The 121,896-nt window shown below is 44.9% G+C and overlaps 3 protein-coding genes and 1 long non-coding RNA gene across 17 annotated transcripts; 2 read left to right on the top strand and 2 right to left on the bottom strand.

The window, feature by feature from the left end:
• Positions 1-12,484: 12,484 nt before the first annotated feature.
• On the bottom strand, positions 12,485-24,691 carry Perp (p53 apoptosis effector related to PMP22). The gene is made up of 3 exons (XM_006986098.4): positions 24,264-24,691; positions 15,273-15,413; positions 12,485-13,928 (listed from the first exon to the last, which is right to left on the bottom strand). The coding sequence occupies exons 1-3, from the start codon at positions 24,475-24,477 to the stop codon at positions 13,702-13,704; spliced, it is 582 nt and encodes a 193-aa protein (XP_006986160.1). The 5' UTR covers positions 24,478-24,691; the 3' UTR covers positions 12,485-13,701.
• Positions 24,692-39,294: 14,603 nt separating this feature from the next.
• On the bottom strand, positions 39,295-100,794 carry LOC102926743 (sperm motility kinase Z-like). 5 transcript variants are annotated; one of them, XM_076552685.1, is made up of 5 exons: positions 100,602-100,794; positions 92,501-92,817; positions 47,413-47,481; positions 45,660-47,204; positions 39,295-39,896 (listed from the first exon to the last, which is right to left on the bottom strand). In XM_076552685.1, the coding sequence occupies exons 2-4, from the start codon at positions 92,505-92,507 to the stop codon at positions 45,700-45,702; spliced, it is 1,581 nt and encodes a 526-aa protein (XP_076408800.1). In that variant the 5' UTR covers positions 92,508-92,817; positions 100,602-100,794; the 3' UTR covers positions 39,295-39,896; positions 45,660-45,699. The 5 variants fall into 5 exon arrangements, with proteins under 5 accessions (XP_076408800.1, XP_042118171.2, XP_042118174.2 ...); XM_042262237.2 differs by lacking the exons at positions 92,501-92,817; positions 100,602-100,794 and adding an exon at positions 57,908-58,115; XM_042262240.2 differs by lacking the exons at positions 92,501-92,817; positions 100,602-100,794 and adding an exon at positions 53,740-53,826.
• LOC143268891 (uncharacterized) lies at positions 73,818-77,563 on the top strand. Its single transcript, XR_013045069.1, has 2 exons — positions 73,818-76,050; positions 76,530-77,563. It is a non-coding gene; the product is annotated as an uncharacterized LOC143268891 (long non-coding RNA).
• A 10-nt stretch (positions 100,795-100,804) lies between the features above and the next one.
• Positions 100,805-118,181, top strand: LOC102922909 (sperm motility kinase Z-like). Of its 10 annotated transcripts, none has more exons than XM_042262242.2 (7): positions 100,805-101,170; positions 101,639-101,743; positions 102,480-102,591; positions 103,742-103,827; positions 111,356-111,404; positions 112,112-113,656; positions 117,610-118,181. In XM_042262242.2, the coding sequence occupies exon 6, from the start codon at positions 112,126-112,128 to the stop codon at positions 113,614-113,616; it is 1,491 nt and encodes a 496-aa protein (XP_042118176.2). In that variant the 5' UTR covers positions 100,805-101,170; positions 101,639-101,743; positions 102,480-102,591; positions 103,742-103,827; positions 111,356-111,404; positions 112,112-112,125; the 3' UTR covers positions 113,617-113,656; positions 117,610-118,181. The 10 variants fall into 10 exon arrangements, with proteins under 10 accessions (XP_042118176.2, XP_042118175.2, XP_076408803.1 ...); XM_042262241.2 differs by having other exon boundaries at positions 100,817-101,170; positions 117,580-118,181; XM_076552688.1 differs by having other exon boundaries at positions 100,817-101,170; positions 117,615-118,181.
• The last annotated feature ends 3,715 nt before the right edge of the window (positions 118,182-121,896 follow it).

Consider the following 121,896-nt stretch of genomic DNA (forward strand, 5'->3'; position numbering starts at 1 on the left):
GTTGTAATTTTCCTTGCTGCACTTCATAAATATGGACTGTTCGTTTCACAAACTGAAGGTGCATGGCAACCCTATGCCCATCAGTGCTCTTTTCCAAAAGCATGCAGCTAATTGGTGTCTCTCTGTCACAGTTGGTTAATTCTTGGAGCATTTGAAACTTCCATCGTATCTGATGGGTTTCTCTGTGATCACAGGTCTTCGCTGTTGCAATGTGACTGGGGCGCTATGAACCATGCCCACAAAGAGCTAATACTCACGTGGCAAATATTCTAACGGCCCCATTAGCCCTCTGCTTCCCTTCTTTCCCCGGCTCATCTTATTCACTAAAACACAGTATTAAAGGTAAGCCAAATGATAATCCTACAATGGCCTTTCAGTATCCAGGAGAAAGGAGAAGTCATCTGCCTTTCACTTTACGTTAAAAGCCACAAATGACTAATCGTAGTGATGAAGGTGTGTCACAAGCCGACGCCGTAACCAGCTCTTTTGTCATATGGTAACGAAACCATGAATGCAAAGGAAAAGTTCTTGAAAGAAACCAAAAGTGCTAGTCAAGTGAACAGATGAAGGATGATTTTTTTGAAATGAAATGTATAAGTTGCTGATTTAAAAAATTTCAATGGATAGAAGATCAAACCAGCCAGGAGTTTCCCTTAAGATAAAGCTTAACCTAGAGCAAGACCCTGCCTCCCTTCCATTCTGTGAAGGCTGAGAGAGGTTAGGGATCTGGAAATGGAAAGTGTGTCCATGGGCTAAAGGACAGAAATATGTCCACAATACGGAAGTGCTACAGAGAAGCTCCAGCAAGCTCTCCGGAAGACACAGTGGAGATCTTGAAGGTGATGTTCTCTACTAGACAAGAGATTTGCCTACAGGATGAAGATCTCCGGGACTTTCACACCATGGAAAAATGGTTGACTCTCCTGAGGGGCAAATGCAGTCAGTGACTTTAGGGTGAAGCCAAGAGTTCACTTATTATCCTGGAAATCAGAGGGCCCTAGAGAATTCTACAAAAGCTCTAGAAATTAAACAACAAAGCTCCAATAACAGCACATCTATAATACTGAATATTCTAAACTTGGTTTTATGAAATTGGTTGGCCACTACTGAGCCACACAACTCAGAAAACAAAACAAAAAGAAACAAAGCAAACAAACAAACAAAAAACCTCTTTTCAAGATATTAGTGATCATTGACAAGGTACCTGGACACTGGCTCAGATGGATGGAGAAAATAAAATTAGCATTATTTTTTTGTCTACCAACAAAGGCATGAAATACATCCTAGGATGAGAAGTAATTTTGGTCTTTAATCTTAGGTGTGTGTGTGTGTGTGTGTGTGTGTGTGTGTGTGTGTGTGTGTGTGTGTGTGTGTGTAGGGGGGTCAACTTGCAGGATGGTATTCTCTCCGTTGCCCTGTGGGTTCTGTGGCTCTAACTCACATTGTCAGCGTCTTTATCTGCTCCTTTATCTGCTGAGCTGTCTTGCTGGCACCAACCCTATTTCTTAAGAAAGTCACAGCAGATACACCTATTTGAAATATATTCCTGGGCATAGGAATTTGAAAACTAAACCACCTGGAAAGGGTTCATGATTCTATGTTATTAAGAACATTGGTGATACACACTAGAAGGGCTCAGACTAGCAGCGTTGACAGACGCTGGAAAAACATTGATCTCCAACCTTCTCGGTGAGTTTCAAAGGTTGAAGGCTACAGTGGAAGAAATAGCCGCAGATGCGGCAAAAACAGCGAAAGACCTTGAATTAGAAGTGGGCTTAGGTGCTGGGTCTGAGTGGCTACAGCATCTGTCAGTCATGAGAAGAAAACTTGTATTTTGTGGTGAATAAAAGAAGTGGATACTTGAGATCGAACCTGTTCCGGGTAAAGACCCTGTGGACATCATTGAAATAACAAACGACTTTGAATATCATAAAAACATAGTTGATAAGGTAGCAGTGGAATTCGAGATGAAGGACTGTAATTTTGAAAGTTCCACCATTGGTAAAATGCTTTCCAAACAGCAGCTCGTGCTTAGGGGAACACTTTAGCGAGAAGGCAGGGTCAACAAAGGAGGCGAAGTTGATTGTTTTCTTTCTTTAGAGAAATCGCTATTGCTGTGTCCTGCTGTGCTCTGATATTCGCAGCCCCTAAAACTGAACCTGCCATGTATCCCAGACATGCTTGTAACCACGCCCCCGTGGAGGCAAGTTGATGACGTCACAACCTTGGTACTGGGGGACACCATGATTCATCCCCCTGGGGTTGACACTCGTCCAAGCTTCTCTCCCTTGCTGCTGATGCCTCTGTGAAACTTGGGGGCGGGGGAGAACAAACCACTAAAAACTACACTATTTTTATATTAGCATCTTTTAAGTTAAAGGTACTTGAGAAAGAAGGAGGGCATTCCAATCTCCCCTTTCTTCTTGAAAACAGGATAAAATTTTATCTGATGAGACCAGAGAGATGGCTCAGTGGATAAGAGCACTGACTGTTCTTCCAGAGGACCTGGGTTCAGTTCCCTGCACCCACATGGAGATTCACAATTACCTACACCTCCAGTTCCATGGAACAAACGCCCTCCTCTGGCTTCTGCAGACACCGGGCACACAATTGGTGTACAGAGGTGCGTGCAGGCAAAACACCCACACACATAAAATGAAGATAAATCTTTTTTTTTTTTTTTGGTTTTTCGAGACAGGGTTTCTCTGTGTAGCTTTGCGCCTTTCCTGGACTCACTTGGTAGCCCAGGCTGGCCTCGAACTCACAGAGATCCACCTGGCTCTGCCTCCCGAGTGCTGCTTACAAAAAGAAGAACCTGAGAGATGTTCTCCCTGTATCAGGAGGAGGAAAAATCCTCCAAAGGCAGTCAGAGCCCAGAGAATCCCATACAGACAGACCTTGTTAAAGTAACTCCGGCCTTCCTCTAGCCTACCCAGGCAGCTCAGTAATTTATCCACAAACTGTTCTTTATTCAACCCAGTAGGAAAATATTCAGCATTTTGTGGCTTGCTTTCTTTGGAAGAGCTCTTAAATTATTTTAACTTTGTAGGCTTTCCTCCCATTAATTTAATAGGTGATAATATTAATTATTATAATCAATTAAATACATTTTAATGAATATTAACTTCATATTTAATTTAATTTCTTGTAAGCCAGCTTCATCCTCTGACTCAGTTGGTGACCTAAGTAGAAAGGTAAAGCATGACCTCCTCTACATCCACAGGTCCCATTATCTAAGGACTTCCAAGAATTCCTGAGTGGTTGATAGGATGTACTGTATAATTCCATAAGCGACAGGACTGGGATGTGATGGTGGACACAGGGCCATGGGAGTCACAGCTTTTCTCATGGGCTCTCTCTTCCAGGGGCTACTGAACAGACCAATGGTAAAGCATCGTCTTCAGCTGGCTATGGGACTGGCTGACAGGGAACTATTCGGAGCTGGGGACCAGCCTCACGCATCATATTCCCAGTGTCTTTGGGGGTGGGGCAAAGTCTTCTAACAGGAAGTTCTGTCAGAATTTAAAGAGTCTAGGTCTCTCAGGGTAATAGAAATATTTCAACCGGGACCAAGGATGCAGCTCAATAGTAGAGTGCTTGTGTCCCATACACAAGGCCTCGAGTTCGATCCCCAGAACAACAAACAAACAAACAAACAAATAAAATACTTTAACCAGGGAGCATAACAGCATAAATAAAAGAAATACTTTAACCACGGGGCACAATAACATAATAAGGGTTCCACTCAGTTGTAACTGCTGCCTCTGGTCATTTGGAGTGACTCCAGACAGTAGACCAGCAGGCTGACAGAGTTAATTGTCCCCTGGGATTAACGGACCATGTTAATCACCAGGGGATATGGATGCCATTTCCAAAAGACCAGTGAGAAGCTGGGCACAGCTGTAGCTGTGGGACTTTTCACAGACCCTCCTTTTAAAATTGGACTTACGGGACAATGGTGTCTAAAGGCTTTGGAACCGGGGGCTGCTCCGAGGGGCGGCCATGCTGGCACCAGAGCCAGAAGGAGCTGAGGCCCCAGACCACATCGCCCTCATGCCGATGATGTCTCCACACCAGGTGCTCTGTCACCCTCCACACCAGGTGCTCCGTCACCTACAGCTCCTGCAAATGGTTTCTGCACAGCCTTGAAGCTTCCAGCCTCAAGGGTCCTTCTGCCTCTTGCCCTGAGGGCTTCACCTGACCTCAAGGCAGCTTACTCAGCCTGCACACAAGGCAGCCAAGGCATGCTGGATTGAAACGCGGAAGAACAAGGTTTGGCAGTGAAGGACAGAAGCCACTGTGTTCATAAGCCAGCTCTCTATGCTTCCCCAGAGACGGTTCGAGCTGCCTCCTACACAGCTCAGAGGTCATCAGCCTTGCGACCCCAGGTGCCCACAGCAGTCAGGAGACTGTAGACATAGATTTATCTTTTTCCCATGCTGCCCGACTCTCAGCCCTTCCTTTGTACTTCCTCAGGATCTGCTCCCAACTAAATCAGCACGCTCTTTCTTGGAAATGTTCCTATATTACTAACGATCATAAAAAGTGTGTGCAGGTATCAGAACGGCCTCTGGATGACTTATATTTTACTTTAGCACTCAATGAGTCAGTAGTAGAAATGCACTGAACAGTTTTAGGATTGATGAACCTCCATGTGGCATCGATTTTTTTCTCTATTTTTTGGCAAAACTGGGAATTGAACCTGTGGCTTTGGCAGGCCCTATAAAAGGGCTCTAGCAATCAACTATATCTCTAGCTCTATGGTTATTGGAATTATTACTATTAATTTTGAAACAGGGTCTTGCCAAGTTCCCCAGGCTCACCCTGAACTCACTCTGTAGCCTGGGCAGGTTTTAAGCTTGCATTCCTCTTTGTAGGCTTTGTAAGTAACAAGTGTTACAGGCCTGTGCCATGAGTCCTGTCTTCCTTTTCTGTCAGTATTAACAGTTCTAAAATTTGTACGATTAAAAAAGACAAAACCTTTAAATCTTTTTTTTTTTTTGTCTCTTCGTTTTGTCAAAACTACGTAGCAGTTAGACTATCCAATTTGGAATCAAACCTGTCTGGTTTTAAGTAACAGCTTCTTTATATTTACCTTGAAAGTCACAATGTCCCTAACTCTAGAGAGAACAATAATGCATTTACTTGGTGCGTCCAATGAAACATGCCCGACACATAACATAATAAAGGACTTCTGTGGTGGTAAAAGTGGTAGATATGACTGGCATTTTATTGCTTACCATCGAGTCTTTTTTTTTAATAATATCTATGAGCATGGATTATGGATTTGGGGGGAGGTGGAGCTTTTGGTATTCATTCCTCTAAAGAAAGGAAAGGCTAACATTTCTTCATGTACTGAAAACACACATCATAATTATATACCACGGCTTTTCTTTCTGGCAGAAGTCTTATAGGCATCTGTAGAACTCAAAAAGAAAATGATGGTTTCTATCAGTTGATGCCTATGTTTTATTGTCAGCTTGGCACTGAATGCAAGCTACATGAGCATTCTTTGGGAATTATCATTGGCTGGTGACGGAGCTTCTTAGACCAATGCCAACACTGTTTGCGGAAGGTTTTAGAAGGTCAGACACGGGCTTTGTCTACCCTGTCTGCCAGCCCTGCCTCATGCTGTGATGACTCACAGACACCCATGTGGAGAGGGAAGATTGGGCTTCTGTTACCAAAATAAACACCAGGCCCCAGCTGGGCCTCTAGGTGGCCTGCTGTCAGACCGTAGAATCCTCTGCCTTGGTGAGAACAAGAGATCTCCCTTCACACACTCCCTTAAACCTCAAAGTAGCCCTCGAATTAGATAGCTTTAGAATTGGAAAATCGTTCTAAGTACCAAAGACTGTGAGTGGAATAGTGTGAGAAACCAGACACATTTTAGACACAGCGCTCCACACCACACCGAGCCGAGACTGCGGAAGTCAGAAGCAGGCTCTCTTCCTGAAAGGGCTGCTGTCAACACCTCAGCTTTATGAGGAGGAAGAGGGCAGCACCAAGCAAGCAAGCCCAAGTGCAAAAGAGACACCCGTTTATAGAGACCCAGAGACACCGCCAGGGCTCTGGGGTAACCAGCAGCTAGTTGCTGTGAGAACGTTATATTAGCCAGTTCAGTCCAAACCTACTTGGGCAGTACTGGGAATGGAGGTGCCTCCACGGGGCCTGTCTTTCTTTTTTGAGAATACTTCAATCCTGGTGTGTGCTAGGTTGGTGTTTTGCCACTGTGCTATAACCCCCTAGCTCTATCGTGATGGTGATGATAATGCTGATGTGATGATGATGATTGATTGGTTGATTGATTGATTGATTGACTTTTAAGACAGCATCTTGCTAAGTTACCCTGGCTGGCTTGTACTCACTCTGCAGTCCAGGCAGGTCTTGAACATGCAACCTACCTGCTTCAGCCTTCCAAGAAGTTGGGATTACATGCCTACACCACAAAGCCCAGCTCTGTGACTCTTTCCCTTTCTTCCTTCTTTTTAACGACACCTTCTCCTGGCTTCCTGAGTCATGTACCAAGGACAAGAGGCAAGATTTGACTCTGCCTCTGTTTCCATTGGAGACAGGTTTGAGTGTGAATTTGTCAACATGGACTCACCCTCACACTGAATCCTCAGGTCTATGCCTTTGCCTTCACGGAGAGAATTTGGGAAAAGACAAGTAGGGAATCTAAGTGGAGAAGAAAGCTTGACCAACTCCAGAAAGCAATCACAATACTTTCTACCTCTAATGAGGTTTCTTTGGGCAGTCTGGACACTTTCACGGAGGTGTCTGGCTGCCCTGGTGGGACTGCACAGCTGTGTACAAAGCACCCCAACTCCAGGCTTGGGTATCCTTGGTGGATGGCTGCATGGGTCCAGAGGAATGGCAACCTTCTCCTAAGCTTTACCAAGAAGACCATTCCAGAGTGAGGCCAGGACTCATTTACCCTGTGTGACTAATGGACTAGTCTGGGAGAGAGAGAGAGAAAAAAAGGCATTTGTTCTCATTTAGGATCTGCCAAGAATGTGTTCTAGCATACTGATATCTCTTATCTTGTTGTATCTAACTTCTGATATCTAGATATATTCAATAATTGTCATTAGTTCAATGATACAACAAATACTGGCACTTCCTAAATGTGCCAGCTCCTCTTTGGTCATTCATATTTGCATGAAATTAAATGGGAGGGCTTGTTTTATTTTGTTTTGTTGTTCTACTCTGTTTTACTTTTCTTGAGAAAGACTTGGGCATTGAAATGTTGCTCGACTTTAGAGAAGGGCAGGCTAAGCATATGGAAAGACAGGTTTTCACAGAAAAAGTTCAATGTAAGAATATCCCCTAGAGCAGAGACGAGAACCACCGAAACCAGATTGGCGTAAGGAGATCGCTTGCCAAGGCTCACTCACCAATTTGTTTTCAGCCATTAAGTTCAGGATTTTTATTTTAAATAAGTGTTCCTTCTTAAGAGCAACCTAGTCGAAAGCAGTTGCTAATTGTTGGTTAATTATCATGAGTCTTTGTACTGGAAAAACTGGCCGAGCAAACCATTGTACAACCACCTATTAGGATTATGTGATGACTCACTATCGCTGAAACGCTCTTATGTGCTTAAATCAACAAGATTCCATTTCTTCACAAGAGAATTATCTTCAAATGTTCTCTCTCTCTCTCTCTCTCTCTCTCTCTCTCTCTCTCTCTCTCTCTCTGTGTGTGTGTGTGTGTGTGTGTGTGTCTATCTGTCTGTCTGTCCCTCTTTCTCTCATTTGTTACTTATTTCTAGGGCTAAGAAGAATGAGCTCTTAAAGAAAACAATACCAGAGGAAGATCATCAACATGACTGAGTTTGAATGTCATTTAATTTTCCCTTTTGGCTGTCTTTTCCCACACCTGAGGTGCACTCTACTCATTTCTGCCACTCCCAGAGCATACACACACCCAGATACCACCCAGAATTGTGAAATTTAGAAATGGCACATTGTTCCCTGGATAAGTTTGCTATGCTCACCTAAAATTCAGCTCAAAAAGCAAAGGCTCTGAGCACCCATCTCTTCATGGGTTACACATTTTCTTTCTTCTTGAGCACTTGGGTGAAAAAGATTTGGACACAAAGTACCCGAAAGTAAAAGCAACCTTCTCCCCAGGTTTCTCACTGATCAAGAACATTCTATGATATAAATAGGACAAAATGGTTGAGTATGATACAACTATATTTACGACCTCCATTTCATCTATACAGCTACCCTTCATAAGACATGTTTTCTGCAACATAACTTTCATAGTGCTCTATAGATGTTAATTAAAGCACACCATTTTATGTAGTCTATGGGTGGTTCTGGTTCTAATGTCTAAAACTAAACTGTACTTCAGTTAGGATCAGATCATACATAATATTGAAATTGGCCACTTAAGAAAAACAATATGTAGCATGTACATCGTTCTATATATTACATAATTCACAAAGCTTTAGTGGAGCTACAAGTGCCCTCATCAGCCGGCTTCCCTGATCAAGATGGCATGCCCCAGTTTCCACCACACCCATGGGCTATTTTGGAAAAGGGCTGATTTGTGTAAGGCTTTAAGGTGATGACTCACATGGCCCAATCACAGAGGAGTGCTCTGAAAAGGCAGAACACTCTTTCTAACATAAAGGAACTTTCTCAGACGCTGTAGTGGGGCACACAAGTCCAGGTCCTGGCTGTATCATTTGTTACAGACACACACCTCCATTGCCTTTAGTTGCCTTTCTCATCCACACCATGCCCAGAAGAACCAACTGCCACCCAGACCAGGTCTGTGGTTGGTTGTTTTTGTTGTTGTTGTGTTTTTTTGTTTCTTTGTTTTTTTTGCTTTTTACTTTTTGGGGGGCCCATCACACAGCTCCCAAATAAATCATACATGGAGGCTTATTCTTAATTATAATTGCCCAGCCTTAGCTTGACTTGTTTCTTGCCAGGTTTTCATAACTTAAATTATCCCATCTGTCTTTGCCCTGGGGCTTTTACCTTTACTTTTTTTTTTTTTTCTTTTTCCAAGACAGGGTTTCTCTGTGTAGCTTTGCGCCTGTCCTGGATCTTGCTCTGTAGACCAGGCTGGCCTCAAACTCACGAAGATCTACCTGCCTCTGCCTCCCGAGGGCTGGGATTAAAGGCGTGCGCCACCACCGCCCGATCAGGGCTTTTACCTTTTTCTATTTCTGTATACCGTTCTTTATTTCTTACTCCTGGCTTGCTGTGTAGCTGGGTGGCTGGCCCCTGATATCCTCCTCCTTCTCTGGCTACCCTTTTCTCCCCCAGATTTCTCCTTCTATTTATCTTCTCTGCCTGCCAGCCCCGCCTATTTCTCTCTCCTGCCTCACTATTGGCCGTTCAGCTCTTTATTAGACCAATCAGGTGTTTTGGACAGGCACAGGCACACGGCTTCACAGAGTTAAACAAATGCAGCATAAACAGAAGTACCACACCTTAGAACACTGTTCCCCCACACTGGTCCATTACTGTTTTGATTCCCGACCATCTCCACTCTTCTCTATCACATGTCCCCAAACGTGGGGGCCAGGGAGACTCCTGCTGCTTGCAGGGTGAAGTAGGAGAGCTCACGGGAGCCACTAGAAGGGGAGGAGAGCAAGGTTTGTATGTCCCGCCCCCCCCCCATGCTAATTCCGTGTCCTGCCCTACTAACCTCGGCCCAGCACCCTCTACTCCTTTATTATTACTCTCATTGCTGACGTTGACTAGTTGTCTGACCTACTTCACCAAGTAACATGCTTCTGTTTCTTCTCAGAACCGGCAAGAAAAAAATATAATCCTTACGACAGGGTCAGGTGAGATTTATATGGTTAATACGTGGGACGTCCTTAGGGCGGAGCATGCTAATTAGCCTGGTTGTTATCTTCGGGGTTAACCCACAGGAAGACATCTGGGGCCTGTCATCCCACTCTGAGAATTCAGAGTGGGTGTTAGGTCAGGTCAACCACCAGGCCCAAGGGACAGACCTCTCACTAGTCCCCCGGATCACATGCTCTCCACCCCCTCCCTCGATTCTTTCCACCCCACCCCCATGCAGTCTCTCTCTCCTCTCTCCCTCCACACCTGGCACTTGGCATCTCTTCAGAGCCTCCCAACAAACTGAAGTTTCTTGCATGTGTTAGCTGCTGTGGAGAGCGTCATTCATTTTTTTTTTTTTTTTGTCTTCTCTGAATTTGATAAAGATTTCTGGTCAGCTAGCAGGACCCTCTCATCATGGATTATTTCCCGTGATACTGCTTTACTGTTCTGTGGCTTTTTTTTCTGTTCTACTAGAAGAAATGAACTGAATTCCTCTACTCCAGCACCTTGAATTGAAAGCTTTCAGTTCATAGTTGAAAACTTCCATCTTAATAAATAATCTTTTATTTCTTAGTAAACAAATTAACTCCATAGCAGTGTGATTTTAACTAGCTGTACTCCTGAAAACATTTGAAACAAAGCACCAAAAAATACAGCTTCACCTTAGCCTTTGTCCTTCCCCTAGAAGAGCTGAGTAAATTAGTTAAATAGTAATTGCACAATGCCTGTGAACAGGAGGATTCTGTTCAATTCCTAATACAGATGAAGATGCTGAGACCACTGAGGAAATGACCCGCTCACACCTGCACAACCAGCAGGAGCCACAGTTGCGGACAGACTCACAGACCCTTCCAGGAGAACCTAGGAAAGCAAGGCAGGTTCTCAACATGCAGGCTTATTTAACCCCTAAGAATATCCCTCGGAAACTTAGAGGAAACCCAGCCTGATTGAGTCGTTATGGTTCTGGTCTCCTACGGCATATCATGGCCATTCTTTCCATAGTGTATGGTTTGGGAGCTAGAATTAATCACCCTGCACAGCCACCTGTGTGGAAAGCAAAGGACGTGATGTATTACCCCTTTGTTACAATCAATAGCAAGTGGCATTTAGCACTTCTGGCTACTCACAGAGTGTGCATGAGATAATTGTTTTGAGATCCCAGCACTGCTTATTTAAAGGGCGGAGACTCAATATAATTAGGTAACTAAAAACTACCTCAGCCTTGCCGCAGGGAATCTCAGGCAAGGTACTGCTGGTCTCTAGGGTGGTTTCTCAGTTAGGTCTGTCCAGAATTCTCGAGACCTGTCCTAGTGCTTATTTGTAGATCTGTCGTGGGGAATCAGAACCTCTGGGGCCTGGAGGACCTGCGTACTTAGGTAAACGGTGCAAGAAATGGAGCATTCAGGAAGTAATGCCACTTACTGTGCCTTTGTCTCTGGCGTTTCCAGTGAAAGGCTTCTTCTGTCCTATCTGCTCCATGCGCCCCCCCCCCCCCCCCGCAACCCGTATTTCCCCCAAAACATTTACCACTAAAATACAGTGTGTTATGGATTAGGGAAGGGAAGAAGAAAGTCGAATAGGTCACAACTCAAAGTGCATGTTCTAGAGAAGTCTGTAACCGGTCATCCTTGGACAACAGACTTAAGTCTTGTCATCTCTACGTCCATTGTCTTCTTGAAATAGTTGTGCTGTTATTTTGGCAGATGGGAATTTTAGCACTAATTACCAGTTTGAATTCCCAACCTGTCACAGAAAAGTTAGATTTAAAAAAAAAAAAAAGGTGTAAATTTTGATGAAGTACTTAACTCATATATCAAAAGGCATAAGATGAAAATTCTGTGCCCAGGACCAACCAGCCAAAAGAAACAGGAAGGAAGAACGCTTCCATCTTTCTGTCCACCTGTCACTTCCCTGCCTCACACTTTCTAGGCACTGTGGTAGAACCAACTTTCAACGGATGATGGGGAAGTGTTTGAATGGGAAGGTGGGCAGGGAAGGCAGAGACTACCACCTCCACCCCTGAATGGAAGAGGGCCCGTCACAAGGAGGAGGCTCACAACCAGGAGATGAGAGAGGGGTGACCAGCCCATCAACTAACCCACACGAGTGAATCCTAGAATCTGAACCTGCCAACATTAATCCATTGCGGGCCCAGTTGGATGGACTCTGTCTGATGTCTGCACGCATGGTGTTGCTCACTGAGGAGGAAGTACACGTCAGACTTTTAGAGTTCGTTACTACATTAAAAAATATGATTGACATGAGGGGAAGGGTCAACCCAAACCTAAGATGCACAAAAATGACGAAACAAGTTTGGGCAGAGAGATACAGGTTCCACAAGTGTTCTGAACTGTCTAAATGTAGGCTTAACAAACGGATGGTTTTCAACCCAAACCCAAATAAATGATGTAATATAATTGGATTCAATGAAAGCTCCTTATAGTTTATGACAATGAATTCCTTACCTACCCCAGTACACAAGATTAAAGTTGTAGGATGAACTTTTTAAAATGTAATTGAATACCTAAATAAGACCGAAACCCTTAAAAGTGAGACATGAAACTTCATTTTGTCTAATTTTCTTACCCATTGGAAGAATTTTTAATTCCCCTCACAGAATGGAAAATTAGCAACAACAACAACAACAAAACCACAAACCAGACACAGGATTTGAACACCTGGTTTATTGGGGGGGGGGAGAGCTGGAAATGAAAACTGCAAACTGCTTTTGCCGCAACTTACAAAAGAGTCATCTGCTGTATAAAATAAGCGGTTCCCATTACGTAAGTATAAATGGTAAAAATAATAATCATAGCCCATCCAATATCTATGCAGAGAAACTCATTCCTGAACTCTCCAGTTGTATGTGTTAGATCAGACAGTTTCAGTCTGTTTACCAAGCAAGACCAGCTTTAATTATATTTAGGTTTCTGTTACAGTTAAAATCTGTTCCAGCTGTCTATCGTTAGAGCCCAGTTAAGGCTGAGATGACGAAGAGACCTTTCTTCTCCTCAGGGTGTTTGAATGGCACTGCTGTGGCAGTGGTGACTCTCCTGTGCCTTCCTACCTGAGGCCATCACATCCACCACTCAGGACGAATCAGACCTAGTCCATCCTCGCATCCCGTGGATGCTGGTTCTGAACATATAGACACAAAACTGTACAGATTTAATATGGCTTCTTCCCACGCCCTACCCCTTAAACTACGTCAAACTCTGTTAAAAGAGGGGATTTCATTATAGCAATTTCAGTAGTGACAGCGGCCTGACTATTGGAACTTGCTTTGGCCATGGGAACGCTTCCCAACATGTCACCACAGCTAAGCGAGTCAGCAATTGTTCAAAACACTGACTAGCAATTCCCACAAAGGATGCTCATTTAGGAAAGCATTCTGCATCTTTATGTAACTGAAAAACGTAAAAAAGTTTGTTTTGTTCTTGGCATTAATTTTTAGGATATTTGGCCACTGAGATTATTTTACCAATAGCTCCCCTTCTCCTTACCCCTTAGTAGAAATAATCCGTTCTAACTTGAAAAAACGAAAGCTTGGTCAGATAATTAAGTCTCAGAAGCCATCTCATTTCTACCTGATTAAGTTCTACATGCACACTCTTTAACAACAGCAGTTTAAATGATACAGATTTGATGTCAGGAGAAATTAGCATAAAATTAGCAAACAGAAACAAGTCTTTTCTAACTCCACAAGACATACGCAGGACATGAAACTTAACGCTATTTACGAAGCATTTTCTTTAACATTTATTCCAGCATTTCTGATCATAGGAACACTGCCCAAACATAGGTTCCTTGTGGCTTGGAGAACAGTTTCCTCCTCAGGACCCATCTTGCAGCAGGGCTTCTCTTGGGGGGGGGTCTCCCTCCGACCTTAGGCAGATGTGTAGAAGTACCTGGGCTTGGCATTGCCCAGCAGGTCATCCTCGTAGTTGGGGAGGCAGCAGAAGAAGAAAGAACAGCCGATCAAGATGATGGTGGCCGCCCATCCGAAGCCATAGGCCCAGTTATAGATGTAATTGACAGCGGGATTACTATGAAGGTCAAAGGTTTGTGTGTACTTCACTGGATAGATGACCAGGGAGATGATCTGGAAAATAGCTGAAGGGAAGGAGAAAGAAGCTCAGAGTATGGAAGTACAAGTGAATGAATCCATGAATGAATGCACACAGTGTACTGCTGGGTGTCTGTCAACTCAACCCAAGCCGGAACCTCCTAGGGAGGAGGGAACCTCAGCTGAAGATATGCCTTCATCCGATCGGCCTGCGGCCATGTCTGTAAGACGTTTTTCTTGATTCAGGATTGGTGTGGAAAGGCCCAGGGCACTGTGGGCAGTGCCACCCGTGGGCAGGTGGTCTTGGGTTGCACAAAGAAGAAAGCTGAGCACTGAGCAAGCCAGGGAGCAGGGTTCCTCCGTGATTTCTGCTTTAGTTTCTGCCCCCACCCCCCTAACCCCCCACCCACACCCACCCCCCCACTCCCCAACCCCTTTCCTGTCTGAACTCCTGCTCTGGCTTCGCCCGTAAGGTATAATAATAAACCCTTTCCTCCTGAGGCTGCTTTGGGTCGCGGTGTGTATCCCAGCCAGCTAGGACACACAGTCACAATACCGCCATTCACAAAGCTTCTCCCTCTAATGATAGGGTCTCTAAAAGGATGCTTAGTGGCTAGAGGAATCTAGCTACTAATCACGGGCCAAACCAGATGAGTGTGAGAGATGCCTGGGAGCAAGGCGTGTCCTACACAGACACCAGGGAGAAAACAAGTGCGAAATAAATCACTCTGCGTGACATGAGGATCTAACTGGACAAAACCATTACATGTCCTCCCCATTGTCCCACCATAATAAGTTCTTTCTAGAGCACCACAGATAGACGCTAAAAGGTTTCCTATTTCCCTTCTTTCCTTCCTTCCTCCTCTCCTCCCTCTCTTTCCCCCCTCCCCTCTCTTTCTTTCCTTCCTTTCCCCTCTCCCCTTCCCATTCCTACTCCCTCCCTCCCTCCCTCCCTCCCTCCCTCCCTCCCTTCCTCTCCTAACAGGGCACCGCCACCATTCTCCTGGTGCTCGCTTGGTTGCATGGGACCCGTGCCATCACGGCACGTCATGGTACTTCTGGCCTGCTTCCAACACTGGCTGCCCAGGTTGTCTCTGCCAGTTCATGGCTGGAGTTCTGCCTGGCTCCCCTCTTGGTATCTTGAGAAATAAGATACCAACCTGGTTCCCTTGGTATTTGAATCCAGAGAACAGAAGGCCATCTAAGGCACAGAGGGAAAGGGACTCAGGTTCCTAAAACACAGTTGTCCTCTGATACTTTTGCCCGTGGCAAGCCATTTCCAGGCACAAATCAGAAAGTATTTTGCCCATGGAGAGCCACAGAGACGGACCAGAACACTCTCCCCACGTCCACTGATTACAAATGAGGACCTGCTGGCCCTCCTGTCTTACCAGCCAGGGCGAGGAGGCCTCCGATAACTCTCAGGAAAACGAGCATCTGGGGTCCACACAGGGCGAAGAAGGAGAGGATGAAGCAGATGACCAGGATGATGAAGCCGCAGAAGAGCGTGGCGGCAGCCGCTCGTCCCCACGCTGCAAGACAGAGACGCGGACACTTGTCAGACAGACAGACGTGCCAGGTCCCAAACTGCTGGTCAAAGCATCTGACCCCCACCCTCCAGGAGAGAGTTTGGGGGGAGGGGAGGGATTTCCTTTTGTTTTGTGAAGGGGTTGGGAATATTTAAGTATCTCCACACTTCAAGGGGAAACTGGATGAGATATGGAGAACATTAACGTGTTTTGTTCCTCTAAGTTTGGATGAATGTTTACATCTCTAAAACGCAAATTCAGCTTCTTGGCACAGTTTCCACACAAAGAGGTCAATTTTAAAAGCTCACCCAGATATGAATGCAACATGACCATGATAAACATTCTTCATACCAGACAATTCAAGTTGCATGCTCTTTCAGAAATGCTTCCTCTTAAAGGATTATTATTTAGTTGCTATTAATGTCTGGCTTCATTCAGAAGTTATTTCAAGAGAGTTCTTCATTATTGGCCTTAAAAAGAACTGAGGTGAGGCAGAAACTGACTTCTGTGTTTGAAGGCCTACACGGCAGTACTAGCCCTGTGCCCTTCTTTTCTGTGAGCGAGGAAGTGAGGAGATCTACCAGCCAAGCACAACCCACTCACTAACCCCCATCCTTCAACTCACACGGGCTCCTCATCTCTTCACATACACCCCGGCATCCAGAGTCGGCGGTTAGCATCAGGAGATGCACTAATTCCTCAGAACAACTTCTGCAGGCTCACCTCACCTTCATTGCTAGTTTAGAAGTAAAGGGAGACTCCAGAAGTGAGGCTAACACACAGACGGCAGATACGTAGAGCTGGCCATCTAGCCTGTCTGAGTCCAACACATACATTTAAAAAGATGTGCATGATCCCCTGCATGGGTGTTGGTTGTGTTGGCTGATGTGTGTGTGTGTGTGTGTGTGTGTGTGTGTGTGTGTGTATGTGTGTGTGTGTATGTGTGTGTGTGTGTGTGTGTGTGTGTACATATACACACACACATATCCAGAGAGCTATGATACCATCACCATTAACAAGTCCTGAATGTTTTCATCCTTCCCGAAGGAAACCACACGCCATCTGCAGTCACTCCCCATTCTGTCCCTCACCATCGCTATCCCAAGTTCTGGCGACCATTCATTTGTCTTCCTAATTTGTGCATCCTAGATATTCCCCGCTAAGGGAATCTTACACTTTGTGACTTTGGGTGACTGGCTTCTTTCACCAAAGTGTTTTTTAAAGATGAGCCATTTCAGAGCATGAATTAGCACTTCGCTCTTTTTTTTTTTTCAGCTCAGCATTTTCTTGCACTCAAATTCCTCGTTTTCTTTACCCACTCACTGGCGAATGCCCTTATTTCACCCTCACTGAATTTTAAAGGGGAGCTCTGTGCCCCTTCCCTGGGTTCTGCTTCTTACTAAAATACAGCACAGCCAACAACACACCCACTGTATGCACAGTCATTTCAAGCCTCAGAGTCAAACCCTGGCACTCGAAAAAGAAAGGGGTTTAGAGGCAGCCAGAGCTCATGGATACCCTGCCTCTGCCATCTGCTAACTATGTGACCACAGGCTCCTCATCTGTGAACTCAGCCTAAAAAAAAGCCTGGCTGCAAGTTGTGAGGATGAGTGCCCACGTGCAAATCATCCTCTGGTAATTCACCAGCCCCCTTTGTCCAAAGAGTTTCTTTCCTGTTCCCATAACGTCTTCCCAGAACCTCAGATTTTCACTCCTTCCACGCATGGGAGGTTCTGTATTATCCCTAAAGATTTCTATCACCCATTTTCCTATCCTTATGTGCTACCACAAATGTGGGCTAAGCTGCCTATTCTTCCCTTCTCCAGGGGCCTCATGCCCTGAAGGGCCTCCTCAGGTACATGGCTGATTGGGCATAACAAATGAGTAAGAAGAACAAACATTTTTATATATCTCCCAATACATGTTCTCCTCCAAACGACCCCTCAGCTGCGGGGCAGGAGGGGTGAGATGCTCTGTGATTGGACCCAGTTTGAGAGGTGTGGTTCTTACAACTCCCCCCTAAGTCTTGTTCTTCTTGTTACACCAGTGAAAGATTTTAGGGCGCGGTTAACACCAGAATATTTTGTCTTAAAAACACATGAACGAAGCCAAAGCTGGACTATACAATTCAAAGTCTCTTTTCTCATTTTTGCCTCTTCTTTTTTTGTGTAAGAAATTCTTTAAATGGGAAAGGACTATGCTGTGGTAGATAATTAATCGATCAGATCTTCTTAAGGGTAGCCCATAGACCAGAATGTCACATTAAGCAACGGTGCTTATTAAAATACAGATTCCTACGCCTCCCTCCAGACCTCCTGCATCAGGGCTTGAAAGACTGGGTCCAGGCAGCTCAGTTGTTGATAACCTTGGGGTTCTTCCCTCCACGCCAAAGAACTGCTTTAGTTCCCATAAAACTGGCTTCACCGTGACATTTCCACACACGTGTCCCTGTGTGTTGCTCAAATTCACCCTCACTATTCCGCCTCCTCCCCTTCCCTCCTCCTCCCTCCTCCTCCCTCCTCCTCCCCGTCTCCCCTCCTCCCTCCTCCCCTTCTTCCCTCCTCCTCTTTCCTCCTCCCTTTCTCCCTCCAGAGAGTCCTCTTGTTTTCATGTACTGTGTGTTAATGCGTATGTGTGGTGGGGGAGGGGAATCAAATCTGGACTCTGCACAGGACACAAAAGCGTAATATCCTTTCTTCTCCTGTCCCCGCCATTAGTCTCCACTGTCCCCTTGTGCCCCTTCTGTAAGCGTCCTGAAGACGGAGAATAAGAATTTAGATGAGTAAGCGCTATAACACATAACATGGAAGCAGTGCTACCCCCAAAAAGCTTACAGCTTTCAGTATGTGACCCGATGGCAAGCAGTCTGTCTGTTTCTGTGTTTGTTTGGTTACTGCCAGCCATCAAGTTCAACGAAATCAGCTGTTGCATTCAAAGAGGTATTTTCCCGCTGTGAAGCCAGGCAAGGCAACACACACCTACACAAGCACACAGAGAATGCAAGCACATGGCAGTACATCAGACAGCAGCGTTTGATTTTCGGAAGAACAGAAACGTTTCCTAACAAGGCACGTACTATAGGAACTGAGCTGCCGCGATCACAGGCTGCCTAGAAAGCTTAGATAAATAAGTTTTGCGTAATGGTGTCATATTCATCTTACCTGTTCATCTGAGGACAGCTAGAATGGCACAAACAGGCTACTGCTGGGACTTCTTCCTCTGATACTTAGCTGAAGTGTAACTCACACTTCATTTCAGGAATGTGGAAGAATTACATAAAAGGAATAGTAACCTAATATACATATCCGGCACCGACAGGCGAATGTATCATTCAAATGGACCACCTGGGGCACTTTCCCTATTCAATCAATTCGTTAATGTCCTGCTTACTTAAAATGCTGACTCTCAAGAAAATCAAAATGGAAAATTAGGCAACATTTTCTCTTGAGAAAAGGCACTCCTGTTGCAGAACACGCCAAACCTGCTCCTGACAGCATGGCACACTGAATCACTTAACTATCATTTAGACTGAAATCTTGGCATGGTTTTAAAGATCCTAGCTGATACAGGACAGACTTCCCCAAGCAAGACAGCAGGCCTTCTGAGGTCAGCAGAATTTTCTTTTAGGATGGAGGGGCCCGCCTGATCAGGTCTGAGCAGGAGGTTCAAGACCTAATGTTCTGTCAGAGAAGAGGACTTACTGTTGGCCAGACAGATATCAGCACTACTTTCTCACTTTATACATTAAAAAAAAAAAAAAAAAAAAAAAAAAGCTAAAGTACTTGTGTGTCAGGTACCTATGATCTCATTTAGTTGCCCAGGAGCTTAACATCTACAGCTGTACACAAGTCTTTGGGAACTATTTCTACTTTATATTATGCGATGATTCAAATTACATCTCAGTTATCAACACTGAGGAAAAACATCCATTTTTCCAGACGTGTCCTAAATCTTCCTTTTTCGTGATTTGATGGCTCTCACAGCTCTTGGCAGGCAGAGTTCATCTCTATCAGTCATGAACAAGTCCGTCCTTCCTTACTGTTTTACACACTAAACTTTACGACCGTTCCTAGTTGTGTGGAGGTGATTCACTATCTGGACTGTGACGTCAGAAGCCAGCAGGGCTCCGGGGAAACAGAATTTCTGGGTAAGAATTGCTCATTCGCTTTGCTTTCTCCTAGGAAGAGCAGTCTGCTGTTCTGCTGTTTGTGTTTTAAGTATGATTTTGCAAAGTTTATGCTGTGAGAGAAACCAAGGAAAAAGGAAAATACTGCTTATATTCCTAATCTGTGAGTATTTTGGAAATGTACTAATTTCCTTTCCCATCCCCAAATTGGTGCTTTCCTATGGATTTGCTATATTCTTCATAGATTTTACATGTGGACCAAACAGACCAAAATAGTTGTGAGGTCCACCCCACCGCCTGGGGTCCACCCAAGACTCTGAGGGCACAGACGTGTCATCAAACTGAAGTGGGGTCCCTTTCTAGAACATACAAGCGCATATTAGTACATACAAGTACATTCTAGAACATGCATTCTTCAGCCAGCAATATCAAAGTCCCACCTAGAGGAACAGAGTTCTTAACAGGTGTTTTGTGTACTGTTTCTGTGAGGGCTTTTATGCCATTCACAGGCAGAAGTGGAATCTGGATATTTTAAAAGTTAAAAGATCCCACGCGTAAGTGAAGATGGGTGAATGTGACATACAAAAATACTGTTTCGCATATTCAATAGGGAGATAAAGGCAAAGGCATAGCCTTTAGAATGCCATCCGTTTGGAAGCTTTTGCAACATCATCCCAAACCTGTCCTGCCTCCCACTCCCAGGGAACTATGTGTGGTCAGGTTGAGGCACAGGAATCCAGTGACCTCCCAGATCCTTCAGCTAAAGCAGAATTCAACACCGGAGGAGCAAAACTCCCAAGGACAATTAATAACAGACCTACAAAACCTATGTATATAAGACAAAGCCATCCTCCTGCAGAAGCTCTGGAAAGCACTAAGGAATGGCTGGCCTAGCGGAGAAATGGCGGGAGAGCCACAGGCGAGGCATTATAGTGGCCAGGGAGTCCTTACACACTTGACGCTTCCTCCTGAAACCCCGCTGGGTGGTGGCTAGTTACCACTGAATTTTCACAGAGCTCCTGTCAGAAATGGGCAGCTACACCCCACTGCAGCCAACAGACCCTCAAGTATTTAAAAACTAATTGAATGTCGGACAGTAGGACTGACAGGGGTGTACATTTCTCCTCAGTCCACATAGGAGAGGTACTTTTATTGTAGCAAGGGGCAGAATGAAGTCCTCAATGAAGTCCTTCCTTCGAAGGAAGCTGCTTGCGGAAGGCTGGAACCCCAGCCCTTTATTTCCTTTCTAGTCCCACAGGTTCAGCAGTCTGTGTTCTCAGGGGCAGAGCCAAACGGAGTCCCTCTCAACACACCGAGGTTCTCTGGGGTGCTACTGGAACAAACAGGCAGTGGGCTAGCCTGTGCTACTGGAACAAACAGGCAGTGGGCTAGCCTGTACCATGGGTACTTAACACCTGGAGTTTACTCATCGGTGTATATTTTAAAGTTATCCCATCAAAGGAGCGGGCGACCCTTGAATTTGCTGTTGAGAATGTGAACATATGTACGTGCAGGCACATGAAATCTATCTGCTAATCTAACCTCATAAAATATCAACGGCTTGCCTCCTGTCCCCTCCCACCAGCAAACTCCCCCACCCCTCCCATCCCAGCACACTCCCTCCCACCCCTTCCACCTCACCTCGGCATACTCCCCTAATTCCTCCTATCCCATAATACTACCCCCAAAGCTGCAAGAGAATAAAGGCTTTTCTAGTGAATTTAGCCTAATGTAAATGATTGGTTTGAACGTATTTTTCTCATGTCCTGCACTTTTAGGAAGCAAGGTGCTTAATGATAAAACATTTCATAGGATTCTCTATTATTATTATTTTTTTGGACTTGTGGAAAAGTGATGTCTAGGGAAAACACTGGGTGCATATGAAGAGATTCAAGGGATGTCTTTGGTAAAACTGTGTTTTCAGAGTCTAGACTCCAGACACTGACTTTCCACAGCTCTTCCTCTTCTGGTGCATACCTCATCCCCATATCCTCCACCCTGACAAGCCAGAGCTTGCCTGGGTTCCGAAGTCTGTGAGCCGAAGCTTAAAATACCTTCCTGTGGAAATATTCTCTACACTGGAAAAGACGGTGCCAGCATTTCAAAAGCAGCATGTGCATACTCACTGAAGTTTTGTTCTGAGTTTGGCTTATAGGAGAAACTCGAATGATCAGCTTAATCGTCAATTTAGACTTTCTCATATTCTTGACAAATACAAACCAAAACATTCAAACAAGTATTTGTTAAGATAAATATCAATTTAGCTGCCACCATCACAAAATATTCAGGATCTAACTTGGCTTATTTATTTGTTTAAAGAAAAGATGAGATGACCTTGTAACCCACAATTCTTAAAATTTTAACAATAATAATAAAGAATATAATATTGCTGTATATTCATTTATTCCTAAGAAATCATTGGCCTTTATAAAACATGCATACTCTTTAGTATTATTGTCAACATCACTAAGAATAACCAATCCTTACTACCAAAATAAAAGTATTAATGTTAGGAATATCACTTGGCAAAACATGGTTGTCAAACACTTTCTAATGAAGGTCCTGCTTTGTTAATAGCTTCAAACAAACCTTACTTTCTAATATCATTAAGAAGCATTCTAGAGGGGGGCACGCACACTCAGTTCTATGTACTGATCCAGTTTTAAACAGACCCACCCAGCTTGTCCCTTGCCATACAAAACGCAGCGCTCACACACTGTGGGAGTGTGTACATTCCTGCAAGCACACTGTGAGCTCCAGCAAGGCCCTATTGAAGCTCTCTGGAGATCTATAGAGTTCCCGACTGCCCAGATAATTACCCTAAAGTGTAGGACACACCATTCTTTTACAGCTGTGTCGAAGACTAATCAGAAGCCCACAGAGAGTGAGCAAAGGAAGAAGCATTTCAACTCATCTCTGTCTATAATGGGGAGATTTGGATGGTGCAGTGACTTCGCGCCTCTTGTCCCCTTCCATGGCTTGACAAGGAGGCCAACTTTCCACGGGTGATATGCATCTGGGTGTTGAGCAAGAGCTGTCTGCCACAACATGGGCACTTAATTACCTCTGCAAAGGTAACTCCCCTGGATGTTCAACTGCTTTAACACACATCTCCTAGCATTAAAACCAGACACTGCCTCATGAAAGTACTAAGCAATTTTTCAAGATTCCTTCAGGAAACTAAGGTTGTTTTTTTTCCTAAGGCTGATTTCTATAGCGAATTGAAACAAACTTTATCCTGGGTGGGTGCTTGCTTAGAGCAGAAAAAAGGTAAGGCTTCAGACTCATTGTTAAAGAGACAAACTAGAAACAAAACTTGCTTTTCCCTTTGATTTACACGGTAGTGGATTAGCCTGAGGTCAGAGCAGGCACACCCTAAAAGATGAGCTCACCCCACAAGGCAAAAAACATGGAAATGGCTTTGTGTGTGTTTCACAAGAGGGCCCTGCAGGTTAAATCATGTCCCAGCAAGAACACTGATCCTGCCTCTGCAAGCTGACTCCACTATTGAGTACTCTTTGGGGCTGGATCCACCTTGGAGTAAGCTATAATTAACAAAGTCAATTTTAAAAATCTACACGCGTACCTCTTAAGCCCTCTGAAAGAGACTGAGTTCAAATGCATTTTAAGATATAGCTAGGTTATTCCAAGGCAATATATTACCTGTAAGACCCTAAAAGATTTGTTGCAATAGGAAGTTCTGTCAGGCCAAGCATTTGTGTCTTTGTGTTTAGGGAGAGCACAGGCCTTAAAGAAAGCAGGAACAGCTGCCCGTTCTCATTTTATTACCTGCCTCCTTGTCTGGGGAAGTTCCTCCAGAAAGAATAAGCTACATCAGGCAGCTGATAAGGGGCCCAGGACCTGGCAGAAGCCCTGGGTGGGCTGCTCCAGGAAAAGGATCAAGTTATGGTGAAACTAGAAATTGAATGGGGGGGGGGGGACTTATTTTTTTCTGTTTAAAGGATAAAACTGATTACTAAAGCTTTGGTTATGGTAGTCCTTGCTCCCAACACACTACCAATCACTACTGTATCTACCCTAACTAAACAAGAGGGACATCCACTTCGGGAAGAAAAATGCTTTTTTCCAAGAACTGCTACCGACTGTTAGTTAAATCAAGTACTGGGGCTTCTCCGGGCGGAGGCAAACAGCAGAGGCAAACGAAGGCCTCCTGCGATGTGTTAAAAGTGCCAACACCACTTCACTGGAGTGAAGTGTTTACTTCTCCGATTTTAAACCAGATTCAGATAAAGTTCCCTAACAACCACGCTTCAACTAAGGCCCCTCCCCAGAACAAGCGTGAACACAACCAGCCGGACAGCTAAGACTCTGAAGTATTTATTGAAATCACAACTGCTCCCACTTTGCCTGAAAGGACTTTCTCATGAAGGAAAAAAAAAAAAAAAGAGTTTTTAAGTTAGACGAAGTGTAACGAATCCACCCGGGCACGTTATTTTAATACTTACCTTGCCATGGCTGACATCAGCTTGCGCAGGGAACTGACAAAACTTTTATTTTTAAATTTTTTGGGCTAGTCTCTTTCGGGGTTGGGCCTGATTTGGGTCACCTAAAACTGCAGCTTCATCTGGCTCAAGCCAGATTCTGGAGTCTGAGCTCCAATCGGGCTTTTGAAGCAGCCGCTACCCCTGACCCCTATCAGACGGGCCCCAGCGGCTGCCACAGATCCGGTTCCCAAGGGCTTCCCGGGAGGCGGCGGGGCCACTCACCGAAATCCATGAGGCTCTGGCAGCCTTGGTCGTAGGAGCCGCTGCCGCCGCCCTCTTCGAAGCATCTCCACCAGAGCGAGGAGGTCTGGATGTGGGTGCTCGACTGCAGCCAGCCGCGGCCGGCCAGCGCGATGATGTCGAAGGCGATGGCGCTGAGCAGCAGCAGGGGCAGGATCCACCTGCAGCGCTCGCAGGCCAGGCCGCAGCGCAGCATGTCGTCCGTCGGTGGTGGCGGCGGCGCGGAGCGGAGGAGCGACGGGGCACGGTGGTGGAGAGTGGCCCCCGCGAGCGCGGACACGGCGACTAAAGGAAGAGGCGGCTCCCTCCGGGACGCGGCCCCGGGGGCTGGCGGCGGGGGCGCGGCGCGCGGGGGCCACACCTAGATTCCGGTGACTCAGAGAGCGCCGCCCCGACCTGCCGGGTCACCCGGGCTGCAGAGCTCAGGCCAGCCCCGGGCTCCCCGCCAGGGTGGGCGTGCCTGTGCCTCCCGCCGCCTGCAAGTCCCACCCGATCGCGCTGTGCACACACCTGTGGACACTCCAGCGCCAAGCCAGGGCTCTGCCCCAAGCTGTGTGCACACACGGTGTGAGCAGAGCGCTGGCTAAGGCCACACTCGAGCTCCAGGCACCCTGTCTGAGACATCCCAATGGCTTGTGAATGAATAAATGAGGGGCCCTGAAATGTAAGGACTTGTGCGCTCAAGCCTTGGAAGTCCCTGGCTCCCCCGCAAGCAGAGACTGCACTTCCTGCCGGGATCCACCTTTGGACCTTGACTCTTGCCACCATAGACACACATCTGTTTGCTTGCCTGCTTGTCCTTCCCACCGGGCGACACGGCAGCGCTGGGTGGCACAGTCTAGGCTGCAAGAAGCCATCTCCACTTCTGGGTGGCTTTGGTGTCTAACTTTCAGTCTGGATCCATCAGGGAGCTCAGAAACTCTGATGGGTGCGCACAGATCGTGTAACAAATGTTTTACTCTTGAACTCTTTGGCTGTTGCTCCCCACAGATAACGTCATGCTCCCTTTGCCCCAGTTAGTAGGTTCCCTACACATCTAACCCGGTTAGACCCCGTTCTATCCACTTCACACAATTTTTGTTTTTTGTTTCAAGTAAAATCACATGTCAGCACACAGCACCAGCGCCCTGAGCCAGCTTCTGCCCCTGAGAATCAGGTGTGGCAGGGAGGGTGGGGCAATAGGCAGGAGTGGCACTGAGAGAAACAAGTTCTCAGTGCCAGGCGCCATGGTAGCCTGGGACAGGTCAACCAAAACATTCGTGAGTGTCACCTCTGACCCTGTCTCTCAAGGATCTTCTGAAACCTTACGTTATCTTAAAGAAATGGAAAGCGCTTAACGATGCTTCCCACTTGATCGTTATGAAAGGACGCTCGCAATATAAACCGAGTAGTGTTTTTTTCTGAGTTCTCAGTTACTGAGGATGCGTAGATCTGTGCGGGAGAGCACAGGCTATCCTTGGCCAGCCTTCACTTCACAGAAACCAAGTTCACACATTGTCATTAGAGGCCAATATTTCAGTTTCAAGACCCAGCAGGGGCGTGTGCTCTGGGCAAGGTTAACTGTCCACGTTGTCGATGGTGTGGAGGAGACAAGTGAGACGCTGACATCCTAAACTTTAGGACCTAAAGGCTTTCAGAAATAACGAAAGTATTGGCTATGTCTAATATACTTGGGCATAACGGTCATACTTTCACTGATCAAATGAATTCTCATTGGTGTCTTCTTGAGTAATTTTAGACTGTGTGTAATGTTTTTGATTTCTTCTACATAAGGCTCTAGCCTCTTCATGATGTTATTCATAAGGCTGTTTTCTTCTGCCTCTTCCATTTTGTGATGTTCAGGTCTAGCTGTTGGAGGCGGGCTAGGTTCTGGTGATGCTGTATTGCTCTTCATTTTGTTGTATGTACCTCTGCCTTGACGTCTGTCCATCTCTTTGTGTATTCGTTCTTGGTCTTATCAGTGCTCTTGGTCCAGACAGAACTGACAGATTCAGGAAGCTTCTCTCTGGTCCAAATGGAAGCTCTCTTGTCCAGATGGGAGCTCCGGGGCAGGATGGGAGCTCTTATCCAGATGGGAGGTTCGGGACAGGATGGGAGCTGGGGGCTGGTCTCTAAGTCTCAGGAAGTGGCTGGGGTCTTGGGCTCAGATGTTAGCTGCAGTCTAAAGAGGCATTTTTTAGCCCTTTGATAGAGAGCTAGGTTTTACTAAGTTAATACATACTAAAGGATTTTTTTTTAAACCTGTGGTCCGGTAAGTCCAGCAGGATGTTTCAGAAACAGAGTAGGCAAGCCAATAACTTGTAATTCGTCTCTGGAACTGCAACATCCCAACCTTTCCACACGGATGAGGTATTAGTCAGGTTGTAGGCACAGCTTCTTTTAAGTGATTCCCATTCACGGTTCCAACAATAATATTCCTAGCCTGATTCAAATTATGTGCTCAACTAGCCTAAATCGGGTGCTGTCTTGTGCTCGCTGTGTGACTTGTAGGTCACATAAAGTACTAGGGCTTCTGCTTCCTCGTGTGCAAAGCATGTTGTGTTTGCCCAGCGGTGTTCTAATGGGAAGTAAAATTCTAACATAGCCTAGGTGTGGGAGCACACACAGGTAATTCTAGCCCTCGAGAGGCCGGGGAAGGATGATGCTAAATTTGAGTTAGCTTGGGCTACCTACTGAGACTCCCCTTTCAAAACCACCACCTAATATATTCAAGGTACTTAGAATAGTAGTACCTGAAAGTAACAAGACATGGCCATATGTGTGAATACGGAGAATTTTGTACTTAAAGGTAGTAAATTCTATTCTATATGTGAATATCAACCATGACTCACAGCTTTTAGATAATGCAGTCGTTCATCCTAGCCTTAATGCCTCAATTTCTGGATTACAGTGAATATAGTTGGCTAGTTCCCCCTGCTGGAAGTCAAAGGTATTGCAGAGCATTTAACAAATACTGGGGTTGTTGTTGTTGTTAAATGTGACTGTTACAGAAAGATGCATGGAGTGTGTGTGTGTGTGTGTGTGTGTGTGTGTGTGTGTGTGTGTGTCCTGCTGAGGTTTAATATAATTGCCATCACTATAAGGAAAATTTTATTTTATAATTGTGGTCATGATAGATCGTGTTTACAAAAGCACTAACTGCTGCAAACGAAAACATAAATTTATAATTTAGGAAGAAAATACTGTAGGTATTTTATTTTCCCAGGTAAAGTCATAGTAATAATAATAGCAGCAGCTAACTACAGTTTTCATGGTATTTACTTTGTACCATTAGCGTTTCATACCCACCTGATGAGGTATGACTGCCATCTTCATAAAGAGGGGAGTCACAAGGAAGTCACATGACTTTCTCAAGACCCCACATGACTGACTGGCAAGGCCAGACTCCAACAGAGACACCAGGGACCCCAACCCCAACCCCGGTAACCACAGTACCAGTGTGTAAAAGTTCTCAAGGTACTTCTTTGAAAATTCCCTTCGGGGCTGGAGAAATGGCTGGGTGGACAAACTGCTCACCATCTGAGCATCAAGGCTCGGGTTTGCTCCCCAGAGGCTGTGGAAAAGTCTAGCACTGTGGTGTCCGCCGGTAATCCCTGCACCAGGAAGGCAGATACTAGAGGATGCTTGCTGTTTCCTGACCAGTCAGAAAATGAGATCCCAGCTTTTGGCCTCTACATATGTGTGTGTGTACATGAACACACACACACACACACACACACACACACACACACGCACGCACGCACGCACGCACACACACACATGCACACACACACACACACACACACACACACACACACGTGCGCGCGCACGCACGTTTCATTCTTTCTTTCCCTCTACTGTTCTAGGATTTATTTTTATTTGTGTGTCTGACTTTTTTTTGCTGGAATGTATTTAAGTGTAACTACACAAGTGCCTGGTGCTTCAGAGAACAGAGGGGCATGGGGGATCCCCTGGAACTGGAGGAAGAGATGGTTGTAAGACATTTGGGTGCTGGGAAACATTAACCCAGGTCCTCTTAGGAGGAGCAAGTGCTACACTAGGCTGTCTCTCTAGCCCTTCTTCAATGCTCTGTGCCCCTACACTAGTCTGTCTCTCTAGCCCCTCTTCCATGCTCTGTGTTCCTACACTACTAGTCTGTCTCTCTAGCCCCTCTTCCAAGCTCTGTGCTCCTACACTAGGCTGTTTCTTTAGTCCCTCTTCCATGCTCTGTGCTCCTACACTAGTCTGTCTCTCTAGCCCCTCTTCCCTTCTCTGTGCTCCTACACAAGTCTGTCTCTCTAGCCCCTCTTCCATTCTCTGTGCTCCTACACTAGGCCGTCTCTCTAGCCCCTCTTCCATTCTCTGTGCTCCTACACTAGTCTGTCTCTCTAGCCCCTCTTCCATGCTCTGTGCTCCTACACTAGGCCGTCTCTCTAGCCCCTCTTCCATGCTCTGTGCCCCTACACTAGGCCGTCTCTCTAGCCCTTCTTCCATGCTCTGTGCCCCTACACTAGTCCGTCTCTCTAGCCCCTCTTCCATGCTCTGTGCCCCTATACTAGGCTGTCTCTCTAGCCCCTCTTCCATTCTCTCTTCTCCCATGGACATCTAACTTCCCACTAGCTCTTTCCCAGAATGCACTGCGATGCTGACCTTCTGGGCATGTCTGTCAGGTCCAGGAGGCTTTGTTAAAGCTGTGCTGTGACTGTGCAGGTGAGTCTGCAGAGAAGGTCTTTCCATTGGCTGTGGAATAGTTGTGTCCTCTGTGTGTGGCAAGTATTCCTAGCCAAGCACTGAGCAGAATATCAGATGATCTGAGTTTTCTTTCTCACAGACCACGTGCTTCCCTCCCCTCGAGTCCCCTTTTCCTTTTAATTTGTTTGTCTGTCTGTCTGTTTGCTTGCTTGTTTGTGTGTCGGAGACAGATTGTCACTGTGCAGTCCAAGCTGGCCTCAAAAATCTTGGTCCTGCTGTGTCAGCATTCCAGATGTTGGGGTTCCAGATTCCTGCACCACAGTGGCTTTCCCTCCATCTGTCTCTGCCTGCTCATGTGACTTTCCATTATTCCACTCCCTCACATCCTATTTCTTCTATTTCAGCCTCTCTGCTTGGTGATGTGATGGTAAATATTTCCTTATTTTTTTTTCCTGATTTGTAGCATTTTCCAATTGGTGTATTGTACATATTCACTCTGGGCTGACCACTCCCCTATCATCTTGGTCACTAAAACTCTGAGGTCACCTTTGATCCTTTATCTTACATTTTGTGCCCCAATGATTAGAAATTTGCCACTCATTTACTTCCCAAATATTTCCAGTGTCTAGCATCTCTGCTCTGTCCATGCCGATTGTCTGTGTTTTACCGGTTCAACTGCCTCTTCTCAGCTCACTCCCGTACCTGTCTTTCACTTATCACTAGAATAATGGGACTCAGTGGAGCCTGGCAATCCCCCTGACATGCCTGTTAGGGAATACTCTCCCAGATATGACATAATCAGAGCCGTTACCATCTTAAACAGAGCAGGTGGAGTTTCCCATGTAAGACTTGGCCTACTAACATTCCCTCACAGAAAGGGACATCTGACCCTCACCTGAGACAACAGCCACCCTCTCTCCTGCCTCTGCCAGACACATGTCATTCTGCCCTAGCTACCTAGGGTCTTTGGAGTATACAGGAAGTAGAAAGCTAACTAATAGCTTATGAAACTCTATCTACACAACTTTTGGGAGGTCATCCTCCATGACATGGTGGGACTTTTCAGTGACAAAGCTGTTTGGGGGCCTCAAATGGATGTTGTTGTAAGCAACTCCTTACCCAGGCTTCATGTAAGTAACCCCTCAGCCACACTTCAGATAAGTAACTCAATAAACCCATTGGCTTACAAAGTGGACATGGGTAGACTCATTCCTTTGACGTGTCCTTGGGGCCTTACGTTCATGTCTCCTGTGGGGGTCCTCTTTCCTTCTCAGCCTGTTAGCCACCTGGTCAAGAAAGGAAAGAGGCAGGAAGGGCAGCAGGAAGCTTTGTACCCAGCCTTGAGCATGATGGAGACAGCCCTCTGGGAGACAGACTTCGGTGAATCAGCTCATTTTTATTCCGAAGTATAAGGAATCTACAGGGTTGGGGAGCCTGGGGACAAACACTAATTTGCATTAAGTGGCATGTTCCTATCACAAGGCTTAGGATGTGGCAGTAGGGTCCTATAGCAGAGCTCCTAACCCAAGTCTCCTCAGCAGGGATCTGTGTCAAGGGTCAAGCCAAAGAAGAACCAGGCATCTGGTTTAGAGACAGCTTTTAGATAAGGCCAGTCCTCCAGGCCCAGGGACATTCCCTAGATAAGGGCGGGTAGAGAGCAGGAAGCTTTACTGGAGGGAGGGAGCTAATGAGAAAAGCTGCCAGGCCATAGGGAGGCTGTGACCTCTACCAGCCAGCAATGTATTCCAACATCTTCCCAGGAAAAGTCATGCGCATGGTTCTCACTGATCCTCCATTGTCACACAGATGAAGTTTGTGCTTCCTAAAAGAGATACACAAATTCCTCCACGTCTGGTCCCCGCTGCCTCTCCATCCCCACCTGTCATCTTTCCTCATCTTACACTCACCATGAAGAACATTCTTAATGTTGGCGGTGCACACCTTTAATCTCAGTACACCAGAGGCAGAGGCAGGTGAATCTCGGTGAGTTCAAGGACAGCCTGGTCTACAGAGCTATTTCTAGGACAGCTAAGGATACATAGAGAAACTCTATCTCAAAAAAACAAAAACAAAAACAACAACAACAACAAAAAACCAAAGACAACACACACACACACACACACATACACACACAAGAAAATTCTTCTCACATATATAATAGTTTCTTACTTTTGTTCCTCATGTTATTTCTGGAGCATTTTACTTACCAGTTCTTTTTCTGGTCATTTAAGACTACTTCAGACAAGAAAACTGTCCCTAGGTCTTGGCTTATTCCTGTGTTCCCGCTTTGAATCTACAGTAACCATGCATTCTTCCCTGTGTCCACTGGGAAGACTTGTAGACTGTGTTGTGACAATCTCCTTGATTCTGTGTTAGACTCAGAGATCCTTGCAGAAGCTGACTATCATTCATTCATTTTGTATCTCCAGAACCTTCTGTAGAGAGGGCTATTCAATGTGTGCTGAATCTGAGGAGCTCGTAGGTTGTCCACAGCTATCTGTGAGACTTGACCTCTTTGAGTTTCACGTATTAGTCACCTATTTTTTGAAGTACATGAAGATGAAACTGAAAAGAACACTATAGCTCTAAAATGTTAGAAAGTGATAAGAAAACAAATTCTTAGAAACCAAAACTGAGAAAGGATTGGGAACAGTAGATGGCAGCAGAATCTTGTTTTCAGCATAGCATTAGCAAGACTCAGAACTGGCCAAACATTGAGGAAAAACTGATAGTCACATAGTGTGGTTTAAAGCTGTCTTGCCCGGCATGGTGGGCATGCCAGCAATCCCAGCACTGGGGGATGAAAGCAAAGGATACCTGGGAGTTTCAGGCTAACCTAGGCTACACAGTGAACTCCAGCACAGCCTGGGTTACATGGTAAGACCTTATGTCAAAAGATGGATAGATTAGATAGATGATAAATAGACAGATAGATGATAGATATACATGATGATGATAGATGGATGATAAATAGGTAAACAGATAATAGGTAGATAGATAATATATGATACCTATATAGACACAGATATATACAAAAAAATGCCTTTATTCTTTAGCTACTACTAATGTATTTGTATTAGTTGTAAGATGAAGCACTACTTCCAATGAACGAAACCCAACATACTCATCTAAGTTGTTGACAATGGGAACTGGGTGGGACATCATGAGAGTTCTTTGTACTATCTGCAGAACTTTTTTTTTTCAATCTGAAACTGTCTTCCTGATACTTTCCTTTCCAAATGCTGGTTTGTTATTTGGAAAACCACTCTTGTCATAGAAAGAATTAGTACAAAGACTCACTCTCAGTCATCCTCATTAAACTTACGTATGGACATCTTTCAGGGTGAGTTTTTAAATAAACAAAGTTGAAGCATTTTGTTTAAACATGAAGCTAAGCACAATGGAGCATTCAGTTGTTCTGTTTTGATTATCTCTATGTTCTTTATTCATGTTGGAAACTGGAAGAGACAAAATATTATAGATGGCAGATCAATCACTCCCAGGTAATTATTTTTAAAAAAAGTCAGAAAAAAATCATTGCCCCCTTATTCAATATTTTTTCTTTAGGGGATGTTCTCTGTGGGCATTGCATCACAGCCAGAAACACTATAGACCACAGCCCCATATAGAGACACATAACTGTGGAATCACCAAAATAGTGAAGGATCACTAAATGTGCATTGACCTAAAATTAACTTAATGTCAACTGTGTAACGAGTCTGGGCTATTGTGGCAGCACTCAGCAGTGTTGACCGGTAACTGAGCTGCAGCCTTGGTTCAGAACACACGACGTGTACACTGCACGCTGTCATGCCACACAGTGTGGTGGTATTGTGTTCACCAAAATATTGTGTACCTTAATAAACTAACCTGGGGTCAGAGAACAGACAAGCCACTAGTTAGTCAGTGATAGCACATGCCTTTAATCCTAGTATTCCAGAGACAGAAATCCCTCTGGATCTCTGTGAGTTCAAGGCCACATTGGAAATAGCCAAGCATGGTGACACGCCTTTAATCCCAGAAAGCCAGCCTTTAATCCCAGGGAGTGGTGGTAGACAGCAGAAAGATATATAAGGCGTGAGGACCAGAAACTAGAGGCATTTGGCTGGTTAAGCATTTGGCTGGTTAAGCATTTGGCCTGGTTAAGCTTTCAGGCTATGGAGCAACACAGTACAGCTGAGATTCATTCTGGATGAGGACACAGAAGCTTCCAGTCTGAGGAAACAGGACCAGCTGAGGAAGTGGTGAGGTGAGATAGCTGTGGCTTGCTCTGTCTCTCTGATCTACCAGCATGGACCCCAATAACTCGTCTCGGGTTTGATTTTATTAATAAGAACTTTTAAGATTCATGCTACAACACAGTGTCAGCTAAAGCTGCGCAAAACACCTGGTGACAGATTGGGGACCACTGCCCATTATCAGATGATGTGTTTTCACGGCTAACGTTTTCTGTTCTCATAGAAACATAATACCTTAATTATAGAAACAAAGATCCGAGTATTTTTTTTGTGTGTGTAGTTCCTTATGAGAGCTCTTTGGATTATACTGTGTCAGGATGCTCATTTTTAAAATTTCTGACGAGGGTTTCATAAAAGTGAGTTAAAGTAAGTCTGGCCTTGGATTAGGACAGAATTTCCAATAATTTACGAAATGGCTCTAAACATGATTCTACTACCATTTTGCACTATGTATTTATGCAAAGTGGTGATTTCACCTTTGAGGGTTTTAAAATTAAATTGTCCATCAATTCTGAAAATGTTGAAGAAGCCCTACATCTTCCAACATCAAATACTTAGCCCAGATTAAATTCTTCATGTAAAAATAAGCAAGTGTATCCATCTTACCAATATAAAAATTTGCTTGTCTTCAAGAAATGTTAAATTTTATATATAGCAAAGAATTATTTTAAAATAACTTCATTATAATTTATCATCAGTAAATATCTGATTTGTGTACCTATTTTACATATTTATGTATACCCTAGGTCATATAAAAATTAATTTCTTGAGCAAAAAGGATGTTAAATGGAAAAACTTTAGAGAGCCCTGCTCAAAACAGTCTTTGGGCTTCTAGCGAGCTCCATTCTTCTATTTTCTTCCTACTTTTTTTGCAAGTCTCTTCCCTGGCATCACAGTTCTGAAACCTAGTGGGGTTCACTGGTGCCTGGCCCCACCCTTCTGTCCTCTGTCCACAACCTCTTTGAATTGTCACAACTATTTGCAATCCTCTGATACTGGAAACTTACAAATTTGTAACCTGTCCAGACATCCCTTCTGAGCTTCATCGAAGGAAACAAATCACATGTGTTTCAAGTTTGAAACAGCCCACACTTGACCTTTTTGCAAAATCAATTCTTTCATCCTCTTCTCTGCCTTCTACACACATCTATATGGTCCCAACATCTAGCAACATGTGAAGGACTATTTTCAATGTACTCATCCTACATCCAATCCTCAGGAACTTAGCTGCCACCTGCAAAACCAGCTTCAAATCCATGCAGCTCTCCCAAGTTCATTATCTCTATTTTAATGCAAGCCATGATTCTTTTCTAACTAGGTGAGTTTCTTAATTGATTTTCCAACTTCTACTCCTAATCTCTCAGAGCAGCCAGAGAAATTAAAGGCACACATCACCTTTCCATTGATGTGGAATATTTGTTTACCTATGCAAAGATGTGTTGCATTTGTTTAACTATGTAAAGATATGTTGCATTTGTTGGTATTGCAGAATATTTGTTTAACTATGTAAAGATATGTTGCATTTGTTGGTATTGCAGAATATTTGTTTAACTATGTAAAGATGTGTTGCATTTGTTTTATTATGTAAAGATGTGTTTCTCTTTTACCTTGCCTGCCTACAGCACCTGATTGGTCTAATAAAAAGCTGAACTGCCATTAGTGAAGGAGGAGGTATAGGTGGGACTTCTGGGCAGGGAGAGTAAATAGGAGGAGGAATTTAGGCTCAGGGAGAAAGGGAAGAAAGAAAAGGAGTCCAGAGGGAGACGCCAGGGGCCAGCCAGATGGACACCGAGGAAGCAGGAAAGTAGGACATACAGAATGAAAGACAGGTAAAATTCCCCAAGGCAAAACATAGATAAATGTAAACAGGTCCTATTAAGTTAAAAGACCTAGTGGGACAAGCCTAAGCTAAGGTTGAACATTCATAATTAATAATGTCTCCATGTCTTTATTTGGGAGCTGGTTGGCAGCCCAAAGAAAATTTCAACTACATTCCATTCACAATCCTTTGACACCGAGGCTTCTCCACTAAAACTGAAACAGTTTGGTGTGGTTTTCAGGGCCTGGCTGACCCTGTCCATCCCTGTAAGAAAAATCTGTGTGGTGTTTGTCTCTTATACAAATTCTGAAATTGTTCTACTACCAAATATCATAAAAGAGCATCAATCACTTCTTCACCTACTCAGAGATAAAAACAATTAACATTCTGATAAATCTTTGTGCTCCTGCTTATATTTTGCATGACTGCATGCAACTACACATGCATAAACACATATACACATATTATTTTTCTATATTTTTAAAGCTAAGATCAAGCCCTGTAACTATGTTTCCTGCTTTTGTTTGCTAGGTGTGCCTATTTTTAAATTCACTGAAACACTCTGAAAAGTGACCTCAGTTTTCACATGCAGCCAATAGGACTCTGTTACTGACTTGTCTGCTATGATTGTTTTCTTGTTGGGGTCTTTATGTTTGTGTGTAACACCATGTACAACATTCACTTCTCCAAGAAAAAAAAAAATGGAACTTTCATGCACATCAGCCCTGTGCCAAAGAGTAGTCTGGAAACACAAAGACTGGAATAAGACCCACGAGTAACCCACTGGTACTTAGGAAGTAGGAGAGCTATGGTTATCAAGTTATATTGATGACAGGTTTTTGTGTTGTCCCACTGTAGAGCTATGCCTAGTGTAAGGGGTAGGAGACACACATTCCTCATGGCCCTGGGGACAAGTAGTATTTGTTTAAAATTATCTTCAGGGCTGGGGAGATAGTGAGGTGATGATATGCTTGTCTTGCAAGCATAAGGACCCGGTTTTGATCCCTAGAACCTATTTAAACAAACAAACAAAAACAGACTCTCTGTGGTGATGTACTTGTAATCCCAGTGCTCTGGAGAGAGGTCCTGACTCCCTCTGGCCTATAGGCTAGGATACTTGGTGATTTCCAAGTGACTGTCAGGCCAGTGAGAAACCTTGTCTCCAAAATTAAAAAAAAAAAAAAAAGAGAAGATTGGATGGTGCTTTAACAGTGACATCAAAGTGTTCCTCTGGATTCAGTGCATAATATACATATACATATACATGTACACGTACACGTACACACACGCACACGCATATACATATACACACATCATATACATATAATATACATATACATCCTATACATACACATACACATATACATATACATCATATACATATACATACACATGATATACATACACATATACATATTCATATTCATATACATACTCATACACATACACATATACATAGATATTCATATTCATATCCATATTCATATACATACACATAAACATACATATACATACACATGCTCTTGCACATGCATGGGCCAGAGCTATCACAGAATTTGGATATGTCAAGATCTTTGAACACAAGTTATACCACCAAGTGCCCCAAATGTGTCCCATGATGGACATCTTATTTGGGGATCTAATGTCTACCTGGCTAACTTTGCTATCCCTCAGCTCTCCTTTTGGGGATGGAATGCTTACCCTGGGCCACTGTACCTTGGACATCAGTAACATATTTTATAGATGGTCATGGGAAGAGTTCATGCTGAGTCTCAGAGGAGCCAATGGAGAAGGACTTTCAGGCAATCTGAGACTGCAAAGACTGTGAAGTCCTTGAAGAGGCCTAAGCATGTTGTGCGTTATGAGACACACAGGAGCCTGTGGGAGCCAGAGCAAGAAAGGGGTTTAGATCTTCAGTGACTTCTCCCTCATGTTTCGAAGACCTGGTCCCTAGTGCAGTATTGTGCAGAGGAAGGGGCCTACAGAGGTGACTGGGTCCTGGAGACTCCCATCTAGTGACTGGATGAATCCATTTATGGATTTGTGGCTTGAGAATTCTCCAGAAAGCAGCATTTGCACAAGAGCCAGCTACTCTTGGCTTACTGGCTGCTGTGAGGGGAATGGCCTTGCCCCAACAATTGTTCCCAGCATGCCACAGGAAGCAACCACATGTGGTCTGAAGCCCCAAATAGCTCAATAGATCACACTCTGTTCTAAGTGGACAGACTCAGGCATGTGTCTCAGGGATGCAAACTGACTAGTTTTCTTATTCCCACCCTGTCCCCTCTGTGTACAGGAGGAACTTCTCTGGGACATGGGTCCCATGAAGACATCAGTCTCTTCAGTTGCCCATGGTCATGAAGAGCCTGAGCAAGGTGAAGTAGAGCTGAGGTTTCCACACTGAACTTGATCAGTGGGTCTCCCTATGGCAGTAACCCAGGCAGAGTGAGCAGTCTTTATTCTCTGATTGGCAGAAGAATAAAGCCAATGGGCAGTGTTAATGTCACGTTTGTTAGGTAGATTCCTGTGACACCATGCACTGGTGTTAGGGGATACATCCTGTCCCATGGGACATCTATACCCCTCTCTTTTCACCTCCTCCTCTCACTCACAACATCTGACAAACTGACTGGGAACTCTTGGGTACCAGGGTGGCTGAAGGAGCCATACCTGTGTCAAGTCTCATAGGGACTGTCTTGGCACACCCAAGATCTAAAAATAAAAATACAGCATGATATCACAGGAACCACGACCACCTTGCATGATGCAGGTAAGGAATCCAGCAACATAGACATCCATCCAATGTCACAGACCAGGTAGTATGACATGCTTATGCCATGCTCAGGCGGATTCTTTCCAGTTCTTTAAATTACTTTGTATTTTCTGAGATTGAAATAGAATTACATCATTTCCCCCTTCCCTTTCCTCCCTGCACACCCTACCACACACTACTTTCTTGCTCTCTTTCAAATACGCGTCCTCTCTTCCTTGGTTGTTACAGAGATAGTGAGCTAGAACTATGTTCCTGCCTCTTCTGATTCCCAACACAGCATTGTCCACAGAACATCATCAGTCTCCCACGTGTATCTCTGCAGAAGTGGGGATACCTGGCAGCATCCAGAGTTCCCATTGGCCACTCTTGAAATTGCTAACAGTGTCCATCATGTGTGAAGTCCATGAAGGATTTGCATTCCCTCCCTCTGAGCAGCTTAGATCCCGGTCCCTCCAGAGGCTGTTAATGACTTGACACTGTTAGGGGAACTTTAATAACTCTTCAAAGTCCCTTGTCCTCAGGATATTGGCTAATTCTCAGCATAACTCTAACTGCCCACCACTAAAATAGCGGCTACACACCTTGATACTGTACAAGGGAAACGCAAAAAAGATCCCATGGGGATTTATGAACATCAATTTTATTCAGATTCTGTGAAGAACTCAGGAGACACTCTGCTCCACTGTGTTTCCCTCTTATCTCCTGGCACTGTGAAGCCCACAGGAGGCCTGGATGAGGAGTTCCAGAGACAGCAGTTAGGTGTGACCTAGGCAGGTACAACAGCTTCTATGTCCCAGAAGCTTCAGGCAGACTTCTAATATCTACCCATAAAAGAGATACTTGGAAAGGCCAATGTCATCGACTGGAGTCCCAGAAGATGGAATCCTCTGACTGGCATCTGCTCTGACAGCCATTCTCGCTGACTCAGGTCTCTGTCGACAGGAGGACCTGCTGAACCAGGGACCTGATGGCTTGTGGTGCCCTCTAGCTGGACTCAAAGATAACTGGAGTTCCCTCTAACTGGTAGTCTCACTGAGTGTAGGAACCACTCACTGGACCCCACAAACTGGAAATCCTGCTGACTAGGACTCAAGCTCACTGGAGTCACAGGAGTCCCTGCTGAATGGAATTGCATCCCTATTGTCTGGAGTTCCCACTGACTGGCATCCTTCTTAGCTGGTATACTCACTGACTGGCATCCCTATTGTTTAGAGTTCTGATTGACTGGCCTCCCTATTGGCAGTTCCCACTGACTGGCATCCCTATTGGCTGGAGCTCCCACTGACTGGCATCCCTATTGGCTGGAGCTCCCACTGACTGGCATCCCTATTGGCTGGAGCTCCCACTGACTGGCATCCCCATTGGCTGGAGCTCCCACTGACTGGCATCTTTGCTGACGAGAGTCCCTGCTAACTGAGGTGCTACTGGCTGGACTCCCTGCTGGCTGTGACACAGTCAGTCCTACTCATCTCAGCTGGCTGCCTTACCTCAAAGAATGGCATGGACAGACAGTGAAGGGAGACAAAAAGAGGGAGAGTTTTATTTCCAACATAGGAGCAACCATTCAGACATACACACACACACAAAAGAAATACAACCCAGAAAGTAGGAACTCTAATACTCTCAGTGGCAGCAGGATGCCATTCAAGAGAGACTGGGAGAGTTTCGGCTGTCATCGTTCAGAGGCCCCCAAAAACCAGTGAAGAGCAGTCCTCTGTGGAGAGCAGTTCCCAGAAGCAGCAGGTCCCAGAGGGCAGAACTGAAGGTAACCCCCTCCACAGGAGCTAGCCCCTCGGTTGTAGCTGCAGGTTGAGTTTTAGTGGAAGGAGCAGGAATGTGCTCCCAGCCCGAGCTGGAGCATCAAGTCCGGGGTGGTCCATTTCTGGAAAGTCTTGAGGGCAGCACCAGCCTCCCTCCTTTTTCTTTTCTGACAAGCAGGGCAGTGTGTCTGATTGTGAACTCCCCAGTCTTCCTCTGATGTCAGGTCACCCGGATACTAGGACACCAGGCAGAAACAGGAGCCAATGAGAGGCAGACTGGGAAAAGATAGACTTCCATGCTGCTTGGCTGGGCTTCTGCCTGTGCTGAGATGGAGAGGCCAGTCAGAAGAAAGCCTGTCAAATCCAGAGAAGAGCGGGTCAAAGGCTGCTAGAACTGGGGTGGTGGGGAGGTTTCCAGCAGAGCTGCTGTCTGTCCCCTCTGTCCCTTCTATGTGGAAGAGGAAGCTGGGCAGGAGGGATGGGGGACGGTGTCCCCAGACTGCAGCTGAGGATTTGCCTGTATCCTGGTCTGGCAGCCAGGAGGATTGTTCCTTTTGTTCTAGTTGATGCTGTTTATTTCCAGCTGTTTATTTTTCATTAATGGCCCTTCTCTCATCAACTGGAATTCCCCGAGAGACTCCCAGATGGCAGGAGTACTCCCATGTAGAAATCTCCACTATGTGTTACCTCCCTCCTAGACAAAGGAACATTCGAGACCAGGAATGATGAGCGCACATAGCAGGCAGGATTTCCCACACCCCTTCTCTTGCAGCTGTGTGTGTCCATGTACGGAGAACAACACAATGACTACAGAATTGTGGAGCTCAGTGTCCTGTGTCTGGCCACTTTAAATGCAAGGAGGCCCAAGACGGGGACTCTTAATGACTGTGAACACCCTGCAATGCGCTGCTCTCCAAGCTGGTTCCTCCTGTCTGAAAGTTAGTTCTTTGTCACATCTCTCTTTCTCCCACTATGAAATCCATCACTATCATACCCAGGGCCTCAGTCTCAGCCCCACCTTCCTCCATTCTCCATTCTGTGATAAACATCATTCTATGCTTTAATTCTAGTTCAACTTTTTGGATCTTCACAAGAAAGATGGTTTTGTACACCCTGCATAATGGTCTACAATCACTGTGCTTTGGGTTTGGAATGAGGATTTCAAATCTAAGTCAAGGCTTGAAATGACATTATAGAAGAGTAGATAGAAAAGATTGGAGGTTGACAAACATCAACCCGAGATGCTTGGGGTATCCCAGTTGAGAGAATAATCAAAATGTGACAGGTTCTAATTAGGATCAAATCAGGGGGCACACAAGCATCAGGTTAATGTCATAAGGGGACAACCTTTAAGGCTGCCACCTTGGGTTCCAATTCAGCTTTCACTTGAATGAGCTTCCCTGGTGAAAATCCTGGCTTCTCCTTCCCAGTGCAGGCGTGTTTACATCATGGGGCAAATGACAGTCAAATCTGTTGGCAATGGCAACGGACCTGCTAGCTGTTCTCAGAAACAGTATTTTTACTCTTGGGCTGTTTTGCTCTTATTTTTCCCTTTGTCTGGGAGGGACCAGCCCATGCTCAAACAGGGCTTTTTTTAAGACACTTTGAAACAAATATGAAACAATATGAAACTTCATTCTGAAGTTTAAGGGACTATACTTCAGGCTGTGCCACTTAGGGTTTTGATAACTTGACGTAAGCAAGGGTCATCTAGAAAGAGGGAGACTCTGCTGAGGATACTCCTCCAACAGAGCCTGTAGGGAAGTCTGGGGGTGCATTTTGTTGATTAATGATGGATTTAGAGGGCACAGCCACTGTGGACAGGTTGTCCTGGGGGTATAAGGCAGAAAGCAGAACATGATCATGGGGATCAAGCCAGAAGAACACATTCTTCCATGGTCTCTGCTTCAATTTCTGCCCATAGGTTCCTTCTCTGAGTTCCCACCTTGGGTTCCTGTAATGGTGGACTGTGACTGGGACATGAAAGCCAAATAAACCCTGTGCCCCGACAACATTACCTTTGGTCAGTGTTTCATCACAGCAACAGAAAGCAAATTGAGACAGAAAATCGCACCATGATTGTGGGATTTTGCTGTGATAGAGCTGACCATGCTGGCATGGGGAGGATTGCGGAAGTGTTTGGAACCCTGCACTGAGCCTCTGTTCTCAAAGCTTAATGGGCTGTCTTGTGGGGGATGGCAGAGAAGGATGAGAGAAATGCATAGAATGGAGGCCTGGATGGTGATGTTTGAGAGAGAAGCAGATGCTATCAGAGCCATTTAGTCTACATTTTGAACTAATAACCTATGGTTTCTCGTCAGCAGAGGCTGAAGAATCAGCTTTGATTAACAAGAGATCAGAACCATTAAGGAGAAACCTTGCTGAGTTGGGACAATTGATGCAACTTAGCTTTGGCTGAGACATCAGTGATGACTAAGAAGACACAGGCATCATGGAGCCAAGATCTCCTGGAAAGCATTTCCTCAGGGTCACCACACAGAAGCTGTGGTCCAGGGCTGGCAAGGGCTGCATCTCATGCTGGCAGCCAGAGCGGATCACGTGTCAGAATTTCCCATGTGGTCCTGGTGTTGGGTGCATGAAAGCTGAGGGGTCAAAGGGCCGTGGGGAACAGCTGAGGCTCGGCACTGCGAGAGGCCAGGAGATGCCGTTGTTGAAGATGTAGCCTCCTTGCAGAGCAGACCCCAGCATGGTGGAGCCGCCAGGACTGTGGGATGACACCAGGAAGAGTGACAGGTGTGGCTTTAATCAGGCTGACCTGATAAGACAGGACATATGTGCTGCAGACACCACATCACAGGAACACAGATGAGTGGAGCCCAGAGCCTGAGTCCTGGGCTTGGGATACTGAACCACAGCATCTGATTTACATGGGACATTCATTTTGATTTGATTGTGACTGAGTCCTGGTTCTTCCCTCTTGGAGTAAGAAAGAATTTTAGTTGTTTTTGATGTTAGGGGAGCCCACATCACACAGTATCTAGATGTCTTTCTGTACTCTGTGAATATATGTTGTTCCCATTGGTTAATAAATAAGCTGCTTTGGCCTATGGCAAGGCAGCTTAGAGGCAGGTGGGAAACCATGGTGAGAGATAGGAAAGGGAAAGGAGGAGTCTGGAGAGATGCCAGCCTGCAGCCCAAGGAACAAAATGCCAGTAGACTGGTAAGCCACAGAACATGTGGCAAAACATAGATTAATAGAAATGGGTTAATTTAATATATAAGGGCTAGCTAGCAAGAGACCTGCCATAGACCATAGAGTTTGTAAATAATATTAAGCCTCTGAGTGATTATTTTATAAGCGGCTGCAGGACCACAGAGAAGGGGTGGTGGGTAGCCAGGACCAGAGAAACCTTCTGGCTATATTTGGCACTCACTGTTTGGCATTGAGCCATATAGACCTAAGAAAACTTAAAGATTCTGAACACACAGAAATGGAGTCACATTGGGCTTCCTAGTCTCACAGATTCATGCCAGCAGCAGCACAGACTCATCTCCTGACAGCTGCCTGAAAGGTGGAGCTGGCCGCCAGCCACCATGAGCTAAATGGCATGGTGGATTCCCGTCGCAGTACACAGTGGCATCTCCAAGCACCATGCAGCATGGTGTGTGGTGGATATAGCTTTTGCTAGTACAGACCAAAAAAAAAAAAAATGGTTTCTGGGCTGCATGCTGCTTTGATGGAGGCATAGACCCACTGCTTCCGAGAGTTGTTAATGCACATGGCTCCCGGAGCTGGCAGTAAACATACCACCACCATACTGGGAAGCTGAGAAGGGCAAAATCAGAAGCCAGTGCTACAGCTTTTCATTCTAGCCACACAGCTTAACAGTTTAACATCTCTCCTGGTTAGAGAAGGATTATACATTTATAACAAGACAGATTCAGATGGAATAAAACTCTAAACGGTTAACATTTTGTGCAGAAATGTATGTAGGCTTGGAAGAGAGGGGAAAAGGAGTATATGCAATTATATAAAGAAATAAAAGTTTTATAAAATAAAGTCTTTAAAGAGACAATAAGAAAAATATAAAAGTTAAGTCATGTAAAGATGGAAATCACACAGAGAGTCTGGATTATATTGTCTTTGGGATTTCTAACTGCAGAAAGACATTTGATTGTAAAGGTTGTTGAGTTAAACCAATATATATATATTAAAGGTATCTTGACTTCAAAATTTATGTCCAAGCATACATTGCTTTGGAAAAGAGGTTCTGCTTTTCTTTCCACAGAAGATGAGAAGCTGTGGGTTTCTTCCAGGTTAATATGGTTTGACCAGCCAAGACCCTCTGAGAGGTCTCCAGATGATCCAACATCCAGAACAGTTTCAAGGTAACTGGCTCAGAGAATACAGCCTCACACACTACTCCAGTCAGGACTTGACCATAATCCTAAAATTATCTTTGTGTCCCCGTAAGACTAACTGTGCTCCCAACCAGCAGGAAGTAGTATGAGAAGCTATGCCCAAATTCCCAAAATATTGTTTATAAATGTTTATTTTTATTTTATTTTTCTTTATTTTATTTAAAGGAGGTTGACTAAAAATGCAATCTCTTTCTAAAGAAGAAAAGGGGATATAGATATGATAGGATAGCAGTGTAGATTATTGAATCTACTATTAAAGAGCAACAACTTGCTTAAAATGTTTTACATTGCTATGGATTTTGGTTTACTGATACAAATTTAAAATTAATTTTGTTATACTATATATATTTCTATTCTTATTTTAGGAATTATGTTTATGCAATTCATTTAAAATTGTAAAATATAATTAAGAAATACAGATTAATAATTAGTCATCTATGATAATCAAATTTATAGTCATGTTAGTTAAGTTTTCTAGGTATACATAGATACATTTCAATTAGGTATGTAATCTTCAAACACTTCAAAGACTTAGAGAATGTGACATTTAAGCTGTTTTAAAAAACTTAGACTTTCTGGACAGTGAGACAAGTCTGCTCCTGGCAGCATCAGTTTACTTCAAAGAAGATGATGGCCATTGAAGAAACCCCATGTGGAGTTTGCTTTCCTTATGGCAAAAGCTAGCCATTTGGGCAAGAAACTATCCTTGCCTATAGTGTTTGACAAAAGATTGTATCAACTGGACATGGAGGACCCATGGGAAAATGACTACTGATTTCTGCCAAAACAAGGCAAGATGGTCTTTCAGATTCCTGCATTGCAGAGGAGACTACCAGACATTCTGCAGGATACAGAGAGAAGCAACTGAAAAAGCTCTAAATCTATAGGGTGAAGACAGATGCCCCAATATTGCAGAGGAACTTTGGGTGACTGTCCAGGGAGCCAGTTGTCTCTGTCATTCTAGTTTTTTTAGAAGTTGTTTACAATGCACTTCCTGTTTACTTAGGTAATATTATACCATTCTGGGGTCTTTGATGTAGTTGAAGACTAGATAGTTATAATTATAATTTTCCTTAGTTATGATAAAAGATAAATTAGATATAAAACTTTAGACTCACAAATATAGGCTAGATAGAATATTTTCTTTAATTTTGCCAAACACAAATAGACTAGATATTATAACTGTAATTCTTGCTTGATGATTGTTATATATAATTTTGCTATATTAAAGCCAAAACCTTCCTTTTTGTTTAGATAGAAAAGGGGAAATGTTGGGGGATGTCTTTCTGTACTCTGAGAATATATGTTGTTCCCATTGGTTAATAAATAAGCTGCTTTGGTCTATGGCAGGGCAGCTTAGAGGCAGGTGGGAAATCCAAGGAGAGAGACAGGAAAAAGAAAGGTGGAGTCTTGAGCGACACCAGCTTGCTGTCCAAGGAACAGCATGCCAGCAGACCAGTAAGCCACAGAACACATGGCAAAACATAGATTAATAGAATGGGTTAATTTAAGAGATAAGAGCTAGCTAGCAAGAGGCCTGCCATAGGCCATACAGTTTGTAAACAATATTAAGCTTCCGGGTGATGATGAGTGGCTGTGGGACTGCGGGGCTGGCCAGGACCAGAGAGAACATCTGGATACATAGACCTCCCAACCCATTGCACACCAAGAAACTAAAAATGGTTGTCTCTACACAAGGCCATGAGCAAAAGCATAGATTAAAGCAAAATGTACCTGGACTATGCCTCACACTTCTTGTCATCACAGTGTCCCCTCACTTTGGGGGGTACACTTTCCTTGGACACCTTTTGTGGGATGACATGCAGCAGCATAGTCTGAGGATGCATGCCAGAATCCTCTTCTTCCATCCTGCCCAGCCTCTGAGCTGCAGGGAGCTTGAGATTGAAGTTCTGCTCTGTTCCAGGCCACTTGAGGCCTTTTCTGACCGGGAGCTACTGGAGAAGCTGGTGTCTTCCACATCAATCACAATGTCTCTTGGTAAGTAAATACACGGCGCAGTCATAGAGCGCTTGTGACCTCTGCCCAGATTGGGTGTCTTCTCGGGCAGGTCAGGGTCATCCATCTCCTTCCTTTGACTCTGATCAGGGTTTTCTGTGGGTGAGACTAATATCCGAAGAGAAGGTTCACTGGCCCTTCTCTTGAGGGGCAGGGAAAACATGTCAGGGTCTTCAACAGAAGGGAAAGGTGTTGCCCCTGGGTTCATTACCTTTGTGTGGACATTACTGTCACAGTCCTGGCATGCCTGACCTCTCAGTAGGTAGTATACAGCCATGGTTTCATTGAACTTCCTGTGTTTTAAAGATTGTCTTATATCCTGGGTGTCAAACCCAATGTTTTGCATGGCTGCCATAATCTCAAGGTCTAGGCAGCTGGTGTCTCCATTGCAATGAATTGTAAACGTCTTTTCCCCTTTCTGAAGCCATGGGTGGCCCATGAGGTCCCGCACAGTTGGCCTCTGCCTCGAATTCACGGTTAGTAATAGGCTGATCATGCTCCTTAAGTCTTTGGAAAGCTGATAGGGGATGTCATACCTCCCGTACAGAACTTGTTCCCTGAGTTCTGACAAGGTGGCCCCTGCAAATGGGACAATCCCTGTCACCATATAATATAAGAGGACCCCCAAGGTCCAGACGTCTACTTTGGGGCCATCATAAGGGAAGCCCAGGAAGACTTCGGGAGGAATGAACTGGAAGGTGCCACATGGCTTTTCCAGCTTTTGCCCAGGCCTGAATCTGACACCTAGGCCAAAGTCAATAATTTTCACCTTCCCATGCTCATCCACTATGACATTGTCAGGCTTTAGGTCTCTATGAGCAACACCTTTGTCATGGCAGTAGCCTATGGCACTAAACAGCTGAACTAATATGCTTCTCGCCTCATCTTCCTTCAGGCATCCAGCTTTTTGGATACGATTAAATAGCTGTTCTCCCTCAGCCACTTCCATAATTAAGTAAATGTTCCACTCTGTCTCTATCACCTGCAGGAGGGAAACAATGTTAGGATGTCTGAGCATCCTCATGATGTCGACCTCAGACGCTGGCGGCTCACTCCGCTTCTCCTGCTTCATCAGAGCCTTCACCGCGACTGTGGCGCCTGTGAGACGGTGCAGGGCCAGCATGACCTTCGCACTGCCACCCTGGCCTAAGGCCTTCAGGATGGTGTACTGCTTGGTGAACACCTCTTCCCCAAAGATGCTGGGCACGGTGCTGGGCTCTGAGGACTCCTCCTCCGTATCACTGGACATGGTTGGTAGTGATGCTGCATCCAAGAGAAGGGGAGGGGAGGGAGACAGGAGATATAAGGGACTGTACAGAGACATTTGCAATGGAAGTCCCAAAATCCTGGGCAAGAAAGTCAAAACAAAGAACAAAGTGTAAACCCCACCAACAAGTAGCTTTCAATTCTGGCACCAATGACACACACAGACAAAACCCCAACTTGACACCCAAACCAAGACCTAACTTACCATCCACTAAAGTGGAAGGATCCCAGCTCAGGAATCTTTTGGATGCTGCTTGAAAAACTTCACCAGGAACTGGGGGATAGGGGAAGAAATGCATGGAACAAGAATGAGTGAGTAAATAAATACACAAAAGAAAACAAAATTTTAAAACCAATAGCCAAAACCAGACCAGGTACGCACAATACCAATCAAAGAAACCCAAGAAAAGTCAAGACGCCTGAAGAAATCAAAACAGAAACAGAAGCACCCAAAAGTCCATGAAGTACATGGAGGCAGACAGGCAAAATAAAAAGCACACCAAACAAGAATCAGAGAATCAAAACCAACCACAAGCCAAATAGGTATAAACTCCAAAGACCAAGAACACTACTAATGATCAATACTATTTTTAAAGTTTTAAATATTTAAAAAATTTAAAAAGTAAAAGATTAAAGAATGTTAAAATTAAAAAAGAAAATAAAAATTAAAAATGTATAACAAAAATTCACGTCAGAAAACAAGCAAAAAAAAAAAAAAAAAAAAGCCCCAAACACAACCATTAAACACCCAAGGAAAATAAGAATGTAAGCAGAAAAATAAATAGAACTAAAAACAGAAAACCAAGTGTCCAGGAGCTCGAGAGAGGCCTCATTCAGTAAAGAATTTCCCTTGCAAGCATGAGGTCCTGAGTTAGATGTAAAGGATCACTCCCCACCACAACAATGAGAACAAAGAATCACCCACACAAAACAGGCCTGGTGTCACCAGCTTTCACCTCAGCACACAGGTGACAGAGGCAGATCCCAGAGGCTCCTGGGCCAACCAGCCTAGCTTAAGTGGAGAAACACAGGCCGGGGAATGGCTGCTTTGGAAGTTAAGGCTGTCACCCTACCTTTAGGGAGTCACTGACGGTGGAGCTCTGGCCTTCCCCAGTGGCTGTACAAGGCCGACAGATGAACTCACACACACTCACACATACACAAGGATGTATCTACACACAGCACACAGTCACACACACCTACACACAGTCACACAGACACACACGCTGCACACAAACCACACAACCTCACTAGAGATCAGTAAATCACACAGGCTAAAACTCCACCCCGCCTCCTAGACCCACAGAAACCAGGCCAGGCCACACCATTGTATCCGCTGGGTGGACTCTCACAATGGCTCCTCGTGAGGTCACAGTAAGTAGGACATGTGTAGGTCATGTGTAGGTCATGTGTAGGTCATGGCTGTGCAAATCTCACAGATACTGAAAGGACTCTGCAGAGGATCATTAGGCTTTCAGAGATTGAAGCTGGGCACCATGGCTGGAGGACCCCCTCCCCCACACTGCTATCAGAACTGCTAAATACCCCACCGCCCCCACACTCAAGGGCCACATGCAGATTCCCAGCAGTGTAGAGGAGCCAGGCATGGGATGGTGTCCTGGTGCCATTCCTGATATGTTGATAAAATATCCTGATAAAAAAGCGACATGGCAGAGAAGCTAGTTTATTTCGGTGTACAGTTCCTGGTTATAGTCCATCGTTATGGGGAAATCAAGGCAGGAACCTCAAAGGATTAGTCCCATGGCATCTACAGTCAAGAGCAGAGAGAAATAAAAGCTTACATGCTAGCTGGATTTCTTCTGCTGAGTTCGATGTCTACTCTCCCAGTCACTGATTGTGGTGTGTGTGTGTGTGTGTGTGTGTGTGTGTGTGTGTGTGTGTGTGAAGTATGGGGATGTCCAGCAAATCTGATATGTAGCAGTCAGTCTAGGGAGAGCAGCAAGACTGGATGTCTCACAGTAAGGGAGATGTTGTGTATCGCTTGGGCTGATGCTTAGCCCTGCATGGTGTGTATTTGTGGGGGATGGGGTCCTCATGGTCTTCTATCCAGCACTGTATATGAAGGACACAGTATTTGATACCCGGTAGTACTTGTGGGCAGGGACCCAGGATTACTGTCTGTTTGAACCTGACCCTAGAAATTTTTCTTGGAAAGTAGGAATGATCATCATGGCGTGTAAACTTGCATCATAGACTGGAAAGCTATAGGAGTGGAGCGTGAGTCTAACAGTGCCTGATGCTGGTACTTTATGAGGGGAAGGAGAGGGTTCCTAAATGGGCTGGCACCTAGCAGTTTAGGTGGGGCATGGGTGCTATCCTACAAGGCCTGATACCTCATCATGTGTGAGGCAATGCAGGGGGCTGGTGAGCAGTCACTAATGCTGGCACTGTATGAGGGACATGGACGGTGTGGCAGGGGGGAGTCTAACCATACCTGAAATCTAGTAGTGCATGGGAGGTCAGGAGGGAGCAGAGGGAACAAATAATCAGTAATATGTCTGGCCGAGTGGCAGGGCTGTGTTCATCAGGGCACGTTCTGAAAGTGTATTTGGAGCTGTGTGGGTCAGTGGTCCACAATAGCCTGATACATAGCAATAAGTGTATGGGGATATGATTAGCAGGGTGTGATTAATACCACTGTTTGTTTGGGGCATTGTAGGTAGGATGTAGCCAGCACTGCTGGGTACCTATCACAAAATGTGGGCTGGGAGGGGTCCCAGGGGACCTGATTTGTAGCAGTGTATGCAGAGCTGCAGGGGTTGTTGGGCAAGGCCTGATGCCATGTGGGCTCTGGCTGTGGGGAAGCTGGCCAGCTCATGTAGCACGTCTGTGTAGTGTGTGATGTCCAGCAGTGTATGTGGGGCAGTGGATCAGAGAGAGAGAGCGTCATCCAGCAGGGCCTAATGAAAACAGGATGTGTTGGGTGTTGCTGGAGGTGTTAGTATATTCTGTGGCCTAATACTTGCATCTTGTGTGGGATAGAGGGCAGTGGCCAACTGGTACCCAATACATAGTACTTTTTGTGCACTTGCAATTGGAGTGGTGTGTGTGTGCGCGTGTGTGTGTGTGTGTGTGTGTGTGCGCGCGCGCGCACACGCGCGTGCGCGTGCGTGCGCGAGCACATACATGCATGCATACCCAGAAGGGCTTGATAAAAAGCAGAGGCATGTTAGGTGATAACCTTTGGCGGTTGTCTTGCAGGGCCCTATATCTAATACGTCCTGTGCGATCACATAGCAGTATTTAACTGAACCTGAAACAGTGCAATGTGTATTTCACAAGTTTCATGAGAATTAGGTCTTCAGCAGCACCTGATTCCTAGCAGTGCAAGTGATACGCTGTGTGATAAGGTGTCTAGCCGGGCCTGATGTGTAGACGTTTATATGGGGTCATGTAAGAGGACATCCAGTAGAGCATGAAAACTATCAGAGTATATGGGGCAACAAAAGGAGAGGTCATGTCTAGCACATGTAAACTTCTAGGAAGCAGAACCCATCCAACGTCCTCCCCTGAAGCCACCCGTGAATAGTATTCCCAAACCTCCCCAATGCACTGCCCCCAGAGAGCCCACACATAAACTTAATAGGCAGAAATCCCTGCTGGTTGCTCCAGTATACACTACTAGATGTCAATCCCTGGCCCTCCTTTTCACCCCTCATATACTTGGGGTCTCGCTAGGTAACTCAGCCCTACTATGATGGATCAGTTCCTGCCTGCTGTCTCCACCCTATGTATTGTTCTATGGCTCAGGCCTTGGTGGACACATCCCCCTCACCACCACTGTCCATAAACATACAGTTATATTTCAAGACAGGCACAAAATCCCCAGCACGCCACCCCATGCACTGCTGTGTATCATATCTTACTAAATACCCTTTCACCCCCACCACCCCCCTAGATACACTGCTGAGGGTCAGGCCACAATGGACAACATGCTATCAGTCCATTTACACCCCTACGAATCAGCCCATTGGGAGGCAAATGTCACCATGCTCCCCTCACCATTGATGTCTATCCCTGCTGGACCTCTTGCCTTTCTCCCGTCAAGTGGTAGGACGGACCTAGGCCATTTTAGATTCCCCACCCTCTGTCATCCCACAAAGACATCTAATTTTCAGGCCATGCTGGGCCCCCTTCTGCTTTGTCCCATGAAACGTCTAGGTATCTGGTCCGGATGGAGATAAATCCCTTCGTTAGCTGTGTCCTGTTAAAATGTCTCCAGAGAGGAATGCCAGCCAGACCCTTGGTTGTTAGCCACAGCCCTGAACAGCATGATTGCCTGTGGGGCAACTATGATATGGGCATCTTTTTATGTTTGGACTAGTTGATTGTGTTAACTCTCCATATATGTTACTGACTGAGAGGCTGTCTATTCAAGAAAGTGGGGCACACTTCAGAATTGCCCATATCCATCGTATCCTCTCTAAATGTGTGGACGCCTCCTCTGCTCATAAGAGCCTTCTCTGGCTTCACGGCTTTCCTTTGTTATGGCCCCTGTGTCCCTTAATGGTGTGAGGTATGGTGACCCTGGACGACAGGCTGTCCTTGAGCTACGTCAGGTTCTCACTAGAAAGTGGAGATTCATAGGTCAGATGTTAGCTGGCATCTTTACAGTAATCACTGCTATGGCTTCTGCAGCGGCTTCTGTAATGGGCATTACTGAACAAGTACAAGCTGCTCATTTTGTTAATCAGCTTGCTTAAGTATAATATCTCTGTGGCTTTGGCCACTCAAAAATGTATAGATAAGAAAACGAAAAGGTAAGTGAAATGCTTTAATGCTTTAGAAGTTGTGATGTTGTACCTAGGAGATAACACTATAAGCAACCGTCGGTTAACTTTGCAAGGTCATGCTGGTGTTGGATATGTCTACATCACTCCTGTAAGCTATAATCAATCTAAATGGAAATGTGATAAAGTTAAAAATCATTTACAGTGGATATGGAATCATGAGAATGTTAGTTTAGATTTATTAACCCTTGAGTAATTAGTTACTGACCTGGGCTGTGCTCATCTCATATTTAACTCTCCTTTTTCTGAGCTGGCCAAAAATTTATTTACAAGCTTCAGGGACTTAGCCCCTTTAACATCCTTCAACATTTATTCAGTATTGTACACGGTAGTGTTGTACCACTTGTACGATTCTCTTGATATTAGGAGGCCTGTGGTTTTAGGAATTTCAGGATCCCCTAGACATTCAGACACGAATAACTCATCTGGCCTTAAAAAACAAAAAAGGAACCTGTTGAGAGCCAGGCTGATATAAGGTTTTCTTGGAGACCCTGATGAAAAGACAAAGAGAGCAATTGTTCTGTGTCCTTGCCTAGGGCCAGACTTAGCAAGGTCCAGACTGGGGCTGGAGCAAGGACCTCGAAGGAGTTAAGGTTTCAGATCCAGGGAATCTGGCTTTTCCCCCTGCAAGGCTGTGGTATCAGTCCTAAGGAATCTATGTATGAGATGTGTCCTGTATTCTCTTTGCCAGCATTGTGTGATTTAGCTTTCTGCTGATCCTAGGCCCATTTTGCCCCTACAAATAATGTAGATGATGCTATGCTTAATACACTTGCTTGGCTAATGCAAGACCTCCTGGTTCCAGTTTTCTGTCTTCTGTATTTCCTAATCCCCAGTACTTCTTGATACCTTGCCATAGGGACCCTTATTCCTGTGAGTTTGGGTCAATATGGAGTGGTAGAATGGGTTTCCCAACATAGTGTGAAAAGTAGCAGTCTATATGGTCAGCCACAGGAAAGGGCATGTCCAGCACATGTTGTAGTGGGTAGCCATTCCAGCTTTGATCTGGAAGTTCCAACCCCCATTGAGACTTCAGTAACTGTCACACCTACACGGCGGGGTGAAGGGAGGGCCCTGAAGACCCAAGATTGGGATGCGCCGCACTCTTCCTTCTTGGACCGTGGACGCTAGAGGTAGACTGGGGAGCGTTCCCCAGAGAACACCGCCGGACTGCGCTGTGTCTTTCACAGAACCCACAACCTACCTCTTCCTTCATTTGTAAGTTACGTCATTAAATAAATCTCCCTTTGAACTACGTGGAGTGGCCTTAATAATTTCACCAATACATGTAAGTGGCTGGCCTTGCTGGACAACCTCAATACACTGGAAGGCATCAATTAACCTCCTGGACACACCCCTAGTACATACACATTTGTAGATACCAGGGCTTGATGCTACCTCCTTCACATCCGCTGCTAGATGCCAGGCTCTGTTGGATGCTCCCCTCAAGCCATGCATACACTGTTATGAATTAGGTCTTACTGACTCCCTCCTGCTCCAGATAGCATGCTAGAGGACACACTCCCAGCCCCCTCACTGTCTGTAAAGACTGTTGTGTTTCAGGCCATGCCAGAATGCTGGTTATCACACCCTACTGGACACCACCCGCTCCCTACTTTACATCTAAGACTAAGGATTTGGGTGCTGCTGGACACCTGACCAGCACCCCAAATATGCATCTAGGGTTCAGGTCCTGAGAGATACTTGACTACTAAACTTACCTTCCTAGCAATCAGACCATGAGGGACACCATCCCCACAAAAACAATGAAAAATAGCAGATCCTCCTGAACCCCTCACCCCTCCCTCAGAAAATGTTAAGGTTCAGGCTCTGTTAGGTACGCCATCCCTCCCCCTCCCCCACTGTGACTTCACATACACTACTAGTTATCAGGCCCTGCTTGACACCCTGTTCCTGGGTCCCCACTCCGACACCCCTGCTGCTGAAGCCCCACATACATGACCAGAAGAGCTGGGGAGCAGAGGCAGCTGGGCAGCCAGCAGGGCCTGGTAGCTAGCCATGTATGTGGAATGCTGCCAGGGACTGTAGAGGAAGGCGGGGCCTGATACCTAGCAGTGGCTGTGGGACAGCAGTGGAGTGTGACATGAAGCAGTGGGCCAAGCTAGGAAGGACAGACCTCAGAAGTGTCACGTGAAGAGCTGGATAGGACAGCCTCCTTCAGCTTCTGCCTGTCAGCTGCTTCATGTCTTTAAGAGCCTTCCTGTGTGCCGTTTGACAAAATCCATGATGCAGAAGCATCGTGGGGGCCACATTTGGGTTGGCAGTCACCTGCTGTTGAGAATCTGTTTTCATAATGTAGTTGAACTACCCCTCGGATTTTTCACTCAAGTAGGATATTATAAGTAAAATATATATATATATATATATATATATATATATATATATATATATATATATATGCTGAATTGAGTACATGATTGCAATAAGGATTAAAGGATTGGCTTTCTAGCCAGTATTTAAAGAGTCCCTATGTGTGCGTACCCAGCTTCCTCTATTTCATAAAGAGTGATATGTTAGCTGCTTCTACATTCATGTGCATAGATGTGAGGCCAAGCAGTCCTTGGAGTGACCCTCTGCAATGGGCTAGACAGATGTCATTTGGGGGTTGGCTCTAAAGCGTTGCATCCTCTGCTTCCCAGCTCAGGTTACACCCAGCATGGATTTAAAGTATTCATGTGGGAAAATATGAGGTTAGTTCTTTGTACTTTTCTGCTGAGCGTAGGGTGCGACAGTGTCCTCAGAAGGGCCAGTGAGTGCATGGTCAACCAAGAATTGAGGACACATGGACAGGTCACTGGAGGTTTTAGACCAGGAGTAAGCTGTGGGAAAGATGCAGTGTGCCCAGACACCGACACATAAGTCACCCTCCACTTCCAAACTGTGTATCTGACTTTTCTGCTGCGGTTGTTACCGATGGTAGCCTTGAAGAGAATTTCAAGCAAGAAACATATTTTCTCCGACCTAGGTTTTTATAAGTATTATTTTGTCTCTTCTGAGTCCATTCCCTATGTATTTGAGGATTAGGTTTTTTATTTGTGTATGATTGTTTGGAGGCCCACAGAAGTTTCATAGTGAGATCTGAGCTTGCTTTACCCAGCAGGGCTGCATAGGGGAAGGATCGGACCACAGGCGTGGTTATCACATGTTTGGAAAGGTCTGCACTTGGCTGTGAGGTAGACTTTGGTCTAGAAAGGGGGAGGTCTTTTGCCCTGCCCCTTGGCATTGTTATAAAAGGCTCTTTTGAAGAGACAGAAGGGACCAGTAGATTTTGACCCAGGTCCTCCCGAAGCTATCCTGTGTTTCTGGTTGGCTCCTCTCTGCTATCTTTCTATCTAAATGTTTCTTATTCTTCTCTCCTCCTCATAGGAACCCTTTGAAAAGTGGGAGCTGGCCTCCCACAATGTTGATCAGGAATTAGGAGCAAATCAGTCTGCCAATCACATTGAGTAGTGGTGACATCACATGGTCACAGTTCTGTGTTCCCGTGAGCACGTCTTCCTGCTGAGGTATTTTGAGATTTATGGTCTACTATGATTTCAGTTTTCCATAGTTTTCACCTAATTGGTGTTTATTCACGCTGTCACAAGATGGCACTGCTCATTTTCTTCTAGGCCTGTTTGTCACATGTGCACAGAATTAAAAGAGTAATTTATCCCCACATCAGTGTTTAAAAAGACATTTAGATAATTTTTGTTGGAGAACATACTTGCCAGCTAGAGAATGTGGCTAGTGCTGCACTCCCCACCCCACCCCCCTGCCAGCACCTCCCCTTTGCCTTCTAGGCTGGCAGTGGCTGCTGCTTGCTGTGGACTTTGATCTCTGAATTGAGAATCACTTGTGGGAGGAACGGAAACAGCTCTCTGCTTTCCCTTTGGCCAGGATCGAGCAGGGGATCTGATTGAGAAAAGTCAGCTCCCCTCATTCATCTGCAGTTCTCAGGTCATGCTTGTGGGGGAGAGCATGGGAGAGACTGACCTTTGGCCCATATACCCAGTACCCATGTCAGATTTTTCTTCGTGTAAGCGACAGGATGAATGGCCAACTGAAGCTGGTACGAACTGAATTGTGTCCCTGGTTGGTTGGGTTTCTAGAGACCAGGCTTCCCATCGCAGGCCTGCACTGGCTGATTGGAGAGGGTGGGTATCATGAGAACAGCAGCACGCTGTACCAGGGGCACAGCAGCACTGTGGAGGTGTGTGCCCAGCTTCATGCAGTGCCAGCTCCAACATTCACTGACTTGATCTGGCAAGTTATTTGAGTTCACTGCTATGGTTTTGGTCATTATCAGGTGAGGATACCTGCTCCCATCTCAAAAGGTTGCAGTGAGGATGCCATGCTTGCACACGGGTGTACTTTGCTCAGGGCGAGGGCTTATCTGTTCTGCTGCTGCTTCAGGTAAGTTTTGCCTGACTTTTGCTCAGGGAGGGTCCTTTGTCACAACCCGTGTCCTTGTTCCTTACAGTGTGCATTTCCATTTGTAACTTTCCATTCCTGGGGACAAGGAATCATTTCTCATGCACAATTCTTGCAATGTAGAGGCACAATCATATTTGGAATACATTTTAAATATTAAAGACATAATATAAATAACAGCACTGTTACAGTTTTGGTTTCTTAAATTGTCAAAAATCAAACCCATTTTTTTCAACTAGAGTAGAATCGTGCAGAATATTTGAACATGATGTACTTGATGACAGAATTTATTATTTCACACAAAAAGATCTCTAGGAACAGTGCCACTAGTCAGCAACTTACTGATGTTTCCAAGGACCTGGACTCTTTATATCGTGCTTTGCCCTTCCTGGTGTGCTAGAATTTGATCCTCAGGATTGGTCCTCAGTGAGCTCAAGATGGATGAGCAACTGTGAATAGCACATGCTCAGTCAGTGATGCCACCAAACTGGAACCAGTGCTTTGTTATGTGGTCCTCAAAGAGTAAAGAAACATTCATAAATGGTCCCACATCTTTGCCATCACATCTAGTTGACTTTGGTGGCCTTGAGACTCCTTGCTGGTTTCAGTTGAGGGATTATCTTGATGGAGTGGGCCGATTCCACTCCTGGGTCTGGGTGGTCTCCAGCCTGTCCTCCCAAAAGGTGACTACTCAGCATAGGAACCCACTGGTGAAAATGTGAACAGCCTGGGGATGTGATCACAGCACCTCTGGGTGATGTCAGAACAACATTTGTTTCCTCCTGAGATCAGAGCAGTTAAGAAAATGCTACTAGGTCCTGGCTCTGAGAAGTATTGTGCAGTGTAAGAAGAACATGACTGGATGAGAAGGAAGCTTCTGGAAAGTGACAGGGATGGACCTAACTCTGTCCAGGGCAGTCATGGACCGTCATACATGAAGTTCTCCCGGACCCTGTTATTGCTAGCGTGAGCTCCCTGTTGGAGCCCATGTTTTGATGTTCATTTCTGTTGTTCATCCTCATCTGGGAGCAACTTGATGAGCATTTTAACGTTTGCGGCCTCATGGTCTCTGGTGTAACTGCTCCAGCAGTGTAGTGGAAAAGCAACCACAGACAGTCTGTAGAAGAATGGGCATTGCTGAACATCAGCTGATCCCGATCCCCCAGAAACAGCCAGTGGGCTGGGTTTGGCTTGTGGCCTTTGTTTCCTCAAGCCTGCCCTAATGTTGACTAACACTTGCTTTCCCTTGCCTTCCCCCCCACTATTTGTCCAGAATTTCATTTTAGAATCATTTCTGGCCCGTAGAAAGTTTAGAGACATCCTCTTACCCATGCTCCTATCATGAGCTTCTGAATGTGCCACGTTTACCCAGATTCACGAAGCCACGCCTATCCCGTATTATCCACCATGCTTTGTTCAGATTCGTGACTTTCCCGAATGCCCTTTCATACTTACAGTGCCTCATCCTGTCCATTACACTGCACCCCACTTTCAGGTCTCCTTGGGGTCCTCTGCAGAGTGGATGTCTCCAAGATGGCCCTTGCTTTTGATGGCACTGACACCTTTTGGCATGTCCTGGTCAGGTGGCGTGCAGAATGTCTCCATTTGGTTCATCCGGGGTTTCTCATGCTGAGACTGAAAGTGTCAGTGCTGAGGAAGAGGGCTGCAGAGGGGGAGGTTCATTTTCACTGGGTCATGTGAGCGGTGCAGCCACGGGTTCACTGTAGGCACCTGGCTGGGGTGAAGTTACTCTTCCTCCCCCCCTTTTCTGGACTGGACTCTGGGAGGAAGGGACTCTGGAACAGGTGTTTCAGACAAGAACTTACACACTCCCTGTCCTTGGGCCCGAGGGTCCCCATGAATTATTCTGAATGCTCCTATGTAAATACCGTCTCTATCTTTACTCCTGCTATCTAATCATTTATCAATATGGGCTCAGACAGAATATCCAGTAGAATTTTATGGTTCGGATTATTATTCAATCCTGGTGGTTTATTACCTTCCTCAGAGTGTTCAAGCTTTGGCTATTCAGAGGGTCTGACAGATATTTCTCTCTCATACTCTCCCCTCCCCTCCCCCCTTACACTTATATTATGGCACTGTGATACAATGTGCTCTAGGCGTCTTCTGTACATTTTGTGTCCCCAAAGTAGCTATTTCATCAAGGAGCCCTGGTCCCTTTTGTGAGAGAATATTTGAAACCAACACATCATGCTATACTTGCTTATTGCTATTTTGTTTAGGCTCTGGTAGCTGACCAAGCAAGAAATACATGTGTGTAAAGATTACCTGATTATAAATATTTCTTTTTACGACCATCTCTCTCAGTCTACAGATGAGTTCATGCCGTCTGCAGTTCTTTTGCATCATCCCATGGATCATCTGAACTTCTTCCCCTTCATTTGTACCTTCCAGCAGTGAGAGACATTCATGGTTCAGTGGTTAGTGTAGCCGCCCTCTGCTCCATTAGTGAGAAAACTGGTTCCCACCAACTGCCCTCCATTACACTTGATTTCCACAATACAACAGTCAGGCTGCTGTAGAACACAGTCCCTCCAGCAAACCATCTTCTTCACATGAGATGACTTCACTCTCAGGGGTCTGTCGGAACTGGACTTGTTGAGTATTGATGTTTCCTCACGGAAGGATGGAGTGGTGAGTCATGAGACCCTCCTCTGAGTCTCCAGCCACTCCTGAGTCATTTGTGTGCACCTCTGCCCTTGTTGCCCCTGGTCTTGTGGGCTGGATTCTCAGAATGTGCCAGAGTGTTAGGCTGGGGCATGGAATTGGAAAGGGGCTCCCTCTGTGCAGTCTGGGGAAGCCCTCCTCCATGCTGGGTGAAGACATGTCAGTGTGGCCGCTTTAGGGGCACCCGGGCTCCTGCCAGTATCCCCTCACCCATCCTTTGCAAGTTAGCCCACTAAATTGGTTCCTCAGTGTGGACAATGGTGGAATCCTACTTTGGTTGGTCACTGGGGCCTTGTAAAGGGTCGGTGCTGTTTGTGGCTCCCCAGGGAAAGCGTTCCCACAGCACAGCTTGACAATTGTTAGAAATCGGATTTCCTCTTGAGGACACATAGTTGTTCAGAGTACAACCATTATGTACACTTTTCTTGTCTTACAGAGTCACCCCTGAAGTTATCTGGACTATAAACACACACACACTTTGATGGTAATATATTTATTTATGTATTTTTTCACATTCTGCATTCTTTCCTGGGATTCTCTGCTCATCTACATTCATTCATTCATTCATTCATTCATTTATATTCTTTCTGTCTCCATCGCCCCATCTCCCACCCCCGGGTGTGTGTGCACGTGTGTGTGTGCGCGCACGCGTGTGCATGTGCGTGTGTGTGTGTGTGTGTGTGTGCGTGTGCGTGTGCGTGTGCGTGTGTGTGTGTACAGTGGTCAAACAGTTGAGTGATTTAGACAGGCTAGTATTGCAATTTGAGAGAAAGTTAATGAATGCACTGCCCTTCAAATCCTGTGTGGCACTGGAGAGGACACCCGCAGCAGTTGTATAAGGAGGTTGATGGTGTTTGTCCAGTGGGTAGCTGAGTTCTTCCCTTGCACTAACAAAGAACTGAACACTGGAAAAGACAGAAGATTCAACCATGGAGACGTGAAAGTAACAGCTTTATTCCTTTAGGATGGAGATACCTACAGCTCGAAGCCCTCTAGAGGGATTCTGACGGGAACTACCTAGGGTCCCTATGTCCTCCCCTTCCCTCTCTTGTTTCTGCTCCCACATCTTACCATTTCTCCTCACAATATCTTCTGGGAATACGAAACAGCCCTCTCAGGAGGCCTGCTCTTGCTTTCCTAGTCTACCTATAACCATCTAACTTTCCTTTGTTCCCGCCCTCAGAGGTTGACACCAACTACTGTCAGGAAAGGGGGTGATGACCGCTCTAGCTGCTTCATGCTGTGAGGGGGCGTAGTAGGGCAGAGGGGTGTCAGTCCAAGAGAGAGGGAACTCCCATGAGGTAGGCAGGCTCCTGGAGCTGGTCTTGTTTTGGCAGCCAGTATATCTGAGGCTCCATCTAAAGGGCCATCCATAAAAGCAGGACGCAAGTAGAGAGAATACTAGAGACCACACTATGTTACAGACCAAACTAGGTGACCATTTTCAGAAAAGTCCCACATAGTAGCAATTGATCCAAGGCTGGGATGGAGAGTGATGAATCTGTTTTCAGATACTTTGACAACTCTTGGAGTGACCAGAACCACAGTGAGGTCTCTCTCACATGGCTTCTAAAGAGGGAGAGAGAAAAGAAATTTAACCTGAAAATCAAATGATCATTGAAATAAGATTGGGATTGTCTGTCTTGACTACAGATTAGACACCACAGTGTTGAGTTGAGCCAAGGTCATGATGTCTTATATCTGGGCAGCAATTTTGTTATCAAGAAGAAAATCACTAATGAGAAATGGTTGTCTAACCAACATCTCACATGGTTTTAAACCTATGTCTACAGAGTGGTTCCTTAAACCATTAAAGATGTACACCAATCATTTTATTCTTTGGTTATACTTTCCTGCTGGGTGTTTAGGACCATGCAGGTAGGTGTTCTTTAACTGTGAGGAAGCTGCATTTATTTTTATCGTCAAGGCCAGTTGAGGATATGGTCCTTGGGGGTTACTTGGGTTTGAAAGGAACCGCTGAATCATCTAACTTTCCTTTTATAACTGTGTTCATTCCATGTGAAGATAATTCCATGTGGCTCTGCTTGGAAACATGGAAGAAAACTCCCCTTTGTACTGACCCTCTTTTTTGTTGACTGGACACTGGTTAGACCTCACCAGGTGGAATCTCCATGGTCTTCTTTAACAAAAGAAAAGGTGACTCCTAACAGTTAAAGAACATTTTGAGAGATGCCTGTATCTGTAGGACCTACTTGACCTTGGAGGGCAAGGGAGAATATAGTCACCATTTTAATTTTCCTGACCACATTAGTATGACCTCAAAGTATGGTTATTGAATACCCAGAATGACAGTTACAACCAAACATTGAAATAAATTTTGATTAAATGAATGTATTTGTTCTCTAAGCAGTGTTTTAATTGCTAGGGAAACTAGATCATAACTCCATTGATTTAAGCAGAGCTTTGACATCAGTGTATTGAATTCTGACCTTTTACATATTTATACAACTTACTTGATCCCTATCATCTGCTTAAGCTTTCCAGCCTTCTTTTCCATTCAGGAAAAATAATCAGGCATTTTTTTTTTTTTTAGATTTAATAACACTAACAGATCAATTATCAACAAGCCTAGCTGTGATGACCTTTTGAAATGTGGCATAGTGATGCCATGGCAATTATTTGGCTTAGAAGATAGTGCACCTGAATTAAAGAAGTATTAGCACCGTAATAAAAGGAAGTTGAATTCCAAGTGCACACTTTATAAATTAAAATTACATGTGTTCATACTGTTAAGCTACGGGACTCAGCAACTTCCCGAGTAAACCTTATAAAAAACATAAGACAGTCTTTATACAGAGAACATGCATCCTTAAGGAGAGAGGCCTAAAGTCATCCCTGCCAGGGCAGGGGTTATCTAATTGAGAACAAATGCAGTCATAGTCCCAAAGATCATCAGGGTAGCAGGAGCCATGGCACAATCAGTGGACATCTTCAGGGACACTCTTGACCACTAGGATCTGCTACCCCAGTACACCCATCTATGGGTTCCAGGGCTTTCCTGAAGGTGCTTCATTTATTCAAAACAATAGGCAGAAAGTTGGAAGTACTTAGGCATCACAGCAATCTGCAAGCGCCTATCAAGCATCACCCAGAAAGAATCCAGCCCATCTAACTCTCAACACAGGCTAGGGTCTGCTCACAGTGGGGGAGACTGTCTACTCACTTAGTCTAGATTGGATCCCCGTGCAGAGTAAATATATATAAATATATGTACCAGATGTTCCTTTTAAAGGCCCTTGCACCCAAGAGCTCCCAAAGGTGAGGACAGGGTCGAGGGGAGCCATTGGTGATGACCACCCTTCTGTAAACAAGAGAAGATCCATCGAACACTTTCTAGGTCTTGCCTTCCTTTCCAGAGTATCCTCTGCAGAGGTAACAGATATAACTGTAGCCATTTGTATCTTCTTCTGACTTGTTATCAATCACGAAAGAAGCAGAAGCCTGTTCAGAACATTTGCTCTAAAGTGAATGCCCAATGTCCCCTGGAAGGCCATCAGAGAGCTCTTCACACACAATAGGGCCTCTGAGAAGCCTGGGGAGGAATATGTGTAGATGAGGTATTTGCAATATCAGGACTGTCACCCGCCCCACAGTCCAGCCAAGGGAAATTCTATTCCTGCTACCCCTACCCCGCCTCACATATAGTGACAACTTTTTTAGGCAGAACATTCACACCGCTCTGGAGAGTTCTAAGTAAGAGCAAGAAGGGCCTCCAGTAGCCATGTAGGTTTCAGAAAAACAGCCAACCCCCCAGGGAATTGTAACTATACAGAGACAGCCTTCCCACCTACCTCACTCATGGCTGCCTCTTCTGGCTTTCAAGTACTTCCCAATTTGAATGCAAAGGAAGCTTGCTGGCCAAGGTAACAATTCCACCTCAGCTGACTCACTCCAGGTATGTCCTTCCCTCAAGTGAAGTCTCTAGCTGGCCTATAGTTTCCAAGCAGATTAGGCTGGCCAGCCACCCAGCTCCAAGGATGCACAGTCATTGACTTACCTTGTGCTGAGACTGGTATTTTCCGTAACTCCCCACCTCATGCTTACAACCAAAGTGCTTGGTAGACTGATATCACTCCAGTCTCTAGATTATTCTTTTCATTACATGGTTTACTGAGGTGTGTGTTCATTTGCTCCCATGTATCTGTTTAATTGATTATTAGTTCCTTTTTTAATTTTTTCAGTCTTTGTAGGTTTTTTTTCCCTAGTTTTCATTTTTATTCACATTTTTAAAAAATATATTCTGGTATTTATTTTACTTTCATTCAGCTTTTTCCCTCCTTGTTATGAATGTGTTTACCTCTGGCACTGTTCTGGATCTGTGGAACTTACAACTTTCTGGCTTTCACCAGGTTTGATTTTCTAGTATTGTTTTGGTCTGGTTGGGTTGAGTTTTAGCTTCCATTCTCTGGTTTTATTTATTGTATTTTTCCTTTTGTTTTTGTTTTAACTTTTTGTGTTTTTTTTTTCCGGGTGGTTTTTGATTTGATGTTTTAGTTTGTTACTTAGTTGGCCTTTGGTTTGGAGTTGGGGTTCTTCATGTTAACGATTTTACAGTTACTTGGGCGTGGACCAGTCTTTCACTCCCATCCTTGGCCATCTCTCTATTTCCCTTGCACATTTTTTTCACTTCACGTCCACACATTTCTGAACTCTGAACCTTCCACCTCACTGGACTGTGAGCTGGCTTTTGGGTTTCGGATTTAATGGTTGGGGTTTTGTTTAAATGCAGTTTAGGTTTTTCTCATTTTTAGCTGTCTGTATGGTATACAGTCTTTGCTTTTTTATATTTTTTTCCTTTTAAAATTTTTTTTTCACTTCTTATGCTTTCCTACTTCATCTCCTCCTTTGCTTTCTTTCCCTTTCTGTAGTAATGTCCCACCCACAATGTATAGTGACAGCAAGGAGTCATCAGGGCCCCACACAGTGCCTGTCATCTACGATGAAGAGGCAATCATCATCCTAAAGACTTTAGGCCAAGACAACATTGCTAAGGTCATGCTGACCCACCATCATCTCACAGATGAACCAGTCACTGTGAAAGTTCGGGCCCAATGGGAGAGGTGGTTCAAACCAGTGATTGCAGAGGCGGTCCTTGTGACTACAGTCAACCACCCTAACATTGTTTCATTCATCCAAGTAAGCCAAACCAAACAGCACACTTTCTTAATCCTGAAAGTAACTGAGGGAGAAGAGCTATTCCACCATGTCCAGGAGACCAGCACCCTGAAAGAGGCTGAAAATCCTTCCAACGGTTCCTAACTGCTAGTGGCTATTGCCCTGATGAAGACATAGCTCACAGAGACCACTGGGTCCTGATAATGTCCTAGTGGAATGGGAGCAAAAGATTAAAAACAATTTCAATTCAAGCCCGGGCAAAGGCTAGAAGGACTGATGTAGCCTGAAAGTTTGGTCCTTCCCCCACAGAAGTCTTCCTGGACCTGCCTTAGGATGGCCCCAAAGTAGACATCTGGACTTTGGGTGTCGTTTTATACAGCAACCGTGTCCTGTCCTGTTTGCAGGGGCCACCTTGTCAGAGCTTAGGGAACAATTTCTTCAAGTGCAAAATGATGCCCTCTATAAGCTTCCCAGAGAATTAATAAGCATGCATTATTAGCCCATTATTAATAATAAGCGCTAAGCAGAGGCCAATTGTACAAAATCTCATGGGTTACCCATGGCTGTGTGATGGAGACGTCGTCTGCCCAGACTCTGAAATTGTGGCAGCCGTGGAAGATAATGGGCTTGATACCCAAGACCTAGAGAGCCTTTAATACACAAAATCTTAAAGAGACCATGGCCTCATACCACCTACTCAGGGGCCAGGCATCAGACCAAACTGGCAGTTAGGCCTTCCAACATGGCGGCACCAAACACACCAGGAATCGGCGTCTAATTCAGGCCAGCCCAGGGGCCAGAAGGGAGAGAGGAGGATTGGGACATGCCTATTAAGACTGTGATGCCACATATTGCCCTGAAAACCCTCAGCCTTGTCAGATTTGCCAGATGAGAGTGTCTCCCAGGAAGTGAGGGGCAAGGTGAGATTTCTAAGAGCAATTGAAAGGAATGAGCCAGGTCCGTTTTGACATTTAGCTACTCATGTCCTTGTCTAGTGGTAGACCAACATTTTGTACCTTCACAGGGTGAAGAAGCACATTTGGAGGCTAGATCTGGACACTGAGCGGCGGTTAAGTCATACCCACCCACACATTAGCACCTCAGAAGACAATCCCCACGGCCTGTTTATAAATAAATACATTCCAATAGTAAACTGTCACGTGTTGTTTAGGGTCAGTGAAAGGCTAGATCTGGAAGTGGAGTTCGCCCCAACTCCCGACACACACACTTGAGCCCTAACCGTGTTTGTCTCAAAGCGTCCACCAAGATCCCTTGTCTGGGGTTGGGTTGTCCCCCTTGATTCTGGAACAAGCAAGGAAGGGACAAGCAAAACAGCCTGAGAGTAAAAACTGTCTGAGAACAGCGAGACAGGAATCTCTAACAGCTGGTACCATGGTTTGCCCCTTGCTAGAAAACCGCCCGCAGTGAGGAGGAGAAGCCAGAAGTTCCTCATTCACAAAGAGGAAGCTGAATCAGAACCCAAGCCGGCTGCCTCCCAGGGACTTCCCCAGTTGATTTCAGCTGGATATTTGCATGACCCCCCCCCCATTGGATCCTGTTACGTTTTGTTTCTTCTCCCCCAGTCATCGCTGGGGTGTTTGTAACCCCTCCCCCCCAATTGGAGGTATTTTCCTATATCTGCTGCTTCTCCCACTTTTTATTGTTGTTGTTGTTTTTAATTTACTATTGTCTACTATGTAATAAAAGCTCCTGTAAAACCTCAAGCATGGGTATCATAGCTCATAACGTACACGACAATCCTGCTTGTGAAACGAGAAGGAAAGAAGAGAAGGGCATTACCAGAGGATGAGGATGGAGTAAGGGGGGGGCGAGGTTTATGGGATGGGAACAGGAAGTGATGCAGAAGGAAGGTAAAGATCACCAAGTTCAGACAGGAGGACCCAGCTTGGAGAGCAGTGCAGAGCAGGGTGATGACTTTCCCTGAGAGTCCCTGCCATGTGGATCCTTACATTTAAAGTGGCCGGCCACAGTACATCGAGCTCCATGATCCTGAGGTCACTGTGTTGGGGTACACAGGTAGGAAACTCAGGCTACTGTGGGTTCTGAATTCCTGGACAAGGGGCCTGCCCAGTAAGGAGGGAGTGAGCGAACGATAGAGGTTCTCCCTAGGGTATTCTAGTCATCCAGAACTCTAGTCCCAGGGGATTCCTGTTCAAAGGGGAGAGAGAGAGAGAGAGAGAGAGAGAGAGAGAGAGAGAGAGAGAGAGAGAGAGAGAGAGAGAGAGAGAGAGAGAGAATAGAGGCCCCCAATTGAAGGGTGAATCAGCAGCCATAACCTTTAAAAAATAACCTTAGAAGCTGAACCCAGGTGAAAACTCCCAGTTGCTGTTGGACCACACTGTCCTTGGCCACTTCTTTTTCAGCTTCCTCTACAGTGCAGGGGATGGAGAGGGGATGGAGAGGGGATGGAGAGGGGACCGAGCAGCAGCAGACCTGATTGGAACCGCCCCTCCCCACCCCACCACCTCCTTTCAGTTTGGGTAGTGTTTTTTCCTATCTCTTCTCTGGGTTTGACAGGCCTGTCCCTGGTTCGTTTCTGTTCTTTGCCCCCAATGTATGCACAGGGCAAGGAGCTCCTCAAACTATGGAAATCTGTTTCACCTGCCTAGAGCTCAGTCAGATCCTGCCTCTGGCTCCCTGACTTTGAAGGAAGGCTGAACACACCGTAGTCACACTCACAGGACCACTCATGGAAGAAGACAGAGGAGAAGGACTGCAGCATTCTCTCAGACACCCAGGACAAAACATGACTCAGATTCTAGCTGGAGGAAGCAGCCCGGTGGCCACTGAGACATAGCCTGCAACGTCATCTTGAGGGACTGACTTACTCTGCTGTAGGGACTGGCCTACTGTTCTGCCCTCTGAGACCTTCTGCTTCTGAGACTTGGGTCTCCAGAGAAGACTTCTCTTGGTTAGCTTCCTGGAGCTCACAGCTCCAACAGTCCCAACCTCTCTTCATTGGCATCCCGCTGCCTCCAAAGGTCTTAGTTTCCACTTTCCGGTGTGAAATTCTCGTTTTCTGTTTGAATTGTGGCATCTAAGTTGCAAATAAACTTCCCTTTGTTTATCCACTTTTCACGGACCACTCACTTTATTGTTGGGGAGATCCTAAGACAAAAGCCTGAGGTAAAGATCGTCAACTTTCTCACAGTCAGCAGAGATTCCAATCAGTATAATCCTAATTAGTAGGAATTTTAGTCCATGTTACTACAATCAGTGAAGATTCCAACCAGAGAGAACTCCAGTAAGCAAGAACTCCAATCAACGTGAATACCAGTCAATGGGGACTTCAATCAATGAAGACTCAAGACAAAACTGATCCTTGTCAATGTGCATTGAGACAGAGCAAACATTGGGAAACTCCAGTCAAAGAAGATTCTAATCAATGGGAAGCCTAGTCAGTATGGATCCCAATTGACAGGGACTCCTGTCAACTGGGATTTCCGTTAACAAAGATCCCGTTCAGCTTACTCTATGATAAGGACAAAGCTTTTCATTAAGTGGAAACTTGAATCAGCAGAATGGGCTGCAATCTGGTACTCCAGTCAAAGATCTGGCCAACTAAGCTTGTGGGCCAAAAGTCTGCCCAAAGCTATTGGAGACAGGCCCACCTGTAGTCATGCCAAACTGCTGTTCCTGGGACGTGGCCCCTGGCCTGCTCTTCTCTGTGCTTTACAGTGCTAAGAGATATAAGACAGCACACTTGGTACTTTGGATATGCATTTCTCACATACTTTTGAATGGGATGGATGTTCATGAAAGATAATCAAAGAGATTCTCTTCCACTTTCTCCTTGTAAAACAGTCACCATTTTGGGGAGTGAGTTCTTACAAGTCATGTTGGAAAGTTAATTGAAAAGGCAGAATGTGGAGACCTATCTGGGTCGCTCCAACAGTGCCAAATCATTAAGAATACTTCTGAAGGTTCCAGGCTCGGAGCTACCCGTGGGAAATAAATCCAGATCTGTGTGGCTTTCAGACCCTGACAGACCATGTTAGGAAGTTCAGGTATGAGCACTGGGAACATTGGCACCATTAGACAGTTTCACATCTTTAGACAGACAGAGAGGAGTCTGACAAAATTCTGTAGACAATTCTATATTCTATATATTCATGTCACCGAGCGGCATGAGCATGTTCTCCAGCATTCCCAAGTAGTAACTGGTCAATCTGACTCCTTAACTACATTATGCAAGAAGGTTAATCTTCTGATGACATTCTCTCCCTCTGGATCCATGTCCAGGGTAGTCCTTCTAAAGCCTAACAGCAGATATGGCTATTTCAGTAAGCTGGGATGCTCAAGGGGTGCCAATCAAAGAGCTATATGTCTTGGATAGGAAGTTATGTGGCAAGAGAGAAAAGGAAGGTGGCCCCATGTGACAGGATGGTTCCTGCTCATATAGACACATCTTGTGCACCAGCAAAGCCTACCTACCAAGTAATGACCTTGGAACTGCTACCATCCTGCACAAATCCTGTATTCCTTGACCGCTCACTGATCTCTTTGATTTTTGTTCCCTCTGCAAAACAAAGCACAGCAACCATCCTGCCTGGGATGCCTTGCTGAGCTCCAACTCACATGTACAGAAGTTCCAAATCAGTGTAGGAATCCCAAGTCCACCTGCTGCTACCCAAGCTCTTCATGACCATGGGCAACTGAAGAGACTGATGTCTTCACGGGACCTGTGTCCCAGAGAAGTTCCTTCTGCACACAGAGGGGTCAGGGTGGGAATGAGAAAACTAGTCAGTTTGCATCCCTGAGACACATGCCTGAGTCTGTCCACTTAGAACAGAGTGTGATCTATTGAGCTATTTGGGGCTTCAGACCATATGTGGCTGCTTCCTGTGGAATGCTGGGAACAATTGTTGGGAACAATTGTTGGGGCAAGGCCGCTCCCCTCACAGCAGCCAGTAAGCCACGAGTAGCTGGCTCTTGTGCAAATGCTGCTTTCTGGAGAATTCTCAAGCCACAAATCCACAAATGGATTCATCCAGTCACTAGATGGGAGTCTCCAGGACCCAGTCACCTCTGTAGGCCCCTTCCTCTGCACAATACTGCACTAGGGACCAGGTCTTCAAAACATGAGGGTGAGGTCACTGAAGATCTACACCCCTTTTTTGCTCTGGCTCCCACAGGCTCCTGTGTGTCTCATAACGCACAACACGCTTGGGCCTCTTCAAGGACTTCACAGTCTTTGCAGTCTCAGATTGCCTGAAAGTCCTTCTCCATTGGCTCCTCTGAGACTTATCGTGAACTCTTCCTGTGACCATCTATAAAATATAAGTTACTGATGTCCAAGGTACAGTGGCCCAGGGTAAGCATTCCATCCCCAAAATGGGAATCACAGAAAACAAGAGGTACCGTGTCCAGATGTAAACCTCATCAAAAGTCCTGGCTAAGGAGGTCATAGGCCCCTGGAGAACAGACTACTGTTGTCTATCTAAATAAAAGTGTGATGAAACTGTCTTCTTAACATGTATGTTACACACATAGATCAATGCAGCTCTCAACCTTATACAGAGCATTTATTATTTTTCCCTGTAGGCAGTGGTTAAGGCAGAGACTTATAACCAATGATCTGAGCCTAAGTTCCTGAATTCTCAGCCCCAAACTGGACATCTACATTAACCCTCTACCCCCTACCTCAAAGGCTTAGGGAAGATCTTGAAAGTGGCATGCTGTCTTCTGAATGTGACATGGCCCTTGTATTCATGGACCTATAGGCAGTGTGCTTACTTGCACATGACTTGTGTAAGATCAAGCCTGTCAACATTCTAGCATGGGTGGAGGAGGGAGGCATGCAGCCCCGCCCCTAGCAGAGGTACTTTTGACCATTGGTGCCAGCTTGGGAAGGGAGAGTCAGTTTTCTTGGGGAGTGTGGCTATTAGCAGGTGGCCCATGCTCACGTGACGGCTACCATATCTGTGCATGCTGGCTGCATCAACTATATTTTAAGAGAATACATGAAGAAAGCCGGTGATTTACTTAACTGTACAGTGTCAGTACAGTGGGCACAACAGTCTCTATACTACAGGAGATGGTGAAAAATTAAAGAGCAATCATATGTGAACTGGCATAGGAAAGTAGTTGGAACATAGCAATTTTATTTGTACTTCTGTATATGTACACAATTTCTGTGTGTGCACAAGTTTGTGCAATTTTGTATGTGTGTATGTGTGTGTGTGTGTGTGTGTGTGTGTGTGTGTGTGTGTGTGTGTAGGCAGAAGCCAGAAGTCAGTCTTGGGTGTTATTCCTAAAGCACCAATCAACTTTTGTTTTTCCTTCCTGACTTTTGAGACAAGTTTTCCCAATGACCTGAACTCACTCGAGACTCACCAGCAGGTTAGACTGTAGGCTGGAGAGAGTCAAGATCCCTGTGTCTCTATCCCTGGGGTTACACTGTACAACCACAGTGGGTTTTTACATGGGCTCTGGGAACCAAATTCGGGTCTGTGTGCCTGAGAAGTAAGCACATTACCAACTGAGCTGGCTCTTAACCTTTGAAAAGTATATATAACATAAACATGGATAAACATGTCTGTGCATGTATGATGGCATGTATGCAATATAAATGACAAGTAGGCAGAAGCAGAAAGAGATATACTGACCACCAATTGTGCTCATCTCTGAGTGGGTGATGAGATCATTGATATTTTTTTCTTTCTTTTGATATTTAGTAATAAAACAATATCAGTGTTTATATTGAATAAGAGACAAAGCCACACAGTGTTTTGTTTTGTTTTGTTTTGTTTTGTTTTGTTTTGTTTTGTTTTGTTTTGTTTTGTTTTGTTTTGTTTTGTTTTAAACAGGGATGGACAGGGTCAGCCAACCCCTGAAAACCACCCCAAACTGTTTGAATTTTAGGGCAGAGGCCCTGGGTGTGGAAAGATTCTGAGTGGAAAGTGATGTGTGCCTTTAATTTCTCTGGCTGCTCTAAGAGAGTCAGAGTGAAGTTGGAAAGTCAGTTAGGAAAGCCATCTACTTAGGAAGGGCCAAGTGAGGAAAAGATTGGAGTTTAAATTTGAATACAGATAATGAACTTGGGTGAGTCGCGTGGATTTGAAGTCAGTTTTGCAGGTGGCAGCTAGGTCCCTGAGGGTTGGATGTAGGAAGAGTACACTAAAGACAGCTCTTCACAATACTAGATGCTAGGACCATTGCTCTGGATGTAAAAGAGAGGGAGGCACTGTATTTTGGCTGTTTCAGACTTGAGACACATGTGATTTGTTTCATTCCATGAAGCTTAGAAGGGATGTCTGGACAGTTACAAACTTGTAAGTTTCTAGTATCAGAGGATTGCAAATAGTTGAGACAATTCAAAGAGGTTGTGGACAGAGGACAGAAGGGTAGGGCCAGGCCCCAGTGAACCCCACTAGGTTTCAGAACTGTGATGCCAGGGAAGAGACTTGCAAAAAAGTAGGAAGAAAAGAGAAGAATGGAGCTCACTAGGAGCAGCAGCAGGTCTCAACTATTCTGAGTAGGAATCTTTATAGGTTTTCATGACGTAAGTTTTCACATCATCCTAGATGTATAGGTACATAAAACATGCATATAAACCAAATACTTAAGATAATTCATAAAGGAGTTGATATATATATGTATATACATTCTCTGGCATGCATATTAGTTTAGCATTTATTAAATACAAAAGCAAGTTTGCATACTTATGAGATGTATGTGCTTGCCTATTTTCACACCAGGAACTTAATCTTGGCTAAATATTTGATATTGAAGGAGGTAGAGCAGAGTCAACATTTTCAGAGTTGAAGGACATTTTGATTTGAAAACCCTCCAAGGTGATATCCTCACATCAAATAAATACACAGTCCAAAAAGGCAGAAATCAGAAATGCTGTCCTAGTCACAAGTCAAAATTAATTTAATCACTTTTTATGAAACTCTAGTCAAAAACTAAATCCATAATTTTTAGAAACATTCTACCACAATATAATTCAACGATATACGCTGAAGAACGACACAAAAGATTACCAAAGCCTTTCCTCTGATCTGAACAATGATGATGCCAACAGACATGCTAATGTGGAAGGGGGCAAACTCAAAAGGTCTCAACTCTATACAGAGAACTACAGGGCACTAAGGAAAGCTGAGAACAGGAGAATAGTCCTCCCCAGGGAAGAGCACACCAATCAGGAGAATAGTCCTCCCCAGGGAAGAGCACACCAATCAGGAGAATAGTCCGCCCCAGGGAAGAGCAAACCAATCAGTTATCCAATACCAAATGATCAGCACTGAACATAACACGAGTAACAATATACAGACTTAGCAGACTGTTTTTATGTACTTAGGAATATACATATAGATGTAACAACACTGAAAGATGCAGTTAATATGAATTTAAAAGAGAGAAAGGGGGTTCTTGGGAGGTTATGGAGGTAAGAAATGGAAAAAAGGAAATGATGTAATTATATTGTTAGTCTTTTTCAAAATTATTTTTAAAAGCCTTTGTTTCCATAGTTAAACTACTGTTTCTACCAGGGTGGAAGACTTTGAACTGTGTCAACACTGTGGTTGATAATGGGCAATCTGTCACCAGGTGTTTTGCGCAGCTTTAGCTGACACTGTGTGGAGTGACAGTGTGCAGTGTACATGTCGTGTGTTCTGAACCAAGGCTGCAGCTCAGTTACCGGTCAACACTGCTGAGTGCTGCCACAATAGCCCAGACTCATTACACAGTTGACAATAAATTAATTTTAGGTCAACGCACCCTTGGTAATCCTTCACTGTTGGCCATGTTTTGGTGATTCCACAGTTATGTGACTCTACACAGAATTGTGGTCCATACACACTAGTGCATGGCCATGATGCAATGACCACAGAGAACATCCCCCAAAGAGAAAATATTGAATAAAATGGCAGAGATTTTTCTTTGACTTGTTTTTTTTTTTTTTGTTTTGTTTTTTGTTTTTTTTTGTTTTTGTTTTTTTAGAGACAGGGTTTCTCTGTGTAGCTTTGCGCCTTTCCTGGAGCTCACTTGGTAGCCCAGGCTGGCCTCGAACTCATAGAAATCCGCCTGGCTCTGCCTCCTGAGTGCTGGGATTAAAGGCATGCGCCACCAACGCCCGGCTTTTGACTTGTTTTTTAAAGTAGTTACTTGGGAGTGACTCACCTGCTGTCTGTGATACTTAGTCCTGGTTTCATAACCAAATAAGGAACATGGAGATAATGTATAAACAAAATCTTGGTATATCTTCAACTTTGTCTATCTAAAACTACATTTTCAAAGGTTTCCATATGTAAGTTTACATGAGGAGAATGATTGAGAATGAGTTTTTCTACTTATTCTATAACAAGAGTGATTTTTCCAAATAATAAACCATTTCAAAAATCAGGCAGATCTCTGTAAGTTTTAGCTAGCCTGGTTTATATAGTGAATTTAGGACAGCCAGGCCGATTTAGTGAGACCCTTCCTCAAAAGGGAAAGTAAATAAATCAATAAGTAAACAAACAAACAAGGCAAAATATTTGGGGAACAGTTACAATTTTCTTTTTGTTTCTTTTTTCAATTGCAGATATAAAAAATAGTCATGATGTCACACCCAGTTCCCCATTATTAACAACTTCCATTAATATAGTGCATTTCATTCACCAGAATTACTGCTGTGTCTTACAACTAATATCAATACATCACCACTAACTAAAGTACAGAAGTATTTTGGTTTATCTATCTTCATTTTTTTTTTTGAGACAATGTCTAATAATTATGTAACCCAGGCTGGCTCCACACTGACAGCAATCCTCTGGGTTCAGACTCCCAAGTGTTGAGATTTCAAGCACACACCACCATGCCTGACAGGATATCTAAACCATACTGGGTAACTAGTAGTTGTTTTTGTTTTTGTTTTTCCATTAACGTTTAGCCAGTTTTGTGTCTTGCAATATTATAATGAAAAACAATGTTCTACTGCCATCTACTGGTCCAAATACTTCAGCTTTTTATTTTGATGTTTCATCTTCCTTATCTATCTCCTAGCCTTTTAGGATTATAGGTTTCTTTACAGTTCAATTTTTGAAGCATTTAAAAAAAAATGGATAAGTACCATACGAAATCTTAGAGAGGCTGAGCCTCACAAGGCTGGTCCTGACCTAGTCAGTCACGGACAGGGAAGGTACTTATCAAGCCCTGCCACTGGCATTGGTGAGGACCCCAGTCTCCAACATTTAGTTTTAAACCACGGTCACACAGACAGCTTTGGTTAAACTCAGAACTTCACAAAACCAAACGACATGAATGTGAGAAAGAGAATGCTAAGGAGTGGGGATTGATAGGTGTAGGAGATAAAAGGGGTTGGAGAGTATGAAAGGAGAATGCATTGTATGCATGTATGAAACTGTAAGAGAAATTTAATAAAAGTTAAAAGAAATAATGTCACCACCAAATCAGATCAACTGTCGTTGCTTTTACTCTTAGCTCTTTTGGCTCTTTGGAGGCCTGCCACCCAGCTCCCAAATAAACCATACATGGAGGATTATTAATTATAAATGCCTGGCCTTAGCTTGGCTTGTTTCTTGCCATCTTTTCTTAAAATTTTCCTACCTTTGACCTTGGGGATTTTACCTTTCTCTATTCCTGTATGCCTTTTCTTTCCTTCTTACTCCGTGTCTGGCTGTGTAGCTTGCATGGCTGGCTGGCTGGGTGGCTGGCTGGCTGGCCCCTGAAGTCCTCCTCCTTCCTCTCTTGTTCCTTGATCTGTCTTCTTCTGCTCTTCCCATTTATTCTCCTTGCCTGCCAGTCCTGCCTACCCTTTCTCCTACCTCCGTATTGGCCATTCAGCTCTTTATTAGATCATCGGGTGGTTTAGACAAAGCAACACAGCTTCACCGAGTTAAACAGATGCAACATAAACACAAGTAACCCACCTTAAAATATTCTACAACAATCAACAGACATAAATAGCAAGAAAACTCTACAAACTATGTAGAAATTAAACAAGACATTCTTTTTAACAGTTTTTTTGTATGAAACAAGATTTCACTATACAGCCTATATATGGCTGGCCTAGAATTCACTATGTAGATCAAATGGTCTGGAAGTCACAGAGATCTGCCTGCCTCTGCCTTTTTTCTCATCTGTCTGTGCTTCCTAAGCACTGAGGATGAAGCCATGTGCCACCACACCGGCTGAACAAAATGTTCTTGAATGTTCAGTGGATCTCAAACAAAGTCATTAGCTGAACAGATGACGGTAAACAAACCAATCTTGAAGGAAATTTAAATTCCTCTCAACAGGATGATGAGTGACGAGACAACTCCAGGACAAAAGGTCTGCAAGCATGATCTAGACCTGGGGTTTAATCCCAGAACTAAAAACCAGTATTTAAATTGAAAAGGAAAGTGATCACAGGGTAAGACTAAAATAAGACACGTGGAAATGCACGGCAGAGGGGCAACGGTGCCCAGCACGTGTGTCTCTGCCCAGCACAGTCCAAACTCTAGACACCACCAGTCCTGAAATGTCTGAAGAGGCCTAAGTGGAGGGGCAGACTCAACCTGGGATGAGGGACAGGAGTGGACACCAGGCTCTGGGCTCTCTGTCCTGCCACAATGTATATGGGATGCCAGAGAGTGCTAGACTCTACCTTAGACAGAGAAGTGTTCCACAAAAGACATGAAAAGGGGTCATCATGATCCAATTCCCATCAAACCACGTCATTTTAGTAATATGTAAAATAGAGATTCCGATCCAGGCAGTGGTGGTGCACGCCTTTAGTCCCAGCACTCGGGAGGCAGAGCCAGGTGGATCTCTGTGAGTTCGAGGCCAGCCTGGTCTACAGAGTGAGTTCCAGGAAAGGCTCCAAAGCTACACAGAGAAACCCTGTCTCAAAAAAACAAAAACAAACAAACAAAAAGATAGACTCCAGAGTGATCTGTTAGTAGGCAGCTGTAACAGAAAAAAAAAAAAAAAAAAAAGCCCAGACAGCCAGGTTGGACCAGTAGGGATAGAGCAGAGATGCTAGGTAGCAGAACTATTCAGCAAATTTTGAAATCACTGGACCATAAAATGAAATTAAAGAGTGAACTGGGCTGAGGAGATGGCTCAGTGGATAAAGTGCTTATCATGTAAATCTGAGGGCCAAAGTTCAGACTCAAGAACACAGAGAAACGCGGGGTGTGTCTAATGGCCCACCTGTAATTCCAGATCTCTGAGAGGAGTGACAGGGAGTCTGGGGTACAGGGCAGCATACACATACACACATGTAGGTTGGGAGGAAGAGGATGTAGGGTTAGACTAGGTTCTTCTGCTTAGGAATGAACGAGCACAATTCTGTGACCACTTACTTCTTAATAATTTTGATTACACATTTGTGTACCTATTTGTGAGGAACGGGGGAGTGAATGTGTTACTTCAAGCTTCTGGAGATCAGAGCAAAACTCGGGGTAATACAATCTCCCCCTCCACCATAAAAGTCTGAAGGATGCAACTTTGGGTCATCAGACTTGGCAGTGGGTGCCTCTACCCACTGGGCCATCTTGCCTACTTCTGAATATTTTTAAGTTGGCATTTTATTTGGTTGTTGAGATAATGGTTTCTCAGTGTAACCCAGTCTAATGAAAACTCATTGTGTAACCTAGGTTGGCCTTGAATCTCCTGCCCCAGTCTTCCATTTGTTGGGATTACAGGCACACACCACCATGATATGCCAAAACTAACTTGGTAGCTTACCCTCTGTGTCAACTCACAAGTAAACTGCTTTGTTGGAGGGTGTGTTTAACTGTTTCTGGAACAAGACTAAACAATGACTGAAGCTGGATATTGGGATCCTTGGGAAAGAAGGCTTGTTTATTATTTTGTTCTTAAGAACACTGTAGTTTATGTGGTCAATGATGACAAAAGGCAGGAAGAGAGGTCTGAACTACTACAGAAAAGTGGTCTCAGCAGCCTCTGATGGGATGAGAAGTTTGTGAAGCCTGCCTACACTGACCTATTCTGTTTATACATCAGTTTACAAAGTCAGATGAACAAGGACCAGGCCTGTCTCTATTCAACCCCAGGCAGGTACCATTTGTTTGTAAGCTTTTATCCGATGAGAGTTATCTGGCGCTGAGTTGTACATTAGTCTTATGACTCAATAATTAGTTTGACTTTTGTTGTTTTTATGTTAACTAAACACTTTTCTTTTAGCCCATTTAATTCTAAAAGGGTATCTTGGTTTAGTTTCCATTTTTGTAATAAAATACCACTACCAAAAGCAACTGGAAGATGAAAGGGTCCATTTCATCTTACAATTTTAATCCATGATCCAGGAAAGTTGGAGCAGGAACTCAAGCAGGAACCTGGATGCAAGAATTAAGGCAGAGACTGTGGAGGAATGACGCTCACTGGCTTGCTCTCATGACTTGCTCAGCCTGATTTCTTATAGCACCCAAGACCACATGCTCAGAGGTAGCACTGCCCATAGTGAGCTATATGTAGGGCAAAAGGACCAGAAAAAGCACCCTGGTTATGACTTGACCCCAGAACTAGAGCCAAGAAAAGTACACCCTGCCCCTGACTTGACCCCAAGTCCAAAACATAGGCTGAAGGAAAAGCACCCTGTTCCTGGCTTGACCCAGCCTTGGAAATGCCTGCCCCCACGACTCAGTTTTTATGGCCAAACAGTGTTTTTATCATAGGACACTTTCCCGCTAAGCTCCCAGAGCATGCTCCAAAAACCCTATAAAAGCCTCCCCCTTCATCCAACCCTCTGCTGTCTCTCTTCCCATTCAGAGGCAGCCAGCATTCTGTCGCCTCCCCCCCCCAATAAATCTTATATGAGCTTTGTTGTGTGGTGTGACTTTGTATTATTTCTTGGCTCCCAATAGCCAAGATGACTTTGCTTTGGATAAACCCTTACACCAGGCCCTCCCACATCAATCATCAGTCAAGAAAATGTACCACAGGTTTGCCCACAGGCCAATCTGATGGAGGATATTTTCTCAAGTGAAGCTCCCTCTTCCAAAATGATTCTAGCTTGTGTCAAGTTAACATAAAAATAGCCAGCAGAAGAGGAAATCACACATAGTCACAACAGTGACACAGGGGATGGACACTAAGTTTGCAAGCCACTAGACTGAACTGTGTAAGAACGCAGATTCAGCAGCAGAGAGCATGACTCTGAAGGCCGCCTTTGCGACTTTCTAGCTGGGCAGCACTGGGCCAGTTACTTAACTCAGATCCTCATAGTCCTTCTCTGCCAGGCGGTAGAAACAGGACTGCTTCACTGGGCTCTGGTAAGGGAGAATGAGACCATTGAAGGAATAGTGTCGGGTAAACAGTAAGTCCTCAGCAAATGCTTGCTCCACTGGAATCACGTAAAAGAACATTTCACAAAAGCCCATGTAGGCACAGTGGATGAGAGAGAGGCAGGGTTTAACTCTTTGTCTTCTGTTCTTGAAGGGCATTAAGCAGGTGCCAGATACTTTGAAATTCTCAACTTCAGAACAAGAATTTTGGCCATCCATTGGAAACGGTTACAACCACCAGTGCAGAAATACTCAAAGCTTGAGACCTGAGCATGTTGGAATTGGTTTTTAGAGCAGTCCTTCAGAGCTCAGTTCTGATACCCAGCCATAGGATGCTCAACCTATGGGGGAAGCCTTCTGTAAATGTACCATCAAGTGAAAGAGAGGCTAAGATAAATGAAGACCAAAGGAATTGGCGCAATAACATGCTATTTGCAAACATAATTCAAGAAGGAACTTATATAATAACTTTTTTTTAAAGCTCACAAACCTCCTTTATTCATTGCCAATAACCATGTGAAAGCAATCAGCCTCCCTAACTACAAGGACTCATGTAGGGCTCCCATATTTAGTAGCCACTAAAGGCAATGAAGGGTAGCATGCAATTAGATGCCAGAGGTAAGGAACTGACAGCTCCAGCCAAGGGATGCCTTGGAGCCCTGTGCTGCTGAGCATATCTGGAGAGAAATGACCCCGAAGGTCCCCAGCTTCCCCAAGTTAGCAAACATTTACTTCTTATTTGCTTCCACGTGCTATGTATGTCTCAAGGAGTAGATATAAGTCAGGGACTTTCACATATGAATGTTTCGCTATGACAACTGACTGAACAGTCACTCTGACAAGAGAATATTGAGTGTGTGTGTGTGTGTGTGTGTGTGTGTGTGTGCGCGCGCGCGCGCGCGCACGCATGTGTAGTGTTGAAGACTAAACTCGGAGCTTCATAAATACTGAAAAAGTGCTACACCACTGAACTGTACTCTAGTCTACTTTTTTTTAATCTGTATAAAGGGTCTTAGTAAGTGGCTGAGGTTAACCTTGAACTCACTCTGTAGCTCTTGCAGGCCTTAAACTTGCAATCCTCCTGTCTTTCCAACATCTAGGCTTTCCAACATCTAGGATTATAGGCCTGTATCCCTAGGCCTGCCCTCGCTTGAAGCTTTGTAAGGTAGAATTTTAAGTGGTTGTATATATTGGATTTCCCAGAATGGAGAAGAGCCAGTTTACAGGCGCCAAAATTGCTCTGGGACAAGTGTCCTAACAGACTGCAGAAACTAGCTCACTACAAAGAAGGAAATTGCATAATTTGAAAGGTTATATTAACTTGCATAAATCACCTGGCTCTGTCATTAAAACTCTCGTGGTTTTATTTGGTGTCTATGACATTTATTATGGCAAAAATGATCCTTGAAGGGACACTGATGCACTAAGGGACAGACTGTGCATTACTGAGCACTTGAAATGCTTTGCCAACATTTTAAAATTTCATTGAAAAGAAGTCTCATCTTCCAAGATGTGTATATCAACTCGACTCAATCTGTACTCCTTAAGTAGAGAGAAACAATCAGGGTCTTCCATATAGAAAGTGGGATCTGGAGGTGAGAAACGGGGATATTTGAGTCACTTAAAAACCTTGATGCAAGGGTAAGAAGCTTATGCTAAGTGACAAGAAGATTGTTGAGTCCAGAGGAGACAAGACCAACATGACTTCCTGTTCCTGACTGAAACCACATCTTTGTGAGAAATCTCAAGGTCATGAGGAGGATGAGTGGGTGGGGACACATTTACAGGTTTGTCACCTTCCTGATCATTTCTCTTTCCTGAAAAGTAGGAGGTGGTGCCTGGGCTTCGGTGACCCTATCACTGGCGTTTATTTTATGGTTGGTTGTATCCATCCAGATATATCCTTCCTTTCATGTATTTTTTCATCATTTTTTTAAACACACACTGACACTTCCCTTTCTCTGGGAAAATAAACACTAGTACTAAACAAATTGATAGAGCTGAATCTCCATGATTTGATAGGCACAGGATGAGTTGGTTGAGTAAAAAGTCAGCCCCTGAAAAGAAAAATTAAACAACCCAAAACCTCTGTAGCCATTTCGACGTCCCAGTATTCAAAGGTCTCACATCACAGAAAAGACCTTTTTTCTGCTTGTGCAGTACTTCATACCTGAAGCCCCATCCCCTCAAAGAGGCCACCCTTGCTTCCTAGGGACTTGCTTTATCAGCCCAAATAGGAACCCTGTTAGTATTGTCAAGGGCTAAGCTGAGAAACATTTACCCTTCTTACCACGGCCTCAGTGCCAGCAATTCATGAATCTACAAAAGACCACCACAAAACAAGAGACAGCAATGAAGGGCTTCTTTATCAGCTCAAGGCAGCAAGATTGATTCAAAGGCTGGTAGGCCAATATTATAGTGATTATAATGGTCGCATGTGATAAAGAATGACAAGGGAAATGTGATGAACAACAGGACCCAAACAGTGAACACATTGTGGGAGTTTCAGTCGGCTTGATCAGACGTGGGAAGACAACAGACTCTCCACAGCTAGACTGTGGTCTGAGGGAGGCAAAGACCCTCCTTTTCCTGTTGACATCACCCCCGTGTCACTGCTGACATGCATCCCTGGGCATTAGGCTAAGTGCTAAGCACCTTAGTCAGTAAGCAGCATGACAATCTAGGGCTCAGAAAAGAATGGAAACACGGACAAAGAAACAAGAAGTGAGACATCCGCAGAATGTTCCCAGCCAACCAAAGAGAAGCGGCACTGAAGACAAGCACAGGGAAACAAGAGAAGTCCATCTCCATCCACAAGCCTGATGGTCTCAAGAGAAAAAAAATGGAATTTCACGCAGAGAGAAGACAAGAATAATGATTTTAACAATAGAGCCTTCTAAAGGAGACGTGTACTCAGAGACCCCTAAGTTTAAGGCAAGTTCTCACGGTTTTGTCAGATGTATATCAGAATCTCACTGTGTGGCAGACACTAGGCACACCTCAGCACCCTGTACCTGTTGGTCCTGGGTTGTGTAAGAAAGCAAACTGAGTGAGCCATGGAAAACAAGTCAATAGGCAGTATTCCTCCCGGGTCTCTGCTTGAGTTCCGGCCCTGACTTCCCTTCATGGTGGATTATAGCTTGTAAGCTACATAAATAAGTTGCTTTTGGTCATGGTTGTTACCATGGCAGCAGAAAGTAACTGAACACAGAGAAGTATGGCTCTTCCCTGTCAATGACTGCATCATCTTGACACTGTCCCTGAGCTTCCTGATGCCTCAATCTACTTGTCTGTATGTAGGATATGAGAAGATATTCCCAGAAGGGACAATGTGCAACACGTAGAGGCACATAGAAGACTCAGGAAATGGTAGGCACCTATTACCACTATAACTTTCTATCTGGAAAAGTAGCATACTATACAAAAGTGTCTTCTTAATATTAATGTTCATGTTTTTAACAGTTATTGCTTCCATAACCATAACAAATCTAAGGTGTAGACTAAAATTTTTCTGTGCACATTTAGTGAACATATGCATTCATATATGTATGCATATGTGTATGCTGGTGCACACAAGTGTATATGTACACACATGTGTGGGCAGGTATATGTGGAAACTGGAGGTTGACAACAGGTGTCACCCTCAATCTCTTCACTCTGTATTTTGAGATGGAGTCTTCTCATTGAACTTGGAGTTTGTCAAGGGCTAGGCTGGCTGTCCATCAAGTTGAGGGGTCCCCTCCTCCCAGCACTAGAGTTAAGGACATGCACTGACATGTGCTGTCCCACTCTTTTCACACAAGCTGTTAGGATCCAAACTAAGAACCCGATGCTTGGGCAGAAGCACTTCACCAATGAATTATCTCCCCAGCACCCCAAAAACATTTTTCCTATAATTATATTAAAGCTCAGTTTGATGTATATATCATATTACATATATCATACTATATTGTAGGATAATATATATCACATATATTCAAATATATATGATATATATGAAACACTTTTCTGTAACAATTACCTCCCAATTACAAAAACAAAAGTTAGCTCAGATTTAACTTGCCTGTTTATCAATTTCCTGGCAATCCTTTGATTTCCTGTAGAGGGAACTAGCCATCTGTGAACTATTCACTTAAATTCTATACTTTATGATCATGGTAAAGAAGAATGACCACATTATCTAAAAGACTTAGTCACTCGTAGTTGGTAATCACATAAAGAATGTGCTCCTCATAAACGTGAGATTCTCCCTCTTTCAAGCTTTTGTCTTGTCTTGCTGCTTTCAGGCACAGCTTTGTTTTATTTTGTTTGAGACAGGGCACATAGCCCAGCCTAACATGAAATTTATTATTATCCTTGCCCAGTCTCCCTCTTGCTATAATTACAAGTATATACAGCCATGTTTAGGCTGTACTTTAATTTCTTATTGTTTAGATATTTACTTTACATAAGGACATTATTATGTGTGAGAAAGAGGCCCTGTGTGTGTGTGTGTGTGTGTGTGTGTGTGTGTGTGTGTGTGTGTCTGTGTGTGTGTGTCTGTGCCATAACAAGCATGTGAAGGTCATAGGACAACTTGTGGAAGTTGCTTCTCTAGTTCCATGTGTTGATTCATGGGATCAGATTCAGGCCATCAGGCTCAGTGGCAAGCACCTTTACCAACCAAACTATCCTGACGCCCTATATTTGAATTGGAATTTTCAACAGGATAAGCACTATCCACTATAAGAGGAGGAAGTTATGGTTCAAGCCTGCTAAATGACCTATAAGTTACACAGCTAACATAAGACAGTACCTGATTTATATTAAGAGTTCAGTCTAGGAATATTATTGTTGGAACTCAACCAGTCCACCATAGTCTTTTCTAGAAATTCTGAACAGCTACTTGCCTTTGTCCAACTCAGCATTAATGAATTTCTTACCTCAGAACCACTGGAAACGGTATCATCAGAATGAGGAGACATCACATATATTCTAAAATCAATTACAGATGTTAACACACCAGTAAAACTCATTTGATTATTAAGAATATGGCTTTTCACCAATATGTTATACATAGCCTATTAAGTATTTCATTTTTTGTTGAAAACTTTTAGGACAGAAATATCACCCACAATCAATCTTATATGCAGTTAACCTTGGGCAGAATGCATGCTGATGCTATTCTCTCTTAATTTTTAATTTTATGTCTAGGAGTATTCTCCCTGCATATATGTAAATGAATGTGTTCATTCATCAAAGTCTCTAAGCTCCCCTCTTGACCTGGAGTGGGAATAAGACACCAGAGTTCCCCAGACAAAATGAATATGGCCTCTGCAGCCTAGAGTTCACAATGCAATGGGAAATCTACACAAGCAACGCAAATACAGAAATAGAAAGAAATGTGTATCCTAGATGCAAAGACGGAGTTGGGCAGGAAGTGACCATCTTTGCTTATGGGGCCAGAGACAGGCCTGTGTCTAAGCGCACAGGTCCCAAATCCATAGATATCAGCATTTGTGAACAAGGGTCTAGAATGCCCATCTCAGGTGCTTGGCAGAGGTCCACATGAAACACTCTTCTCTCCACGGGGTCCATTACTCCCTGGCCTGATTTACCACATCTCCTCAGTACTGTTGTCTTCCCTGGGGACTTGGACTGAAGTGTCTACTTTCCCCAGGTCCAGCCCCAGCTCCCTGACATGTGGTCCTCTGTGGAGCACACCTCTGCCTCCATGGCCTGGAGGTAATGTGCCAGTACTCGGTTAGGGAAAAAGAAGAGTCCTGGGACCTTCTTGGTGGATCTCATCTGTGCCTTTTTACACAGGCCGATGGCCTCTCTATTTTTCCATTGAGAGCTGAGAATGCCCAACACCCCTTCACTGTTACGTCTCACCCTACTGTGCATGCAGTGTGTAGCCCTGAGCTCACCGAGAGAAGGGACTTATGTGTCAGGAAGCCACAAAATAGAAAGTCCTCAGCCACTCACAAATGCCCTTGCTTCAATAGTGGGTGGGAAACTCTTCACCCAACAGATAATTAGCATGATGCCTGATTGCATTCCATCTGCCAGGGCTGCCTGAGACAAGCTGAGCCTTGAGGGACCACTTAGGAAGTCTCAGCTCTTTCATCAGGACCCTGCTGCAGATACTTCTAACCTCTTGCCTCTCATCAGGGCAAAAACACCCTGCCCCTAACAACAGAAAGACGAGATAGAAACAAGAGCTTATGGAATCCGAGAGCTGGAGCCATGGCAGAGAGCCCTGGAGAAGCCATCTCAAAGGAAGCAAGGGGCAGCCTGCCATGGGACAACACTGGTGCCAGGCACAGAAAGCAAACAGCAATAGGAAAAAAAATCAAAACCTTTCACCTCACAGTAGCACCCCAGCTGATTCTCCTTCCCTCTCCCGGGTAAGGGGGAGGCAGCCCCAGGCAGGTTAGGGAATGAGGTAGAAGACTAGCAGACTGCTGGCCTTCCCCAGCACAGCCTTTAGGAATCTTGGGAATTTGGAAAGGGGTCCTGACCCAAAACCACAAATTATGATGGTCTAAATAAGAATGTGCCCCCAAGAGGCTTAGATGCTTCAAGGGTTGACCCCAGCTAGTGGGGCCAGTGGAAAGGTCTAGCAAATGTGGCCTTGCTGGAGGAGGTCTGTCATTGGCAACAGGCTCTGAGGTTTCAAAACCATATGCCAGTCCAAGTTTGCTCTCTCTGCTTCCTGCTTGCAGTTAGAGATATGGAGCCCTCCGCTCTCAGCTTCTAGTTCCAGCTGCCATGTCTGCCACCTGTTGCCATAATGTCCCTCCAGTTATAGACCTTAACTCTCTGGAACCATAAGCCCACCCCCCCTCACAAAAAACCCTACTTCCTATAAGTTGCCTTGGCCATGGTGTTTTATCACAGCAATAGAAAGTAACTAATTCACCAATGTAATAACATTTCTTATTTATGAACAAAAGTGCTTTCATTCATAAACCTAGGCTTTACTTATAAGAATGAGTAGCTTAACCATACTGACAGGGAACCAGGCTTATGACAAGGTTATTTTCTGATGAGACATAGGCAAAGGCATACAGAGGAAGGCTAGAAGTGACCTACCAGTCCCTCAACAATGCCCCCAAGGATTCCTGCAGAAGCAGAGTAGCATCCATGGCTTCTCAGAATGGATGCTCCGGCATCAGCTTCTAAGTCCATCCATCCAGGAATATGGTCCACTGCTGCTCCAACCATCCTGAGTCACATCACTGATACCCCAAGTTCGCACCTTCTGCAAGGTCATTGCTTACCTAGGCCATACCCCAACAGCTCTTCTGAGTAGCCCTCTATCCACTCAGCTCCAAAACTCAAAATATATTTCCACCTTAAATGAAGTCCCTGTCTTAAAGAACTATACCCTCCTCACACCCCCTCAGTATTTCATGAAGCTAAATAATTCAACACCTATGAGCATGAGGTAGAGTAAGCTCATGGGCATGGAAAGTGCCCATCAACGTAGAGAACCAAAGAGAGCTCTTTTCCACCTAACTGACAGAAATCAATTTCTTATCTTTCAGTACAAAATAGAGCAGAATTCAATTCTCTCAGTACACGTTCTGGAGAAAATATAATGTTTCTTTAAGTGGCAGCACAAACTATCTGCTAGATGAGATGTCAAAAGGGAGGAAATAATCTCTTCTGGGTTCCAGGTGGTAGGGTGCACAGGGTGGATGGATGATGGGTGAACAGGCAGGATAGGTCTGGGGAACCTGCCTTGAATTCTGGGACAGACTCCACACCAAGACAGGCAGTTTGTTGGGTAGGATGACTGACCAATAGGTAGATGAGTGGAATGGATTTGGAGGCCCTACATGGAATTCTAGGTAAGACTCTAGGTGGGTACTAGTATCTAGGTGGTAGAGTTACTGCTGGGTAGGTGGAATGGGTCTGTGGGACCTAACTAGAATTCTGGGTCAGATTCCATATGGTGCCAGATACCTCAGTAGGGTGACTGATAGGTGGGTGGAATAGCTCTGGAGGGCCCTACCTGGAGTTTAGGGGTTGACTCAACAGTGTCAGTTAATGTGATAGGTAGAATGATGGATAGGCAGGCAGGTTCTGGGAGACCTACCTGGAATTCTGGATTAGATTCCACGTGGTGCTAGGCAGCACACTGTATAAGGTGACTGGTGGACAGAATTGGTCTCTCTAAACAATTCTTAGACAATTAAAAGTAAAATATATTTACATATGAGTCCAACATTGGGATTTAAACTCTCCCTACTAAAGAAGAAAAGTGTCTTAGGGATGCCTCACGTATATTCACCCTCTAGGCCAAGCTTGTTACAAATATCTTGTGCTTCCACCAAGTGTGGTGAGTCCCCTGGACCCTATCCCACCTGCATGCTTTGCGATCTCCAGACCTACCCAGGGGCCTCACAACCACAGCCCCAGTGGTCCAGTCTAGTAGGCCTCTTTGAACCTTTCCCAACCTCCAGGTTTTGGCCCAGTGGCACATCCTGTTTACCAGTCCAGTCTGCTGTTTCCACATCAGATACATAACCAGTGAAAGAAGTCCAAATGCCCAGGTCTCTCTCTCATTGCAGAGACTCAAACAATACAAAGGGTCAAGACAGTATGCCCAGGCCCCCCCAATCCACCAGTCCTATAGAAATGTTCTCTGATGACAGTGAGCTAGATGAACTCCAGGACACAGAATTTAAGAGAACAATCGGAAACTTCATGAATGAATTCAAGGAGTCTAAAGAAGACAAAGGAACATCTCTGCATACTTAAGAGAAGAGAAATGCCTGAGAGCTACCCAAGAAAACACAACATGAGGCTGAATGACATGAGGAAGGTGATCCAGGATTTGGAAACCAAATTCCATAAAGAGAAATAATGATGAGAACTCAAGCTGAAAGACAGATAGCCCGGAACAACTCAGTAATCCACATAGAAAACTCATGGAAAGCCTTTCAAGTAGAATGGATCAAATAGAAAATAGAATGTCAGGAGCCGAAGATAAAGTGGAGGAATTAAAGCACACAGGTCAAGAGCATGAATTTTACAAAATACCCAGGAAGAACATGAAGGGACTGTGGGGCACCAGGAAAAGGTCCAACCTTCCCATTATAGGCCAAGCCAAAAGAGAAGAATCCCAGACAAGTTGCACAGACCAGAGCTTCCACAAAGTTCTGTAATCCCAGCCTTCTGGAAGCTGTAGCAGGAAGATCACGTGAGGAGTGTTTGGGGGGATGAAGGATGTTCGTCTAGGGGATTCGCTTGGTTCATTCCATGGGGCAAAGACTGGATGTCTAGAGAAAGCAGAAGAAGACCAAAATTCCACTGGGAAGCAGCGACAGGGGCAGGTGCAAGACAGTGGAGCAGAAAAGCACAGCCGGAAACAGAAGAGAATGAAAACCATGAAGGTCATTAGAACAGACAGTCGCAATCATGGGGGGTGGAGGAGGCTGCAGAGCTGAGAGTCTACCAGGGGACTCTGGGGCTCCTGGACATTTTCTAGTATCTCCAGGCTCTGCCAACTCCAGACTCTTTCCCCTTTTCCCTGATTGGTCCTGCCCCTGCCAGCCATTAGCAATTTGTAACAGGTACAATGTTCTAGATAGGTGTAGGGTTGGGGGTACAACCCCAGGAGAAAGAAGCAGCCCCTCTTAAAGGAGCCTACCCCTGTTTTTCTGGTTGACCTAAGTTGCTCTGACTCTCCTTCAATCACAAGTTCAAGGCCAGCCTGAGCTACATAAATTGTCAAGGCAAACAAACAAAAAAAGCCCAGATATACTCTATGATCCTATGATCCAGCAAGTCTACTTCTGAGAGTGTCTCAGCAAAGTGTAGGGACATGAACAGATTTTTAAATGATCACAGACACGACATTGTTTATAACAGCCCCAAAGTAAAAGACAGAAGAACGGGAAAATGTGGTCTAGCTCTACCACAGAATATTATTCAGACTTGCAAAGGAAGGAAACAATGACGTGCGGAACTGTCTGAGGCTTCGTGGGGAGAAGGGCGGCCATCTAGGGTACCACTGAGTTCATTCTGTGGGACTGACAAAGAATTGTACAACCAGGAAAAAAGAACCACAGGAGAGTGAGGTGATGTGCGGAGAGCGTATGTGAGCCGCAGACGTGGGGATCCAAGAGGCAAAAGCCACAAAGAAAGACCAAAAATGACACACTTTGGACAAACAGCTCCCATCAAGGGAACTAAAGCCACCCCCCAGGTGGAGCTCTGGGTGGGACTTCTTAGAATCTTCCAGGGCCCTCCCCTTTGTTGTTCTCACCCCCCCCCCCCTCACTGGCTCCCAGCCTGATAGTGCTTAGCAATTTGTAAGGACTGCAAAGTCCAGGGTAAAGGAAAACCCAGAACTAGGAGGAGCCTCTCTTTCAACGGCCAGCCTCTTTTCCAGATCAGCACAAGTTTGTCCAAGTTCCCCTGACCCCCCTTCGGTACCGTAGGCAAGAACCTCGAGGAAATTAAGCTACGAACAATAGAGCCATGGCAAAGGGGCAAAATCTATATGATTGCACTTACGCAAGATACCTAGATTATCACACCAACAGAGACAAAAAGACAGTGAAGAGCAGGTCTGGACAGTGAGTGTTACATGGATACACTGTTAAACAGAATACTGAAAACTCTGTGGAGGCGGGCCTTAGCAACTGCACAACTCTACAGAGAAATGGTCTACTGTGACTTTAGGTCATATGCATTTATCACAATAAATACAAGCAATTCACAGTAAACCACGGACCAAAACCTAGAATGAAAAACTATAAACTTCAGGAAGACAGAAGCTGGGCTCCATGTTTCTGTTATCATTCTGACCTTGGAAGCCAATGTTACCGTTCTGACGGCTCCTTGGTGCGGCCCTGCATCCTGACGTAAAATCCTCATTTTAAGGAAAAACCCCTCCCCTTCCTCTCCAATTCTCTTTCTTGCCCACCTTGAGGTGCGCACACCTCAGCTTTTCCTCTCTTCTCTTGGTCTCTCTCCTTTCTGTCTCTTTATCCCTATATCGTAATAAATCATTGCTGCACAGATACAGCATTGGAGTCGTGAATGACTGTCCCACCGCTGCCCTGTCGCCATGCCCGCCTGGCATGGATCGCCCGCCAGCCTGCCACTACATCTGTCTAGTGTGCCAGCGTGCTTCCCTGCATGAGTGGGATACCCTCGGGGTCCCCCACGTAATATATCATAACAGTTCCATGATGAGCTTTGGAGATGCAATACAAAAGCTTTGTTGCGGCCTTTGTAAGAAGCCACTAAAATGTGTGAATTTATTCAAAATCTATTTTTTTTCTAGCTTCTCAGTCTGCCTCCTAAGATCAAGTGAAAAGGGCAAATTCCTGCTCTGCAAATGAAGTATGATCATTTCCTCTTTATTGAAATGTCCCCTTGCAGGAAAGGGAGGTTCATTCAGGAGGTAAACAAAGGGTCACAAGTCCAAGAAGGAAGAAACATGGAAGACTCTAGAATGCTTCTCCCTGGCTGGGCAAAAGGTATAAACAGATACTGGTGTGTGGGGGAGCCCCAGATGAGCCAGGAGGCTGGGAAGAGATCCCAGGACTGTGGGCTGCCTGCAAACCTGCACAAAGCTCCTACTTGTCGATTTCCTGCGCTGTGGCCAGCTTTACAGAGATGCTGCACTTTTTCATATGTGTGTGAGGGTTTTGCCTGCATATGTTCCCACATGCCACATGCATGCCTGGTGCCGGTGGAGGCCCAAAGGAGGCATCAGGTCCCCTGAACTGGAGTTACAGAGGCTGTGAACTTGCCCTAAGAGCTGGGAATTGAACCTGAATCCCCTAGCCAGGCAGCCACCGCTCTTGACCTCAGAGTCATCCCTTCAGCCCCACAGTTGCCGTTAAAAGTACCAAGCGCCTATGAGTAACCTCAACAAAAGCCACTGGGTCATCAAGCTGAATTTGGGTGCAGTCCCTACTCTGGTCTGCTGTAGGTTTACTTTCTGGGGTAAGCATGTGTGTGTTTCATCTCCCTGGGAAAAGTCTATCATATAACAGCAAAAGACCTGGTTTGGGCATATATTAACTATACAAAATAATAGGTTTCATTATGACATTTCATATACATATATATATATTATCATATTCACCCCCATCACCCTTTAGGGGCCCCCATCTAATACCCTTCCTCTACCCAACCAGACCTCCTTCCACTTTCCTGTCTTCTGTGTGTTTGATCTAATGAATTCAATCAGGGTTGCTTAAAGGAGCAAGGGCAATACAGCAGTGGCTAGATCACTAAACAGAATACCTCCCCACCCTCCCTAGCCCCCCACCTCGTCCCCATTAACTGCCAATAGAGCCTGAAGGAAGGGTGGGTCTTCATGAGGCCAGGAGGCTTTGCGAAGACTTCATAGCAATCCCTAACCACCTACAGATCCTCCCAGAGCGGTTGGGTCTAGCTAGCCCAGCACCCATCCCTGATAGAATGTTGAAGAATGGGTTTATTCAAATTTTATGCACATATATAAATATTCTGATCACCCTTATTCCCTGGCCCTCTTTCATCCTTTTTCTACCACCACCGACCCACCCTCCCACAGTTGTTAACATTTTTTTGCACGACTCACTGGACTTCAGGAGGGCTGCACACATGAGCATGGATGTGAAGGTACCCACGGGATCATGACTGAGTTGACAATGGTACAACTGAAGACAGCGACTTCCTTGCCCCAGTAACCCATCATGGCTGTGAGCTCCCCTGGGCAGGACAAGACCCCATGACCCCCCACCCCATCTATGACAATAGTAGGATCTTCCCTCACCAGGGCCTAGGAGCTCTGTACCATGTATGAAGTCCCAGGGCAACTGGACGCAAATACATTCAAAAGCAGTAGTCTGTTGTGAATTCACTCTCTGGGGTGAATAAGTGTGAACACGTTATGTCTCCCGAGGAAAAGACACAGCAGCAAGAGACACACTTTTGGCATATATCAATTATACAGAGTAATAGGTTACCCCCGTCTACTCCGGCGGTGGCCATATTGCTCGGCAGGTCATTAGTGTGGCACAGAGGGCCTGGAGCTGAAGAAGCCTGTTGATGACTTTTCCCCCTGGGAGCCTTCATAGCATATTCTGGCACTATCAAAGCTAGCCGGCAGGGAGACAGCCTTGATTTCTCTACACCCTAAAACTTCAGCAGTGGCGTTTTCCGCAATAGGGTCGTCACATATATCTCTGGTGGGAGACATACTGTTAAGAGAATGAGGTTTGTGGGCTCAGTCTTGTATGGCCCCATCAGGCAACTGTAACTACTCTGAGTTCATGACAACCCTGGTCATCATGCCATTCCCTTGAAGACAGCATGTGACAGCCCTCCTCCCTGTTGTCTGGTTCTTACACTCTGTCATCAACATCTTCTGCAATATTCAATGAGCCTCAGACAGAGGGGGACGGGTGTCCCATTTAAGACTGAGCACTGACCAGTCACTTGCTCATAGCATCTTGGCAGCAGTCTCTGCATAAACTATCATTCTTCAGGCAGAAGCATCTTTGATCATGCACCAGGTATAGACACCATGACCAATGTTGAGGCGCCGATTTGTACAGCTGCTGCTCTGAGCTCATGAGTGTGGAGCATGATATTGCCTGAAGGCAGAGGTCCATAAATCCCCACTACCTCTACTGTCTCTTACATTCTTTCCATTCCCTCTTCCACAATGTTCCCTGAGCCCTGGGATGACACTGATGTCTCATTTAGTGCTGAACTGTGACCAATCCTTAACACTTTGACCAGTTACACATCTCTGCAATAACAGCTACTCACTGAAAAATAAAAAAAAAAAGTTTCTTTGACCAGAGCTGAGAGTAGGCACTAATTTGTAGACACAGACATAAATATTAAGAAGGCAGTTTGCTGGGCACTACATGTCCATTTAGCAAAACAACAGCAGGAATCTTCCACAACAGGGCCCCGTAGCTCCCCAGCCAAGGGCTATTGAACAGCTTTCTAGTACCTGGCATGAATTCCCTCAAATGGAGCTGGCCTCAAATCCAGTCAAAAGCAACTGGCTATTCCCTTCATGGTCTTGAAACTATTGCTTCAATGGCACATTGCTCGGCCGGCCCGTCATGTCGCACACAGGGTGTGAGTTAAGCTTGTTCCTGATTGTTCTCTTCCAGAACCTGCAAAGCACATTCCAGCACTAGGAAAGCTGGTCAGCAGGGAAGAAGCTTCCAGCTCAGTTCCAACTTGATTTTGCTCTTTCCTGCAGCCAAAGCACATGGAGTTTTCAGTGACAGGGTCTTCACAGCTAGTTCTGCTGGGAACACACTGTTAATAAGACAAAAACGCAAGTCACAGATTAGGTTTAAAAAAAAAACGTATTTAGAAAATACATATCCAGTAAGAGTCTTTAAGAACATATAAAGGGCCAGATGTGATGGCGCACACCTTTAATCCCAGCACTCAGGAGGCAGAAGCAGGCAGAGCTCTGTGAGTTTGAGGCCAGCCTGGGCTACAGAGTGAGTTCCTGGACAGACAAGGCTACACAGAGAAACTCTGTCTTGAAAAACAAAAAGCAAGAACATAAAGCATATAAGGACTTTTCTGAAGTCACAAATAAAATGACGAGTCACAATTTGAAAATGGCCAAGCATCTAGGACGAAGCTGAGTAGTGAGTACTAGTAGGAACTGGGGCTCACTAAAGGAGTTGTAAATGACTTGGAACTGGACGTGATTTCACACAGTCTGATCATATGGAAAAGAACCAAACTGTATACTTTTCAACAACATTAATGGCATAAATATAATGACAAGATATGCTCACAAAGAGGGCAGAGAGTGAGAGGAAAGAGTCACTTTCAGTTTCCAGACACTCTTGACTCTGGGAAGAGCATCTTCAACTATGACAGCCAGAGAAGTCCATACGCTAGAGATGGAAAAACCTGTTTCCTTTATGCTAAAACAGAGAGCAATCTAGCATCTGTCCTTTGCCAGATTTCTTGTTAAATGAGATACAAAATCCCTAACTATAGAAAGAAAAGGGGCAAGGAGACAGGCTACCAACAGTCACCCAAATGTGATACACAGATGGCACATGAAGCTATGAAAATATTCACAGCATGCCGCTGTCATTTAAGAAGCCACGTGGAAGAATTTGACCACAGCATGGATCTTTCACACACACTGCTAAGGCAAATAGTGATGGTGGAAGGTTTCATATGGTCCTAGGACAGTTGGAAAGGAAAAATTACAGACAGTAATTGGGTCAGTGCTTACTAAGCCTTTAGAGAAGCATGGTAGATTTACTTCCTCAGGGACTGCAGCGATCCCATGTGACAGTGTTGCAGGAGGCACGTGACTCATTTTCTGGAAACCAAGAGAACTTTGGAGCATAAGGGTAAAACTGGCCACACATAACGTAAAATATATATATATATATATATATATATATATATATATATATATATATATATATATATGTTCAGCAATTTCCAGTGGCTCCATGTTGCTTTCTTCCCAGGTACAAAGGTTGTGCTGGGTTCAACAAAGATATAGAACATTCCCCACAGATACCTGGTCTCCTTATGGACTGTGTGACAAGGTCTGATTTGTCAGAACACCTTCAGGAAAGTGTGGAGCCAAGATAAAGATACATCAGTGGTGAGCAGGACCTCAGCTTGACCACACTGTGTAGTTTTGCATACCTCTTCCCTTCTATTAATACCTAAACCTCCTGATGGGACCCTGAAGATAAACTTAGAGATGGTAAGGGTGTGACTTCTTTATCTGTTCTTCTTCCCAATGTGGCCATATTGAACAAAATCTCCATGTTTGGCTCTTCACTGTTAGTCATCACTTCAGTTAGATTAGGACCAGTGGTCCAAGCCTAACTTGTCAGCACCTAGCTTTAGTTCAGGCTTTGGCCCTTCAGGGAGGGGGGTATGCTTCCAAATGTGCTATATGTTTAGATAACACAATACATGCTTGTGGCATCTCCAGTGTCTACAGCAAACTTCCACAAATGGATTAGGTTAGAAGGACTGTGATATTTCATGGGTTTGTCACAAAATGCAATAATCAAAACTTTTAAACTACAGGTTGAGAAGAGGGGTAGAGGAGGGAGAGAAGGGGGAGCAAGGGAGAAAGAGAGACAGAGAGAGACAGACAGACAGAGGGAGGGAAAGATAAAGGAAGTGAGAATGGGAGGGAGAGTTGGAGGGAGGGGAGAAAGAGAGAACAGGGAAGGGGCAGTCAGCGATTCCAAAGATAAGCTACAGAATGTTACAAAAAAAAATCACATTAAAAAACTGTAATTTAATTTCATAAAAGCAGGAGAGACCATAGTACACATAACTATAGGAATTTAAGATCCAGGACAAAAAACGAGCATATAAATGTTGTAATTTCTAGTCTACAAAGTTAACGCACTGCTAAGCCTGTGTTGTGAAAATTTCTTTCCTAGGAGCCATAAGTAACGTCTATCCCTTCTTAGAAGGCCCCAGTGACAAACCAAAGTAGGATTCCACCATTGTTCACACTGAGGAACCAATTTAGTGGGCTAACTTGCAAAGGAGGGTGAGGGGATACTGGCAGGAGCCCGGGTGACCCTAAAGCAGCCACACTGACATGTCTTCACCCAGCATGGAGGAGGGCTTCCCCAGACTGCACAGAGGGAGCCCCTTTTCAATTCCACACCCCAGCCTAATACTCTGGCACATTCTGAGAATCCAGCCCACAAGACCAGGGGCAACAAGGGCAGAGGTGCACACAAATGACTCAGGAGTGGCTGGAGACTCAGAGGAGGGTCTCATGACTCACCAAATCCATCCTTCCGTGAGGAAATGTCAAGACTCAACAAGTCCAGTTCCGACAGACCTCTGAGAGTGAAGGCCTCTCATGTGAAGAAGATGGTTTGCTGGAGGGACTGTGTTCTACAGCAGCCTGACTGTTGTACTGTGGAAATCAAGTGTAATGGAGGGCAGTTGGTGGGAACCAGTTTTCTCACTAATGGAGCAGAGGGCGGCTACACTAACCACTGAACCATGAATGCCTCTCACTGCTGGAAGGGAGTTACAAATGAAGGGGAAGAAGTTCAGATGATCCATGGGATGATGAATAAGAACTGCAGATGGCATGAACTCATCTGTAGACTGATAGAGATGGTCATAAAAAGAAATATTTATAAACAGGTATTCTTTACACACATGTATTTCTTGCTTGGTCAGCTACCAGAGCCTAAACAAAATAGCAATAAGCAAGTATAGCATGATGTGTTGGTTTCAAATATTCTCTCAAAAAGGGACCAGGGCTCCTTGATTAAATAGCTACTTTGGGGATACAAAATGTATAGAAGAAGCCTAGAGCACATTGTATCACAGTGCCATGATGCAAGTGTAACGGGGGGGGGGGGGAGGGGGGAAATGGAGGATGAGAGAGAGAAATATCTATGTCAGACCCTCTAAATAGCCAAAGCTTGAACACTTTGAGGAAGGAGAAATCTGCGGGGAAAGGATCAAGAAGTGAGAGGAAAAGGAGCCAGCCACTTAGCCACCCAGTCAGACATGGAATAAGAAGGAAGGAAAAGATATATACAAATAGAGAAAGGTAAAAAGCTGTATAGGAAAGCCTTTTTCATGCTAAATAGAAACAACAATTAAAAAAACAAAAAACCAAAAAATGTCTGCACAGGGCAGGGCACCAGCATTCCGTAGCTGTGGTGCTGAATGAAGTTTTGGTCGGATGAATCTCTCTGATTGGGCCACTAGCTTTAGGCTTAGCTTTCACCAACTGAGAGCAGGGCAGAGCCAGCTGATAGATTTTCCTGGAGGACCCAGTTGTAGCTTTAGCAGTTTAAAGTTTGTTCACACAGTCAAAAAAGACTAGAGATATGCAGTAAAAGAGGTCCAAATGGGAAAAAAAAACCCTCTAAACAGATTCCAGTGGGTTTTACAATGTGTGTAGGCTTAAGAAAGAAAAGAAAATGGGTATACGACAGTCATATAAAGAAATAAATGTATTAAAACTAATAAAATCTTTAAAGAGACAATAAAAGTAGTACACAAAAAAAAGGTCACATAAAGATGGGAAATATACAGGGAGTCTGGATGCTGTATATTATTGTGTTGATTTTTGATTTTTGAATGCTGATAAGCAAAAGACAGCTGCTTGGAGACATGGGCTTGTGAACAGGACTGAAAAATTGAACCAAGCTAGATACTATAGGGCTATCTTAACTTAAAGAAGTAAAATATATTTGTCAAATGAAAATCAAAAATGCTTTGGAGAAGAGTTTTTGCTTTTGTTTCCATAGGAAACAAGAGGCTGTGGGGTTTTTGTTGTTGTTTTGTTTTTGGTTTTGGGGTTTTTTTTTGTTTGTTTTTTTAGGAATGAGATGGATTTGGTTCGAGCAAGGGAGGCCTCCTGAATCTTGACAGATGATATCAGCAAAGGTTACTTCTGGTCTTCCCAGGACTTGGTCATTTATCTCAAATTTTCTCGGGGACCCTGAAGATGCCTTTACCCACAGACAACAGGAAGCACTCTAGAGAACATGATGCCCATATTCCTAAGAGATGAGGTGTGGGAGGTTTTTGGTTATTTGGTCTATTATGGTTGTTTATTATCACTTACCAGAATATAGGATAAAAAGACAGCTGTTAATCTCAGATATTTTGCTTTGGCATGGATTTTAATATTTTGATACAAATTTAGAAGCTATTTTGTTACACTGTATATATGTTTCTATTCTTGTTTAAGGATTGTATTATGAAGTTCATTTAACAATGTGAGGTACATTTCTAGTTTTTGAAAGCTATTATTATAATCTATTTAGAATAATCAAGAAACATAGATCAGTAGTGAGTCATCTATAACAATCATCTTTGTAGATACGTTAGGTATGTTTTCGAGATCATACAGAGATATATTTTAGATAGATAAATTGTCTTCAAACACTTCAAAGAGCTATAGAATATGGCATTTAACATGTTTTGCTAACTTAGGGCTTTTTTAATGATAATGAGACACATCTGGTTGTAGCAGTTACAATTTACTTCATAAAAAGATGATGGGCATCGAAGAAACTCCATAGGAATTTGCTTTCATTGTGGCAAGGTTAGCCATTTGGGAAAGAAATTGCTTTGCTTTGACTGCTTAACAGTATGCTGTCCAAACTGGACATGCAGGACCCACAGGAAAGTGATTGCTAAACTGTCAAAAACAAGGTGGGATGGTTCTTCAGGGTTCCTGCTTCATGGAAGAATCTGCCAGACATTCTGCAGGACACAAAGAAAAGCAACTGATGAACTTTGCCTATACAAGGCATGAAAATCCTTCAAATTTCCTGCTTCCCAGAAAAGTCTGACAGATACTCTAGGCTGAAGGTGGATGCCCCAATGTTGCAAAGGAACTTTGGGTGACTGTCTAGGCAGCCAGATGTCTTGGTTATTTCTAGAGTTTTGGAAGCTGCTTGCAATGCACTTCCTATTTACTCAGATAATATTATGTCCTTCTGGGTCTTTGATGGAGTTAAAGACTAAAAAATTTGAGTTATAATTTTCCTTACTTATGATAGAAAGTAAATTAGGTATAAAACTTTGGATTCACTAAGATAGGATAGATAATGGAGTGTTTGCTCTGAATTTGCTAAATACAAATGAACTGAATATTGTAAATGTAATTCTTACTTGATAACTGTTTTTGTTGTATACAGTTTTATTATGTTAAAGTTAAAGCCTTTCATTTCTATTTAGACAAAAAAGGGGGAAATGTTGTGGAACATTATTTTAAGGTGGGTTAAATTTGTTTATGCTGTGGAACATTTGTTTAATGATGCAAAGATGTGTTGCATTCTTTTATGTTACATTTAACTCTGTGAAGCTGTGTTACTTTGCCTGTCTAAAACACCTGCTTGATCTAATAAAGAGCTGAATGGCCAGTAGTACGGCACAAGAAAAGATAGATGAGGCTGGCAGGCAGACAGGATAAATAGGAGGAAAAATCTGGGGGAAAAGGAAAATGATCTAGAGAAGAAGGGGCAAGCCTCACAGCCAGACATGGAATAGGGAAGGAAAAAAATATACAGAAATAGAGACAGGTAAAAGCCCTGAGGCAAAAGGCAGATGGAGATAATCTAGTTAAGAAAAGCTGGCAAGAAACAAGCCAACCTAAGGCCGAGCATTTATAGGTAATAATAAGTCCGTGTGTGTATTTATTTGGGCCCCTCAAAGAGCAAAGAGTAAAAGCAATCAACAATGTAAGAAAAGTATTTTTCACTACGAGGTATGAATACTTCCATAATTCATATCTGTTACTTTAAGCTCATACCACTTATATCTGACTACTAAAAATCCCAACAAAAATATTTAACTGAGCATCTTTTTATGTAATCACAAGTATAAATCCAATAAATTAATTAAAGGTCAGATAAATTACCATATTGAAGGACCTTCTTCCTCCTACCCAATAGTTTTACTGAAATGCAAGCATGAAAATCTATTTTGCTGGAGATCTCTTCAGATAAATTAACTTTCCTGCAAACATTTTCTCTCACCACTTCATTCAGGGCCGATGCCTTGGGCCACCTGATAAGCATTTATTAAATGTTTATAAAACGACCACCGCTTACAAGTTTTCAAAGGAAAATTTACCACTTGCCACCAAATTCAAGCCAATCAAAATGCCAAGAAATGTTTTTCGAAATACTCAAAGCACGAATAGTTTTAAGAGTGAAAATATTCAGGAGCACATGATAAAGTGCCACACCTTGACTTGTGCTAACAGCAACTAGATGCAAGGAGATCCTGGGTACTACAGAAGAAAGTCTCCCTGCTCTCTCTGCATGGAATGGAAAGTTACAAATGGAAATACATGATGCAAGGAACAAGGACACCAGTAGTGACAAAGGACCCTCCCTGAGCAAAAAGCCAAGCAAAAATTACCCTGAAGAAGCAGTTGAACAGATTAGCCCTTGCCCTGAGCAAAGTACATCCGTGTGCAAGCATGGCATGCTCACTGCAACCTTTTGAGATGGGAACAGGTATCCTGACCTGATAATGACCAAAATCGTAGCAATGAGTTTGCCAGATCAGACAAATGAATATTGGAACTGGTGTGGCTACACCCCATTTCTGTCCACTGCTGTTCTTATGGAACTCCATCCTCTACAATCAGCCAGCTTTCTACTGTCAACAATAACGTCAGGAAAGTAACAGATACACAGAGTTTTTGAGCAGAAGGAGACTTATGTGTGGATATCTGTGTTTTCATTGTTTTTCATTCATCGTCTTTCTCACAGTTTACCCCTGTGATCTCAATCCTCCAGTGACTTGCCCCCATCTCCTCAAACCTTTGTTGACTTCTCACTCACTGACCTCAAGATGCACATCTCACCCTGCACTCAATGGAAGAGTACAGAGAACTAACCTAGAATTTTCTCTCATCCCTGGATTTATCTGTTCACAGTAGGGCATTTCATTGCTGATTTCATTTAAAGGTAGAGTCCAGGGATGTATGTGCAGTACATTTATGAACACACAGAAACATATTCCTTCACAACATATGTTCATATATATTCATATATACATGTTCTACGATAAGATGGATTCTCCACAGCTGGAAGGAACTGTCACAAGATTCAATTTTTTACATACAACATTGTAGTTGTACATTTAAGAAAGCATTATTTCCCTATGAGTTATAATTATATTAATGACTCATTTGCTAAATTTGCCTATATAACTGGTGTCTGTCTAGTAAATAAAACACTTTGTGAGTTGTTTTGATGTAAACAGCCCAATAATACAACGTTTAAAAAAATAGCCAAATAACTCTTCCTCCTAACAGGACTACTGCATGGCACACACGAAAAGCAATTTTAGTGGTAATCCATCATGGTGAATTTACTTTTCTACAACATTTTTCTCAGCATAGTATTAAGTTGAAAATGCTTATCACATTGTACAGACAAAGAAGTAAATACTTAATAAATAACCAATTTTTAAAAATTTATAAACTAACAACCACTTGCTGCCCAAGCTAAGCTTATCCCAAAGCTCACAAGTGTCTCTGGGAATGGCCCCATGTCGACCAACTTAACAATGAAAACATTCACCTGGTCTACGGACGTTCAGCAACATCAGCCTGGCCCCGAGCCCCTTAGTGGGCTCTGTCTGCATGGGCCCTCTATGTCACCCTGGGGCCACCTGAGCTTCTGTGGCCGCCTAGGCAGGTGCAGGGTGCTCCTGAGCTTGCTCGGAGCGGTAAGAGACAGAGGCGTCCTCACTTGACTGAGCTTTGCCGTTGGCGAAGGCCAGTGGGACCGTTGGTGAGAAGGGCGCGTGCTCTTGTGCCATGTGACCACAGGACCCGACACCTGCGGGTCTGCGGAGGCCGGCGGACCCAGCACCAGCTGAGAATGCCAGTGCTGCCTCCCTACCCCAGTCCCGCCCCATCTTGTGGCCACGCCCCACTCCTCCAAGCCCCGCCCCTAGCCCCGCCCCGCCCCGCCCCTAGCCCCAGCTTCACACTCTCTAGCAAGCCCCTTCCACCCGGGGAGTCCTATTCACAGCATGAGGTGCCTGTACGGACTGGCACTGTGCAGCTCACTGGAAATCGGTCACTTCCCAGGGACCCCAGCCCTGCAGTATTTTTCACTAAGCCTGGGAATTTAGTGAGGCTCAGGTAACTGGTGTTCTGTTGTGGCAGCCACGTTGGTGCTGGATTAATTCCACCATAGCGGGGAGTGATTATTATTAATGCCTTCTGCGGGCCCAGTCTTGTAGTACGGAGTTCGTGCCTGGTTTACATTCGCTGTTCGGGTCTTGCTTCCAAATGTGGCCTTTACTCTAACATCCCAGAAGGCATTTTCGCGACCTTAGCAGACGACAGTACTTAAGAAACGTCCGGGCTTGCACTGATAACATAAACTCCCCCAAACAATATCACAGGCAGCTTTTCCCGCTAGCTCCTTCCTCCCTCACCTTGGCATCGAACCTAGTAAGTAGATCAGGCTGGCCTTGAACCATGGTGAACCTCCCGCTTCAGCCTTCTGAGTGCTGACATTACCTATTCACAGGACAGGCGAGTTTAAACCGGTCTGGTAAAATTAACAGATTGCAGCCACTGTTTTTTTTTATTTCACCCTTTCAGTGAACCATCAATTACGCAACCGTATCAGCCATCTTTTGAAGATTCTGCCTACTTAAATTGTACGCTAAAATGTTAACGTTGCAAAAAAAAAAATACTTGAAGATGGTAGGTACATTGATCGGGCATGTGAATGTGAAGAGTTGTAAACTGTTTTTGTGGTTGTGTTTGTGATCCTGGGGGTGGACTCAGCATGTCGCCTAGGCAAGCACATTTCCTCTGATAAATACTTCCTGGTTTTTTTGAATAAAATAATTTAGATTGTTATTGTTTTATGTTGGCATTTAGAACAGATTATTTAATTTAGTATGTGTCAATGTGGGTGAAAACCGTGGATTCCACATACATTAGCTCAACATCCTGTAAACATACTAGAGTAGTGGTCCTCACTGGACGATATGTTACCGGTTTCCCTGTTGGATCCACAGGTGGATCAGATCTACGCATGGTTTAAACTCACATCAATGAAAAGCAAGAGAAAGTGTCTTTCCTCTATGGAAAGTATCTTTCTTTCCACTTACAGCTTAATTAAATGTTTTCTTTCTTCTTGTCAGATTTCCACAAATTTCACATCATTCTTCAAAGTGATAATCATGTTTCCAAAATTTTCTCGAACGTGCCATGTTTATTGTCAGCACAGTGATTAATGTCTCTCAGAATATGGAAGAGACAGTGTGGAAATAATGTCTATTTGTATTTATTGCTTTGGAAACATAGGCATGACATCAGGGAAAGGTCTCTATTTAAAGTAGCAACCTGTAAGGGATGAAGAGGTGGCCAGCTGAAAAAGTGCTTGTGCAACCAATGAGGACCCAAACTGAGCACAATATGTTTGTTCCTCTAGGTAAAAGATAGTAAGACCCTGTCTCAAAAAATAAAGTAGGGAGTTGTTGAGGAAGAGATCAACTCTGGATTGAGAGAGGTCGACACTGGATCTTGACTTCTGGATTCCACAGGTGAACACACACTCGCCCATCTATAAACATAGGCAAACACATATAAACATGTACACACACACACACACACACACACACACACACACACACACACAAAATTAAGCAACCTTTGGAGGGAACAAGGGTCCTTGCACCCACAGATCACTAGAGAAACCAGGAATGCTAAACCCACAGGGGACTAAACTTCTCAATGGGGAAGCTAAAATACCTGTTTTCCCACCCAAAAGACTAGGAGTGGATTTTGTTAAGGACCTGGGGACCTTTTTTGCTATCTATGGAGGCAGACCTCACCTACCTTTATTATAGTGGCAGACCTCACCTAAATTTTCCAGAATGATTATCCCATACCCTTCCCTCCCCGAACCATTACCCATCCTCAGGGGAGATGTCACATGTTCTTTATGGCCTGCTTAAATTCTATGCTGTCTATCAGAGAACTCACTAGATTCTAGGCCTTTTAGCTATAGAACCCACCCTCACGGTCACGTGTACTGTTTAAACGAGTCGCTATGTAGTCACACCTTAAGCTTTATTGTGCACCTAGAACTGGACTGATTGTTGCCTGAAAACTTTTTCCAAAAAAAAAAAAAAATGTTTGATCTGTGTTTTAAATATGCTGACATGAACAGCCTGGCATTAGACTCCCCCAAGTCTGACTCAAGTTGACGGAGTCAACCTGGACCAGGCTTTCATTCTCGTCTCTTAGCATGGTTTGCTTCCCTGTTTGACACCTGCACAGATACTCCCAAACAACTTAGTAAAATTATCAATGTTCTGCCATAAAAGGGCTGTCAATAGTACATTATGTTTTTTATCCTTACATCCCAACCTCTGCGTACAGTCCCAGGGACTGTGGGGCCCCAGGCAGAAAGATGCTGTGAAATGATTAGTTCCACACCATCATAGCCAAAACAGTGAGGGAGGTCTGAACTGAAAACAGTGTTTACACGTTTTTGAAAAATGGGAAAAATGAGTCTCTATCAACAAAGGCTGACTCAAGAATTAAGAATATTTTTATATAGGTTTTAAAATTTTCTGACTTTTCCATGCTTATCCACTAATTTGATTTTATAATATGGAAATAAAAATTTTAACGTATACAGAAACAAGCTGAGCAGTATGACAAAAATTTCCGTTTCCATCTACTCAGGAGGCTGAGGCAGAAGAAGGCAAACCCAGGAACCCAGTGCATCCTGCGCAACAAAAGGAAAACCCGGGTCAACAGAAGGAGGGAAAGTAGGTAGCAATTTTGTACTTGTTTATGTGCTTCCAACTGTGTGCTTGCTAGCCTTCTTATGTTAACTTGACACAAGCTGGCGTTGTTTGGGATGAGGGAACTTCAGTTTTAAAAATGCTCCTGCCAGATTGGCCTGTACGGAAGCCTGCCTCGGGCGCATTCTCTTACTTAATGATTGGCGTAGGAAAGCCCGGCCCATTGTGTGTGGGGACAGCCCTGAGTTGGTGGTCCTGGGTTCTAGAAGAAAGCAGGCTGAGCAAGCCAGTAAGCAGCATCCCTCCATGGCCTCTGCATCAGCTCCTGCCTTCCAGGTTCCTGCCCTGTTTTGAGTTCCTGCCCTGCCTGCCCTCAGCAATAGAGTATGCCCTGAAAGTTACGAGGTAAACATCTTTCCTACCCAAATTTCCTTTGGTTGTGGTGTTGTTTTTTTCACAGCAATAGAAACCCAAACTAAGAGTTGGTTAAACTTAATGTTCTACAAGCTTGACTTAAACAAACTCAGGTGCCTTGCTAAGAACCTGTGGTCTGGAGTACTGAACCTTTCAGTTGTATTTTTTTGTTGAGGGTCTCACAATGCTGACATCAAGTTACCTGCCCACTACTCCCGCATCTGGAGACTGCATCCTCCACTGCTGTGGTGTGGAACGTAGCCCTCCGCCAAGGCCTCCCGCTGCTGAGGCTGGTGTGCTCTTTAAGACGTTAGTGTTCTTTTGGGCTTTGTGACACAGCTGTCCCACAGACCTCCTCCACCATGTGCTCCTGACGGCGTGATGTACTGTGCTGCCGTGGGCCTAAAGCAGCCAAGCCCGGCAGCAAGACGCTTGAACCTCTACAAATAGGAAGTTGCTCTGAAGTCGATTTCCTTGGGCTTTCTATCACGCCACTGGCGACCACGTGACAAGCCTCGAGAGGACAAATCATCATTTCTTTACACAATTAGAATCTTTTCAAGCCTGCTGTGCATGCACACACCATTAACTCCAGTATTTGGGGAACAGAAGCGAGGAGGATCCTCAGTTCTAGGCAATGAAGCTTCCTGACGATCACTTCCCAATGATCACTTCCGGATGGTCACATCCTTGCCACCACTGCCTGGCAGCTGCCTGTCTCTGTTGGTGGAGTTTAGTCTGAAAAGTACTGTCATCATGCTGGCTTCTGTCAGAGTCACAGACACCTGAGAAGAATGAACCCCGAATAGAAATGATTAGCTCTGGATCCCAATTTTGAGAGTCTCTTCTATTATCGATAGCATGGCCATTCAAGGTTTTTTGTTTGTTTGTTTTGTTTTCTGTATTAAGAAATTTTCTACTCACTCCACATACCATCCATAGATTCCCCCATCCTCCCTCCTCCCACCCCCCAGCCCTCTTTCCCAAGCCACCCCACATCCCCACATCCCCCAAATCGAGGTCTCCCATGGGGAGTCAGCAGAGCCCAGCACACTGAGCCTAGGCAGGTCCAAGCCCCTTCCCACTGCACCAAGGCTATGCAAGGTGTCACACCACAGGCACCAGATTCCCAGAAACCTGCCCATGCACCAGGGATGGATCCTGATCCCCCTGCCTGGGTGCCCCTCAAACAGTTTGAGCCAAACAACAATCTTCCATATCCAGAGGGCCTATTCCAGTCCCATGGGGGCTCCACAGCCACCAGTCCACAGTTCATGGGCTTCCACTAGTGTGGCCGGTCATCTCTGCACAGCCTCCCATCATGATCTCCATGTCCCTCACCTGCAGAATCCCTCCTCTTGCTCATCAATTAGATTCATTCAGGGTTTGTGATGAAGTAGTAGTGCCTCAAACTAGAGAGAACGCGGTAGAAGAAATATGTTTAAGGTCATGGCCAGAAAGCAAACAAGGAAAGGAAAATAAGCCTGGTTTCTAGTTGTTTGTGTGTGGTAATGACCAGCGGGGGTCTAAAAGGGCCTGAAGAAAATTGAATGTATGTTTATTGTTCTCTGGGGGTGGGAAAGCATCAAGTATGGCCGGATACCTAACATTTGTGCAGAAGAAGAGCATTGTCCATCCAGAGCTGATCCATGGCAGTGTATGTGAGGTATCAAGCGGTGGGCTGTCCAGTAGGATTTGATCCCTAGCGGTGTGAGTGTTGGTTGTGGTGCCGGGAGGGTGTCCCGCAGAGTCGGATAACTCGCCTTGTATGTGGGTCTGCGGGGCTGGGTAGAAAATTGGGTACTGAGAAATTTGATGGGAAGAAGGTGTCCAGCATAGCCTGGAACTAGAAATGTATGTGGGATGGCAAAAGGGTGGGCATCTAAGAGGGTCTAGTCCCTACCACTGTGTGGGAGAAAAGGGGGTAGGTCCAGTATGGTCAGACACACAGCAGTGTGTAGGGTAATGGGGGCGACAGGGTGGTGCTGGTCCCATCTTGCTGATAGTATAAGCTGAATAATAGTAAGATGTCCATCACTGGCTGATCCCTGGCAGTGTATGTGGGGTTCTGGTCAGAAATCCAGAAGGGCCTTTTATCTAACAGTGTATCGGATCTGCTCTGTGACAATAATTCACATGACACAGTGGTTCTCAACCTTCCTAACACTGCAACCCTTTAAAAATACAGTTCCTCACGTTGTGGTGACCCCAACCATAAAATTATTTTCATCGCTACCTCCTAACTATAATTTGTAGATGTAACCAACCGTCTTTTCTACTGTATTGAATCATAATGTAAATATCTGATATGTGACCCCCCCAAAGGGGTCTTGACCTCTAGGTTGAGAACCACTGACATGACCGATCACTGAGCATGTTAAGTTGTGTGGTAGTCAGATGTCCAACAGGACCTGTTCCCTCGTAGTGTGTTTAGGGCATCAGTGAGGGTGGGGAAGGATCCAGTAAGGGGGTGCCTGTCTGGAAACACAGCGGTGTGTTTCTGGACAGAGATAGTAAGGGGAATGTGTCCAGGAGGGGCTGATACCTGGTATAATGGGGTAGGATGGGGGAGGGGTCTAGCAGAACCCAAATTGCAAGAGTGTACAGTAGCCCTCCTACCCTACAGTGCATGCAGTTTGGGGTAGCATCGGGTATTGGTACTCCATAGCTTAAACAGAGAGGTGAAAGGGGGGTGGCGGCCAGCAGGGGTTGATATTTAGTGTTTTACATCAAGTGGTGGAAGGCTTATACTCAGCAAGTCCTGGTAAGTAGTGTTATATTGTGGGGGTACCCACCCCCTCTTTTTCCCCAGGGCACTCTTGAGTAGGGAGAAGAGAGAAATATGTAGATAGACATAAGGAGGGGAGAGAGACAGATAGAAACACAGGACAGCCTCGGGAGGGCCTGGGTCAAAACCCACCAGCTCCTTCTGTCTCTTCTAAAGGGCTATTCGTAGAAATGCCAAAGGGTAGAGCAAAGGACCTCCCCCTAGCACAGCCAAACACAGACCCTTCCAAACACCTGGTGACCACACACATGGTCATCCATCAGCTGGTGACCACACACATGGTCATCCATCACCTGGTAACCACACACATGGTCATCCATCACCTGGTAACCACACACATGGTCATCCATCACCTGGTGACCACACACGTGGTCAGTCCTTCCCCTTATGCAGCCCTGCTGGGTAAAGCAAGCTCAGATCTCACCAGGACCCCTCTGTGGGCTCCCACATTATGTGAGCAAATGGAGGGGAGGGGAGGGCCTGATTCCCAACCTAGATGCACTGGACTTGTTCGCTTCCGACTGTTGTCTCACACACTGTTAGATTTCACGCTATGCTAGCCCCACCCCCCACTTCCTCCACACCATAGACACTTCTACATATTAGGCCCCGCTGGACAGCCTACCACCAGACTTCCGCTTACGCTGCTAGGAATCAGGTTGCACTGAAGACCCAATCCTCCTGAGGCCCCACATACACTGCTGTGTTTCAGGTCAAGGTGAGTAGCCCTAGGTCCCATACGAACTGTTAGATTCAGGGCCTTACAAGAGAGCGTCCACACACTGACATCTAACATGCTATATGTCTTACCAAGCCACGCGGGGCATCCCACTGTTAACGCTGGACAGGCATACCCTCGTTGTAAGTGCAAGCAATGCCCGTTGCCCCTCTATCCTACATGAAATGCTATGCATACGGCTGTCTTAGTAACTTTTCTATTGCCGTGACAAAGCGCCATGACCACCAAGGCGACTTATAAGTCAAGGAGTTTAATTGGCTTACAGTTCCAGGTGGTTAACATTTATGATGGCAGAGCAGGGACACTGGGGTAGGGGGATGGGGGTAACTCAGAGTTCACACCACAGTCCACAAAGAGGAAGCAAAGAGGGGCCACACTGGGAATCACACCAGTCTTTGAAAATTCAAAGGCCACCCCTAATGACACCTCTTCCAACACGCCAACACATCCTAACACTCCCTGACAGTTCCACGGACTGGGGACCAAGTATTCAAACAAATGAGCCTGTAGGCCGTTCTCATTCAAACCACCACACAAGGCCGATGCCCCCATTGACACCCAACACACCCCGTTTTCACTAGGCCCTGCTGGACAACGCTGTCTCTCTGATCCACTGCCCCACATACACTGCTGGACATCACACACTACACAGACGTGCTACATGAGCTGGCCAGCTTCCCCACAGCCAGAGCCCACATGGCATCAGGCCTTGCCCAACAACCCCTGCAGCTCTGCATACACTGCTACAAATCAGGTCCCCTGGGACCCCTCCCAGCCCATATTTGTGATAGGTACCCAGCAGTGCTGGCTACATCCTACCTACAATGCACCAAACAAACAGTGGTATTAATCACACCCTGCTAATCATATCCCCATACACTTACTGCTATGTATCAGGCTATTGTGGACCACTGACCCACACAGCTCCAAATACACTTTCAGAATGTGCCCTGATGAACACAGCCCTGCCACTTGGCCAGGCATATTACTGATTATTTGTTCCCTCTGCTCCCGCCTGACCTCCCATGCACTACTAGATTTCAGGTCTGGTTAGACTCCCCCCTGCCACACCGTCCATGTCCCTCATACAGTGCCAGCATTAGTGACTGCTCACCAGCCCCCTGCATTGCCTCACACATGGTGAGGTATCAGGCCTTGTAGGATAGCACCCATGCCCCACCTAAACTGCTAGGTACCAGCCCATTTAGGAACCCTCTCCTTCCCCTCATAAAGTAACAGCATCAGGCACTGTTAGACTCACGCTCCACACCTATAGCTTTCCAGTCTACAAAGCAAGTTTAAACGCCATGATGATCACTCCTATTTGCCCAGAAAAAAACTCTAGGGTCAGGTTCAACTAGATAGTAGTCCTGGGTCCCTGCCCACAAGTACTGCTGGGTATCAGATGGTGTGTTCCTTCATGCCTCATATACAATGCAGGATAGAAGACCATGAGCACCCCATCCCCCACAAATACACACCATGCATGGCTAAGCATCAGCACAAGTGATACACCATTTCTCCCCTAGTGTGAGACATCATCTTGCTGCTCTCCCAAGACTGACTGCTACATATCAGACTTGTACAGCTCCACACTTGCCAACACACACACACACACACACACACACACACACGCACGCACGCACGCACGCACGCACGCACGCACGCACGCACGCACGCACACACAACACACACGCACGCACGCACAATCAGTGACTGTGAGAAAGTAGACATCGAACCTAGCAGAAGAAATCAAGTGAGCTGTGGAGGCCCAAATTACTCAGGGTCAGAGAATCTGAGCTTGCTTTACCCAGCAGGGCTGCATAAGGAGATGATTTGGTCACTGGCATGTTTACCAGGTGTTTGGAAGGGTTTGCACTTGGCTGTATGGTGCGCTTTGATCTAGCAAGGGGGAGGTCTTTTGCCTCTCCCCTTGACATGTTATAAGAAACCTTTTGAATAAACCTTCGAGGCTGTTGGGTATTGATCCAGGCCCTCCTCAAACTATCCTGTGTTTCTGTCTTTTTTCTCGTGAGCTAGATCTCTCTTTCTTTCTGATATTTTCTTATCCCCCTCTCCTCCTCCTAAAGAAACCTTCAAAAAGGTGGGAGCTGGCCTCCCACACCTAGCATATAAGCATTCATTTCTCTCTGCTCTTGACTGTAGATGCCATGGGACTAATCCTTTGAGGTTCCTGCCTTGATTTCCCCATAACGATGGACTATAACCAGGAACTGTACACCGAAATAAACTAGCTTCTCTGCCATGTCGCTTTTTTGTCAGGGTATTTTATCACCACAACAGGAATGGCACCAGGACACCATCCCATGCCTGGCTCCTCTACACTGCTGGGAATCTGCATGTGGCCCTTGAGTGTGGGGGGCGGTGGGGTATTTAGCAGTTCTGATAGCAGTGTGGGGGTGGGGGTCCTCCAGCCATGGTGCCCAGCTTCAATCTCTGAAAGCCCAATGATCCTCTGCAGAGCCCACCCAAGCCAGAAGCTTTTAAGTCATTTCAGTTTCTGTGAGATTTGCACAGCCATGACCTACACATGACCTACACATGACCTACACATGTCCTACTTACTGTGACCTCACGAGGAGCCATTGTGAGAGTCCACCCAGCGGATATAATGGTGTGGCCTGGCCTGGTTTCTGTGGGTCTAAGAGGCGGGGTGGAGTTTTAGCCTGTGTGATTTACTGATCTCTAGTGAGGTTGTGTGGTTTGTGTGCAGCGTGTGTGTCTGTGTGACTGTGTGTAGGTGTGTGTGACTGTGTGCTGTGTGTAGATACATCCTTGTGTATGTGTGAGTGTGTGTGAGTTCATCTGTTGGCCTTGTACAGGCACTGGGGAAGGCCAGAGCTCCACCGTCAGTGACTCCCTAAAGGTAGGGTGACAGCCTTAACTTCCATAGCAGTCATTTCCCGGCCTGTGTTTCTCCACTTAAGCTAGGCTGGTTGGCCCAGGAGCCTCTGGGATCTGCCTCTGTCACCTGTGTGCTGAGGTGAAAGCTGGTGACACCAGGCCTGTTTTGTGTGGGTGATTCTTTGTTCTCATTGTTGTGGTGGGGAGTGATCCTTTACGTTTAACTCAGGACCTCAAGCTTGCAAGGGAAATTCTTTACTGAATGAAGCCTCTCTCGAGCTTGTGGACACTTGGTTTTCTGTTTTTAGTTCTATTTATTTTTCTGTTTATGTTCTTATTTTTCTTGGGTGTTTAATGGTTGTGTTTGGGGCTTTTTTTTTTCTTTACTTTTTCGGACTTGAATTTTTGTTATTTTTTCATGTCATTTATTTAGTAGTATAGCTTACATGTGGGATTTATACCTGTTTGGCTTATGGTTGGTTTTGATTTTCAAATACTCCTTGTTTGGTTTGCTTTTTACTTTTGCCTGTCTGCCTCTGTTTCCTTCATGAGCTTTCGTGTGCTTCTGTTTCTGTTTTGATTTCTTGAGGTGTCCTGGCTTCCTTTGGATTTCATTGATTGATATCTTAAGTAGCTGCTCTTTGGTTTGGGCTATTGGTTTTAAAATTTTGTTTTATTTCATATACTTTTTCTCACTAATTTTTGTTCTATTCACATCTTCTCCTATTCCCCAATTCCTGTTTCAGTCATTGGAGTAGCATCCAGAACATTCCTGAGCTGTGACTTCATTGGATGGTGAGTTTGGTCTTGGTTTGGGTGTTGAGTTTGGGTTTTGTCTGTGTGTGTCTTCAGTGCTTATAGCACAAATCCTAAATGGTCTTATAACAAAAACCCAGAGCCAGATATTGAGTTAAATGCTGAAAGATCAGAAGAAATAAGCCACAGCCACTTCTCACACTGCCAACTCCTGAGCCAAAAGGGGAAAATCCTGCCTCCGGGAATCCTCAGACTGAATGCCCCTGAGTCCTCAGCTGAATGGGGGCCCGAAATCCAGTCTCCTCCCCCCTTATATTCCTTTCTCTGCCCAGCTGTATCACTTCCTGTCTCAACCTTCCTAGTGCTGGGAAGACAGGCTCCACCTAGCTCTCTTTCTCCTGTAGACTGGATTAATCTCATGTAGACCTGGCTGTAATGTAAATCACAGATGCATTTGCCTCTACCTCCTGAGTGCTGGAATTAAAGGTGTGTGCCACCACTGCCTGGCCTGTATGGCTAACTCTGTGGCTGGCTCTGCCTTCTGATCTCCAGACAAGCTTTATTTGTTAGAGCATGTACAAAATGTCACCACAGGTGCGCCAGTGGAAAGCTACTTGTTGGTGGGGTTTACAATTTGTCCTTTGTTTTGACTTTCTCGCCCAGGATTTTGGGACTTCCATTGCACATGTCTCTGTACACTCCCTTATATCTCCTGTCTCCCTCCCCTCCCCTTCTCTTGGACACAGCATCAATACCAACCATGTCCAGTGATACAGAGGAGGAGTCCTCAGAGCCCAGCACCGTGCCCAGCATCTTTGGGGAAGAGGTGTTCACCAGGCAGTACACCATCCTGAAGGCCTTAGGCCAGGGTGGCAGTGCAAAGGTCATGCTGGCCCTGCATCGTCTCACGGGCGCCACAGTCGCGGTGAAGGCTCTGATGAAGCAGGAGAAGCGGAGTGAGCCGCCAGCGTCTGAGGTCGACATCATGAGGATGCTCAGACATCCTAACATTGTTTCCCTCCTGCAGGTGATAGAGACAGAGTGGAACATTTACTTAATTATGGAAGTGGCTGAGGGAGAACAGCTATTCAATCGCATCCAGAAGTCTGGATGCCTGAACGAAGATGAGGCTAGAAGCATATTAGTTCAGCTGTTTAGTGCCATAGGCTACTGCCACGATGAAGGCGTCGCTCATAGAGACCTAAAGCCTGACAATGTCATAGTGGATGAGCACGGGAAGGTGAAAATTATTGACTTTGGCCTAGGTGTCAGATTCAGGCCTGGGCAAAAGCTGGAAAAGCCATGTGGCACCTTCCAGTTCATTCCTCCTGAAGTCTTCCTGGGCTTCCCTTATGATGGCCCCAAAGCAGACGTCTGGACCTTGGGGGTCCTCTTATATTATATGGTGACAGGGATTGTCCCATTTGCAGGGGCCACCTTGTCAGAACTCAGGGAACAAGTTCTGTACGGGAGGTATGACATCCCCTATCAGCTTTCCAAAGACTTAAGGAGCATGATCAGCCTATTACTAACAGTGAATTCGAGGCAGAGGCCAACTGTGCGGGACCTCATGAGCCACCCATGGCTTCAGAAAGGGGAAAAGACATTTACAATTCAATGCAATGGAGACACCAGCTGCCCAGACCTTGAGATTATGGCAGCCATGCAAAACATTGGGTTTGACACCCAGGATATAAGACAATCTTTAAAACACAGGAAGTTCAATGAAACCATGGCTGTATACTACCTACTGAGAGGTCAGGCATGCCAGGACTGTGACAGTAATGTCCACACAAAGGTAATGAACCCAGGGGCAACACCTTTTCCTTCTGTTGAAGACCCTGACATGTTTTCCCTGCCCCTCAGGAGAAGGGCCAGTGAACCTTCTCTTCGGATATTAGTCTCACCCACAGAAAACCCTGATCAGAGTCAAAGCAAGGAGATGGATGACCCTGACCTGCCCGAGAAGACACCCAATCTGGGCAGAGGTCACAAGCGCTCTATGACTGCACCATGTATTTACTTACCAAGAGACATTGTGATTGATGTGGAAGACACCAGCTTCTCCAGTAGCTCCCGGTCAGAAAAGGCCTCAAGTGGCCTGGAACAGAGCAGAACTTCAATCTCAAGCTCCCTGCAACCCAGGGGCTGGGCAGGATGGAAGAAGAGGATTCTGGCATGCATCCTCAGACTATGCTGCTGCATGTCACCCCACAAAAGGTGTCCAAGGAAAGTGTACCCCCCAAAGTGAGGGGACACTGAGATGACAAGAAGTGTGAGGCATGGTCCAGGTACGTTTCTATATTTGCATTTATCTATGCTTTAACTCATGGCCTTTATAGAGACAATTATTTTTAGGTTCTTGGTGTGCAATGAGTTGGGAGGGTCTATCTAGATACTATGTGATGTGGGCTCCTCTAACATCAAAAACAACTAAAATTCTCTCTTACTCCAAGAGGGAAGAACCAGTTCTTAGTCACAATCAAATCAAAACGAATGTCCCATGTAAATCAGATGCTGTGGTTCAGTATCCCAAGCCCAGGCTCAGGCTCTGGGCTCCACTCATCTGTGTTCCTGTGATGTGGTGTCTACAGCACACAAGTCCTGTCTTGTCAGGTCAGCCCGACTCAAGCCACACCTGTCACTGTTCCTGGTGGTCATCCCACAGTCCTGGCGGCTCCACCATGCTGGGGTCTGCTCTGCAAGGAGGCTACATCTTCAACAACGGCATCGCCTGGCCTCTCGCAGTGCCGAGCCCCAGCTGTTCCCCACGGCCCTTTGACTCCTCAGCTTTCATGCACCCAACACCAGGACCACATGGGAAATTCTGACACGTGATCCGCTCTGGCTGCCAGCATGAGATGCAGCCCTTGGCAGCCCTGGACCACAGCTTCTGTGTGATGACCCTGAGCAAATACTTTCCAGGAGATCTTGGCTCCATGATGCCTGTGTCTTCTTAGTCATCGCTGATGTCTCAGCTAAAGCTAGGTTGTATCAATTGTCCCAACTCAGCAAGGTTTCTCCTTAATGGTTCTGATCTCTTGTTAATCAAAGCTGATTCTTCAGCCTCTGCTGACGAGAAACCATAGGTTCTTAATTCAAAATGTAGACTAAATGGCTCTGATAGCATCTGCTTCTCTCTCAAACATCACCATCCAGGCCTCCATTCTGTGCATTTCTCTCATCCTTCTCTGCCATCCCCCACAAGACAGCCCATTAAGCTTTGAGAACAGAGGCTCAGTGCAGGGTTCCAAACACTTCCACAATCCTCCCCATACCAGCATGGTCAGCTCTATCACAGCAAAACCCCACAATCATGGTGCGATTTTCTGTCTTAATTTGCTTTCTGTTGCTGTGATGAAACACTGAGTAATGTTGTCGGGGTGCAGGGTTTATTTGGCTTTTATGTCTCAATAACAGTCTGTCATTACAGAAACCCAAGGTTGGAACACACATAGAGAAGAAACCTATGGGCAGAAATTGAAGCAGAGACCATGGAAGAATGTGTTCTCCTGGCTTGATCCCCATGATCATGTTCTGCTTCCTGCCTTATACCCCCAGGACAACCTGTCCACAGTGGCTGTGCTCTCTAAATCCATCATTAATCAACAAAATGCACCCCCAGACTTCCCTACAGGCTCTGTTGGAGGAGTATCCTCAACAGAGTTTCCCTCTTTCTAGATGACCCTAGCTTATGTCATCCTAAAAGAGACCTAACTAGCACATATCTCCACTGTAGTCCCCTAAACTTCAAAACCAAGCATATTTGTTTCAAAGTGTCTTACCGTACTTAGTATTTGAGTATGTGCTGGTCCCTCAACTCATAAACAAGGGGAAAAATAAGAGCAAACCAATGCAAGAGTAAAATTATTATCTCTGAGTACAACTAGAAGGTCCATTTCCATTTTCAAGAGATTTGACTGTTGCTTGTCCCGTGATGTAAAAATGGGAATGAGAAGCCAGAATTTCCACCTGGGAAGCTCATTCAAGTGAAAGCTGAATTAGATTCCTTTCGCAAATTATGGAAGTCCAGCCTCTTTAGTTTCCTTCCCAGGGGCCCAGGAGAGACACTACTAATGGTGAGAATATTCTGAGGGAAAAGAATCTAAATACACAGAGCTCTTTTATCCAGCTACTTTATTCCTCTGAGATTAAATTCTATCTACACAGCTTTAATTCTGTCCCTTCTCCTCCTGTCCTCTCATAACTCCAACTCTTTTCCATCTCCATTCTCATCTTCATTCTCATTCTTCTCCATTTTGGTTCCTTCCCCTTCCTCTCCTGGAACTGTTTTTTTACTTACCCTCAGCCTGATTCTTATAAACCAATGCAAAGATGCCAAGATCCCTACAAGAGCCCTGATAGCCAGCTTTATTCGCAACCCCAAAGGGGGGTAAATAGAGGAGGTGGAGTCAGATAAGGCCTGGAATAAATCACAAAGGGAATCTATGTGCTTAAAATATATTCTTATATGCGGTTAAGGGAAACGTTATGAGTCTATCATAAATGTGCCGTAACTACCATCTTACAGGTGGTTAGGTAAAAGAGTCTGTAAGTCACTAAAATAAAACTGCCTCTATTTTCCTATGCCGCTGTATACTGGCAGGGCAGATAACTCTGCTCAGAGCTAGGAAACCTGCTCATAGCTACATTGCACCTAGTATGCAAAGAAACCTTGTGTTCTGAGTCAGTTGCTCTGGGATGCCATTTGGGCTGTGAGAGAAAGGAGGGTCTGAGCTTCATTTGCACAAGAAACAAAGCTATGAACCTAAGTTCGCCTGTCTCCTAGGCCTAGGATGCTTGAGAAGAATTTCAGGTAAAATACACTGTTAAAAGTTCTTGGGGAAGTATGAGCACATACGAAATTCATAGCAGGAAATAGCTGATATATCAAAAGCTGAATAATACCAAATACTCCTTGAGATTTGGATTCCTTGGGAAGAACACCTTGATTTTTTCAGGTATAGCTTTACCATATTCAGCTGAATTCTCACTACAATCCTGCAGCTCATAACAGATTCCAAGGTAGCTATCCCAAAGATTGTCCCCAGATGACTTCAGCTGGATGTTTGTGTGCCTTCTGACTTGATCCTGATATATTTTGTTTACTCTCCCAACTGGGCTGCCCAAATCTTCTATAGTTGATGTTTGCCAACCCCTAATGTGAGGTTGTTTTTTCTATCAGCTATCTTATTTGTTTTTATTTTAGCGACAGAGTTTCTCTGTGTAACAGTTTAGGCTGTCTTGGAACTTGCTTTGTAGACCAGGCTCCCCCTCACAGAGATCCTTTTGCCTCAGCCTCCACTGCCTTGATTAAAGGCTTGGACCATTACTGCCTGGCTCTGTCTGCTCTACTTTCTGACATTTTTTTTTTTACAAACTTTTTCTTCCTATATGCTGAAAAACTTTCTTTGAAAACCAAAAGCACAATGATTGTATATTCTTATTTAGAACACATAAAACTATCTTGCTCATGAAGACCCTAAAATGTTGAACTAGAATTAGTAATGAGCCGAAAGATGTTAACCCGAGAATGAGAGCAGAGGAAGGTAGTGAGGGAGGTGTGGTCCTGGGTATGATGGAGATGGATTTAGTAGTTAGATTGGAAAGAGTTCGGGGGGAGTAAGTGATGAAGAACCAAGCTTCAGAGGCACCAGCTTGGAGAGCAGTGCAGAGCAGGGTGATCACAGTCATGAAGCATCCACTCTTGTGCTCTCTTGCATTTTATGTGGCCAGCCACATGACACTTAGCTCCATGATCCTCTTGTCATCATGTTGTCATTGTGTGGGACACACACAGCTGCAGGAGGAGGGTGTAGGAAATCCTGCCTGCTATGAGCTCTTCTTTCTTGGTTAGAATCCTCCTTTGTCTAGGAGGGAGGTAACACATAGTGGAGATTTCTACATGGGAGTACTCCTGCCATCTGGGAGTCTCTCAGGGAATTCCAGTTGATGAGAGAAGGGCCATTGATGCAAAATAAACAACTGGAAATAAACAGCATCAACTAGAACAAAAGGAACAATCCTCCTGGCTGCCAGACCAGGATACAGGCAAATCCTCAACTGTAATCTGGGGAGACAGTCCCCCATCCCTCCTGCCCAGCTTCCTCTTCCACATAGAAGGGACAGAGGGGACAGACAGCAGCTCTGCTGGAAACCACCCCACCACCCCAGTTCTAGCAGCCTTTGACTTGCTCTTCTCTGGGTTTGACAGGCTTCCTTCTGACTGGCCTCTCCATCTCAGCACAGGCAGAAGCCCAGCCAAGCAGCATGGAAGTCTATCTTTTCCCAGCCTGCCTCTCATTGGCTCCTGTTTCTGCCTGGTGTCCTAGTACCCGGGTGACCTGACATCAGAGGAAGACTGGGGAGTTCACAGTCAGACACACTGCCCTGCTTGTCAGAAAAGAAAGAAGAGGGAGGCTGGTGCTGCCCTCAAGACTTTCCAGAAACGGACTACCCCGGACTTGATGCTCCAGCTCGGGCTGGGAGCACATTCCTGCTCCTTCCACTAAAACTCAACCTGCAGCTACAACCGAGGGGCTCGCTCCTGTGGAGGGGGTTACCTTCAGTTCTGCCCTCTGGGACCTGCTGCTTCTGGGAACTGCTCTCCACAGAGGACTGCTCTTCACTGGTTTTTGGGGGCCTCTGAACGATGACAGCTGTAACTCTCCCAGTCTCTCTTGAATGGCATCCTGCTGCCACTGAGAGTATTAGAGTTCCTACTTTCTGGGTTGTATTTCTTTTGTGTGTGTGTGTATGTCTGAATGGTTGCTCCTATGTTGGAAATAAAACTCTCCCTCTTTTTGTCTCCCTTCACTGTCTGTCCATGCCAATCTTTGAGGTAAGGCAGCCAGCTGAGATGAGTAGGACTGACTGTGTCACAGCCAGCAGGGAGTCCAGCCAGTAGCACCTCGGTTAGCAGGGACTCTCATCAGCAAAGATGCCAGTCAGTGGGAGCTCCAGCCAATAGGGATGCCAGTCAGTGGGAGCTCCAGCCAATAGGGATGCCAGTCAGTGGGAGCTCCAGCCAATAGGGATGCCAGTCAGTGGGAACTCCAGCCAATAGGGATGCCAGTCAGTGGGAACTCCAGCCAATGGGGATGCCAGTCAGTGGGAGCTCCAGCCAATAGGGATGCCAGTCAGTGGGAACTCCAGTCACAGGCAACTCCATTCACCAGGGACTCCTGTGATCCAGAGAGCTAGGTCCCAGTCAGCAGTGTTTTTAGTTTGTGGGGTCTCCAGTGAGTGGTCCCTTCATTCATTGAGGATACCAATAGGAAGGAACTCTAGTTAGCTTTGATTCTAGCTAGAGGGGACCACAAGCCATCAAGGACCTCATTCAGTGGGTCCCCCAGTCTGTAAAAATCTGAATCAGCCAGACTGCCTGTCAGAGCAGATGCCAATCAGAAAGGAGTCCATCATCTGGGACTCCCAGTCAATGGCATTGGCCTTCCCAAGGGTCTCTTCTGTGGTTAGGTATCAGAAGTCTGCCTGAAGCTTCTAGAGATAGAAGTGGTTATGCCTGCCTGGGTGTGGTAGTTTGAATGTAATTGGCCCCCATAATCTCATAAGGAGTGTCACTATTAGGAGGTGTGACTTTGTTGGAGTGGGAATGGCCTTGTTGAAATAAGTGTGCCACTGTGGGAGTGAGCTTTGAGGTCTTTTGCTTAAGTTTGGCTCAGTGTCACAATCTCCATTCATGTTGCCTGCAAGATGTAGGACTTTCAGCTCCTTCTCCAGCATCATGTATGCCTGCACACCACCATGCATACCATCATGATGATAATGGACTGAACCTCTGAAACTTTAAGCAAGCCCTCCCTAATTAAATGTTTCCTTTATAAGAGTTGCAGTGGTCATGGTGTCTCTTCACAGCAATAGAAACCCAAACTAAGAAGTTTTAGTTTGTGGGGTCTCCAGTGAGTGGTCCCTTCATTCATTGAGGATACCAATTGGAGGGAACTGGGGTATTACTGTGATAGGCCTGACCATATTTTTGTTTGGAGTAATATGGACTTTGGGAGTTTGCGTTAGGAAAGCAGTAGAATGCTTTAAGCTCGGCTTAATGGACCATACTAGAGAAGCATGGGAGATGGTGGAGATAAATGTGATTTGATGAACTGTAGAGATCGAGAGGTTTCAGGGAAGTATGTTAGTACATGGCTTAGAGACTGGTCTTGTGATGTTTTGGTGAAGAAGGTGGCTGCTTTTTGCCCTTGTCTAAAGAGTCTGCCTGAGGCTAAAGTGAAGAGTTTTGCATTAATTCCATTGGCAGAGGAAATCTCAAAACAGTCTAGTATAGACTCTGCCATCTGGTTATTAGTGGTAACTCTAATGAAGATTTATAATGAAAAGGAACAAGCTAAGCAGGGTAAATGACAAGATGTAAATGTTGAGGAGAGAAAGCACCAGGAAGTGGAATGGAGCTAAGTCCTCTGTTCAAGGAGATAAACAGATTAAGAAAGGGAATAAAGGAAATGGTGACCTCAGGGCAAGATCCCACCCAGCTAAATTTCCAATTTGTGGAAAGGAATTAAAGAATAGCTTAGAGCAGGGTGTGGTGGGGCATGCCTTTAGTCCCAGCACTTGGGGAGGGAGAGCCTGGTGGATTTCTGAGTTTGCGGCCAGCCTGATCTACAGAGCAAGTTTCAGGACAGCCAAACTTAGGCAGTGAAGGTCAGAGAGCTGTGAAGATGTAGTTGAACAAGGGGGCCATGTTCCAGTCCTAGGAAGCAGCAGAACTTGGCAGCTTTGGCCATGTGGTTCTGGCTTTAGAGTTAGGTATAGAGGAAATGGGCTACGGAATTTGCCTCTGTGCTTAAGGAGAATCACTGATGTCAGGGTGTCCCTAGTAATGAGGCCATTTCATGAATCTGTGAAGTTGAAGCCTGGATTGCCTCAGAGACCCAAGATGTTAGATGCTAGAGTTGTGGGATACCTGCCTAGGAGAGCTGCTAACAGGGAATGGAGCCAGCCCAAGAGAAAGAAGTATGTTGCAGTCAACAGAGATGAACGGAGTTGGAGATCTGAAGAGTGTTTTGAGATGCAGAGTTTGGAGTTTGCTCAGCTGATTTTCGGTCTTTCTTTGGTCCAATATTTCTTCACTGTGCTCCCTTCCCTGTGTTTTAGAATGGTAATGTATATCCTGTGCCATATGTTGGTTGTATGTGATCTGCTTTATATATATATATATATATATATATATATATATATATATATATATATATATATATATATATATATGTCATTACACATAACAGATTGCATGAATCTCAAAAGAGACACCGAACTTTGGATTTTAAAACATTGTTGAGACTGTAATAAACTTTGGGGACTTTTGAAGTTGAACTAAATGCATTTTGCATTATAAAATTGTTATAAGCTTATGGGAGCCAAGGAGTGGAATGTGATAGTTTGAACGTAATTGGCCCCCATAATCTCATAAGGAGTGTCACTATTAGGATGTATGGCTTTGTTGGAGTGGGTATGGCCTTGTTGGATAAAGTGTATCACTGTTGGTGTGGGCTTTGAAGTCTTTTGCTTAAACTTCACACAGTATCTCAGTCTCCTTCCTGTTGCTTGCAAGATGTAGGACTCTCAGCTACTTCTTCAGCACCAAATCTGCCTGCACACTGCCTTGCTCCCTGTCATGATGATAATGGCCTGAACCTCTGAAACTGTAAGCAAAGCCACACCAACTAAGTGTTTTCTTTATAAGAGTTGCCATGGTCATGGTGTCTCTTCACAGCAATAGAAACACTAACTAAGACACTGGGTCACACCTAACTGGTGTCCCAGGAACTCCTTCATCCTGCTCTCCTCTGGGCTTCACAGTGCCAGGAAATAAGAGGGTAACACAGCGAAGCATCCTGTCTGTGTTTTTCATAGAATTTGAATAAAATTGATGTTCATGAAATATGGCCACAGGGACACTCTTTAGTCACCCCACTTGCACAGAATCAATGTAAGCAGGAACAAATTTGGTGGTGGGTTCTATTATGCTGAGAGCTGAGCCAAAATCCTCAGGACAAGAGACTTCAAAGAGTTATCATGGTTCCTCCATCAGGCTCTCAGCTGCCTTAAGGGAGAAAATACAAGGCCTGGCATGGCCTTCAATATGGATGCACACTTTTAGCAATTTAAGGTGACCAAAAGGGTCATTTGGTGCTGTCAGAGACATGTGTGGGAGCCTGATGAATTTCTGTAGATAATACTGTGGAGTCAGAAATGGCATTAGCATGGTCCCCAGTCTTCCTGTGGAGTACTCGTCTACATTGCTGGATTCTTTTCCTGCATCATGCACTGTTCCTCTGCTATAATGCTCTCCTTTTTGGGTCCATGGTTAGGCCAAGACAGTCTCTACGAGTCTTGACATAGGTACGGTGCTTTCAGATAGCCAGAGTGTCCAAGCGATTCCAATCAGTGACCCATGGGTCTAGCATGGGACTAAGATGCCTGGCTGCCCCATATACCAGGATGGTTTCTCTGGTACAGGTGCATTGTCTGTGAAAGCACTGTCCAAATGCCCTGT

Source organism: Peromyscus maniculatus, chromosome 16, assembly GCF_049852395.1.
Source record: "Peromyscus maniculatus bairdii isolate BWxNUB_F1_BW_parent chromosome 16, HU_Pman_BW_mat_3.1, whole genome shotgun sequence".
Classification (NCBI taxonomy): Eukaryota; Metazoa; Chordata; class Mammalia; order Rodentia; family Cricetidae; genus Peromyscus; species Peromyscus maniculatus.

Excerpts from the sequence above, each read along its gene's own strand:
- Perp (XM_006986098.4), bottom strand. The coding sequence starts at position 24,477 with ATGCTGCGCTGCGGCCTGGCCTGCGAGCGCTGCAGGTGGATCCTGCCC. Across the intron at positions 15,414-24,263 it reads CCAGAGCCTCATGGATTTCG|CGTGGGGACGAGCGGCTGCC; the intron begins GTGAGTGGCCCC and ends TCTGTCTTGCAG. Across the intron at positions 13,929-15,272 it reads AGGCCTCCTCGCCCTGGCTG|CTATTTTCCAGATCATCTCC; the intron begins GTAAGACAGGAG and ends CCTTCCCTTCAG.
- LOC102926743 (XM_042262237.2), bottom strand. Across the intron at positions 47,205-47,412 it reads TCCTTCCACTTTAGTGGATG|CATCACTACCAACCATGTCC; the intron begins GTAAGTTAGGTC and ends TCTTGGATGCAG.
- LOC102922909 (XM_042262242.2), top strand. The coding sequence starts at position 112,126 with ATGTCCAGTGATACAGAGGAGGAGTCCTCAGAGCCCAGCACCGTGCCC.